The sequence below is a fragment of the Nannobrachium achirus genome (genome assembly GCF_963921795.1).
Source record: "Nannobrachium achirus genome assembly, chromosome: 15".
Classification (NCBI taxonomy): domain Eukaryota; kingdom Metazoa; phylum Chordata; class Actinopteri; order Myctophiformes; family Myctophidae; genus Nannobrachium; species Nannobrachium achirus.
This window is the reverse complement of record NC_137822.1, coordinates 30,335,450-30,453,154: the sequence shown is the minus strand read 5'-3', so window position 1 is coordinate 30,453,154 and position 117,705 is coordinate 30,335,450. Positions and strand designations below refer to the sequence as shown.

At 43.0% G+C, this 117,705-nt stretch overlaps 1 protein-coding gene across 1 annotated transcript; it reads left to right on the top strand.

Moving 5' to 3' along the window:
- Nucleotides 1-26,064: 26,064 nt before the first annotated feature.
- On the top strand, nt 26,065-104,702 carry lpar1 (lysophosphatidic acid receptor 1; the record flags this gene model as incomplete). Its single annotated transcript, XM_080743541.1, has 5 exons — nt 26,065-26,203; nt 38,877-38,941; nt 71,780-72,200; nt 73,684-74,029; nt 104,347-104,702. The coding sequence occupies exons 3-5, from the start codon at nt 71,808-71,810 to the stop codon at nt 104,700-104,702; spliced, it is 1,095 nt and encodes a 364-aa protein (XP_080599667.1). The 5' UTR covers nt 26,065-26,203; nt 38,877-38,941; nt 71,780-71,807.
- Between the last annotated feature and the right edge of the window lie 13,003 nt (nt 104,703-117,705).

The following is a 117,705-nucleotide window of genomic DNA, read 5'->3' as shown; positions in this document are numbered from 1 at the left end:
CGTTTAGTCCCCATAAGTATAGCTAGACAAACTCACACACACACACACACACACACACGCACGCACGCACGCACGCACGCACACGCACGCACACACACGCGCGCACACACACACGCGCACACGCACATGCACACAAATGAAAGGAACAACCCAAGGAACAACCTACAGTACATACTGTACTAACTGTACAGTGTTTTAAGGTGATGGGCCACCATTGAATATTTTGGTATTATTGTTTATGTCATGTTTGAATTGAATACATAGGACCCCAATGGAAACAAGACCGCAAGGAATTTGTTGGTGTTATTCCTTTTAGACAAAGTGTATTACTACTATACTTGTGCTGTTTGCATTTTTGTTTAATACAGTATTCAGAAAACCACAAGCCGATAGAACAGCGTCAATGAGTCATATAGATTGTACAATCTATCTATGCCAATGTACTACGAAGCTGTTTTGTGGAACTGTTGCTGGTCTAGTACTAGTAGTAACCAGTAACTGATCAGGGCGAGGCCGTTCTTTCGCTGCGCATCCCCTTTAGGAGTGTGTGCCTGGTTGGAGCACACATGCCCGGTTGGAGCACGTTCACATTCGGAGAACGAGCCTGCATGTTCGGAACGTATGCCCGTTCGGGAGCCAGGGCAGTAGCTTGTCCCCCCTCACCCACTACCAGACCCCAGCCCCACACCTCCTTGTTTACATTCACACGTCTCCTCTCTCCACCCCAAGCCCCCTAAGGGCAAGGAAAGTGATTGGGTTAGGTGGGGGTGTGATTGTGCTTGAAGTTTGTGTGTGTGTGTGTGTGTGTGTGTGTGTGTGTGTGTGTGTGTGTGTGTGTGTGTGTGTGTGTGTGTGTGTGTGTGTGTGTGTGTGTGTGTGTGCGTGCGTGCATGTTTGTTTGTCTTGCGGGTGACACACACCTTTGCATTGACTTAACATGTAATTGTGAGAGCGACTTCACGCACTGCACTCACTCCGCTGTGGCATCATTAGATAGATAGATACCTTTATTATCCCAAGGGGGAAATGTTGCCCGGAGGCAGCACAGCAGTTTAAGGATATTTACAACAGAGTATGAAAAGAAAAAAAATTAACAGTGTACAGTAAAGAGCAAGGTACACCAAAGAAAGGAATATATACATAAAATGCCAAAAACAGTCAATGCTCATAAGTGAAACAGCCATACTTAAAAAAAAAATAGCAAAACTTAAGCACAACTATCAATACAGTGCCAAACAAAAGTGTCATTAGTACTCATGCCGAATATGGAGACAATCGGTCAGACAATTCTCGAGATACGCAAAGGAAATATCCACTAATAGTCGCTGACATATTTATAGATATATGGATGGAACTCTAACATCCTAACTATTCTATATTCCCCCATTTAGTGTTTTGAGGGACTGTCCACACCAAGGGCCGTCTAAAGGCCTGTCCACACTTTTTAACACTCACAACAATCAGGAGATACAAGACAGATAACAGTAACTAACTATAAAGGAAAACATGAAACACTAGGACATCACTACAAAATAAAGGTAGACAAATGTCAAGTAAAACCTAACTACAACTAAGAAACGAGGAGCCACATTACTTTTAAATTAAAGGAAGACAACTGTAAAGTAAAAGACTAACTGTATGTAATTAAGAGTCAAGAAACACAAGATGAAAACACAACAGGGAGACAGAACATGACACTGAAAGTGACACACAGTGAGAGAGACAAGAAACAAGGAGAGTCATGGAGTGACACGCAGCAAATGGTCCGCTAGCCCAGGAGTGGAAGTGGGAACTATGGCTGTCAGGCATCAAAGCCTATGTGGTTCAAACCCTAACCACTACGGGCACCCTGCTATGACTAGAGCTATACTGTTCACCACTGCTGTCGTTATAGTTGTGGCGTGAACTCTACCACACTTGGGTTAAAGCTCATCCACACCAAGCACTACAACTAAACATAAACAACATATAAATATATGTTTTAAATATAGTTCTAACTCAAGTGGATGGAGTCCAACCACATCTATAACAGCATCAGTGTCTGTTGAACAATAAAGTGCAGTTATAATAGTTATATGGTGTTTGGTGTGGATGGTCCAGAACGCTTTGGCCCAAAATATCCCATAAGTGTTTAACTGGGTGGAGATCTGGGGCCTGTGAAGGCCATAGCATGCATCAGTATCATACTCATCAAACCCTTCAGTGACCCCTCGTGCCCTATAGATGGGGGCATTGCCATCCTGATCCTGGAAGAGACCACTACCATCAGGATAGAAATGTTTCATCATACTATAGTAAATAACTGTATTGATTTGTAGTGACCCGGGATAGGTGGACAAGAACCATGCCTGGAAAATGCCCCCCTCACGGTTGGGGTCAAGCAATGACTCAGGCCTAGTACTGTTCTCTTGCATGGTGTATGCCAGACATGCAACTCGTCTACTTGAGGGCAACAGTGTCACAAGCTCGCTTCTTACGACACTTGATTCTGTTGCTCCTCTTAAAAAGAAGGTAGTAAAGCAACAGAGGTTAGCCCCCTGGTATAACAATGAAACCAGAAGCCTTAAGCGAGCCTCACGCAAACTGGAAAAAATATGGCGCTCAGCCAAACGGGACGAATCCTGCATAGCATGGCAGAATAGCCCGAACTGCCTACTATTCATCCCTAATAGAGGAAAATAAAAACAATCCCAAGTTCCTTTTTGACACCATAGCCGGGCTGACAAAAGGCCGTGACTAGAAAACATTCTATACACTTCCATTGCTATGCAGATGACACTCAATTATATCTGTCAATGAAGCCAGATGAAACGGATCAACTGGCTAATCTGCAAGCATGTCTCAAAGACATAAAGAGTTGGATGACCAGTAACTACCTACTCCTCAACTCTGACAAAACAGAAGTTATCGTCTTGGGCCCTAAGCACCTAAGGGACAAACTAGCAGATAGGAACTTTGCTCTGGATGGCATTACCGTGGCCTCTAAGGTTGCTGTGAAGAATCTGGGGGTTATGTTTGATCAAGATATGTCTTTTCATTCTCACATCAAGCAAACCTCAAAGATTGCATTCTTCCATCTGCGTAACATTGCTAAAGTGAGGCGCATCCTGTCTCAAAGCGATGCAGAAAAACTAGTCCATGCATTTGTTACCTCTAGGCTGGACTACTGCAACTCAGTATTATCAGCCCAAGTAAGTCTCTGAACAGCCTACAGCTAGTCCAGAATGCTGCCGCTCGTGTATTGACAGGAGCCAGAAGAAGTGATCATATCACTCCTTCCCTGGCATCTCTACACTGGCTCCCGGTTAAATACAGAATTGAATTTAAAATTCTCCTCCTCACATACAAAGCATATCACGGTCTGGCACCGCAGTACCTCGAAGAGCTCATTGAGCCTCGCAGTACTACTAGACCGGTGCGTCCACAATATGCAAACATGCTTGTCGTTCCCAAAAAAATACCTAAGGCCAGAACAGGAGCCAGAGCTTTTAAGTATCAGGCACCTCAGTTGTGGAACCTCCTCCCAGTCTCTGTCCGTGTGGCATACACACTTTGTGTTTTTAAGACTAGATTAAAAACGTTTCTCTATGATAAAGCCTATAATTAGGTTTGTTCGTTCGTTCGTTCGTTCGTTCGTGCACTCGTTCGTTGCTTCGTTCGTTCGCTGCTTCGTTCGTTCACTCATGTCCGGGTGCATGTTGACACCATGGCCGGGCTGACAAAAGGCCGTGGCTCTGTGAGACAGCGTACAATCACTCCTAATCCCAACCTACAAAGTTACTGGGTTGGGCTGAATAATGGGTCAGAGGGGAGGGGGAACCCTCCTCCCTCTCTTCCCTTTTGGTTGTGTGGGTTTGTGTCACATTGGTGCAATTGTAACTAGCACTGTGCCTGCCATTATAAGGCCTGCCACTAATTCGAACTCCGGGGATCATCCCCGGAGTTTCTTTTCTGTCTCCCACTCCACAGTTTCAGTTCCTGGAAACTCGACAACCTAAAAACCTAAAACTCGACAACTCAGCTGCTGGGATTGCTACTAAAACTCGACTACTCAGCTGCAGACCAAGAGTGTGACTCCGGACCGGGCCTCCATGAAGCACGCCTGTGGACCTGCCTGGATCTCTCTGTGTCTATCTCTTGCTCTCTCTTTGTTCCTTACTGTCCCCCCGACTCGGTCGAGGCAGCACAGCTGTTCACCCCAGAGTCAGGATCTGCCTGACGTTTCCTCCTCCTTAAGAGGGGGTTTTTCGTTACCATTGTCGCAAATTGCTTGCTCAGGGTGGGGGCCTCGGGCCTGTGAGGTATCCGCTCGAGTTCTCTCGAGGGGGTACCTCACAGGTACAGGTTCTGCTCGGGTTCTCTCTCTCCTCCCCCCACCCCCCCTACCCTTACCTCCCCTTCCCCTCCCCTTCCCCTCCCCCTACACGCGCATGCGCATGCAGCGCCTGTGTGTGTGTGCGTTCGTTCGTTCGTTCGTTCTTGTACACACGCATGCAGGACCTGTGTATGTGTGTGCGTGTGCCCCTTGTTGTCTTTCCCTTGTCTCTCCCTTGTTTCTCCCTCTCTCCTCTCTCTCTCTCTCTCTCATGGCTCTTTAGCCTTTGTAAAGTGTCTTGAGATAACTTGTTATGATTTGACACTTTAATAAAATTGAATTGAAATTGGTGAAGGATGACGCGTCTAACCATAACACTTTTTTCCCCACATCTCTGTAGACCAGTGCCTGTAGCTTTTGCGCCATTGAACTCTCAAATGTGCATAATTATGTCTATAATGAGGGCTTTTTAGGCACTGCGACGAAACTATAACATCTCTCTCTCTCTATGTAGCTGTCGACAGACTGTTTCTTGCTGATCATGCCCTGAACTGACATTTTGAATTGAGGATCAAGAGTTGCTCTTCTGTTTTTTAGGGTTTTTTACACCAATGCACAAGAATCAGTCACTGAATTTCAACCACAATTTCTGGCCCTATTTTCTGTCGTCATTCCCATATGTCACTTTAGTCACTGTTTAGTCACTTTGCCTAGACTTGTGTTTCCTATTGAAATACAAGTCTGTTGTGCAGTTTGAGACTGTAGCACCCAAGCCATTCGTGCCTCAATAATGAATCCTCTTTCATAGTCACTTAGATTTCTTTTCTCTTGCTACAGAGCATGACAATAATGTTAATTGCTTAATTGTATCATGCAGTAAACTTAGAACCAGATGCTTCTCTGCTCACTTATTCAGCCTTTTCTGTTCGCCGTAGTTAGGCAACGGTTTCTGTTGTGTTTGACATCAGGCCACATAGAGAGCTCGCACAACATGCGTGCGAGTGAGAGGAGGGGGGTCAGGAATGGAGATGGAGAAGGAGGGGGAGATGGAGATGGAGATGAAGAAGGAAGCAAGCAAGCTGATAAAACAGAAAATGTCTTGAATTAAAACGTATATTTGTATAATTTTGAGCTGGACTGCTTCAGTCATTTGTTGCTAAAGTCTGAACCAAACCACTGTAATGACGAAGACGGAAGAGAAGGGATGAAGTGCTTTAACTAGTGCTTGAGGCAGAAGTGAACACCAACCAAGCCCCAACCAAACCAGCTGTGTTGGGATTTCTGTGGTACTATATGTCAGCTCGGTTATTGATGTAGCTGACAGCTGACTACAGGCTCTTCTGACAATTCACATACCCCAAATTCCACCCCTGCTGCTGGAAGTATAGTTATAAGTTGCAGGGCCAAATAGGTTAGGTTGTGAGAATTTATAATCCCATTTATATTTTGAATGGAAATAATTAAAATCAATTCAAGCATCATTAAGAAAGGATGGAAAAGTGATTGCTTTAAACTGACAAGATGACATGGAAACCTTTATATCTCGGCGGTGTTAACTTGAAAATTCATCTGTCTTTCTATCACCTCTCTAACACTCCCAAAACATTACAATGTCAACAGAAAATAATTATAACAAAGTTATGTTGTTTTGACCTGAGCAGTTGATGAAATATGCATTGAAAAGACGATTATTTTTAATGCTGTGTGGGAAACGCTGAGGGATCTAATTTATAAGCGACTACATTTTTTCATAGCAGGTTGGATGTAATGTGAATAAATCACATCGCAGTCTGGCGGGATTCTTGTAAGTGTTCAATGGAAGCCGTGTTCCCTCCTTGGACATTATATCATAAGTGATTCAGTTTCTTATTAAAGTTGCAGTTCACCCGTCCTATAAGTGTGGTATCAATCCTCCGAAAAAATGTATCCAATAAATGACATGACAAGTGTTTTTCTTCCCCAAAAAACATCTCTGAAGTCATTTTATGTGATCCTTTTCTGTGCTCTATCTATGCCCTTTGTGGCATTGCGCCCTTTATGAATTCGATTTCCTGTGTCAAAATCAGAAAGTCAGATTTTTGTGGTAAAAATTCATTAAAAAAACAAAGGTTTTCAAGCTTTGGTGGAGGGCCTGTTTAAATATAATAACATTTTGGACTACACACACAGAGATTTCATCAGTTATTTTATCAAACCGATGGTATCCCAAAAGTAACGTCACTGCCAAAGTGTACTTTATTGTCTTAAAGTATGTAATGGCCTAGTTCTCAAATGTCTCTCTGGTATGTTGACAATACAGAAAGGTATTACAAAGAATCCACTCGGATTCTATGTATTATATTACATTATGAGTCATACATTACAAGAGGCATGCAAACTATGTTATGCTATTCATCTCATTGCGACTGAAGTCAGTTTACCACAGCTTGTCTGCGTGTAGACGTCTGTGTACACATTTTTACGGTCTATGGGCAAACCCATAGACCGTAAAAATGTGTCATCATGATGTCATCATGCTCTGATGTCACTGCGATGTCAGGGGAACCACTCTACCAGAATGGGTTTGCCGCTCTGACATCACGCTCTGACTTCACTGTGATGTCACACTAACAGAATCCCTTTTATGCCCATATATGGAGTTATGGAGATCCCTGTGATGCCATGGAACAAATCCCTTTTATGCCCATATATGGAGATCCCTGATGTCCACATCCCTGATGTCCACATCACTGTGGCGCGACCTCGCTTGTCGCCCTGAGGCGTCTTACTAGTAAAATATCTCTCGGCCACTTTATGTAAGGATATTTCCAAAAAAAATATTTATATGGGACTTCACAATGGGTCATAGCAAATCCGTTGGATATACTGTAAGCTTATTCATAATACATGCTTCTGATTCTTCCCATAATAGACTCAGCTCCAGGTTCATGTGCACCAGGACTCAGAAAAGAACAATGACAGCATTTTGATGAGATCTTGCCTAATTTGCTCTCTGTATGCGGTTGTGGTTTTGGAAACGTAATTTTCTAGCGCTTTGTTTTCAAGTGCATCTGACTGAGGGCATTTGGCTCAGAGAAGCCAGACTGCGGTCTGCTGGTTTGGAATGATAGTGTTGTGTTTCAAGACAATGGTCAAGGATTGCTATTTCTAGCACTAGATCAAAGCTCATAGTACATTGCTCAATGATAGTTAGTTCAGTAAAAGCATCCCCTCTCTATTTTCTTTGTGTAGCCTTTTTTTCTCACAGGCCCCTTAATTTACAAACGCGCACACACAGTATACTAAAAGGCCAAAAGGATGAGTTTGCACTGATGATATGACAGCTGAACAAATATTGCAAGTTAAAGTGCCTCTGCATGCTAAATTGATTGATTGATTGATTGATTGATTGATTGATTGATTGATTGATTGATTCTATTGACAGAAATAGGATATATAAACACAATAACGCTCGAGAGCTTATTTCCATTTTAAACGCAAACTAAACACAAGTGGCTGCAGAACGCAGATGGTTTGATGCATGACTGAGGAGGAGACACAAGCGTTTGTTTGCGTGCAAAGGAATCAAAACACAGAGGGGAAAACAGGGACCATCATCAGTTCACAGAATGGCTGTGTACCAAGGGACAGCAGGACCTGCCATGTTTTCAGCCAACTCCCTCCCCAAACTGACAGGAAATCCCAGCAGGACTATCGTTTCGTTTTCCAGGACAGTTTGTCATTGACATTATCGTTAATTTATTTATTCAAGCGTTTTCTTTTTGTCATATTGAAGAATAAATTAATATAATGATAAACAAATTACTACCAGGCATTCATCGTGTTCCTTCCTGGTTATCTCATCTCAGTCATGGCTACATCAGCGTGCTCCTCTGAATTATGTTTCTGAAATCCAAATCCGATTTTGTTACATCTTCCACATGACATACTCAATATCACCATTGTCAGGCAAAAACCTTGTATCTCCATATTTTCCTTCCATAACTGTTTTTATTTTTTCATAAATGAATGCCCTACTTCTGAGTAGGGAATGCCCTACTTCTTAGAGCTTGTAGATCTGCATTTTTTGCAATTTTTTGCAATTCTTTGAAAGTGAAAGGTTTTTTTCTTTTTTTAATAAATATTGAACCTATGAAAAGTATTTAAAAGAAATGTTGACTAAAATAAAGGCCTGTCCATACTTTCTCAGAAACCAAACTTTGCGTCGGAGAGTTCCAACTTTCCGACGTGCAGCCTTCCGAACTCTAATTCGGGGTAATGCTTTTCAGAAGTTCCGAGTGATGACATTTTGTAGTTGAACAACCGGACCTTTCCGACGAAAAGTTCGGTTTCGGAGAGAGTATGGACAGGCCTTCATAACTAACTGGATCCATTTAAGGTTGGAACACAGGCAATTCTTTTCCTATTTCCTAAAAAAAGAAATATATAGTTTTGGACATACAAGTTTTCCACCCCAACAGCACTGATATGCAAAGTGATTCTGTTCTGCTTGTATCGGGTGTCCAAGAAAGGGTTTAGTTTAAGTTCATGCAAACTCAAGTACACAGCGCTGCAAATGTCAAGCTTTCCTTATCTCCATAACCCAGCGCCAAGTGGAACAAGTCTGTGTGCCGATGGGGGAGGAGAGACGTTATCACAGAGAGGTTGTGTTAGGTCAATATACCATTGTAGCGCTGCTGCTCCTTCAGATTAACCACATGAACCCTGGCGTCAGTGTTCTGACCATAATGTCACGTCACGATATGTGAACATTTGCAGAAAATGTGAAAATGAATTTGATGTAGAGTGTAAACAGGAGGTGAACAAGTTGACTCTGCATGGGGACAGAGGTCATCAATGTGTCCGTACATGGACAAATGTGTCCGTGACAAATTCTAGATTTAGTTTTACATTGTTTTACAACAATATAATGTTCTTATTTTGATCACAAGACCACATTACTGAATGTCAGTCTACAGGTTTTCCTCATACTAGTACTAGTGGTTCTCAAGTATTTTATTTGCAAGGACCCCCATAACTCTGAGAGTGCAACGGGTCCATTTGGTTCCATTTGTACAGACCTGTAATGTGATAGCTCTTTATGTGTTTCTGGTAATATTTGTAAGTCCATGGCAAAAATAGAATTTTTACAAAAATGCCACATGTCACAAGCCAGCATGGCGATGACCCCTGCCTGGTCAACTGAACTATATAGGTTTAAGGTTGTTCTTATTGAGTATGTGCACATACAGTATGTTACTATTTGGTGATAGGAATCATATTCTGGATTTGGCACTTTTTAAACATTATACCTATTTTACAGATGAGCATTTCCTAGATCCACATTTCTAATAGGTACTGTATGCTGAGATCAGGGTACTCCAAAGCGTAGGCTAGCGTACATTTACTGTTTTACTTTTTTGGGGGACTGCAATTACTCTGTCTGCACACCGTCTCTATGCAGGAAGGAAAGCTGCATGTCAGTCTGTCTCCTCTTGCCAGGTGCTCTCATGTCCATAATTAATAATCTGTTATTCAATGATTCGAGAGGCTAAGAATTTCATGCAACACACCCAAACCAGCAACCATCAAGCTATTTTGCATGCCACACTCAGAAACTAATCCTGTAAGCCAATATATCTCCCTCCGCCAGTTTAAATGTCTCCTTGCCTGGCGGGTTGGTGTTACTGGAAACAAATTTAAACTTCTCTTGATGAATTGACTTCACTCTTGTCATTCAGAGTGGCTGATTTAATTACAGTGAATGTTTACCAGGAAAACAGTTGCCTTTACTTAAATAGAAGCAGATGAGCATTGTAACTTCAAATTAAACCATGAGGAAAATGGTCAATTTATAGGCCACTCTGTCGTACGATGTGTCACACGCTGAAAATGGCTGATTTACAAGATCTCAATGCGTTGCAATTGGACACAATTGTTAACTTGTATATCGTCGTTGTCCGATGAAAACCTTGTATGTCCAAAACCGTTCGTTTTGCATTTATCATTTTAAAAATGATTTGAACTAGTGAAAACAGCCGATCTACAAGCACACAACGCCTCGCGGTGCGAGGCGTTGTGTGCTTGTAGATCTGCTGTTTTCACTACTTTTGTGCGACGGCCTTGTATGATGAAGCAGGGCTTTACTTTGCGAAAGAACGTACACATTTGAAACTTGGGAGATACGAGGTTTCTGCCCGACAACGACGATATAGGCAATTTTTGATCAGTGATACCATTGTACGAGAATATAAATCTGGCTTAATAGAACTGAAGAGAACAAAAAAATATTATCTGGTAATGACAACATGATTGATGTGATGTTAGATGAGTTTTTAAGGTTTGAAATGTATATTGAAGAAGAACTAATTGAGACGTAACTTTCTGTGCTGTCAAATGTTGAGTTTTTAAGGTTTGAAGTTTATATGGAAGAACTAAGTGAGACGTAACTTTCTGTGCCGTCAAATGTTTGTGTACTATGCTGTGTTGTGGTGGGCATTGAGGTTTTGTTGTATGGCGTTGTGCTCTGATGCGTTCAACTGTTCTGTTCTGTTAAGTAATGTGCTGTGTTGAGCTAGACTGTGTTGCACTGTGTGTCGCTGCCTCTCCATTCCTGCAGCTACGGTGGTTTGTTTACAACAAACACCTCACTGAGTGGTACCATATGGCTTTAAAACTCTGCGGGCAAAACACATTCAGACTTCTCTCTACGGGCTGCCTTCACTTAAACTGTACCATGTTTGATTCCCAATAAACAAAAGTGAATGCTTTTGGGAAATGTCACAAGTACATGGAAGACATCTGTTGCCAGATAACAGAGATTTTAGAATTTGCAGGCGTGCAAACTTGTCACCTTTCTGTGACCTTTGCCATTTTCAATCAGAATTACATCTATGTGATTTGTGCAGTGTAACTTCACCATGACTTTTTGCAGTACCTGTGGAACGGCATGCGATGGTTGCGGTTTCTCAAATGATGGTTCCGGATAATCATATAACAGATAACATTTCATATTTCCAGTGGTTTTAACAGTCTTTAGACTATAAGGTTATTTGAAGCAAACAAATCGATTAACAGTGTGGGCAACATCGTGAAGTATCGTGCCAGTTACACTATCATAGCGTAGCACTCAGGATTTTACAGTGTAGTGGTTAAGATACTCGGCTCACGTACCCCTGATGGCCTGGGGTTCATTCTCACCGCAGACTTCCTCCTCCGCCTCCCCTGGACTGTCTCCCTCTCAGCTTTCCAAATGTCTGCCTCGATAGAGAAAAAAAACAAAGGGGCGAGTACTGCTCTGTCATCTTTAAAAACAAAACAAATACAGCGAAGAAGTTCAACAAGGAGCTGTTCTTCCTGAGGCAAGAGGAAACATCTCACATCCCTAAAAATAAGACCAACTCAGCACATATAGGACGGATACACCCAGTTTATCCTGGAGTATGACTCCCCTGGTTGACACGGTTCCCTGACACAAGCACCAAGCTGGATCAGATACAGAAAAGAGCCTATCATAATACGCTAACATGGGTAATGATACTGTAAGAGCCATACCGATGCCAGTCATGCAGGGGTGAAAAGGTGACGGGTTTGTGTCAGCAGGAAAATAAAGACAGACCAGGGGCATAGTTCCGCCGATTTAAAACGAATCCAATACGGAACTAAAACCTCCTATGTTTGGCCGCGAGTTGCGCTGTTTTCCCCCCGCGAGGTACCAAAAAGAATTTGTCTACATTGGACCCCATTAGTTTTCCCGTTTGATTTTCTAACCTTAATAAACGTTGTCATAAATACTTTATGGTTCCTGTCGCTAGTGAAAAACTCCCTTTCAATCACCATGATATGCGTTTTGTGCAAATATGGTCCCATTTATGTTAAATTGTATGATAAATTTGCGGGGGGAGTGGCCAACTAAACCGATACTAGCCTGCTGTGTTCTTCTTCGTGTGCTTTATTTTGGGAGGCTCAACACCACATTCTCCCATGTATCCCTGCGGTTCCACGTGACCGTTGGCAACCAATAGCATTCCTTATGATTCCTGGTATTCGAACAAAGATGGCGACTCCCATACAAGGGACAAAAAAAACGAATTTTCGCAGCATAGAAACCAATGGCTTCGCTTCGTCCATATTTTTTTTACAGTCTATGAGACAGACGCAGACCGAATAGAGGGGTCCCACGTGTCTGTACTCACTGGGTAGTTTAGTTGACATTGTGTATACGATGCAATGTGTTGTGTGCATTATGTGTATGTGTATAATTATGTTTGTTGTATAATGCAATACAATGCATTGTTTATACAATGTCTAGCCTAGCGGGATGGAAATAGTAGCCAGCCGAGGACCAGGGAGGGGGGTGGGGGGCACCAGGATGGCTGAATGGACCAAGGGTCTTATATGGTTTAACACACATTTAATGGATATATTCTTTAGATTTGCAGCAAATCAGAACAAACTTTTAAACATATTCTGATCATTGAGCAGAATATGAAAGGCTTTTTCTTTTTACTTTATTACTTTAAATAGGACTACTAGGGCAAATACATTCGTTTATAGCATTAGCTTATAGAAATAAGCAAACAATATACTGCAACCCCCAATACAATATTTTTGCAGCTGAGTGAGTACCCCCTCCATGAGCTTCTGTTTCTGTCTTGGCTGTTTTCCGCGCTTTCCTTTTTGTCTTATTATTATTTTCTTATCATTATCATTATTATATTGTTGGCTAACTGTTGGGAATTGGATGTATTGAGAATAATATGGCATATAAAAAAGAAATCAGACATGTTTGGTAGTTTCCAGATTTAACTTATTTAATGAACACAGGATACATATTTTTCCTAACCAATAAAAGGAATTTCAACCAAAATACCCCTAGGGGTATTGGAACCATCAACCATCGCTTGCCGTTCCATAAGTACTGCAAAAAGTCTGTTGACTTGAAGTTACACTGCACAAATCACACAGATGATCTATTTCTGAATGGCAGATTTCACAGAAAAGTGACACGTTTGCATGCCTGCAAATTATTATCAACAGCAAACTCCAGGAACTGGGTAGAGTCTTGCTCTGAGACAAATCTTCTTTGTTCATTTTTTTAACACCTTCCTGCTTTTAACAGACAGTACAGTGGAGCAAGGGAAGCCAGGGCCTGCAGGGATTCGAGCCAGGACAATGTACAATTACTGTATGTGGTCAGCTCACATCACCACACGGACACATTCAAGACCTTTTATACTGGAGAAAATGACCATGGCGAACCTTTTCTCAGCCTTTCCACTATGAGACAATGCACTCACTTGGCAATTTCCTGCATAGACCATCCTATATGGGAGACACTATCTTGCAATTTGTTGTATATTTTGGAAGTTACATGTGTATTAAAATAAAAAATATCCTACAGTGGTCCATTTAACCACTTAAAATCCTTTGTACTCAGTTGACAAGTGTGAATTCAAGGGCCTTATTTGCTCCCTTCTAAATAAATATAATACATTCATAAACAGCGCTTTTATACAGTATAATGCCTATGTCCGAAGCACTTTACAATGTGCATTACATTCACCCATTCATACATACATTCGCACACCGACAGCAGGGAGCAGGTTGGAGTTTAGCTTCTTGTTCAAGGACACATTGACATAACTCAGAGGGAGCCAGATATCAAACCAGAAACCTTCTGATTCCCTATAGTCGGACTCGGGGGCCTTAGGGTTTCTTCGTGCTAATCAGTGTAAAAGCACCAAATTTGCTCTAATGATTTAGCTAGGGCGCCCGAGTCGGCGACCTTCGGGGTCGCCACAGCGGCCAAATCATGTTGGGCTCCCATATCGACTTTCTATACAGCAGGAATATACCCAGAAATAAATCTGCTTTAAGTAGGATGTGAGGGGTCAAACTAGGGGTTTGTCATGATTCTGAATCCATTGCAAGCATTTGTTTTGCACAAAAAACATTCCTTGGGCTAAAAATGGCCCCAGAAAACGCCCACAAAACTGTGAAAAGTGATGACTCATCACTAAACCGTCGTTTTTGGGCGTTTTCTTAGACTCCTCACATCCTACTTAAAGCAGATTTATTTTTCCTCCTGTAGTATAGTGTATAGAAAGTCAATGGGAGCCCAACTTGATTTGGCCGCTGTGGCGACCCCGAAGGTCGCCGACTCGGGCGCCCTAGCTAAATCATTAGAGCATGCCCTGGGCTACATCTGTGCAAAATCTGGCTTTTAGACTGATTAGCACGAAATTACCATTCTATCTCCCTAAGGCCTCCGACTACTAGCGGACTCTCTACCCCCTGAGCCTCTGCCGTACAAATCTCTATCAATCATGTGTGCCCATATCAAGACTAGGTCATCCTATGCCCTTGCATGACGTGGGGAAACACTTCCTCAAGGGATTTGGCAACATTTACTTTACAGACTTTGTAGACAGACAGTAACCTTGTACAGAGACATGGTGTGACCATATAAAATTTAAATAAAAAACAGGCTATGAATGGACAAAGACAACACTATCGTTGCTAACATATTCCCCTACCATTACCTTCAGTTTGGATTTGAACTATTTCAGTGTATTACTGGTCTGGTTGCACTTGTGCTGTGTTCAATTCCATTGTAGTATGGAGTCTGTTTCGCAAGGCAATATAGCCTCCTCTGACCATTTAAATATTTCTTTAGTGGAAGTAGGATCAGAACGCAGACTTATACTGACTTACTTTTATAGTAAGGGGGTGTTAAAAAAATCATGTTAGTGGTCAAACTAGGGTTTTTTCATGATTCTGAATCCATTGCAAACATTTATTTTGCACAAAAAACTCTTCTTGGGCTAAAAATGGGCCAACGGCCCAAACACAAAACAATAGTTTATTGTCAAACCTCCAGACAGGGTCCCCCTAAGGGATAACAGCGCCATCTGGTGGCGCAACAGAGTAAAACTCATAAGCTCCCGAACGTCAAATACAAAATGTCGGGAGGGCTGTCAATCACAAACGAGGGCACCGCCCCCCCGAGTGTATAAAAGCCCCCTGGGCCAGCATAGCTTCCTCTTTCCGCACCTCTGCTTACCGCAACTAGAGTACTGCGAACTCAGCCATTATTATTTTAAAGTTTAAGCTTAAAGCGACGGCTAGGAAGTCGGCCACAGGCCTCTTTAGAATATTCTCCCACTTTAACGTCTAATTTCTTCAGTTATTCTCCTTGTTTTCACTTGTTTCCTCTGTTTCTCCTTCACGCTTCTTCTCTCGACGGTCTTTTGTGCGTTAGCCTTGCTTAGCTTAGCTTAGCTTAAGCTAGCTCGCTAGCATGTCTGCGCCACGACCCAGAGGACCGAGCCCTAGCCACTTGCTGGCTATGGTGCCCAAGAAGTGTGGGAACCCTGCTTGCAGAGGACTCATCGCAAGGGAGGACACTCACCCTTTTTGCATCGTCTGCGAGGGGGTAGGACATGCCCTGGCTGCTCTGTCTCCGCCAGCTCCAGCCGTGGGGGTGAACTGCGTGGACTGCCTCCGCTACAACGAGGTAGCCCTCCGGGCCCGGTACGAGATCGCGTCCGCTGGCTTCGGCCTAGCCACCGCTCTCGTCGCTGGACCTTCCCCCTCTACCCCTCCTAGTGTGCCGGTCAGCGCTGTACGCCACAGCGCTGCTACTCGCCACGAGGTTGGGCCTCCGGCGGATGCGGCCCTTTCTAGCACCGGTAGCCCCGGCGCTAGCGGACCTGTTTCCACTCCCGCTCCACCGGAGGTCCCTTCCACTGTTGCTCATGTCTCTCCTGGCACTGGGGCCGTGCCCAAGAAGAGGACATGCAAGGCCGCCTTCGGAGTGGTTTCACCGCCAGTTCCCGCCACGAAGGCCGCCTTCCAGGAGTTCCACCCCGGTGCTTCTGGCCACTTCACCGTCGGTGATTTTCCTCTGTCATTCTCCGTCCCCCAGCAGCGCGCCATGCAGTCCTCCTGGCACGACAGCGATGGAGATGAGGCGGAGGACGACTACGACCCTGGGATGTCGGAGGAAGGGTCCGAGGGTGAGTATGAGGAGGAAGACCCTCAGCTCCCCTCCGGACAGGGCGGAGACGCAGCCAAGGAGGTCCCTCATGCCGAGGTTCCTTCCTCCGCTGTGCTCTCCCCGGCCCATACTGCTCCCATCCCCCCTACTACGCCAGTAGGGGGGAGCGGAGCAACAGCACCCGACCCAGACTCGATCCCGCTGGACGAGCTGTCGGTGTTGGAGCGCGCCGCCATCAGATGTGGCTTGGACCTGCGCTCGAAGCCCCAGCGCTTGGACCCCGGGACAGAGTCCCCATCCTAGGCCAGGACGTGGAGCCTTCCCCACCGCCACGCATGGCGAAGATCCCTGTGGTGCCTGGGTTTGCGGAGGCCCTGCATTCCACCTGGTCCACTCACAAGGACCCCCCGAAGCTCCCTTTCCTTGTTGACTGCCTCAACGCGGAGAGCATAGGGATCCCCCTGTGTCCCCCCATGGATAAGCTGCTCGCTCAGTCCTTTGCGGGGAACATCAAGCCAGAGCACGAGCGGACGGCACCGGGCGGTCGCTGTCCATTCAAGCTGGCTGTCGGGAACAAGGCGCCTGGATTCGCCATTGATTTCGACGACAAACAGTCTGCCTTGGTGAGGAACTGTTACAGATCCTCTGCGCTGGCCGCCAGAGGACTGAACGTTACACAGCTGTTGCTCACCTCTACCAGGCGCCTCCTCGGTGAGCTAGAGGGGGTCCCTGAAGACACAGCAACCGAGTTGGACAAGACCCTCCGCATGCTGGTGGACCTGAATGTCCATGCCATCGAATGGCTTGGACATGGCATGGACTATTCGATGCAGGCGGAGAGGCAAAGGTGGCTCAACAAAGTCAAGCTACCTGGTTCCTCGGGGGTGGAGACCGCGAAGGTCATGCAGGACCTACCCGGACACCCTACCACCTTGATGGGCGGTGGACTGGATCTCCTCCGCCAGGAGGTGGAGGCCAAGAGGATCACCCTGGAGCTCCTGGAGGCTACCACCGAGCCCAAACAGGAGCCTAAACCTGACAGGCAGGGACGAGGGAAGGCCCAAGGTCAGGCTGACAGAGGGCGCTCTTCCTCCAGCAGGGGAAAACCCCATCCCCCCAGGACCCCCTCCTCCTCTGCGGGGCCCACCCGCGGAGAGGTGAGGGCTCCTGCCCGCTCACAGCCTCGCCCCCCTCACAGGGGCGGGAAACCGAGCGGCTCCTACAGGGCCCGTGGGAAGCCGTCGCGGAAGTGACATTGGACCTTGGCGGGGCCCCCTTGAATTTTCAGGGGACCCCCCCTATCAAACGCAGGCGGGTGGACAATATAATTATTTCTCATGCCAAGAAAATAATATGTGTGCCTCCTCCTCTGTGTCCAGTGCCAATAAAAATAAAGAGTATGTTGATGAAACAATGCCTGTTTATTTCGACTCCTCCTGCATTAGCACAGACGACTCCATTTTGCATGAATACAGCCAGTATAGAGAAGTCCAGGTTGGATTTTCTATCAGCTCAGAAAGCATTGCTTTATCCAGTCAGGCAGACGGGGTACAAGCCAGGGGTTTCGCTTTGCAAAATGCTTCCTCTTACGTTAGATCCTATTCACAGCATTTCAACTCCTCTTCTATGCAATACTCCTCTGTCTCCACTGAGCGGCACTGCAGTGCCGAGTTTAGTACAGGACAGGGGTTTGGTGCTAACGATAGGGAAGAAGTCAGCTTTTCACAACAACCAGGGTCGGCCTCGTCTTCCCGTAAGGAAGAAAATAAAGGCCTTAGAAAAGGTATTAAACGTAAACACACTTCCCCAAGCCGGGGATTGTGTTTCTTATGTAATAAAACCTGTCCCCCGGGTTCCACGTTGTGTTCCCCCTGCATCTTTAACGAGCGGGGCCAGGAGGGCGTTACGTTTCTGGTCTCTACCGGATACGGAAACGAACCTACCAGATACGGGGGTCACGCGCCTTCCGGTGCGATGGCAACCGGATACGGAAATGAAAGTGCCGGACACGGAGACCCCTCGCTGCGCAGCGAGGTGGCCACCGGATACGGAAACTTCTCTTCTGGGAACGGAACCTCTTCCTCGCGACCCTTTAGTCACGCGGACTCTGTACAACCCCAAGGCTTCTCCTTTGCTCAACAACACGCTGGCTCGGTGTGCGGAGCATTGGAAACGTTGCAATCCGAATCAATGGGTGTTTCGGACGGTGACACGGGGGTACAGGCTACAGTTCGCGGAAGTACCCTTTCTCTCCAGCAAGGTTATTTACACTCGAGCCCGTGGCTTGAAGGCAGAGGCCTTGAGAGAGGAGATAAGCTCGCTATTGCGCAAGGGCGCTATAGTGGAGCTATCTCGGGATCAGAGCCGTCTAGGTTTCTGGAGCCGTTATTTTCTGGTCCCCAAAAAAGGGGGGGGGCTACGTCCGATTATGGATTCACGTGCTCTGAACAAGCACTTGAAAAAATTCAAATTCAGGATGTTGACGTCAGAGGCTCTGATGAGATCAATGAGGCAGGGGGATTTCCACTGTTCAGTGGATCTAAAGGACGCTTATCAGCACGTCCTTATTTATCCCCCCCACAGGAAGTTCCTGCGGTTTGCCTTCGAGGGGCGCCTGTACGAATACACGGTCCTCCCTTTCGGCCTTTCCCTGAGCCCGCGGGTTTTCGTGAAAGTGACCGAAGCGGCCATAGCTCCACTGAGGCGACAGGGGGTCAGACTCGCAAACTACATAGACGATTGGATGATTTCAGCCGCCTCCTGCTCAGAAGCGGCGCGTCATACCAATCTGGTGTTATCACACCTGAAGTCTCTGGGTTTCAACGTCAATTTTGGCAAAAGCATGTTGACACCCTGTCAGCAGATTTCCTTCATAGGGATATCTCTGGACTCGGTGGAGATGTCTGCCCGCCTCTCACCAGAGAGGGTGGACAGATTTCTGGTTTGTCTCCGCTCCTTTCAGCTGAACCAGGTGGTCAGATACAAGGAGTGTATGAAGTTAGCAGGGCTGATGGCCTCAGCGGTGCAACTTCTGCGCTTGGGCAGGTTTCATATGAGACCTTTCCAGCGGTGGACACTGGCACTCAGGATTTCCTCCCGGCAGGGCTACAGGAAAGTGGTTGTCAGCCAGGTCTGCTTGGACGCTCTGGTTCCTTGGAGGGATCAGGCGTTGTTGACAACTGGAGTCTCCATGGGCGAGGTGGTGTCACGCAAGGTGATTACCACGGACGCCAGCCGCTCGGGGTGGGGTGCCACCCACGAGGGGCGTTCAGCCAGGGGTCTGTGGACTCCGGCTATGTTGGAGTTTCACATCAATTATCTGGAATTGATGGCGATCTACTTGGCGCTCAAGTACTTCGAACCGTTTCTCCAGGGTTGCCATGTCCTAGTCAGGACGGACAACACGGCGGCCATGTATTATCTCAACAAACAGGGCGGCCTATCCTCGCGCACGCTGGATCAGCTGGCTCGGGAGATGGCTCTATGGTGCGTGCCGCGTCTCAGGTCCATCAGGGCCTCCCATGTTCCGGGACTTCAGAACGGCGGCGCCGATCTGTTGTCCAGGGGGGAGCCTCGCTACGAGGAGTGGTCACTCCATCCGGCAGTAGTGAGGCAGATCTTCTCCAGGTTCGGGCAGCCTCGGATCGATCTCTTTGCCTCCCAGGAGAACTCGAAGTGTCCCCTTTACTTCTCAGTAAGGGGGCCTTCTCCCTTGGGGACGGATGCGTTCGCTTACGAGTGGCCGGTGGGCCTTCTCTACGCGTTTCCGCCCCTGCAGCTGATCCTTCCCACGTTGGAGAGGATCAGGTGTGCCAACCTGGAGGTTCTTCTGGTGGCACCATCCTGGGGAGTGTGGAGGTCCTTGATCACCCCACTGCTCTATCGGTCCCCTTGGCAGCTCCCATTGCACAGGGATCTGCTACGCCAGGCAGGGGACGAGATCTTCCATCCAGACCCGCGGGTCCTAGACCTGTGGGTTTGGCCCGTGAGAGGGAGAATCTGCTGGCAGCAGGCTTCTCACCAGCGGTTGTAGCTACTATTCAGAGTGCTAGAACCTCCTCTACTAGGGCTTTGTATGATGGAAAATGGAATGCCTTCTTGGACTGGTGTGAGCTTCAGGATCCTCCTGTGGTGGCTCACTTGGCTCCAGCCCAGAGGGTGTTGGATTTCTTGCAGAACCGCCTGGACCTGGGTCTGGCGTTTTCTACCTTGAGGGGTTATTTAGCGGCCTTGGATGCCTGTCACCTGGGGGTGGCAGGCAAAGGCTTGTCTAAAATCCCTGAGGTGGTCAAGTTCATGCATGGTGTCGACCATTTGAGACCTGTGACTAGAGTGTTGTTCCCTTCTTGGGATCTACAGGTGGTTCTTGTGGGCCTATGCAAGGCACCGTTTGAACCTATTGAGAGTTCCTCCTTGAAGCATTTGAGTTTCAAGACGGCTCTTTTGCTGGCTTTGTCTACGGCAAAGCGAGTGAGCGACCTTCATGCGCTCTCAGTGAGTCATGATTGTATGAGGTTTCTCAATAATGACTCTAGGGTTCTTCTTAAACCTCATTTGGGTTTTGTTCCGAAGAACCGGGTGGTCCCGAAGGACCCTGTTGTTCTGACGGCTTTTCATCCTCCTCCGTTTGCTTCGGAGGAGGATAGGCGTCTTCATTGTCTATGTCCTGTTAGGGCCTTGAAGGCCTATTGTGACAGGACGGCGGACAGCAGGTCTACTTCTCAGCTTTTTGTTGTTCTGAATGCTCGGCAACGAAAAGCGGTGTCCACACCAACTTTGTCAAGTTGGATTGTGGACGCTATTAAGTTGGCTTACGCCCGTGCGGGGTCTGAAGTGCCGGTGGCATTTAAGGCCCATAGCACTAGGGGTGTGGTGACCTCTTGGGCTTTGTCCAAGGGGGTCTCCATTAATGAGATTTGTGCTGCGGCGAATTGGTCTTCGCCCTCCACATTTGCGACCTACTATCACTTGGACCTTGCGCTTTCTGCTTTGGCGCATTCGGTCCTGGGTGCTGCTGCCCCATCTACTGTGTAGTGGGACGGCTCTCTTCTCTCCCTTTCCTGGGACAGCGTGCCGCTGTTCCTGGGTGGCTTGGGGGGGACCCTGACTGTTTCCTTATCTTACTGTAGTATTATAAGGCAGACCTATGTCTGCTATTAGTGCATAAGGCAGATCTCGGTCTGTCAGGGTCTTTTTACTGTCTGGACACGCCCAGGCCCTGTGGGTCTGGGTCGGCCGGTTCCTGGGAGGGGTCACGTCGGTTGACGGTGACTCTTTCAGGTTGTGGTCTGGGTTCACGACAGTTCTGTCGGTGCATGGCTTCTCGGGGTGTTTATGAGTCCCTTAGGGGGACCCTGTCTGGAGGTTTGACAATAAACTATTAGGTTCCGAACGGAACCCTGTTTATTTAAAACCGGAGGACAGGGTCCCCCGATTTAAGCCCCTCGGTTCGCTTGTTGCGGGCAGAGGTGCGGCTTTAGAGGAAGCTATGCTGGCCCAGGGGGCTTTTATACACTCGGGGGGCGGTGCCCTCGTTTGTGATTGACAGCCCTCCCGACATTTTGTATTTGACGTTCGGGAGCTTATGAGTTTTACTCTGTTGCGCCACCAGATGGCGCTGTTATCCCTTAGGGGGACCCTGTCCTCCGGTTTTAAATAAACAGGGTTCCGTTCGGAACCTAATAGTTTGTGATGACCTGGAAAAGTGGCAAAATGCACAGCTGTTCATATAAGTATTGAACCGTTGCCATGAGTTATCCCAAGTTAACTCAAAACTATACATACCGGTAGTTTATTACACACCGGGAAAACTGCATAAAATGAACAGTGAGATGTCTTTTCTCTGCTGGAGGTGAAAAAAACAGAGAGGGACTTTGTTCTATCCATATGCTCTGGTCATGCAGTGTTGTGTCATCATTTTGGCACCAAGTTGTAAATGCAGTCTCATCTTGATTGGGGGTTTCTGATGCTTTTTTGGCACTGGTGGGATGGTTAGAACAGACACCAAAAGCAATACAAGCTGTTCTAGCAGAAAAGATCCCTCCTACTTATCAAACATATAATTTTGCGAATGTCTGTCTGTCTGTCTGAGTGAGTGTCTGTCTGTCTGTCTGTCTGAGTGAGTGTCTGTCTGTCTGTCACAGCGTTTCTCCTCAGTGGCTGGAGCAATTGATCTGAAATCGCATCACCATTAGCATATGAACACACCTGACATAACTGTGAAGCCCGTTTGTCACTTTCACAAATCATATGCTGTATATTAGCATTTTTATGGTGTATCTATATCTATTCTGCATCTAGCATGAGGCATATCTATTCTGCATCTAGCATGAGGCAACATGTTTAACCAGCTGTGTGTGTGTGTGTGTGTGTGTGTGTGTGTGTGTGTGTGTGTGTGTGTGTGTGTGTGTGTGTGTGTGTGTGTGTGTGTGTGTGTGTGTGTGTGTGTGTGTGTGTGTGTGTGTGTGTGCAGGCGGGTGGGCGGTTGTCTGGCCCTGTTACAGATGTTGTCCAAAAATCATGCAGATCGGTACACAGTATCTCTATAGCCATTAAACGAAACGGGTATTTCTTACATTGATGCTCCTACATATTATCATGCAAGCACCAGTTAAAGTTACTTTCCATCCCTCATATACTGTGTGCACAGTGCACACCCCATAACCCACACACTGCACATCATTTCGGAGCTCATATCTTTGAACGGGTAAGGGCTAGTTATATTAACTGTCCAGCTAAACCCCTCTAGATTTTGGAAAGTCTGGCAACCCCATGTGAACTATTTTAAGTCCATACCTATACCTGTGTAGGTTAGTAGTAAACACCATCACTTTACAGTAGTTGAACTGACGTGCAGTCCACATCCCTCCTTTCCCCCTCTTTTATGGTTACTTACTGTCATGGCATTTTTTGGGCTTTTCGTTTGTGCTACCGTAATTGTGGCGTTGTCCCCGACCTCAACCAACCACTCAGTATACTTTTGTCAAAATAAAATGCACCGGGAATTTAATGTTTAACAATTGAGAAGTCAGAATGTTTGCACTATGAATAAATACAGTTGTAGTTGTTTGGAGAATATCGACAGAATTGCAAGGCTATACAGTCCAGGGGTCAGGTTGCCTACTCTAAGACGAGGAAAGGTTGTGGCTGTGTCTATCAGCAGCACTGTTTACCTACAACACCACCCTGGACATTGACCATCTTAACTGTAATAGATAAATGCAATATGTTTTTTTTTGAGAAAAAAAATTTTTTTTGAAAAAAAAAAGTTTTGAAAAAAAAAAATGGTGATGCGATGACGTGGTGTATACAGATGTTACTGCGATTGAGGTGAAAGAGAAAAGTGGAAAGTTGTGAGCTAACTATTAGCTATTTGTGTGTGTGTGTGTGTGTGTGTGTGTGTGTGTGTGTGTGTGTGTGTGTGTGTGTGTGTGTGTGTGTGTGTGTGTGTGTGTGTGTGTGTTCTGGCTACGCCCCCCTCGGTTGAAATTGGATCCGCCGGTCCCATAGCTGGGAATACGAGCCAATGGACGGCAGTCACCGGTCACCATGGCAACGGGGGGCCAATGATAGAGTTAGGGCGGTATTCTGTGAGTTCTACCGACATACATCTGATCTACATCTGATCTAGCTATGAGTTGAGGTGGATGTGAAGTGGGCGTGAATGGGCTTGGAAGTGGGATGCGGCTCTTAGAGGAATGTATATATAAGATAAGGAGACATGGGCCATTTTGTGTCAAGAAGTGTTGTGGCTCTTTTTCCACCACTCCACATTTTGGCAAATGTGGTGCTAATCTATATAAGCGAGTCGTGCTGAAACGACAGAGACTGACACAATGTCCATATGGTCATTCTCAAATATGGGCTTAATATTGATGACATCAGAGATCTCCATATATGGGCAAAAATCTTCTAATATGGTGAAAAGTAATGTGTGTGTGTGTGTGTGTGTGTGTGTGTGTGTGTGTGTGTGTGTGTGTGTGTGTGTGTGTGTGTGTGTGTGTGTGTGTGTGTGTGTGTGTGTAACTTTAATAACTTTATTCGTTTTTTCAAAACTAATAAAGACCCTTTTCCACTGACATGACCACACCACTCCACATCGCCCACTTGTGCCATGTTTTCCATACAAGGACCTGGGTAGAGTGGTGTGAAAGTGGTACTAAACGTGGTACTAAAAAGTATCCAATCCAGAGTAGGTCTGAGCCAGGCCACTCACTGACTTTTCATTTAGACCACCAGGATAGTTGTAATACATGATAATAGATTATATTGTGTTATAACCACTATTATAATCTATTATTGTGTATTGTAGTAATCATAGTAATACATTAATAGTTTATAGTGTATTATAAATACAGTTATAATCCATTATAGTGTATTATATTTAGGATATTTGTAATACAAATTGATATTGTATTATAATCACAGCCAATGTGTTTCTTGTACTTTTGTGTAATGGAAAATTCAGATATTTCTATGTGGTGACTGGTGAGGTATGGTGTGGTGTGGTGTGGTGTGGTGTGGTGTAGTGTCATGTAGTGTGGTGCTAAGCTGCAGTCGAAAAGGGGCACAGATGTCCATCTATGCTGGTCAGGGGTTTGTGGGCCTATATCACAGCTTAGGCTATAGCACTCCTCTCCTGCTGCCATGGTGGCTGGTTTACTACAAACACCTACCTAAGTGTTCACAGATGGGCGTAAAGATGGCAGACATAGCTGCTCCGGGCGAATACTTTCCCATAACCTGAGAGAACTTCATATGAGAAGAAGAAGGGAGTCTTTTCCCCGCCATGGCAGACGGGAGGAAATATTTCCAGTGTATTCTGGAAGGTTAATTGGTTAAGAATACAATGTGTCTTTGAGACCCTCTATCTGTCTTGTTCTTTTTCTCCCTCTCTTTTCCTTTTCCCTCCCTCCCTCCCTCCACCCCTCTCCCTCTCTTCCTGTCTCTCTCCTCCTCTCTGCTCTTAACAAGTTGCTGAAAAATGTGTTTCCAATTACGCACCGCGCGAGGGGAAAAACGAACCACCTCTCTCCTCTCGTCTTGGTGCGCGCGCTGTGCGTGCCTGTCAGGGGCGTCATTTGGGGAATCAGGCGATGGCGATGGGCGATGGCCACCCCCTGTTCACATTTAAATCCCCTAATCGATGTCCCTAACTGTTAATATATATTTTTATTTTATTTTATTTTGCAGATTAATCTGATTTCTGATGTGACACACCCGTGTAATAATATAATGTTATTGTAGCCTATGCAACCATTAATTTATTAACCAATTTCAACTTTTTTGCATCCCTTTTTTGGGAACATTTTCAAACATTTTCACCTTTGCCCCCAAAATAACAATAGTGAAAATAATAAGTGCCTGTGTGTGGTCTGTCCGTACGTGTGTGTCTGTCCGTACGTGTGTGTGCGTGTGTGCTCGCGCGCGCGTGACGTCATGTGCTGTGCAGACAAAGGTCCTCTCCTGTGGAGTGTGTGGCAGTCGGTGGGAGTGAGCGGAGAGACACCGAGGGACCGGAGCGGAGCGCGGACACATCAGGGCTTATTCCATCTGGAGGAGACAGAGAGACACACACAGGGCGAAAGCGAGAGAGCGAGAGAGAGAGGTAGCCTCTATACACGCACGGAGAGCAGACGGAGCCACGGAGGAAACACTGTGCGTTGCTTGCTGTAACGGACGTTAAAATGAAAAGTTTACCAGTCAGTGACTTGGATTTGGAGATTGACAATAATAACCCGATGCGTCTCTGACACAACGCGCTGTTGCAGAATCTCTTAATTAAAGGACCTCTTGAGCAACACTTTTACGCACCGAGAACTTTTTTTGTTGGACATTCTGGAACCTGAAGGTCTGGGAGTTATAGCTAAACTGCCTCACCTAACGCTCTTACTGGAACCAAAGACACTGTGAGTATAGCAAAAATCTTATATTGCTTTTATGAATGAACAAGAATGTGCATATTGCAAAGCAACGGAATCGAGTGTTGCGCGTGTACGCTTGTAGTGTTTTTAAAGGCATAGGGCAGTCTAAATGTAGGCTACCTGCCACGTAGACGGGGCAAGAATGCATTCGGTACAGATAAAGGTTTTGATAGCATTAACAGATGCCCGAAATGGCTCAGTCGGTGAGCGCACCGTTATTTTGGTTGGGAAATAAGCGGTTGTGCGCCTCTATGGAGGACGCGGCTGGAAAGAAGGACTTGTTGCGCCCATGCAGAGATGGAGGAGGCTTTATCAAACTCTACGATTTGGAACAATATTTGTGGAAGGAAATGGCCAGGGGAAAAAAAACATGTAGCAATCTGGGTCTGGGAGTGAGAAAAAAGAACGAAGAGAGAGAGAGAGAGAAAAGAAGAAAACTTGACATCTGTCTTGATTTTCCACGCTGATCTGCATTCAGGGAATGTGTTCAGATTATTTGTGTTCTTGGATGGAACTCTCCGTGTCCCTTTCTGTCTGTCTACCACTCGTTTCCTTCAAAATCGATTGATTGATTGATTGATTGATTGATTGATTGAATACTTTATTAGAAGTTTAGGAAACATACAGGACGGTACAGTTCACTGGTACAAGGTCAACTAAAAGGATAAATAAAGGTGTTAAGCTTGTTTGCATTGGGGTCCCTTTAGTTTGTAGGCCTACTCAATTCATACATTAGCTGACAGACACATAAAACAATAGGTACTATGCCAGCTTATAGGCTTAGACGAATAATAGCCTAATGATGATCATGATAATAAAGCATGCTTATCTTGCAGTGGGACATGCCAGCGTAGTAGTAGTAGTGACCTAGAGTAGCCTACTAAAACATGAGGGCAAACTGAATATTGATAGTCGGCAAACATTTCTAGCAGCGCTGGCCTCCTCCCAAAGTATACGCCTTGGTGCTGGCTACCTCCGGCCAGGACTCAATACACCGCGGTGTGCCTTGGACCCGAGCCTCCAAGTCCAACAACAACTGACTTCACTCCTCACTGAACTCTCTTAAGGCGATGACGTTGGCAAAAGTGGAAACGCAGAACTCTGAGAAAGTGGCTCACACAATATGGACTTTAGAGAGCAATACCATGTGAGAAAATGTTTAGTCTGGTGATAGGCCTACACGAGGAGGAGCGTTTTAAGCATCTTATGATGATCTTACAGGAGGATGGGGAGAGACTGAGATGCAGTAGATAACATGGTTATAGACATCTGGGTGGATGAGAGACAGGGTGAGGTATTGTATTGCAGGGTGGCCCCTGTTATCTCACAACTTTTTTCCAACTTTTGCAGTCTGTTTCTGTTTTCTGTTTCAATCTAGCTTATTAACCACTAAAACCATCAGGGTCCCCTAGGGCTTTATTCCCTCCCTTTCCCTCTACACACCAAATCTCTTCGCCAGAATAGTTGATCTCCACTCACAACGTGTCACCGTACAATGCGACGAGAGCTTGTAGATCGGGCTATTCTTGTCAAAGTTTGAATTTGAGAGAATTCATAATTCAAAGCCGATAAAAATTATAGCAAAACCCCAGGGCAGCGTCACGTGCCCAATGTCAATCAAGCTGCCCACTGCTTTACCAACACACGCTTGCCCTCTAACTTAGGAATTCACAAAACCAGCCAGTGGATACCTAACATACCTTCATGGACCAAAAAAAAGCAGTACAAGCTTGGAAATACACTTTACAACATGGTTTCTTCATGACATTGCAGCTCTGATGTGAGCACTGACTGTATGTCTGATAATGAAATTGCCGTAAAGAGAGCAGGAAAGGAGATTGAGAATAGCTATTGTCTAATCTTCATCTCAGGGAAGACTCAGGTGACCACCCGGCTCCCGCATTGAGTGAAGCTCATGTACTTTTTTTCTTTTCTTTTGCCCTTTTATACGTCTGTAAAAAGTACCCTTTCCAGACAATAAATGCAGTTTTTACTATAGTGAAATAAATGCAAATGCCTCCTTTCCAAGCCATACCCAATAGCAGCATTCAAGAGAATTGCCTGAACTTGAACTTGAATGCCACATCTTATGTTGAAAGAATTGCCCTCTGTGTAGAAATCCGTGCCGTTAAGCCACATCTGCAGTATTGACTTGATTATGCTTAGTTCAGTGTGGTATCACACACAGAAAATACCTGTCTGCTATTTTCGATATTTCCACCAAAGGCCTCTTTAGAAATGTCAGCGCCTGCCTCTCTAACATTCTCTGCATGTTCCTGAGAGAGACATATACTCAATCCAGTATTAAAGCTTGCCCATTGGCTGGGAGGGTTCTGAGCCCAAACCCACAGTTATCATGTTGAATGTGAAGACACAGTTGGAGACAGCTCTAGTAGTAGTGAAACCAGACTGGCATTTTCCCACAACTGCACTCTGTTGAGGTGCCAACTTGTTCCTTGTGCACTCATAGCCAAATAGGGCTGGTAATTGGCATCACTTTCTGAAGAAAACCACAAGTGTGACCAGCAGGTATGTACTGTATGTGGGTATGCAAGTTAGCACTCAGGCATGCAGGTGCCAACTTGCGCCTTGTATCAGGACGCACTTGTTGGTTGGTGGTGACGTCACTGAGAACGCTGCTCCCTCATTGGCTAAAGGCCCAGCCAACAACATATGGCCACATATACAGTACATACATACATTGGGCAAACATATTTAACTCTAAACATAATCTAACTCTGATATAGCAGCATACGTTTTTGAGAAAGTTAGTGTCGAAATGTCCTTGCAAGACGCTGAACCCCTAACCGGATGCTACCGATGGAGCAGGTTGATACCTTGCGTGGTTTCCTCCACTGTCAGAGTGTGAATGAGTGAATGAAATGCATGTTGAAAGCTAGTTGAATTAAGGCGCTATTGGAGAAATTCACTCAAAAGCACCCTTTCTTGTTGGCACTGGAAGTGGAAACCAGATTGAGATCTGGATCTCTGAATAGGTGACACGTGTGAATAAAAGGCAATGCAAGGCCATTTCTTCTCTATCTCCAAAGGTAAAGCTTTTTGTCCAGAGTTACTAGTTAGTGCCTACACATTGATGGATCCTCTCATGCTGCGCCTCAGCATTGCTCGCATTAACAACTTAAACTTTATATACGTTGTTGTCCTCCAGAAGTCTATATGTTACAGTCATTTTGGGTAACTCAGTGAGACTGTGGTAAGAGCGCTCGTTTTGTAGTTCACCACACACCAATCACCACCAGATGGCGACAACAGCCAGTCAGCCATTCACTAGTGCAGGCGCTGACGTCACTCGTTTGCGACTCTCTTTCGTTTATTTACTAGCCCAGCTCGGCTGTGTTTAGCCATTAGCTTACTATGCCTTACTCTAACCCTAACCCTAACCCTAACCTCAGTAAAACTATGCCTAACCCTAACCTCCGTGGGGTGCGCGCTATCATTCCTGCCGACGCGACGTTGTTGTGGGTCAAAGCGACCGCGTTCCGCCCCGCGACGCACGACAAGCGCTCCGTTTCTCTATCTCACCGTTTCTCTATCTAACCGTGACATACTAAGTGTGTGTGTGTGTGTGTGTGTGTGTGTGTGTGTGTGTGTGTGTGTGTGTGTGTGTGTGGTGGAAAAAGTACTCACATTTTTTACTTAATTAAAAGTATCAATACTGCAATGTAGAAATACTCCATTACAACTAAAAGTCAGGAATTCAAAATGTACTTGAGTTAAAGTACAAAAGTATTGGTATCAAAATGTACCAAAATGTACATCTCAGTTGTCTCTGAGATGTAGTGGAGTAGAAGTAAAAGCATTGGAAATTAAAAATACTCAAGTAAAGTAGGCTACAAATACCTCAAAAGTTTACTTAGGTACAGTACTTAAGTAAACATACTTAGTTACTTTTACACAACTGTGTGTGTGTATGTGTGAGATCATATTACCAGCTACCCATGCACTGCCACAGACCTCGGGGGGCTCTGATTCTGTAGCAGTGTGAGAAATTAGGCCACTGAGTCAAGCTTTTATACTCATGAAACCCATGTTTTCTAGATTAAGGGTCTTCAAGGTTTTCAGGCCAAGGACCCCTTAGTTGAGAGAGAGATGAAGCAGGGACCCCCAGATTCCATATAGTTTCATCGTTTAACAGCATAATCATCAGTGTATTTTGGATTCATGTCAATTTTGTTATCAGATATTTAACCACTTGAACCATCAATACTTAATAAACTTGACCTTTCACTCCGTACTTAGTCTGTTCTTTTCTCCCCTACACTAAACCCCTTAGCCTAATATAGACGATCTACAAGCTCTGCGAGGCGTTGTGAGCTTGTAGATCTGCTATTTTTGGCTAAAGTTCTCAGAATATGGACGCTAGGGTTCAAGTGGTTAATATAAAAAAGGAGAAAAAAGGTTTCTATCACACGAATATTTGAAGGACCCCCTGTAGTAACTCTGAGGACTCCCTAGGGGTCCCGGACCCCCTGTTGAAGACCCCTGTTTTAGATAAACCTCCATCAGAACCCAAACGCTGAAAACGCATTTGGGAATCACAAGTCCTCCCCACCATCCAACAGCTAATGCAGCATCCAATTCTTTGAGTACTCGCTAACAATATAACCCTATGTTATGTTATACCACAATGCCTGTAGTAAATCTCTTCCTATACCCACCTTAAAAAAGTTGGGGGTTGCGGAGGGTTTGGCAACATGGCCAGTGGCATTGAACACACATTTCTCCACAATAACTTGGAAACATATTTCGATCTTCCCATGACCCATTTCTTTTGGTCCCTGCTCAGCCATTGCAAAACACTAAACCCGGCTGAGACAGACCAGAAAGACCGTGGGGGGCCTGGTGCATGGCTTGCCTGGAGCATTCGCTCTTCAACATTCTCAGTGAGGGAAAGTAAACGAAGAAATTAAATCTCTCCTTTTTAATACACCAGCTCGTTAAAGCACATATTACTACTCCAGTCAGAAGGAGAAGTCTGACATGGAATGACTGAGCAGAATATTAACAGTGGTTACGACAGATGTACCACTGGTACATCTGTCGTAACCACTGTTAATATTCTGCAGTCATTCCATGTCAGACTTCTCCTTCTGACTACCATGTTGGAAGAAGGACGGGGCGTTTTCAACATTTCCCCCTTGATGAAACAAGGACAATGCCTAGATCATGACTGGGCACAGAATGCCATGCAGTGGAAAAGTATCAATACTGCAATGTAGAAATACACAAACTTTAGAAGGCAATGGTATAGGCAATCAGGAGGGAATATGGGAAATGGGACAGATCCATGTTGATGACATGACTTTAGAGATACTGTGATTTTAGGGCAAAATCTGTAGGAGCAGTGTCCATAAATGTGTTTGGCCTGCAGGGGCACCACAAGCCATTTTGGTGGCGCTGTCGGCCTGATGGTGGCGCTAAATGGGACATGTTGATGACATGATGCTAGAGATAGTGTGTACCGCTTTGCATGGTTTTAGGCCAAAATGTTTGAAATTAAAAGGTAAAAGCACTATATTCTGATAGTAATCATTGCTATAGAGTGTTCGTTCAGTCACAGGAGTGTCCCTTACTCTCAGCTCTCAGAAAATATTTTTTTAGGTATAAGTCACAAATCTTTAGCCAATCAGGAGAGAGTACACCCATTTATCAGCTTCAGCTCCAATTATGTCCCTGGTAAACAATGGTAACCTCTCTCCAAACATTCTGTGAAACAGGCTTAGATAGGGCTGTCGCGATTACACATTTTGAATTTGATGATTGTCATACAAGTAAAATAATTGTGACAGGCAGCCTTAGGCTAGTCAACGGCGAGAGATGAACATTTTCTGATCCAGTTTGAATTGTGCTATTTTTGTCACTATCGATTTTTATCACTGTATCGATTTTTATTGAATCCGCAAGTCAAGAAAGTCGGTTAGTCATGAAACTGTTGAAGTATAAGACTGTGAAAATATGCAGTTCACAAGAATACACAGCCAGGTCACGTCAGACATCAGGAGCTTTTGAATCAGGGGCAGTGACGTGTCACTTTAATACAGCTCTATAGATGCAAACACATTTCTCTCTCCAACCTGAACAGTGCAAATTTTAAAGTCCTAAAAAAAAAAACCCCAGCAAAACACAAAGACCACATACTTCTCAAGGTGTGAAAATCAGTGAACAATATCAGTTTCCTTCAATATTTGTAAACTGTTGTCAGATTAACAAAAACAATTGCTAAAAACAAATTTAATACACTTTTTCAAATCAACTTTTAGACCAACACTAATATTACTGTTATGTGGGGCTGCAAAGGAGATAAATCCAGGTGCAGAGACAGACAAGGAGACAGGAATAGGGCATCTCATCAAAGCCTCAACATAGTATACTACCGCACTGCCAGATTATAGACTCTGCTGCCTGTCAGTTTGCTTCAATACAAATTTCGTTCCAGTATTGTTATTCAGCATTGAGTTTATTTTGTCTATTCTACTGTAGCCTACTTCTCATCGTGCCTGCCTGTTCTGTCTCTGGTTTCCTGCCCCTTGTGTGGTCAGTGTTGCTGCTGTGCAGTGGTGGAAAAAGTACTAAAAATGTTTTACTTAAAGTGCCGCTGACATGCCCCGCTACGGGGAACGGCGCGGAAAACGGTGGCAAGCACAAGGTGGAGTTTGGGATGGAGGTGGGTTGCTTGTTGCATGCTGAAAAGAGAATGACAAGGTTCAGAGGCAGTGGAGGTATTTAAAGGCGGAGTCCAATCGTCTGATTGGCTGACTGCAGATTGGCTGACTGGCTAGAGGTGCACACCCTTTGAGCTGAGAGTGTCAACTTAGATCTTTTTATTGAACTTACACCGAAGCTACATTTCAAATATGTTTATTTTGGGGGTCTCGGCCTGAATAGGTTGAGAACCACTGCCCTAAAAAACCCTGCCTCAGCCTCAGTTCCTTGTTCTCAACTACCAGATGTCCAGCTCATGTCTTGCCTATAGCCCGCAGCCCATCTTCCTCATGAGCTGCATGAATTATCATCCACCTCCTGTCCCCACATCCGTGTCTGCACCTGGGCTCACTGCGTTATTACACAGCATTTTCTTTTTAAACAATATGTTTGTTTTTAATTTTCTAACACAGAAAGGCCCTTTCGCCCAAACCCACCTATAGGGTATGGGCACTAATGACGCGGAGGAGAGAACACGCCCCAGCGCCCACAGCATCCCCAGCGGGAATCAAATCCAGGACCTTCTAGCTGTGAGGCGAAGGGAGAGTGTTTTCTGCTGGTGTTTCAGTCCGAGTGTATCAAAGGGTGCGTTCGGAAATGCGCACCGGGTGTGTGCTCAGTGTAGTGAGTGCCAAACCCAACCCTAATCCTAACCCTAACCTCAGTAAAACTATGCCTAAACCCAACCCTAATCCTAACCCTAACCTCAGTAAAACTATGCCTAAACCCAACACTAATCCTAACCCTAACCTCAGTAAAACTATGCCTAAAACTAACCCTAACCCTAACCAGACCCGGTGCGCATTTCCGAACGCACCCTTTGATACACTCGGACTGAAACACCAGCAGAAAACACTCTCCCGTGAGGCGACAGCGTTACTGACTGCGTGCAAAAACAATATTATAAGACATGACAAGACATACTCTAATTATGCATTAAAGGTAATTCCTCCGTGCATCTGATTAGGCAGGTCCGGTGCGTCACAGGGGCAGGGCACAGCAGCAAATGGGAGGAAGAATACACTGGAGCACCTTGGACAGTTTAATGCATTTTTCATCAGTCATAACAAACAGAGGCTAAGGTGGCATTTAAAACAGGTGAGTAACAGGGCAGTCCATTCAGTTTGTTAATGTCTGTGGTCGACCAGTAATGACAGTGGTAGACCACAGATATTGGCTAATTGAATGGACCACTCCTCTTACTCACCTATGGGTAGTCTTTTAATTGTCACGTTAGCCTCCGTTTGTCTTCCTTTGTGCCTGCATTAAATCGACCGAGCGGTTCCATTTGACAAACATCATACCTGTATTTCGTGGCACAATTCAAACAGGATTAAAAAATAAGGATCTCTCTTGCTCGCTGTTGAGTGTATAGTTCATATCCCCCCCCCAAAAAAATAAAAATAAAAATAAGGTCTGGTCTGGTTGGTGTGGTGTGGGTGTTGGTGTTGGTGTTGGTGTGGTCTGGTCTGGTCTGGTCTGGTTGGTGTGGTGTGGTGTGGTGTGGGTGTTGGTGTGGTCTGGTCTGGTCTGGTCTGGTCTGGTGTGGTGTGGTGTGGTGTGGTCTGGTGTGGTCTGGTGTGGTATGGTATGGTAGCCGTAGTCCACTGGAAGGGCAGTGGCTCAGGGGTAGAGTGGCCTGTAGATCGGCTGGATGGGAACCGTGAGGTTCCCAGTTCGATCCCGGGATCCCCCAGATTTAGTGTTGAAGTGTCCTTGAGCAAGGCTCTGAACCTCCTGATGTGCAGGTTTGTGCCTTGCATGGTTTCCTCCGCCATTGGTGTGTGAATGTAATGCACAATATTATGTAAAGCTCTTTGGATAAAAAAAACGCTATATAAATGCACCATTTACCATTAAAAAATCACACCCAATGTGAAGTGAGCGGTGCTCGTGCTTGCATAACGTCTTCAATTGATAATTGGTGATGTAATACAGGCTACACACACAGACATTGCTATGGCAAAACGCTGAGGAAAAAGACTAGGATATAGGTCTAGGATGTAATTGGTGATGTAATATGGCTACACACACACACATATTGCTATGGCAAAACGCTGAGGAAAATACATTGCTATGGCAAAACGCTGAGGAAAAGTGGCTACAGACACACGCACAGCCACTCTATGGAGTGGTTTACCACCGCTCAAAAAGGGGGAGAGACTTGGGCTCTCTATACCACTGGTTCTCAAAGTGAAGTGTGTTCAGGGACCCCCATTGGTTCTTGTCTGGGTTCAAGGGGTCCCCCAGCAAAAAGTGGATCAGTTGAAATACAGTTGACAAATCTTATCTTATGGGCACAAAATCCCTGGCACAAAATATGTTCAAATTGGGGCCTGCAGCCAAATACATAATATCAATTCAGTGGTCCTTGACATTAAACAATTTTAAGAACCAATGCACCGTACTATATAGAGCTGGATTACCTAATATAATTTCTATGGTTTGTTTGGGCATATTTAACTATCAGATGGGATGGATAAGCCACATAACACATTATTAGCGTCAGCCTGTTTAGACTAACATAGGGAAGTGTTTGAAAGTCAATTTAGTGTAATGGTCAGTGGCTAACGATGGATAGCCTCATACAGTATCTAAATGACCCTGACGTAATACATGCCCACCCATCCGGGAGTAATAGGAGGTCAAAACAGATGTTAAGACTAATTCGCAAATGTCTCAGGTCTGGCACTATCATGTTGGAAAATATGTTCTGCTTACTTCAAACAATTATGTAATTGCAGCTGCACACAATAATATTTATAGTACGTGGATATATTGGTCATTTGCTGAACCCGCTTCAGTGGTACGGGCTTTGTCTTTATTCCCCAGGCAAAGGTCAGTGTGATGGAGAAAGGTGGAGGAGGAAGGGAGGGGTGGGAGAGAGACAGAAAGCGAGGGAAGAATATTGTTGCTTTTGGGTGGACTGGAAACCTTGTACAGTATGTAAAAAAAAAAAGAAAAAGAAAACTTTTCAGGAAATGCAACAAAGAACCTGTGTTCCAAATCCAAGGTAGTTATTTTAGTCACAAGCACTTTTCATTTGTTAAATATTTATAAAACCCGTAGCCACACTAGGGGCATGGCATTATAGATGAACATTATCAAAAGTTTGAGAATATTTAAAACCTTCGGAAATAGCATGTACTGGCTATCTTCACATACCGTTTGTACGCATATCTTTACTATTACCAATTGTCTCTACTATTCATGGATTTAAAAAAATATTACAACACTAAACAAACAACACACACAAGATACAGTATGTGTGAATCGTTGTGGCACTTCCAGTATGTATGTATTTATGTATGTCACATGGTGCTACAGACCTATAATTATAATCATATCACATATCCTGCCCATGACTTATGCCATTACAGTATGTCATATATTCATTATGAAACCACTCTCTCTCTCTCTCTCTCTCTCCACTATACCATCTAATAAAGAAAAGAAAAACAGATGCTTTATCTTTGGGGTCGTTATTTTGATTGCGGCCCCATAGAATGACTTCAAGAGGCCTCTTCAGAATTGAGTGCTGCCCTGGGTAACCAGAACAGCAGGGCAAGCTGCTTATTGGTCCTTTCAGAAAGCTTTGATTGATGGATAGATGTGATTGGATCGTTCCTTCATCCATCCCTCCCCCAACTGTAAACAATTTTCAGGGGAATGTCTAGAAGAAACGCCTTACTAACTGATCATACTCCACTCCACATTGTCTCATGTTGAAATTGGAACAGAACACCCACTGTGTCAAAGACTAAGGGCTGATGCATGCTCCCCTTTTAGAGACAAATTTATTTCGTTTCGTCTGTCTAAACTACAATACGACGTCATTCAGAGGTTCGGGGGAGCGGGTACCATCATTAATTCGGCTGTTCGGTGCCGCCGAGATTCTGTGACTCCCCGAACTGAACCAAAATAAATTCGGCTCTAAAAGTGGAGTATGCGTCGGCCCTAACTGTCACTTTCGAGGATGACTGTTTTATGTTTCCTTACATTACCTTTGACATTGATGAAGAGAGGGTCTTCGGAACATCTGTGTTGTAACTATTTGGGGCATCAGCTCTCCTCCCCCTTGTCCACAGATCTGCATTCCAGCCACACAAAGCGTCCAGAGTTCAGATGACAAACTGCCTTCACGGAAGACAGTCCTACAACAAAAATCATGTTTCGTGACTGACTCCCTTTTGGGAGAAATCCAATACCATTTGTGGCGGTCCCAACACGGGAAATCAAATTCCATTATGTTTCGCTTGTGTTGTGAGCCTGTCGATTGGCTTTTTTTGCAATTTGTTATACAACGATGTATATAAAACCAGGGCTTAGTCAACTGGACAATTCCTTATGTTAAATGTTCACATGGATAATGTTACACCTTAGGCTAATATAACTCTGAGAGTAGTGCAGTATACAAGTTTAATTTGTATACTCTCAAGAGTTAAATTAGTCAAACATGCAGTGCATACATTAGTACAGTTTGTTGCACACACCTTACAATGTACAATTACAATTTAGGCATTTAGCAGACGCTTAATCCAGAGCGATTTACAATAAGCAAGGTGCTTATTAAACATACTATACATCAAACATCAATACATCAAATGCATAGAAATAGTAATCTAACTAAAAGAACGTAGGTAGACCAAGCACCTATTCAGTAAAAAACACTTGATATAAACCATGATCTAGTATTCTAGTCCAACACAATCACAGCCTTCAATGGCCTGTTGAGTTGTTGTACAACACACTGCTGTGACTGGAGGTCATGTTCTTGCTCAACAGCATGTGTACAGTTATTTTAGAGAGTTGAGATTACACCCGCTCTTTCCCAGGACCAGATTACAGGCAGTGAACATGTTTTCTTCTTTTTCTCAAGGCAAGGCCTTGCAATATGACTTAAAGGCAAGTGTGTCAATAAACGTCTGGTAACATATTTTAACAGATATCTATCAGCTATAGCTCATTGGTGACAGGTTTGAGTTTTTACATTCTGCAAACTTTATTAGGAAGCGCGGTTTGCGTTTCATTTCACAAGACACTATGGCGCTGGCAGTAACTATATATTGTCCAATTGGGAATTCTTTACTTAACGACTTAATTTGCAACAATAGCAATAATAACTTATCTGCACGTTGTGAGCTTGATTGCTCTGCGATTGGTTAGTTTGTTGTTAGGCCAACTGTAACTTTGTCACAAAGTGTATGACTCATTCACAGACATTCACTTTTATAGGGTTGACAGTTGGAATTAAAGTAGAAGAAATGTCAGAAATTTTGGAAATGTCTTTAGGCCTATATATTGCTGTCACTGTGTGTATCAGGATAGGACCTAAATGCAGAATCACGCAGGCAGGCCAATCAAGTACAAATAATGATTTGTTAAATTAACACAGACTCACAATTCAGTGAAGCAGGCAAAAAAACAGAGCATACACAGACAGGAAATACAGCAACAATACAAACTGGCAAGGGAGGAAACACTAAACACTGGGCGTATAAATAGACAAGTTCAATCAACACGCGATAGGCTGGAACTGAACAAGACACAGGTGAACAACATTTGCAATCTTCTAGTCTCACACTTAAAGGGCCATTTCACCTCTGGGACAACCCAATCTTATTTTATTGTTGTTTGGGAGACGATCAACACAATCCTGAGTTATTTTTTGTGTTCAATCTGTGTTTTGAGATATTTTAGTATTTCAGCATGTAGTGATGAGTTTTGCATCATATGATGTAAAACGCATCACTAGTACATGCTGAGACAAGAAGACAGGCAACAACTACAATGACAACAGGAAACACTGGGACAGTACTTTAAAATAAAAGGAACACAACGGTAAAGTAAAAGGGAGATGCCAGCCACTGTGAGACACCCTCTTGAGAAAACTAATTTTGGCCTACACCTAATTTGACCATTTTCTCTTTTCCAGCGGCGGTGCCAGGTTGTGGTGACACAGTTGACGGACTGGTTGCCAGGTTGTTGCTCTGCCTACTGGTGAGTTGAAGAAATATCATTTGCTGCTACTTTACCTGACCTCCCAATCAGCCAGTTTGCCATGTTGGCGACGCTGTTTGATGATTAATTTTGTGTTTGTATTAGTATTAAATAAGTCACAGGTCTGTTAAACATATAACCATATAACACAAAACAACATATCACAAAGACATATCATGAGCCATGAGGTCCCCACTACATACACAGAAAACCATCCTATCGACAGGGGCGGGGCCGTTTGTAGTGCAGCAATGGCTGAGGGGGAAAAACGTCATGGTTCTGTAGTCGCCAGAAAGAAACTTGCAGAGATTTTTATTTTTGTTTTTGTTTTACTGAGAATAAGGTTAGAAATAACTTTAGGATTACGCATATCTTTCTGAGGTAGATTAGGAATAGGGTTAGGTTTTGGCACCGTTTTACTGAGGTTAAGGTTAGGAATAAGGTTAGGTTTAACCGTTTAGGCATAGTTTACAGAGGTATAAGGATATTAACGATCTCAATGGAAAATAACAAATAAGCCTTGCCTTACCCGAGTTTCCTTTTAGTTGTCTGTACCTTTTCCTATTCAAAACGTCTAATAAATACCTCAATCAATCAGTCAAAAGGCATAAACCATCAGCCCAGGCAAGTTTCTTTCCCGGTGACTCTTCTGGTATTCTCTGTATCTTTGCCCCGATGGCATCAGGTCGAAGTAGCGATACAGAGCGTGATGAGTGGAATTTGTTATTGAAAGTGCTAAAGCGTGTGATGGCCTTATTATTTATATCAACAAGTGTGGATGTGGGAGGTCAGATGATCTTGGAAGAAATATGGGTAATACTGCAAAGTTTGTTTCTGTTAGGCATGGACATTATAGTGAAGAAACATGCTGAGCAATACAACAGAACAGGGGCCCTGAATTAAAAAGAAATAAATCATCATCATCATCATCATCATCATCGTCGTCGTCATACTCCTGGGTCGAACTTCAAAGTAATTTGCCTTACATGTGATTTATTTCCAAACAGCACTCTTGCTGTTTTCTGGCCTTTCTAAGCAAAAGTGTTGCCAAATCATGCAGGGCAGAGTGTGGAGTCAAGAAGTGCAATCATTTGACTTTTGTCCACAGTGCCTCATATCCGTCACTCAAAACGGTAACACCCGCGACTATAACAGTGTGACAGCTGTTTTCAAGTGGAGCAAATGAGACGAGTCAAGTGAGGATAGCCTCTCTCACTCACAGTGATTTAGGCGCGGCTCTGTGTGTGTGTGTGTGTGTGTGTGTGTGTGTGTGTGTGTGTGTGTGTGTGTGTGTGTGTGTGTGTGTGTGTGTGTGTGAGGGCAAGACAGAGACAAAAAGTGTTTTGTGGGGGCGAGGCTTGTTCAAATAAATGTTTAATTAATTATTGTACAACAGTATTTAGCTTAGCCCTTTGTGCAGTAATTTGTTTGTTTGCAACGTCGTAGTTTGGAGCCTCTGCCAGCTGGTGGTGGTTTACTCAGTCAGGCGAGTCTGTGACTTCAAAATGGCCCTCTTCCCCGTACTTTCCTGTATTTTAAGCTCCAGGTGACTTTGTTAAATGAATATAAAATTCCTGATGGCCAAGCCCAGTCCATGGGGGCTTTTCCATCGGCACCGCACCATTTCTCAGGAGACCTAGACTCACGCCATGGGCGGGGGATGGGTTGCACCGACCGAGGTTTCCCTCTCGCTGGTTGAAAGGTGCAGTGTGCCCTGTTTCTGGGACGCCTCTCTCCGTTGCATTCCACGTCACAGATGGGATCTTTTTCAGGGCCAGGTTTGGCCGGTGCTGGAGGGCAGTCAGGAGGGAAGGCCGCCGTACTCAGGGAGAATAACAAAACGCTCCCCCCAAAACACAGTCACCCCGGGTGCTAATCTGGCATCCTTGGAATGGTCTCTGGTATTCCTAGACCAGTGTTTCTCAAACTTTCAAATGTCAAGGTCTCCCCTTAACTCTGACAGTGTACAAATGACGGGTTCATTTGGTTCCATTTGTACACTGTCAGAGTTACATACTTGTGTGGGTCAATTTAGACCCCCCTAAAGGAACCCACAGTGTCCCTGGAATACACTTTGAGAACCACTGTCCTAGACGTAACCTACGTAAGTAAAACTATGCCTAAACCTAAACTTATTCTTAAGCTCAACCTCAGTAAATTGGTGCCAAAACCTAACCCTATTCCTATAACCTAACCTCAGTGAAACTATGCCTAGCCCTAAACCTATTTCTAACCTTATCCTCGATAGACGAAGAACCGCCCCAGCGTGCGGTCGGAGGGAAAAAAATGGGGGCGAGCGTGTTTTGGAGCGAGCCTTCCAGTTACCCTCAGGGATTTCTCCAGCTACGTACGGGTCCCTCGGTAGGTAATACAGTCACATGGACTGTGCTTTTGCCTCAGCTGGTGCCTAGCAGTTGACTTAGGACTTGTGCGGACCATGGGAACCCGACTGTTAAAACTGTGCATCACAATGGCCCTTGGGTGTTGACGACGTGATGTGATTTCTTCACAGTGCAATGCAAACTAGCTGGTGCATATGCTTTAAGGATGCTCTGACACTATGTTGTCCACAGTAAATACACAAAGAGGCAGTCACATGTATGGTGACAGACAGTGCAGTGGTCTTTCTCAAACGCTCTCAGCTCAGAGGAGGCATGGGGCATAATGTTTTGGCCAATAGTTGTTTTTAAACACACATTTGAACTGTGTCTACACAACAAAGACATACGGTATTTCTCTCAGGATTGGATTGCATGCCGTGTGTGTCACATACCAAAAATAGCTGTCATTGTGTCTGAGTGTCATTGTGTTAGCGTTACAATGTGGCGGGCTCGTAGCGGCACAATAAAGACCACAGCCAACAAGCTAATGTGCAGTCAGTGGTGAATGTGTCTGAGTCAAAGCTAGTCATCTGAACAGTGTCATTTTGTCTCAAGATGACTCCTTTGGATTTTTTCTTTTTGGTCAGAGAGAGAGAGAGAGAGGATGGGATGGATGGGAAGCACGAACAGACAGAGAATCAGACAGACAGACAGACAGACAGACAGACAGACAGACAGACAGACAGACAGACAGACAGACAGACAGACAGACAGGCAGAGATCACAGGGGTGTCATACAACCATGGCATTATCAGCTTATGCTTGTGCTATTCACAAGTCTCAATCCAATAATTAAATACATAAAACATGGAGGTGCTTTGTTGTATTGTTCAAGCATGACAGTATTAAGATGTATATGTCAGTTATTTGATTTTAATAAAGCCATACTTGGTTGTACAGTACATTGTGCCTTGCACTCGGAAATAGCAGATCTCAAGCTCGCAACCTGTACTAGTGTGACATGTTGTGAGCTTGTAGATGTATAATATACTAAGTATAGATCAGGCTGAACCCATGATGGTGTAATTAGGTGTGTGCCGTCATGTACATCTTTCTCATTGTTTATAATATAGCTGTACACAAAGACCTCTAGATTGAGGGTGGTAAAACTTGCATATTCGATTCTCGGAGTAAGTAGTTAACGGCCATTTCTCAGCGTTTCAGGCATGCACACTGATTAAATCTCCTTTTAGCAGCAAGATTCCCAAGTGTTGAGAGTCTAAAGCGTCACTGTGGACGTGGTGTTCCTAATGCGAGTGTTTTCCACTGACCGTGTGCAAGATTTCAATAATGACAGCCATATCTAACCAGCAAGCAAATCCCTCTTCCCCTTTATTTGGAGGACCACGCTGGATGGGACGCAGAGACCCAAAAAATCACTAAAAGCCACTGTTCGTGTGGTGGTTTGTGTCCTTTCTTTTATCGGGACAGTTTTAAGCCTGTCAGCGCCAGCTGCACTGATTCCGCTGCTGTGTGTCAAACGTGGCGAACCCAATCAACCGCTCTGTCGATAAGCATTAACGTTTATCGCCCTCAGACTAGAGGCCACACAGGGTCATACTTTTAATCACATTCATGATGTTTCGTGGCGTGGGGCTGCTCCAATGGTGTAACGGTTAGTGCGAACCATGACACCATCTCCGGTTCGATTCTGTGCTGCGATTCTTTTTATCTTGCTCTCTTGTCTCTCTATATTACTATCCACAATGCAAAGAAGAACTGCACAAAAACAAAGACAAATCGTTGTGTAATCCTCGCGAGACGCTCGCTAAAGTAAACGACTTTAGTCGCAGGATGCATGCAGACATGCGTGGCGCGCTCGCTGCCTCTCCATTCAGCATGTGGCATTAGTCATTAAGTTGATCAATGGCCCACAGTGTGTTGGGTCTTGCGTAATGAGTTTGGGAGAGGAGGCTTTGGAGTGGAACCCCAGAGAGAGAGAGTTGTGCAGACCACACTGATGTAATCCCCACAGTAGATCTGATCTGCGTGTTGTTGATGTAATGTGCGGAATCTGTCTCCAATTGAGTGATTTCATAAGAGACGGAACACACCCTGCAATAAACCGAGAGGAAGAAGAAAAGACGGGCATGCTAAGAGGCAGATTCATCTGTAATTAATGTCCCTGTGTATAATTACTATAACTAGTTTTCAGTGCCAGTGTTCTTTTTAGTATTCTGCACAGTATTTAAAACTATATGCCTGCCAGATTCTACCTGGACCTAATTTTCCAACCATAGCTCTCGTCTCAGACCAAAATCGAATCAAAAGCTTTGGTTTGGTGTCGATCTCTTCATTGGTAGCCTACAGTGTTTTCTGGTGGGGGAAGTAAAAATCATACTAAACGTATCAATAATTAGTATTAACCAATTTTTCTTTTTTTCAAAAGGTAAATGTATTAAAATGAGAGAGCTTGCAGAGTTGAGGAACAAAAATCTTCAACTTTGTTGTATGTTTAAACTTCCACCATAGCGGTCAAGGGGTGCACGCACATCCAAACATTTTCAACGGGTGATCGAACAAAATAGATAACTGTAAAAGAAGGAGGAGGTCCGCCTTGACATTTATTTAATACCAGAGTGGCCAAACAACACACAACGTTTCTGCCTACAGTATGTGGCCTTTCGTCAGGTATACTACATTTCCACTATAGAATTCACACTGAATATTTTAAATCACAGAAAACGAAACTCTGTTGGTGAAAGCTGTAGAAAACTATTTGCAAATGTGTAGATTGATATCTACACATTTGTTGTCGGGTGGAAACCATATGTCCAAAACGAAACGATCGTTTTGTATTTATCATTTTAAAAATGCTTTAAAATAGTGAAAATAGCCGATTTACAAGCAGACAACACCTCGCATCATGAGGCATTGTGTGTTTGTAGATCTGCTATTTTCACTAGTTTTGTGCGACAGTCTTGTTTGATGAAGCAGGGCTTTACTTACGGAAAAGACGTACACATTTGAAACTTGGAGATACATGTTTTTTTCTACTTCAGTCAAGCACGGTCAATAACAACCCCTCGATTCGGTCACTGCAACATCACAAAACTGTGCTCTCTCTCACATCACAAAGTGATGCATCTGCATGCCTTGACTTTTGCAACACTTCTTGCGATAAATGGGTGTAAAGGTTGTGCATGACTGGCAGCTCAGTCCTAGTGATGTGCCGTGTTGTTTTAACCAATGTCTAGATAGATACCTTTATTATCCCAAGGGGGAAATTAAGTCGCCCAGAGGCGGCACGGGGAAATCTCGCTCTTTCGAACGACCGTCATTTCGACAAAGGAGCGTCGGGAGGGTTAGCGACTCACCCCACGGAGGTTAGGTTTAGGGTAAGGGTTAGAGTTGGGTGTCAAACAGATGACACGTAGTAACAGCGAAACGCTCCACAGGCGGCCCTGCAGTTAAGGTTACACAAGAAAAAGGACTGTTGTGTATAGCCGAGCGACAAAAACAAACAAGAAGAAGAATCATCAATACAGAATTATCAACCATACAGAGCAAAAAATATATAAAGTGTCGAGAACAGTTAAAAAAGTCACAACACAACAAAAATAGTAGTACTTAAAGTTTCTTTAACCCATTTAGACCTAAGTCCGCCTGTAAAAAAGCCTTAAAAACCTACAGTATGGCCGATTGGGAAAATACCCCTAAAACCTGAGATTTTATGGAAAACTTCACAGAAGTGTCAACGTCTACTAAAACATTTATTTCTCAGCCAAAATTTCAAAACTGTTTGATAGCTTACACCTTTGGCTTTCATGGAAAATTACTTGTCATGGTCCAGACCTTTATCATTTTTTTTTTTTAAATCTGCAAACTCAAAAATTGTAATAAATCTTATAAAACGTCTAATAAAAAATACATTTCTCAGCCTATGTAGCACATAGAAACATAATTAGCAAATATTTGATACCTTACACCATAGGCCACCGCCTTACACCATAGGCCACCACTTTGACAAGAAACAACAATCCACCAGCCTTTATATTGAATATTATGTCAATTCTTGTTTTTTTTAGCTCCATATAACGGTAAATCTGGCGAGCGACATTTGTCATTATTATTATATGTGCGTGCGTGTGTGTGTGTGTGCGCCTGTGTATGTGAATGAATGAACCATATCATCATAATCATTTTATAAGTGTTATTACCTCCAGATAGCTGCGAATCTGTTGTTCTGGAGTTTGGGGTTGACTCTGTGCTGCAAAGAGTCGGGTCACTGAAACTAGCCGTGTCAAAGTGCGTCCGTGAAAAGTTATCCAGTCTTCATGAAATCCATGAAACACTTCTTCATCATCATCGTCGTTTTCAAACATATCATGTGACAATAACAATGCCAATTCCAGCGGGTCCGGTTTGCCTTCGCTCAACGCGTCTTCCATTTCGCCGCTATGAGAAGCTGTTCTTGTGCGCACTGGGATTCTCCGACAAATAAAGTTACATAAAGCCAAAAAAAAATCCCAGAATGCTTTGCGGTAGTCAGGGAAGCATACGTCATCGCCTCCTGATGCATTTCATTGGCCACGAGACCAGAAGAGGGTAAAAACTACAGGAAACGCATTTTGCGTTCCCGGTCTAAAAGGATAAACAGCATTTTGCGTTCCCGGCCTGAAAGGTAAAACGCATTTTGCGTTCCCGGTCTTGCATGGATTGCAATTTCATAGCACTTTTCTAAGCATATTGCAAACTAAAAGCACTCACAATGGTCCATTCATTCAAGCATTGGGAACCACTTATCAACGCAGTGCCAAAAAATATACACAAACATAAGTGTCTGTAGAGCCGTGAGTAGAGCTTCCTCCATACTATGCAGTGAGCCATCGTCTCACCACCTTTAAAGGTGCTGCAAGTGATTATTATTTCTACTATTAAACCAAAAGGTTTATTGTTAAAAAGTTAATATTCTCATATTAAGAGAGTGTTTGTTCAACAACCAGGGTCTCCCCATCTGAATGTAACTCAATGAATTGAGTACAAAGGTGGTCTCCCCATCTGAATGTAACTCAATGAATTGAGTACAAAGGACCCCAATGTAAACAAAACCATAGTGCTTTCTTTGGTTTAAATCCCATTAGTAGACCTGTTATCTGAACTGTACTGTCCTGTGCTTTTCCTATGCAAACTGCTAATACAGTATTCAATCAATTAAAAAAGTGTTTTATTGCATTGAGGAAAATGGACAATATTAAAACCTCTGTTTTTTTTTAGCTGTACTTTGAATCAGTGAACCATGTTAGTTGTCTCTTGTATGACACTTGTTGCATTCATGGGCAAATCATTCTTTGCATGTCAAGGACCCCAAAATTGACACTTATCAGCCTGTGAACCCCCATTATCTCAGGAACCCCCATAAGAGAAGATTTTCACGGCTCTAGCAGTGATTCTCAACCATTTTAATTTCAAGGAACCCCAGTTTGACATGCATATTAGGTTACAGACCCAGATTTAATGGCATTTCTATCTCTGGGACCCCAATTTATAAGGGTCCATTTGGTTCCTATCTATGATTTAGCTGGGGACCCTCTGGAACTCCCTCAAGGACCACTGGGTCCCCCGGACACTCATCATTTGTATGCACAGCAAGAGAGAAAGTCCGGAACACATCTCTATCTCTCCCTGTCTCTCTTTCCTTCTCTGTCTGTCTCTCTATCTCATACACAAGAGGCACAAACACAGTCCCATATACTGTAACTGCACCGTCACTTAAAGCACATGCACACGCACACGCACACACACGCACGCACACACACACACACACACACACACACACACACACACACACACACACACACACACACACACACACACACACACACACACACACACACACACACACACACACACACACACACGTATAACAATAATTGTGAGAAAATCTTTTTACAGTTGGAAGCTTGTTTCTCTTCTCTGCTGTCAGGCATGGAGGAACTAACTTTTGGACTGCTGTCAGTTCTATTTATTCGTGTGTGCACTTTTTCTCTTGTGTCTTTTTTTTGGCAAGTATGCATTTTGCATTTTTTTGTGTGACTGAGGGAATTAAAGGACCAGGTCACCTCTGGGACAACCAGATCTTATTTTATTGTTGTGTGGGACACGATCAACACAATCCTGAATTATATTTTGTGTTCAATCTGTGTTTTTAGATATGTTAGTATTTCAGCATGCTACAACTGGTCATATGATGTATTTTGCATCATATGACCAGTTGTAGCATGCTGAAATCGTCTGAAATACTAAAATATCTAAAAACACAGATTGAACACAAAAAATAACTCAGGATTGTGTTGATCGTGTCCCACACAACAATAAAATAAGACACCCATTACCTGAACAGACTCTAAGAGGTTTTAGGCTTCGTACTGTTAGTGACAGAACATGCATTCATGGGCTTACCTTTTTGTTCAGAGTTGCAGTTCTGTGGTGGTGCCTTGGATTACCTCTAAGCTTGCAGATTTACTTTACTGCCATTTAGCCTTACCCCGCCCCTAACAGTACAAAACATGTGGAACAGATCGTAAGGTAAAGGTTTTCCAGACAAAGATAATTAGAGCAACAATCATACAAAAGACAGGGTGTGCATGCGCCTCCTTCTTCCTCAGGAAAACACACCAGAAGAAATGTGGTTGTACGGTGTCTAATGCTGTGTTTCCCCTTTTGGGGTCGCAGACCTGTTTTTTGTTGTTGTTGCTTCTGTGATTTTCAAAAGATTGATTCCTAAAGCAGTGATCAACCTTTTTAATTTCAAGGACCACCAGTTTTATATGCAGTGGACCATGGACCCAAAATTGATATTATTTTTGTGCAGTGCTCCTGGAAGGAGCCAACATCTGGCTTTGTCTGATACGAAGCTTTCCGGACAAAGCACCCCGAAGCGTGGCCTACATCTGGCCTACATCTTGGCACAAAGCGCTCAAAGTTTGTCGTACGCCCAGGGCCACATTAGCCAAGCTTCGCGGGACGCTCAATGAAATTAACTCAAATTAAGAACCGCTTACTTCACACTAGGTGTGATTTTTTTTTTTCAATCTCTGGAACCCCCATATCTCCAATGTAAAATTATCTCGTTCATTTAACTCTGAGAGTGTACAAATGGAGTTTAAGAACTGTAAGGTCAATGTCCTATGTTTTGGTGAAGTACACCTGTTTTTAGCATTGTTTATAATATGCAGCTCTACCACTAAGCTTTGGTGTGAACAAAATGTTTTGTATGACTTTAATTCTGAGGAGAACTTTAGCCAAAAATAGCAAATAGCTACGGCAAATAGGTTCGGTGTAGAGGTAAAATCGAACCTCTGTTCGAAGTGGAGCTGTGTGTGTGTGTGTGTGTGTGTGTGTGTGTGTGTGTGTGTGTGTGTGTGTGTGTGTGTGTGTGTATTGCAGTTGATGCTCAGGGCAGGCTAGACTCAACAGCACCTCTCTGGTCACCCAGGGTTACTACATACAGGCTACATACAGACCCACAGACCCACCCACATACCCACATACCCACCCACATACCTACACACACGGCCACGTATAGGGAGCTTGTGTTCCACACAGCTCCAAAAAAGCACAGAGTGAAAGGTCAACTATAGTAAGTAACGACAATTTAAGTGGTCAAAAGTTGGACAAAAAAAAACACATTAAACACGAATCTAACAGACTGAAGACAGTGCTGTCAAACATGTTTATGAATCTATCTATGAAATCAATGACAATCTGTATCACACAATTATACAATATGTGGAGGGGGTCCCTGCTTCATGTCTCTAAGGCTAAGGGATCCTTGGCCTGAAAACATCAAAGACCCCTGATCTAAATAAACAAATTGAGACCAGAGCCTGATTTCCTGACCGCTGGTTGGCCTTATCATACCTGTCAGGAAGCTAAAGCCTTGCATATTCATTTTCACTTTGGACAAGTAAAGAAATGTACTTGATTCTCTGACCTTACTGTCTCTACTTGTCCCGGTCAGGCAGACTTGCATTACAGTGCTGTCGAGCCCTGCTATTCTGTCTTTATTTTGGCCAACAGAACAAGAGGGATGAAGTAAACATTTGCAATGTGAGCTGAGAGGCTGCGTGTCCTCAGATGAAAGAGCTTAACCACTTCAGCCATGTATACTGTACTTTGTCGTACAACAAAATGGCGTAAATAGAAGGTTTACCAGCTCACAACCTTTCACAATGTGACACATTGTGAACATGTAGAGCAACTATGCTAGCTATTATTATTATCGTCATTGTCGGGCAGTAGTAGGCCTAAAGCCCTGCTTCATCATACAAGACTGTCGCACAAAAGTAGTGAAAACAGCTGATCTACAAGCACACACGTATGCTTGTAGATCTGCTATTTTCACTAGTTTAGTTCATTTTTAAAGTGACAAATACAAAACAAACATTCTTGTACCTACAAGGTTTCCACCCGACCACGACGTTATACGTTATACCTGCTTTAATATATTTCATTTTCCCAAAATAGGAATACCAGGGTTAATGAGCTCATGTGGTTCCAACAGTATCGGCCACCAAAGAGTCATGAATCAGCCCATTACTGTTATGTCGAGCCCTAGCTTTTCTGTCTTTATTTTGGCCAACGGAACCAAGCAAATGAACGGAATAAATCTTTACAATGCGAGCGGCGAGGATTCATGTCCTCGGATGAAAAGACCCATAAGTGGTTCCAACGGTGTTGTCCACTGAAGAGCTATGAATCAGCCCATTACCTTGTACACTCACATCTGACTCAACGCAGACCTCTCTCAATCCCCCCCTTGTAGTAACTGAGCCCTCCCACCGCACTGCAAGGGTGTGTGCGTGTGTGTGTGTGTGTGTGTGTGTGCGTGTGTGTGTGTGTGCGTGTGCGTGTGCGTGTGCGTGTGTGAGAATGTATGCCGTGAAAGAGACGCTGTTGGTGTTTAATGAAAATGTTTGCCTGTGTACGTGGTCCTGTGTACATCTATATTTGTATGTGAGCTGTCTGTGTACTGTATGTGACCGCTTGTGTGTGTGTGTGTGTGCGTGTGTGTGCGTGCGTGTGCATCCGTGCATCCGTGCGTGTGTGTGTGTGTGTGTGTGCGTGCGTGCGTGCGTGCGTGTTTGCGTGCGTGTGTGTGTGTGCGAGCGCTTTCTGGGTCGAAGAAGTGCTGTTTCATAGCTTTCTCTGCTTTCTGGGGCGGAGCGACATGAACAATAAGTCCATTGTGCACAGAGCTGGCAGAGGGGGTGAGGAGGGGAGGGAAGCAGGAGATGGGAGGAGAGGAGAGGAGAGGAGAGGAGAGGAGAGGAGAGGAGAGGAGAGGAGAGGAGAGGAGAGGAGAGAAATGCAGAAATAGCATTAGGGAAACACAAACACACATGCACACAACCACGCTCTCACACGCTCATAGGAGAGATAGATGGGTGGGTGGGGGGATCTATTAGCATTGCACTCGTCATAAACTGGGCTGCTACCTGTTAAATGTCCTACCTATAGGCTATACTACTGGTACAGTATATGCTATGGCTGCACTTATGATAGTAGCAAAAAAGTGCACAGCACACCAGTCCTTGTGAGGTGCCGGCCAACGGGACAAGTACTAACGAAAAAAGAGTAGAGCCGCACACTCGTAGCTGCCGATGCACATTTATTAAAGACACAGAATAAGAAATTATTCTGTGTCTTTAATAAATGTGCATCGGCAGCTACGAGTGTGCGGCTCTACTCTTTTTTCGTTTGCACTTATGATAATCACATTTCTGTTGTATGTTGTACATATTCTACATACAGTATATCCTCTGTAGGCCTACTGTAAGTAAGTACCCACAAGGTCACAGCATCTTCAGCAACATGTTTCAATTTAGGCATTTAGCATTGAGTACTGAGCACTGCCGACCCCCATCTCAACATGTTTTGTTCCAGAGACCCCCAGAAGCAAAGATTTGCAAAGTTAAACATGTTCGCTTTACAAAATATACAGTATATCCCCAGAAAGTCTCTCCAATCTCCAAGTTTCACATTTGTATGTTTTTTCATGAATTAAAGCCCAAGACGGTTGCACAAGACTAGTGAAAATAGCAGATTGACAAGCACACAACACCTCGCAATGCCCAATTATGTGCTTGCAGATCGTCTATTTTCACTATTTTAGATCATTTCTTTTAATGATAAATACACGGTTTTGGACATACAGGTACAAGGTTTCCACCCGACAACGACGATATATTCAAAGATTTGCCCAAAAATAGCAGATCTACAAGCTCATAGCGAGCGTCATGATAACCATTATAGCGTCATAGCCTATTGACAAGCATCAAAGTGTCTGGAGCGGGGAGTTTCATTAGATTCAGATGTTACCTCAGTCCTATCGCTTATAACTCACTCACATCAAAGCACAGCCAAAGCCAATGCACTTCTTCTTCTTTATTGAAGAATAGAATGCTTTTATACCTCCGACAAACGCTGATAATTTCACAGATGTACACCAGCATTTGGCAGAGATGGCTGCCCACATCTGTCCAAGTTAGGGTGACGTTATCAATGTTTTTTTTTTTTTAATTCTCAGCAGCTGTTACATTTACTGTATGGTACTGTATGTATGACAGAAAAAAAGCAGTACAGTATATGGATGGATAATAGCAGAGATTCTAAAATTCTAATCTGTGATGTCCCAAAGGCTTTACTTGACATTCATTTACAGTCAAGTGTGTGTGTGTGTGTGTGTGTGCGCGTGCGTGCGTACGTACGTACGTGCGTGCGTACGTGCGTGCGTGTGTTTGTGTGTGTGTGTGTGTGTGTGTGTGTGTGTGTGTGTGTGTGTGTGTGTGTGTGTGTGTGTGTGTGTGTGTGTGTGTGTGTGTGTGTGTGTGTGTGTGTGTGTGTGTGCGTGCGTGCGTGTGCGTGTCTACAAACGAGTAGAAGAGAATCCTTTTAACAGTAGAATAATGTAGAAGACTATTCTTCCTTTGAGGAAATGACTGTGGGAGCTGTCATATTAATACAAATGTATATATTTCCGTTTAATTCCCTGTGGAACTACACATCATTAGGTCTACTGTAAAATATTTCCTCAAGGGACAGATGTCTCATTGTGTCTGGAAGCTTGAGCAATGAATGTTCACAGTTTTCTTTTTTCACCTTCACATTTATAAAGTTATAACATTATGAGAATATACGTCACTAACATTGATCATGAAACATGAACCATGAATAAGCAAAGGATGGAATTGGCCCCCCAAAAATATGATGGACCTTTATGGGCTTCATTTGGTTCTATTTCTAAACTCTCAGTGTAAAATGAACACTGAGGATTTTACTGTGAAGGGTTTGTATGATGATTGCCGAAAGATTGGAAGCAGCTCTGGACTCAGTTACTCTTTGAAATGGATTAAATAGGCTGTGCTAACACGTTACTTAACTTGCACAATGAATCTAGTCATTTTGTCCTTCAATAATGTTAGGCGAACAGTGAGCTAATTCACTTTAAGCTAATTGTTTGCATTAAATGGTCGATTGATTCATTGCACTTTAATAGTGAATGAAAGATGTGTTTGTGCACTTTATGACTGTGTGTACACTGACCACGATTAGTGTATGTAAAGTGTACTATCCTGTTCATATCTACGTGCCTGTCTGTTGTGATTAATCATTGGCACACTCACTGCATGTGTAAGCAAGCTATCGACCACCTATATGTATCGTCACTGTCAGGCAGAAACCTTGTATCTCCAAATTATGTATCGTCACTGTCAGGCAGAAACCTTGTATCTCCAAATTTCAAATTAGCATTTTGTTTTATTTCTTTTGTAAATGAAAGCCCTGTTTCATCATACAAAATTGTCGCACAAAAGTATAGTGAAAATAGCTGACCTACAAGCACACAACGCCTCGCACCGTGAGGCGTTGTGTGCTTGTGGATCGGCTATTTTCACTAGTTTAAATCATTTTGAAAATTATTATTACCAAACGAACGGTTTTGGACATACAAGGTTTCCACCTGACAACAACGATATGTGTGTACACGTGTAAGCAAGTGTGTGTGTGTGTGTGTGTGTGTGTGTGTGTGCGCGTGCGTGTGTGTGTGTGTGTGTGTGTGTGTGTGTGTGTGTGTGTGTGTGTGTGTGTGTGTGTGTGTGTGTGTGTGTGTGTGTGTGTGTGTGTGTGTGTGTGTGCATATTGATCTTTAAGATTAAGCCTATGGGGGAATATACTATATATATTGTATGAACGCAGCCAGAGTGCTGATTCTTGAGAAATGACCTCACTGGAGTGGTTTTCTGCGGTTGTCCTGTGGTCTTGTGTGTCTATGACACACACACACACACACACACACACACACACGCACACGCACGCACACACACTTACTGTATATAGAATATATACTTTATCACACACATGCTAACAAGCATGAGGGGAGTGTGTCGACACACTTACAGTACAGTATATACTGTAGGTACAGCAACGTTTTTGTTCTCAGGCTACAGCGCCGGGGGTCCAACAGGCTGCTGTGAAGACAGCTCTCTCTCTCTCTCTCACACACGCACGCACGCACGCACGCACACACACAATGACAGGATCTTTCTCTGCGGGGTCTAACCATTGAAGGGTCAGTTGAAAGCTCTGGGAATAAGTTCCTGTACATTATAGTAGTGAGTACTTCCCTTAGGCATCTAACTGCTCCCCATAGACACACAACCACCATATCTCTGAAATGACAAACAGACTCTGTTTCTTTCTTTCTTTCATTCTTTCTTTCTTTCTTACAATTGCAGTAGTTGCAGAGTTCTGTAGCACTGGTCACTTGACCATTATGCTGATTCAAAAGCTCAAATAGCTCAAAGCTGACCTTATTCACACTGGCAGATACATTCATTTTCAATGGAAGCCAGCGACGTGAAGGGTTACAACGCGACGCCCAGCGTTTGTATCTGCTACAAAATCAACAAAGCTGCACTAAAGTTGAGCTGGCTTCGACTGCGGCTACAAAGCTACAAAAAGTGTTCAACCATTTCCACCCACCTTCGCTCTCCACACAATTCCTGCTCGTAATAAAGGGGGAAAACAAATTAATTATTTCCTTCCTGTAGTTCCATGTTCTTTTTAACTCCAGGCTTTATTTTCCTTCCTACGTATACATTTTCATCAACCAGCGTATTCAACACGTCAAGATATCTGCATCTGTCCCACGTGTCAGATGCACTTCTTCGCTTTGTAGTTTTCAATCTTTTGTAGATGCCAGTGTGAACACATCATTACACATCACACGCGCGCACACACACACACACACACACACACACACGCACGCGCACACACACACACACACACACACACACACACACACACACACACACACACACACACACACACACACACACACACACACACACACACACACACACACACCTCAAGTCACAAACTGCCTTTTCTTTTTCTTTCTTTCTTTCTTTTTTTTTTACAATTGTCCTTTGGTGTTGTGTTCAAAGTAAACGCATTACAGTTACTGTATTTCCGTCTGGCAACCAAAGCCTTATATACTTGAATGCACATCGTGTCACCGGTAAATCAACAAGCTCACAACATGTTGCAGCGCGGGCACATTGTGAGCTTGTAGAACTGCTATTTCGGGTGAGCAACACTGGCGTGCAGCTAAGTGTAATGCAACAGTGACTGCTCCCATGAGACATTCACTGTAGCAAATGGCCTTCTCCTACCAGCAACAATCGTTAGAGTGCCCACCACCAATTATGGATCGTACTGAAGCCAGAGATAATGTTTTACAACGTGATCTGTGAAAGGAAATCTCTTACTTGGGAAATGGTCTTTTTCAACAGTGTCTTTGCAGAGGACTCGTTTATCCTTCATTATCTTCAAATCTAGTCAGTTCCTTGAAGATCAATACACCCAAGAAGTGGTCATCTGATCTGATCGGTTGTTTTAGATGTTGTGTTATACCATTATTTTTTATTCACTTTCCTCAAACATAGTGGGTCTCACCGTGCCTCCATTTCTGACGTAATACAATCGATTTCAGTATTTCCCCTGCGGGATATTAAGATGACAAAGCAGCTTTTCCCACCAGACACGTACAGTGCTGTAAACATTGGATGATAAGCTGAATTGGTGGGGTTTTAATGACAGCCAAGTCAAATCAGATTTGACTTTTTAAAGTCACATTAGTCATATTAGAAGTTCGGAGTGAGAATGCATGTTGTCCGCAGTCACATGATGTGGGACTAGCGGGAAGGTTGAAATGAGACCCGGCACTCGGTGCCGCGCTGTGAGCTTGTATATCTGCTATTTTTCACTGGTTAAAGCATTCAATAATTCTAGGCCTAAATGGGTTAAACGTCTGCTTATTTCCATTGCAGTCGTCTTCAACAAAAAACACCAATGATCACCCATGCATGACGGTTTAGCGTTTTTCTTTTTTGATCGAATTTCTACAGGGTCCTGACACACTGTTTTGGGAACCACTGTTGTAGAAAACAGAAGACAGATACAGTATTGTAAATAATGTACATTCAATTGCAAGCATTACTAATAGGAAAAGGCTGTGGCCCCCACCAACAACTGTAATGGATCTATCAGCACGCAGAATATCACAAATGCACGCGCACGCACGCATGCACGCACGCACACGAACGCACGCGCACGCGCACGCACACGCACACACACACACACACACACACACACACACACACACACACACACACACACACACACACACACACACACACACACACCATACACACACACACACACACACACACACACACACACACACACACACACACACACACACACACACACACACACACACACACACACACACACGCACACACACACGCACAGCACACACACACAATGATTGTTTCATTGTTCGCTGACTCCCTGCAGGCATACAGCCTGTTTAAAGTGGTTTGTTTTGCTGATAATCTGATGGTGGTAAGCCTGCGATGACAGGAGAAAGGAGTGACAATACTTTTCTGAATCCAGAGTTGTCAAGTCTGGACACCAAATGCAAGTCCAAGTCAACTTTCTACACTCAAATGATTTGACTTTCATCGAATGCCATCTGTCAGAGGCACTGTATATTTATTCATCAATGATCTTGACGCACTGCGTGTGTGCCTGTGTGTTGATTCTGTGGCTGGCAGGTGCATAATATGATGCATCTGGGTTGAGGGAGAATCAAAACATCTTTGCAACTGTGATCTCCACAGTGTCTTGGCAAACTTTCAGTGATTTTTTGTGGTCGTGACTCATTATCGACAAGTCTGAGTCATTGACTGACTGCTGGCTGATACTACAAATACACGGTCAAATCCTCTGGGGGCACCTGAAAATATGCGTTGTTTGTGTCATGACTCATACTTTTTCTTGTAGTTCTTTTTTTCCTTTTGTTTTCTCGAAAAAGAAACGATTTTTCACCACGAATAAACATCAACCTGTTTGAATGATACATGAATATGAACATGAATATGAATATCGTCACTGTCGGGCAGAAACCTTGTATCTCCAAGTTTCACATTTGTAATCTTTTTCGCAAAGTAAAGCCCTGCTTCATCACACAAGGCCGAAAACAGCCGATCTACACGCACACAACGCCTCGCGGTGCGAGGCGTTGTGTGCTTGTAGATCGGCTGTTTTCACTAGTTTAAATCATTTTAAAAAATGATAAATACAAAACAAACGGTTTTGGACATACAAGGTTTCCACCCGACAACGACGATATGGTTTGCTGTGAACTATTTGCAGACACATTTTTTGGATGCCTTGCTCCCGGCCCCCAGAGGATTTCACAGTGCGGCAGATATTACACATAGCCTTCTATGTTTGACATCAATATTTAGGTGCCCTTTGGCAAAGGCACTGTTTGTGCTGAGATGCGTCTGAGGAAATGCTTGGCCAGTGGAAGGATATGTGCAAAAACAAATGTCTACTTACCTTATATAAACTATCACAAGTGACCTTATGATGCCTAACTTATAGCCTACTCTGTGTGTGGCACACTGAAACAGCAGATCTACACATTACCAACGTGTTGCATCCACAAACGTGTAGATTTGATCTTAGATCTAGATCTAGACTCTTGTAGATCTAGATCTTGTAGATCTAGACTCTTGTAGATCTTCGTGTTTTGCAGCGGGCCACACTTTCATACAACGAATGATAAATCAGGCTTAATGGAGAATCATTGATAAATGTGGCTTATGTTTAGTCTGGTCTGGTCAGGTGATTCATGTTGTCAGTTGTTTTTTTCACCCTCACACCTGTTCAAAAACAAAGATTTGGAATAGACCCAATGACACAAACCTTATATCAATATTTATAACAAAGACAGTGCACTATTAATGATAATATCTCCCTATGTTTATGTTTAATACGTTTCCAAACAATCTCTGGAAACCGCCGGAGCAGATAAGGAGGCCGGAGGCTAGCAGAATAACCTGGTTGTGGAGGTTGACAGAGTATCAATCATAATACAGCTAATACAGCTTTCAGAATGGTAGCGCTGCTACTAAGAGGCAAATCAAATAATCCTCAATCTGCCATTCAAAGCAAACATGGCCGGTACGGAGGAAAAGATTCCTATCGAGGCAATGCAGGAAGTCGTAGAGCCAGGCAGAACAATTATGACTTGGGGGAATTTCATGACAATTGGCACAAACGTACTCTTGGACTCATAGGAGGTCAAAGGACAAGGTCACTTTGAGCTCACAAAACACCTTAATGAAATTCTTTCAAATTCTACAGTCGAATATTCACTTTTTTATTATTATTATTTCTTAATGGGTTATACAGCTTGGCTAGATAGGAAGTCATAAGAATGAGTTGTCAATGCACCTGGTGGATGAATTGGTTAATGCTCTATACTGATGTCATGCGTCATGTTTCGTCTCCCGTAACTAATTACCAGTGGGAAAAACAGCGGCCGGCCGGCAATGACTCGATGTCATGATGGAGGAAGAGCCAGCTAATGCTACTGTCACTACCAGACCAAGAATTGCTTGTTTTTATTGGATGAAAAAATATATTTATGTTTATGTAGAATATTCAACTATTCGAACACACAACATACATACACATCAAAATATATAAATGTGCATACAGTGTGTAATGTCTCTGGTTCACATTGGCACATTTCCTGGGGCAATCTGACCAGATCATGCATGTCATGCAAGTCTACTTCTTCTTTTTTAGTTTTTTACTCTCAAAAAGGCATCTGCAATGTAGTGCATTTAAAACTACATTGCAGTGCACATCATGGTGTGATCACTGCTTGCCTCCTGTAAATTGTTTTATTTTAATTTTAGTTTCTTTTATTTTTATTTTGTTGCTGAGTGAGGTCAGCAGCCAAAGTGACATGAGTGAGATCAAAAAACCTGAGTGAAATGTGCCAATGTCAACCAGAGACATCGGTACACAAATGCACACCAACACGACTGCAGATTTCATAACCTTTATAATGGGCCTATAGTGACGTTTACAAAGGGTGGTGCAGAGTTTTTCTTGACTGATGACGAGGTGCAGAACCTTCAACTATTTTGGCAGACAACAGTGTGTATGTTTCATGGCTGTCAACACTCCCCTCACACGGGAGGCTCTCTTATTTTGAAGGCAAAATTATTTTTTCCTCCCTTTTTCGCTAAGGTTTAGATAGCTTTCAATATTTCATCATGACAAATGGCTCCAAATGGCAGATCTCCTGCATATCCAGAGCCAAACATTGGCAGAGATGTTTCTCCTCTGTGTCCCTCTCTGTCGGTTATCTAGAGCAGGGGTTTTCAAAGTGGGTGACGGGGCACCCTGGGGTGCCGCGACGGCAGTCCAGGGGTGCCGCAAGATCATTTGATAATATTTGGAATTTATTTGGACACAAAATATTTAGTATCATTTTAAACTTGAAGTACAAAGTTATTTTCAGTCAGTTCTAACCAAAATAGCTTTTATCTCAACGTTTTCCTCGCAACATAATCACTAAAATATCATTACTGTCAGGCAGAAACCTCTGTCGCACAAAACTAGTGAAAACAGCCGATCTACAAGCACACAACGCCTCGCATTGCGAGGCGTTGTGTGCTTGTAGATTTGCTGTTTTCACTAGTTTAGTCAATTTTATAGATGATAAATATAAAACGAACGGTTTTGAATATACAAGGGTTCCACCCGACAACAACGATATGCAATAAATATAAGGTGCTGGGAGTGAAAATTATAATGTAGGGGTGCCTCGGATTAAAAAATATATTCACGGGGTGCCCTGAGACAAAAAAGTTTGGGAACCCCTGATCTAGAGCAGTGGTTCTCAATCTGTGGGTCGGGACCCCCAGGGGGGTCCCCATATTATTTTGGGGGTTCCCTAGATTACTGTCAAGTGATAACTTAAGGACTTTTAAGACCTTTTTAATACTTAAAAAAAAGAAAAGGACCATTACTGCATCAAAAGTAGTCAGCAAACTATACAATAAGACAGGGGTCTTCAACATTTTCAGGCCAAGGACCTCTGAGTTGAGAGAGAGATGAAGCAGGGACCCCCACAACCTTTTCATAGATTCCATATAGTTTCATTGTTTGACAGCACCATCAATAGTGTATTTTGGATTCATGTCAATTTGTGTTTTCAGATACCGTCAATAGGCCTAATAAACCTGACCTTTCACTCTGTAGCTACTTTGTGTGCTTTCCGCCCCCTCTACACCAAACCTCTTTGCCGAAAATAGCCGATCTACAAGCTCACAACGCCTCACGCTGCGAGGTGTTGTGAGCTTGTAGATCTGCTATTTTTGGCTAAAGTTCTCAGAATATGGACACTAAAGTTCAAGTGAAAAAAAGGTTTCTATCACATAAAGATTTGGAGGACCCCCTGTAGTAACTCTGAGGACCTCAGAAATTGTCAATAGCCGATCTACAAGCTCACAACGCCTCGCAATGCGAGGCATTGTGAGCTTATAGATCAGCTATTTTCACAATATTTATCTGTGGAACCGCGTCAAACAAAATGTAACGCCTCAACTCCTACAATTCCTACAACGTGCTTGTCAGGGTGGGGGGTCCCCAATTCAAAATGTAATTGTAAAGGTTGCGAATCCCCAATCTAGAGGGGAAAGCGAATAATATGCAGTTGTAACTGCTATAAGAGTCCTTCTGGAACTGGAAAGACCATGTAGGAGATTAAACAAACAGAGGTTGTACAGTCTGTAGTGAAGGGAAGGGGGAGATCAAATTCCAGGTTTTTAAGTTTGGGATTTGTACCAAAATGTCTGGGTAAGTCTGGCCTGTGGCTGGGTATGGGGAGAAGGGAGGGGGGGTTATAGTGGGATGACCCACAGTTTGTATTTACAGACTAAGGAAGTCTTTTCAGAAGAAATGCTCATTTCTTTTCTCCCTTTTTCTTGTTTTCGTGGTGAACCGATTCTTACTGATTTATCGTCACAGCAAACTGCAGAGGATATGGAACGGTGGAAAGGTCATGATAGCAGCGTGCAATCAGAAGACTGAGCCTTGACCTACACACACATAATTCACCTTTAATACTCATTATTTCATTCCCATATCCTCCCTTTATCATTAATGCTGTCATTGAGCGCTTCCTGCCACCCCCTAGCCCCCCCACCTCCCTCCACACACGCACACATTCAATGATAAAAGAAACAAACAGACAAACTGAAGCACACTGCTCAGGCTGAGTGGTCCTGTTTCCGGTCTAGGAGTGTGACAGAGAGCTGGCCTGCATATTAAGCACACACACGCTACTGTGCACAGTACAGATAAGCACACTGTGAAATCACCATTGTTGTTCACCTAACTCTGAGTTACAAATGGGCCCAAACACCAGTTCATTTGGGGCCATTTGTAAACTTAAATTTAAATGAACAGTGATGATTTTACGGCGTATCGCAGTCATACATAGCACAAGATCGGAGTGTGTGTGTGCGTGTGTTTGTGTGTGTGTGCGTGCGTGCATGTGTGATGCTGCTGCTGTCTGGTTTCCTCTGTTGTGTTTTCTGAAAGCATGAACACTCGTAAAAGCAGACCAGATGGAAAAAACATGTTTCAGCCTCATATCACAGCAGGCATTATTCACACACACACACACACACACGCGCGCGCGCGCGCACGCACGCACGCACGCACGCACGCACGCACGCACGCACGCACGCACGCACGCACGCACGCACGCACGCACGCACGCACACACGCAGGCACGCACACACGCACACACACACACACACACACACACACACACACACACACGCACGTGTATGCTCAGGAGGTAGAGCGGCCGTTTGGGAAGCGTACGTTTCCCTGTTAGATCCCCGGATCCTCTTAACTCTGTGTCTGCAGCCTATTTTAGACCAAAGAAATTACGACGAGAAAAAAACAGTTTTAAGCCAGATGTGTGATGAGTTTGTAGACCGTCTATTTTTCACAATGTATGATGGAGCACATGTTTAACTCATGTAAAGCTACGTGACGACTTTGTCGACTTATTGCCAATGGTCCAGGCCGATAATGACAACTTCGACAACCTATTCTTATTTACACTGTTCGCTAGCTTATGGGTCACCAATTATTTCCGTGGTAACCAGAAGGACACCCAACATGGCGATTCTTTTTTTTTTTTTTTTTTAAATTAAATAGCCATAATGAATGTGTAAGGGAGAGGGGCTGGGCGCAGGGTCAACGCGGAAGCGGCTGTCTTTGGAGTGGAACGTCGCGAGTGGACATGGATTATTTTCCAACTCCAAAACACCCGTGCACATATTTTGAGAAAATTGGAGTGACGCAGATTATTCTATGATTTTTCAAAGGTTAGTGAAAAACTCTCAGAAAGCGTGGCAGCTATGTAAGTCGAAAAACAACGTTGGCATTGGCAGTCAAGAGTTAAGCATTAGAACGACGAAAAATGGCAGCAGTCTGACTCTGAATTACTCTGAAGTGTAATTCATGTGTCCTTGAACAAGACACTGAACCTCTAAGCGCTCCTGGTGTGCAGGTTGGTGCCTCCACTGTGAATGTGTTTGTGTAAATGAATGAATGAATGTAACACACATTGTGAAGCTCTCCGGATTAAAGGCGCTATAGGAATGCACGCAGACCTTTTACAACAGGCACACAAACACACATTACCATCTGTGCGATGTTGTAATTAGTGACCTGAAAACAACACACACTGGGTGAAAAGAGAGATTATCTGACATATACTGGTAGAGTATATGACAGTTTATTTACAGATATACTGGGCATATACCGACATTATTGGGTATATACCTTTTTAGGGATATTCTGGCATATTCCTCTGTATTCAGTGATAATCAGTGATATACTGCCCCCAGCTAGACAAAGGCACACCAGGGGGTCTGGTTCATTCCTTTGACCTACAAATTGACTATTTGTTTAAAGAAAGGGGAGGAGGGCAAACAGCCCCCCTCCCAAAAAGACAAATTTTAGTTTGCCTTGTATAAAGGGCTTAATTTGCCTTAACTCACATTTTCAAGTAATTACAATGTTGTAAAAAGTAGAAACTTGCAATCTCATGTACTATAATGACATTCAATGATGACTAATTAGAAACAGTTGTATGATACAATACGTCTTTATTTTTGAACATCATAAGAGATACAGTATAGTATTGTACAGTATTGTATAGTACAGGAATGGCATGCAAATTGACTGGAACCTCATTTGGTCTAAGTCAGGGGTCTTCAACGTTCTTCGCGCCTATAAATGCCTTCGAAGCGTCCCTGTTGCGTTATTTAACCACTTGAACCGTCAATACTTAATAAATTTGACCTTATACTCTGTACTTAGTTTGTTCTTTTTCTCCTCTACAACACACCTCTTTGCTGAAAATAGCCGATCTACAAGCTCACAATGTGTTGCATCATGACGCATTGTGAGCTTGTAGATCGGCTATTTATTTCAAAGTCTACTGTACATAAAACAGAAGCTGTTTCTGATCTGGGTTCAGACAACACCATGACCAACACCAAGTACAGTAGCTCAGACCAGGCAGTTCCTTTATTCTGTCTTAACCAATCACGTTCCTTATCAGTGTGAAAATGTGACCAATCAGGTTTCTTGCTTCAACCTTTTGAATTCAAACTGTCTTGCAGTCTGGCTCTCGGGCAGACAGTAGTAGCCTAACTGCTTGCTGAAGAAGACAGAGAGGAGAAGTGTTACCTAAATTAATGGATAATTTTCAAACTGTTTGGTAAGTTGCAACAAATATAATTCTATGTAAGTAGTCTATTATATGTTAGAGACAGGTAATAGTAGAGACATGTAACCATTTCTCAAAGCATAGCAGCTAACTAAAAAAGGGGTTTGTTTTGTTTAAGGGGGACAAACATTGTTGATTAGATTAGATTAAATTAGGTTGTATTGCTTGTTGTTCTCAACATCATATTGTCTGTATTTATCTAGTGACCATTTCTTTCAAACCGTGGACTGGCCTTTTTAACAACTTTTATGGGTTTTAACCACTTAAACATTGCATTGCATGTGGGTCAATTTTTTATTGTGTCTCTGCAAGAAGAAAGTTAAGAACTTATTGGTGAATGAGGCCCATTGAGAGTAAGTTAAAAGGAACTGTTTGTTATTGTGTTCCTGTAATAATTCTAATTTAACAAATTGTTTAACTCACTTAAGCTCTTTTAGACAGTTAGCAGATAGTGACCGTCCCCTTTGTCACTGTAAATGTAAATGGCCACTGCTAGGTGGGGGTGGGGTGACTTTACTGGGCCAGTCAACTAACATTGTTCTCATTAACAGTGTCTGTCTGTTCTCCATATGACCTGTATGTGTCCACCAAATGCGAGGAGGCCTTTATGCTTAACTAACTTTGTGAATCATTCTCTTTGTTAAAGGAATCTGTAAGACGTTTGCACAACTCGGAAAACAACAAACACAAACTATCCCCACAAGAAAGGTAACAATTTGTTCTATGTTGTTCTTTGCTGTATCACATATTGTAGTAAAAAGACACATTAGCTAGGTACATAGGATATTTGAATTGGGTGATAACACCTTTGAACTTTAAATAGATTGTGTTTGTAGATAAACAACGAAATAAATCCTAATTGCATTTTCCTTGTATTTTAAGCTGCCTGAAGGACCCATTTTGAGTCTTTGAAAAGGAGCCATCGACTGGACCAGCCAGAAAATGCTCTCCGCAAAAAGAAATTGACTATGTCAATGAATCACCGACAGAGAAAGACCAGGGTAAGTTTGGAACTGTTTGTTTTTTGCTGTTGTTATTATGTTTTACATGTTGTATCAATGTAATAATGGTAATTAAATACATACAATTAATTGCTATTCTATGTTTTACAGTTGCTGACCACCAGGATTGCATATCTGGAGACAGATGAAGAAAGAGCTGTGTGGTCGCATGCATGCTGGGAGCTGATGTCAGACGAGGAGGATGCTGAAGTTGACTGGCGCGCGGTGTGGATCGTCTCACCTCCTCCGGAAAGAGATGCTCAACTCTCCGCTCTCTGCAACGTGCTCCAGGAGAGGAAAAAGAGTGACCCGCGATGGCTTCATCAACACCACCGCATGCACCGAGACGCACTGGGAGAGCACCGCCCATTCATGGCTCTCTTAAACAGTACCATGACTTAAATGGTTATGTTGTCCAGTTTGGACGGAGAGGAAATGGGGAGCGATATCAGCCAGCGATACACTGCACAGAACTGCTCATTTTTGTAATTATTGTCCCCTTTGTGGGAGCAGAACTGTTGTCAGTTCCCTTTTTTTTTTTTTTTACAATTTGTTGTTTCTTCTACAAATGTTTTCTGAATGCTGCATACTGTGAAGTTGAATATTAATCTGTTGCACATAGAACACACTGTGAAGATGTTTACAAAAGTTAAGTACAGTAGCCTACAGTACAGTAGCAACTACTGGAAAAAATATGCTGTTGGCGTATAGAATATGTCAAACTGTTTGCACATATACATCTGAGGATGCTCTTTTCTTTTCCTGTTGCTCTTTTGCCTTTTGCACTCCTTTATTTTTTACGTCTTACTACTATTTACTATTTACACCTTTTTAGATTATTATTATTTTTAGATGTGGTTTGCTGTTATTATTTTGTTTTTTGATATACATGCGTTTTCATGTCAAGGATCCCCACAATTGTAATTGAAAACTGACACCATGTATGCACCATTTAAATATTTTGTAACGTTATGCTTTTCTGTTGTGTTTCTCTCAATAAAAACAATTTACCTGACTGATGCCTATTCGTTCATAAATTAATTCTATGTGACACAGTGCAACACATTTTGAGCTTGTAGATCTGCTATTTTGCTATTTATTTTTAATTGGAATACTGAATAATGATTAACTAGAATATCACTTTGAGCTTGTAGATCTGCTATTTTGCTATTTTTTTTTAAAAATTGGAATACTGAATAATGATTAACTAGAATATAAATATACAATAATATACAATATATATAATATATAATGGACCCAATGTGGAAGGGGGGTCCACGAATACCCCCCCCCCCCCCCATTAACCCCCCCCAATGTGGAAGGGGGGTCCACGAATACCCCCCCCAATAAACCCCCCCCCCAGTGTGGAGAGGTCACAGATCACAGCCAATCACAGCTGGCTCAGTGCACATGCTCAGTGAAAATGCAGGTACAGGGAGGGGGAAAAAATCCCTCCCACCAGTGAGAAATCCTGGGACTAGAGAGGTGTGATTTCTGACAGCAGCCACAGCAGGGGTTCACGCATACTTAAGTAGTGGTACAAAACGGCTATATACCGAACTGAATACTCCTGAATATCTGGCTGATTACCTCTGATTATGCCGGTTTATTTACTGAATATACTGTCATAGAATGTAGTATACTGGCCCGATAATCTATCTTTTCACCCAGTGACAGTGTGCGTTGTGTTGCTCAAAGTCCTTCTTAAGTGACCTTTTGTCCTAATAAGCCCCCATTCCGGTCTTAATGAATGCATATGGAACATGCTGGGCTCCAGCTCCATCCCAGATGGCTATCACTGGACTCAGCCTAAATCCAAAGGCGAATGTTTTGGAGGATTGAGGGCTGCTTATTTGTTTTAGTGTCAAGTATGGGCTTTACAAGCACTGAGCGCATGAGGCAAACACAAATAATTTGTTTTACTCCATGCACTCTCCGACCCATAGCCTAGTATAGCTAATAGTTTTGAGCATGTATAAGCAGCTTTTGTTCTCTTTTGTAATGACCACCACTGTTGTAAACACACGCACAGGCACAGACAGTTTGAGGCTCCGTCTTTATTATTCCAACTTACAAACATGGAACTTCATATATTTACGTGTATCTCGTAGTGTGACGCTCAGAACCACAACAACAGCGTCACTTCCCCCGGAAGTCCTGGAAGTCTGAGTGCGTAGCGTTGTTCCGATGTGCCGTCGACATAACATTGTGTTCGTCCGACTCTTCCCATCGACTAACACTATCTCTAACCCTAACCGCACTCCGGACTAATGGGACATTGTAATGCTCCGCGGAAGTCCCACCCCACTGTATGTTAATATGTACTGCATACACGCATAAGCAAAGGCCTCAATGTAGTGAACAGAATATACATAATAATATTCCTTGTTGAGGTTTTTTTCCATGCCTACAATCCTTTCATCAGATTAGATCAACACATTTTTCAAGTGCTAAACATCACACCTTGGAGTGTACCACGATATGTGGCAACATTCTTTATTGAGAGATTACATCATTCCCAAAACACACAGAAAATGTTTGAGGCATTCCTTTTAGCTGAAAATATTCATACGTTTCTTCGCTAATGTGATTTCAGTCCATGTAAACTGACATAATGTGTGGTCTGCGGTTTTCTGAGCTGTGCTCCTATTCTGACAGTTTTGATCAATGAAGGCCTGGGATTTTAATTTGCTCTATTCTGAATAACTCTATGGCAGCGTGTCCTCCTCTATATAAACAGCGATACATTCAATGCTGTATTGCAGTGGTTTTCAACCAATGGTCCTTGAGGGGGTTCCAGGTGGTTCCCAGATAAATAATGGACCCTACTGGTCCATTTGGTTTCATTTTATGCTCTCAATAGGTATTTTGTCCTTCCTATGCTCTCAAGAGTTGACTTATTGTTAAACATAGTTTTACTTACTCTACAAGAAGTCTACACAATTAGAGAATGTAGAAAAAATATTTGGGTCAATCTCTCCTATGGTACCACATCAACACAGCATGGAATTGTGGTAAAAATCTTATTCTGAGAGGTTAAATCTCTTCAAATTATGGTCCATGGTTCAAATGCTGAATAAATAATGGACCATGATATATATGAAAGCGGTTGAAAACCACTGCTGTATTGTATTGTTCTTTCCTTTTGGTCATAGAGATTTAGTTTACATTTCAGAGATTCCCAACTACCATCGTTAAATCAATTAAAATCAACTAAAATCAAATATTCAAAATAATAGGTGCAGGCTTCAGAGACTGGTGAGGCAGTTATTTTACTATTCATCTTGCCTTCAGTCTGTGGAGTACTTTAACGTCTGCTTTGTTTATTGTGTTTGAATTGAACTTTGACCCCCTTAACCCCCCCCCCTTATCCAAACAACTGCACCCCACTGGGCTTGAAAGAGGTGCTCTTCTTGTGCCTTTAAAGTGAAACCTACCAATTGACCTATTCTACACAGACCCCTGAAGAATGTATGCTGTAGGCTAATGTCGAAATTAATATCATTGCCACCAGAAGCTAAAACTCCATACTTTCCTGCAGACTGAAGCAATGAAGCATAGACTGTAGGCTGGATGAAGACTTATTTGAGCAGTCAAGTAAACATGTGTAAAGCATTCAGGCCATTCATCAATTGACTATAAAAATAAAGATGTTTTCATTTATTGAAATATGTGCGCATGTGCCGGCACGTTAGCTTTGGATCGCCTTGCGTTCCCCCTCCACTACATCCCTGCGTTTAGAATGTTGGCTCGCTGAAAGAAAACTACAAGCGAAATGGCTGCCAAGAGGGGTCAACACACGGCGTGTCTGTCCCATTGGTTTGGCACGGGTCATGGTTTCATCAGTGTTGAACCTGACGCGTCACGTGCGTCAGACTTTGCGCGCTTAGGCCATGTAGGCGTTGTTCTCACATACTGTAATGGAAGTAAACAGGGAAGCTGATGCTTCTGGCACATCTGAAGCTATTTAGACCTGGTCTGAGCCAAACTAGTTGGTCTCCGAGCTAGATGTGACTACACACCTGTTGTGCATGGAGATGCACACAGGATAAATCAGCCATCCCCACTCACGTCACATTCTTTACTTACTGTAAGTAAGGAAAGGACCTACACAGTAATCGTCACTTTATTGATCTGACAATTCCAGCTGGCAGATTTGACACACATAGAGGCAAACTGGAGCCAGACATTTGATGGAATGCGTTGAAGTCAATGAGTGCCATGTGGACACGCCAAGAGCATGAATAAACAATATCTTTGAATGACTGCGACCTTTGTAAAATAATCGGTTCAGAGAAATGAAATAAAATATATCACGCATTGTTTTCTGATCTTTTGTTTTTGATGTGCACACTATGTGTTTTTATTGAGGTATCTAAAGAGCACAGAGGAAGTTTCTGACAAGTATGGTCTGTCATCGCGAGACTGGCATTAGTGACAGCTAGGGGTGTAACGCTACATTTTAATAGCGATTCGATACATATCACGATACATGGTTGACGATACGATACATGAACGACATTGGTTCATTCATGGTGATACGATACGATTCGATTCAATGATTTAAAATCGATATAGTACCTATTTAGCAAAGAAATTAAATCTGTGTGAAAGGTGTGGATAGTGCAGGTTTTTAAGGGAAACATGTATTATTATGGATATAAATAAGTGATTACCTGATAACAGTGATTATCTGCCAAATACATGGTCATTGTAAGTTGACAAACATGCACCTTGACATGAACACAGAGATTACACACATTTATCGATAGACCAGTGTAGCTATATGGAAAGGAAAAGTAATTAGACCCCTCCTTTTATTTTTTTCTTCTTAAAAATGCTAAATACAATGCACACGTAGATAGTATCGATACAATCGATTCTTTGCACTGCCGATTCGATACGATACAAAATAAAACGATACGATTCGATTTTAGCTGTTTTCATTTCGATCTACTTCGATTTTTTAAGTTAAAAACGATATTTCGATACAGTTACTATATCGTTACACCCCTAGTGACAGCCTGTCAACCATGTTTTCAAGATGACAGCCCATAGGCCTACTGGCCTGTTCAGATACCTCAATAACAAAACATCAGAAAGCAGCGTGATATGTCGAAACAATAATCTGACAAATGTGGCAATATTTAAGAAATATTGTTTATTCATACGCTTTGCCAACTGGCTCTCATTGACTTCAGTTCCATCAAACCTCCAGTTCGATGTGGGTATATGGCCCATCCTATAGAACGTGTCCCTTCTTTCTTTACAAGTATATTCTTTACTTGTATCTTATTTCCCTGGGGATAACTATGAAACAGTTACATCTATGGCATGGCAAGCAATATGTACATACTGTAGGTCAGGGTTCCCCAATATGCAGCCCGCGGGCCATTTGCGGCCCGCGGGGGGGCTACTGTCTGGCCCACACCAACCCCAGTAATAATGGTGGTATAAGAGCAGCAACAACACTAGTATATCGTCGTTGTCAGGTGGAAATCTCGTATCTCCAAATTTGTACGTTCTTTCGCAAATCATACAAGGCCGTCGCACAAAAGTAGTGAAAACAGCAGATCTACAAGCACACAACGCCTCGCACCGCGAGGCGTTGTGTGCTTGTAGATCGGCTGTTTTCACTAGTTTAAATCATTTTTAAAATGATAAATTCAAAACGAACGGTTTTGGACATACAAGATTTTCACCCGACAACGACGAAAACTGTCGCTGGAGTAGCGGGAACACCGCCGTCGCCTCCTGCAATGTTGTGGCCCTCGGCTTGGTACATAATTCGACATACGGTAATTCGGCCCTTGGGGAAAACTAATTGGGGAACCCTGCTGTAGGTACTTGGAAATAAAGAACTTTGAGCTCTCTCCTCTGTGCCAGTGAAACAGATCCATTTCTCTTGCTACATTTCTGACCAGGGAACGGAGGAACAGTTGCGGCCACATGGCTTCTGTTTACTAGGTGTGGTCTGCTTCATTTGGAAAGCAGACCAAATGGAAACAACACTTTGATTTACTTAGGCCTATTGGGGCCCAAGAGGTGGGGAGAATATGGCCTAAAAAGCAAGAGCTCTGACAGGGACGTGCTGGGCCCCTGATTCAGCCCAGGAAAAAGAGTTGGAGAGGCCCTCATTGCGCGCTATAGAGAGAGATCTCTCTCTATAGCGCTGCTGCTACTCAAAGATTTGTGACAAAGTGACAAGCCAGTGGGCCAATTACATGAGTTCTATTTCGTCGTTGTCGGGTGGAAACCTTGTATGTCCAAAACCGTTTGTTTTGTATTTATCATTTTAAAAATGATTTAAACTATAGTGAAAACAGCCGATCTACAAGCACACAACGCCTCGCGGTGCGAGGCGTTGTCTGCTTGTAGATCGGCTGTTTTCACTACTTTTGTGTGACTGCCTTGTATGATGAAGCAGGGCTTTGCTTTGTGAAAAGAATTACAAATTTGAAACTTGGAGATACAAGGTTTCTGCCTGACATTTTTTTTCCTAATGGCCGGCCTGGACCGGCCGGGAATGAACCAGCCGTTCGGGAGTTGTCCCACTTTTCCCAATGGCCAGCACGTCCCTGAGCTCTGATGTAGGGCTGGTTGGCTTCATTAGTCATTGTGGAGTTTAAACAGTGCACGGCTGTGCAGTGAAAGCCTACCAAAGCACTGCCTCTGGTGTGTTGCCCTGCCCTCTCAAAGGTTCATTGTGACATCACTGAAGCCTATATTTAAGTTCAAACTCAAGACTCTCCTGTCCCAAATGGCAGAATCCTTTTTTAAGGCAATGAATACAACACAATACAAAGACTCACAAGGGAGAACAAAATAAATGGGAACAAAGCAGATGGAAACAAAAGAACACACACACACACACACACACACACACACACACACACACACACACACACACACACACACACACACACACACACACACACACACACACACACAGTCACGCACGCGCACGCACACGCGCGCACACACACACACACACACACACACACACACACACACACACACACACACACACACACACACACACACACACACACACACACACACACACACACACAGAGAGAGAGAGAGAAAGAGAGAGAGAGAGAGAGAGAGAGAGACTACAACAGAAATCATGGCCAGACATTGATAAAGCAAATTAGCTCAAGAAAGATAGCTATTTATACAATTATTTGCTATTTAACTCTGCTATTGCATCCATCAGCACCGGTTTGTTTAATGAGTTTTTCCTCATCCTTGTCCCTTTCAGAAAACCTTCACTTGAAACACATCCAACCATGGATAATGAACAGTGCTACTACAATGAGACCATCGCCTTCTTCTACAACCGCAGCGGCAAGGACCTGGCCACCGACTGGAACACGGTCAGCAAGCTGGTGATGGGCCTGGGCATCACCGTGTGCATCTTCATCATGCTGGCCAACCTGCTGGTGATGATCGCCATCTACGTCAACCGCCGCTTCCACTTCCCCATCTACTACCTGATGGCCAACCTGGCCGCCGCCGACTTCTTTGCGGGCCTGGCGTACTTCTACCTGATGTTCAACACGGGGCCCAACACACGCCGGCTCACTGTGTCCACCTGGCTGCTCCGCCAGGGCTTGATCGACACCAGCCTGACGGCGTCCGTGGCCAACCTGCTGGCCATCGCCATTGAGCGCCACATCACGGTGTGTGTGGTGGTACAACGTTTCATGTATTAGTACACTGTTTCCCAAAAGTGGGTCCGGGACCCATTTGTGGGTCGCGGACACATTTTTATAGGTCCCTTAATTTATGGTTTCCTACATTTTGTTTTCAATTATTATTTATTTCAAAATATTTTCCCAAATCATTCCCAAAAAAAGCATTTTTCATGAATTATAAAACAAATTCAAAGATTTTTTCTAACTAAGCAATGTCATTAAAGAAGAAATCCCATACGGTAAATTAGAAAACAAATGTAGTAGTAGTAGTAGTAGTAGTGAAAATAGCCGATCTACAGGCTCACAACACGGCACGAAGCGGCATGTTGTGAGCTTCTAGGTCTGCTATTTTCACTAGTTTGGGTCCCAAGCAAAACCTCTCCTTTCTCTTTTGGGTCTCGAGCTAAACACTTTGGGAACCACTGTATTACTGTAGTAGATGCAACCGGTCTCTCTCTGCTGTGATGATATCTATGAATAAAGTATTGAAGTTTGATTCCAGGACATCTTCATGATCTGTTTAACTCATTTAGAGCAATGGTTCTCAACCTGTGGGTCACGACCCCCAGGGGGGGTCCCCAAATTATTTTGGGAGGACCCCAGATGATTAGCTTAATGTGCAACATTGTTTTCTCACTCCACGGTAAACAAACACACATAACGTTTAAGTGTATAGAGTATTATGCACATTTCTAAAGTGACAATTTAAGGACTTTTTAATACCTCTAAAATGACAAATTAAACATTGGCCAAATTGTCAAATATTAGAGGCAGACATTTCGCAATAGAACTGTGTTAAACAAAATGTAATGCCTCAAGTCTTCCAAGTGCTTGTCAGGGTAAAATATGATTCATTTTGGCGGTCGCAGCCTGAAAAGGTTGAGAAGCAATGACTTAGAGCATACATGGGCAACTGGCGGCCCGGGGGCCACATGCGGCCCTCACCTTCACTTAATGCGGCCCGCTGGTTAATTCCCGGAATACTGATATATTATTGATTTCAGCTGATTTCAGCTCCAAACATGACCTGCTTTAATTCTGTCAGTCTATATTAGTAGCTTAATGAGTAGTAGTATTCAAATGTATTTTGTTTTTATGTCCAATGTAGGTATTTGTATTTAGGTTCATAGAGTCAACATGAATATATAACTAAATGTGTTTGAAATTAAATCAAAATGTTAACATTTCAGGATTCCAATTAAAAAATAACACCAAATTATTCAGGATTCCAATTCAAAAGAAGCAAAAATAGCCGATCTACAAGCTCAAAACGCATCGCAACGCGATGCGTTTTGAGCTTGTATATCTGCTATTTTTGCTTCTTTTGTATGAGATACTAGAATGACAAAGTAGGAAGTAGCAATATGCAATGTGGCCCTCTGGAGTGAAGGTGGAAATATAGTGGCCCTCACCATCATCAAAGTTGCCCACCCCTGACTTAGAGTAACATCCAAAACTTCCACTGCAGGTGTTCCGCATGCAGCTGCACACGCGCATGAGCAACCGCCGCGTGGTGGTGGTGATCGTCATCATCTGGACCATGTCCATCGTGATGGGCGCCATCCCCAGCGTGGGCTGGAACTGCATCTGCAGCCTGGACTCCTGCTCCAACATGGCGCCGCTCTACAGCAACTCCTACCTGGTATTCTGGGCCGTCTTCAACCTGGTCACCTTCGTGGTCATGGTGACGCTGTACGCCCACATCTTCGTGTACGTGCGCCAGAGGACCATGAGGATGTCGCGGCACAGCTCGGGCCCGCGGCGCAACCGGGACACCATGATGTCGCTGCTGAAGACCGTGGTGATCGTGCTGGGTAAGAAAATAGGAACTCGAAACGATCTATCTATCTGTTTGTCTGCCAGTAAGACGCCCGAAGAGCGAGGTCCACGAGCTCCATATATCGTTGTTGTCGGGTGGAAACCTCGTATCTCCAAGTTTCACATTTAGATAGATAGATAGATACCTTTATTATAACTTTATTATCCCAAGGGGGAAATTCAGTATTTGTACGTTCTTTCGCAAAGTAAAGCCCTGCTTCATCATACAAGGCCGTCGCACAAAAGTAGATCTACAAGCACACAACGCCTTGCGGTGCGAGGCGTTTTGTGCTTGTAGATCGGCTGTTTTCACTAGTTTAAATCCTTTTTAAAATGAAAAATGCAAAACGAACGGTTTTGGACATACAAGGTTTTCACCCGACAACGACGATATGGAGATATAGGTGATGATCCAGTCATCTCCATGTATGGCTATCCAGGGTATGATGAGGTCAGTGAGTGACGTGACTGACACACGACACGCTTGACTGATGCACAGGAGATGCAGGTTTTCATGTGACCTACGGTCACCTCTGTCTGTGTGTCTCTCTCTCTCTTTCTTTCTCTCTCTCCTGGTGAAGAAAAGGAACTACTGTATAGTTGCGACCATAGGTCGCAGTTTAGTTGCGACCGTAAGGTCGCAGTTTAGTATCAAAACCTCCACCGGCCGTCGGTCGGTCGGTCAGTCGGTCGGTCGGTCGGTCGGTCGGTCACACGTCACACGTCACACGTCACACCTTTGCCCTGCTCATATCTCCGCATCAGTATGACATCAAACCACATGTGTACACAAACCTTTGTGTACGTTGCTGTGGCAACAGTCTGTTGTTGCTGGTCTGTTAGTGTACGTTAGCAACCACCTTAGCAACCATGGTTTTACCCTAGCAACCAACTGTTTACCCTAGCAACCAACTGTTTACCATAGCAACCATGTTTTTTTACCCTAGTCTCAATATATTGAATCCACTTTCACGATGTAAAGTCCAGTTCAACATTTCAAACACCAAAAATGGTAAAATACCAAACAATACAGGTTCTCAGGGTTCTTGAAGATCAAGAGTCTTGGTCAAATACTTCTGTTGGTTTCTGCACTGATCATTTATACAATTCAGCTGTGTTTGCTCGTGTCATCATGATGAGGTCATAAATCAGCCATGCCCAAATATAGATTTTACGGGTTTACATGCTTACTCAGTTATTCGTTATGTGAAAGTCCTATGACGTCTATGATATCTGACATCATCATACATACATTCCCTTTTATGCCCATAAATGGAGATCCCCTCTGTAGAACCAGCCACTGACATCACTGTAATGTCAGGGGAACCAAATCCCTTTTATGCCCATATATGGAGATCCCTGTGATGCCAGGGGAACCAAATCCCTTTTATGCCCATATATGGAGATATGGAGATCCCCGTGTTGCCAGGGTAACCAAATCCATTTTATGCCCATATATGGAGATCCCTGTGATGCCAGGGGAACCAAATCCCTTTTACGCCCATATATGGAGATCCCTTATGTCATCAATATTAAGCCCATATCTGTGAATATCTATGGGTACCAGATGTCTCCATATATGGTTAAATGGTCCGATATACATCACTGGCCAGAAGACCAAGAAATGGTGCAACCTCGCCCTTTGCTTTTCTCCCTTAGGCATCTTACTGGTAGGTAGTTTAATGAGGAATGCAGTATGGTGGTAGGTAGGTAGTTATGGCCTTTGATGTAAGATTTTCACTTTCTAGGATAACTATATTTGCTATTCCCAGATGATGCCCTTTTAGGGTACCCCTCATGCCCATATATGGAGATCCCCAGGCTTTACTAATTAACATAAGTTTTATGCCCATATATGGAGATCATTGTCCCAATGTCATCAGATATATGGGCATAAATAGACACAGGCAAACTAGATGGGCTGTATGGATATCCAGATGTGTGATGTAAGTGTTTTATTCCAAATGTGGCACCCCACAGACATATTTCCAGAAACAAAATCCCTTTCATGCCCATATATGGAGATTTCTGATGTCATCAATCCCAGGCCCTGTAAAAAACATGGTTGCTATGGTAAACAGTTGGTTGCTAGGGTAAACAGTTGGTTGCTAGGGTAAGAAAACATGGTTGTTATGGTAAACAATTGGTTGCTAGGGTAAACAGTTGGTTGCTAGGGTAAAAAAAACATGGTTGCTGTGGTAAACAGTTGGTTGCTAGGGTAAACAGTTGGTTGCTAAGGTAAAAAACATGGTTGCTATGGTAAACAGTTGGTTAGTAGGGTAAACCTTCAATGATTTTGACATCTTGTTACTAATCTGTCGGTAGATAATGCCGGTCTTATATAAGGGTCATTTGTGTACGGTGTGATGTCATACTGATGTCAGCAGTGTGACAGGAGATAAGCGACCAACGGTCGCTTATCTCCCGATTAGGGAGTCTTACTGGTATCAAAACCTCCACCGGCCGTCCGTCGGTCGGTCGGTCGGTCACACGTCACACGTCACACCTTTGCCCTGCTCATATCTCCGCATCAGTATGACATCACACCACATGTGTACACAAACCTTTGTGTACGTTGCTGTGGCAACAGTCTGTTGTTGCTGGTATGTTAGTGTACGTTAGCAACCACCTTAGCAACCAACTGTTTACCCTAGCAACCAACTGTTTACCATAGCAACCATGTTTTTTTACCTTAGCAACCAACTGTTTACCATAGCAACCATGTTTTTTACCCTACATCCCTCCATATATGGAGATAACCGACGAATCTCACTAAGTCTGACCTCACAAGCCCCATATTTGGACACGAACAACATATAACTCCATATATAGAGACATAGCTGCTGACATCAGTATGACATCACACTGCTGACATCAGTATGACATCACACCGTACACAAATGACCCTTATATAAGACCGGCATTATCTACCGACAGATTGTGGAGATAAGCGACCAACGGTCGCTTATCTCCCGATTAGGGAGTCTTACTGGTGTATATGCACTCTCAGTTAGTATTGCCCTCCCTTACCGTTAGGATTGCTGCTACAATGGCTGCTTCACCATTCATTTGTTTGAATAGGGGAAAATGAGTTGGATGTTTTGGTGATCTGACCTCATGCACGACCGCGGGAGAATCACAAAGTGTTGTTTCATTCTGTTTCCTATTTCCTGCAGTATAACGTCGTTGTCAGGTGGAAACCTTGTATGTTCAAAACCGTTTGTTTTGTAATTCTCATTTTAAAAATGATTTAAACTAGTGAAAACAGCCGATCTACAAGCACACAACACCTCGCACCGCGAGGCGTTGTGTGCTTGTAGATCTGCTGTTTTCACTACTTTTGTGAGATATGTATGATGAAGCAGTGCTTTACTTTGCGAAAAAACATAAAAATATGAAACTTGGAGATACAAGGTTTCTGCCCGACAGTGACGATAACGATAAGGTGCATTTGATGTACAGTATGCATGTTACAGTATCCATCCTCATACTGTAACATGATTATCCAGGATATCCTACAGAATTTGGTAGCCATTTACATATAATAAAAAAAAGGTCACCAAATTCTTAGATGTTTGAAAGACATGAGTTGAATAGACATTATTATGAATTAGAGAGTTGTAATTGTAACACGACCAGGATGAGGTGGTGCTGTATGGATCCCAATGTAGATGTTTGTGCGTGCTTGCGTGTGAGAGAGTGAGTCAGGGAATGTTTGTGCAAGCGAGCTGCGTGTTTGTGTGACGTTCTGCGTGCGTGTGAGTGTGCGTGTGTGTGTGTGCGTGCATGCGTGCGAGCGCCACAGAACAATGTGTCTGTTGATAAGTCCATCAGAGAGGCTGTATCATTCAGCACTGGGCTCACTAGAGCCCAGGGTCTGCCTAGCACCACTGCCTCTCACACATCATCTGGAGCCTTGCACAGTGAAATCCTCTTAGTTTAACCTAAGCAGCGTTAAACTATTCTCAGTTCATTGAACACTATTTATTGCGTAGAGCCGGAAGTGTACCCATAGTGTTTCAGTACGTACGTCTTATAATGAATTATATTATATCGTCGTTGTCGGGTGAAAACCTTGTATGTCCAAAACCGTTCGTTTTGCATTTATCATTTAAAAAAAATTGTTTAAACTAGTGAAAACAGCCGATCTACAAGCACATAGGGTGTGTGCTTGTAGATCTGCTGTTTTCACTACTTTTATGCAACGGCCTTGTACGATGAAGCAGGGCTTTACTTTGCGAAAGAACCTACACATTTGAAACTTGGAGATACGAGGTTTCCACCCGACAACGACAATATTGTTTACACCAGTATAAGAAGGTAAGGTAAAGTAGGATGAGCTTCAAGATCATTGCAGGTTCCTAAGGGTTTTCATACGTCCATGCAGTTATCTAATATTCACAAGGTTATTTACTGTATACACATGACTACAATATATTTGAAGCCAGTTCGTTGCTGTTTGCCCTGAGGAAAAGCCTGCTGACTGAAATCTTGGCCTTTTCTAATAAAGACCCAACCTTTTTTTCCCCTTCTTTTTAGAAGGTGAAGTGAGCTAAACTGAAACATTGAGACCTTGCAGACCACATGTAAACACAGAGCTTCCTCTTGAACTTTTACTTGAAGCGCATACTGTGCACAACAGAGGGCTTTTTCTTTCCATTGACTACGCTCATTCCCTAAGCTTTAACCCTCACCCACATGCCAGACATTGACCCTTACCTTTACCTCTAAACAAAGCCGGAACTAATTCTAACCATAACCCCTATCTGAATAGTGGTCCATTCTGATTAAAAACACCTTCACCAACTAGTCACAACCCTATGCGAATGAGGGACACAACAACACACTCTGTGAGCCCATAAACCGTTGGCAATCCGTTTGACATGAAAACGTTTGCCATGTTAATCAAACATTTGCCATTTACAATACATGTTCTTTCCACGTGTTAATATCTAGGGTGCATGACATAATTGATATACAATACAACAACATGACGATACATACATAATACTTTTTAGAGCCTAGAAATTGGGGAATTTCAATACTTTGATGCACAATGCTTCCTGGCTTTGTGGCGACAGAGATCTCAAGCCGTGTGTCAAAGCAGAAAAGCTGCATTCAGCAGAGGGCATACCTCTGCCAACACTGCAATTGTCAAGATGTGACATTTCTGTAAATGTTTTGATTGATTAGTAGTAGATAGTCAATATAATAGAAATGTAGTACAGTAGGCCTACAAGTACAGTTCCCTGCCTAAAAGGAACATCCCAAATAAGTCCTTTTACAGTCTTTTTTTACGTAGGAAGTCCTTGGTATTCAATTCATGTACAAATTTCATCGTCTTCTTATTGGCAAACCTTTCTCTCTGTTTTTGGATTATCTTTTGGCATCTGTTTATTTATTTACCAGTACCACAGAAGTCAGGAACGATTTATGTTGAGAATACACAGACACAGAAATGCGGTGTGTCTGCGGACAGGTACAGACTTTCATGGTTTTTCTGCTTTTTTGGGGGGGGGCTGGGTTCTGGAAAACCAAATTCCAACTCTGCACTGCACACCCCCTTGTCATCGACGACACGCGTGCCAAGGGTGAAGTCAGGTTGGACGGTGTTATGTGTGTGTGTGTGTGTGTGTGTGTGTGTGTGTGTGTGTGTGTGTGTGTGTGTGTGTGTGTGTGTGTGTGTGTGTGTGTGTGTGTGTGTGTGTGTGTCCCGAATTATGCCTGGGCTGGGACACACTCACGCATGCACCGAAGCATGCACGCACAAACACACACACCCAAACACACAGAATTAGATAAATAGATATTAGAGTGTACACTAGAGTAACTGAGGTCAGAGAGAGGTGACACATGATGGGAGTTGGATTTTAACTTGAGTCCTCGTGACTCACGCGGGGCGTAATGATCAGAACCTCATGGCAAAAACATTTCCACAAAAGGTACTTGGCCGGGAAAGTCACTCTTAACTGTTGGATGTGCCAATAAATTGCACTTAAGGGAGCTACAGTTTGAGGGGACTTCTTTTTATCTTTTATGATTGTCTTCCTTTGGTCCCAGCACTTTCCTTAAATGGTTTGTGGCTGACTGTGCACGACTATTATGTCCTGTTTGAGATTATTCAATACAAACATGTTTCCCACTTCAGGAAGTCTCCAGGTCTCATAAGAGATGTGAAGTGCTAACAAGTGTTTCTGTTGCTCTGTGGGCTGTGCGCATACAGTGACTCTACAGTATATTCATTATATAACTATTCACATGTGTGGCTCTGTTCAGTGCCTGCATGTACACGCGTGTGTGTGTGCGTGTGTGTGTGTGTGTGTGTGTGTGTGTGTGTGTGTGTGTGTGCGCGCGCGCGTGTGTCTGTGTCCTCCGTGTGTCCGTGTGTTGTGTGTGTGTGTGTGTGTGTGTGTGTGTGTGTGTGTGTGTGTGTGTGTGTGTGTGTGTGTGTGTGTGTGTGTGTCCGTGTGTGTGTGTGTGTGTGTGTGTGTGTGTGTGTGTGTGTGTGTGTGTGTGTGTGTGTGTGTGTGGTTGTGTGTGTGTCCGTGTGTGTGTGTGTGTCCGTGTGTGTGTGTGTGTGTGTGTGTGTGTGTGTGTGTGTGTGTGTGTGTGTGTGTGTGTGTGTGTGTGTGTGTGTGTGTGTGTGTGTGAATACAGTGCATAAAGTGCATACAGTATTTGAGTTATAAAGATAATATCTATATATCTATATCTATATCTATATATATCTATATCTATATCTATATCTATATCTATATCTATATCTATATCTATATAAAACAGTTCACTATACTTTACAGCAGTGGTTCTCAAACTTTTAAATTCCAAGGTCTTCCTGGGTTCATTTGGTTCCATGTGTACACTGTCAGAGTTACAGACTTGTGTGGGTCAATTTAGAAACCTTAAAGGAACCTAGGGAGTCCATGGAAACCACTTTGAGAACCACTGCTTCACAGTTCACTACTTTTGTGCAACACTTTTGTATGATGAAGTAGGACTTTAATTTACCAAAAAAACATATAAATTTGAAAATTCAATAGCTCCATTTGGAAGGAATGTATCTGATTAGCAACGATCGGGTGTTTTCAGGGGGAAGTTGTTCAATACTCAACATGACACCTCTGCGATCACAGATTATGCATGCGAGTCCAGTTACCAAGAAGTCATTAAATCATTGTTATTTAACAGATGGACTGTTTTTGTTCCAGATTAGTCATGAAAAATGTGAACCTTGCCAGTTTTCATTTTCTGTCAAGCGTTTCAGTACAACGTGTCGGTCTGACCCAATTTGCCTTCGCTATACAATGTCGCAACTGCATGTGTACAATGTGATGTCAATGCTGAAATGATATATTGTGCATCCGCTGTCCAGGCACGTGCACACATAGACATCAAAGGGGGCTTGAGCCCCTGCCCGTTTATCCGTAAAAAGTGCCCTCTCCAGACCATGAATGCAGTTTTTACTATGGTGAAAGAAATGCAATTGCCCTCTCTTTCCATGCCATACCCGAAGGCAGCATTCAAGAGAATTGCCTTGTCCAAACTCTCCTGAACTTGAACGCAGAATCTTGTGTTGAAAGAATTGCCCTCTCTGTGTAGAAATCCATGGCCGTTACGCTACATCTCCAGTATTCACTAGATTATGCCTAGTTCAATGTGATCAGGCATCAAAAATAGCAGACCTCCAAGAGCTTAGAGGTTGGTTATTTTCAATATTTTCACCCAAAGGCCCTTTTAGATATTTCAGCCCCTGCCTCTCTAACATTCTCTGCACGTCCCTGCCGCTGTCAGATAGGAAAGGGGTTCTAAACTGCTGGTCCATGGACCACTGGTTGTCCGTGAAGGTATTGCATGTGGTCCCTGATCATACAGTATATTCAGTAATGCTCTGGATGAGTTGGAAGAATTCCCAGAGTTTACAGTAAAATGTACAAACTACGCATCTCTGTGACAGTAGTATTTTCATGCTGGCATACCTAACAGGGCAAGGTTCCAGCCAGAAAATGACATGAGACATGAGACTCCACTATGGCCAAGAAGAGACAGACATGGACCAACCGTAATCATGCCATGAGAAACAGTTCTCTCGATGACATGGTGACCTAAGATGACACGTCAATTTTGTTGACTGCAATTATTGGGAAGTACAAGGTCAAGAACCTCTACACAAAAGGGAGGAGATGGATGGGAAGTGTACCGGATTGCCTTTGTTATCATTGTTAGGACTTTGTAATAGGGTGTGTCTGTTCACTAGAAGGCTGGATAAAGTAAGATAAATTCTCAAAAAAACACTCAATCACTCAAAAACGCTTTGCTCACTAGCATAATATTTCAGTAATTATTTACGAACATGTGTCCATGGACAATTGTTTGAGAAACAACACTGTGAGCTTGTGTATCTGCTATTTTTTCAATAGTTAAAGCAGAAATAATGGTTAAAGTGTTTAAAATCTGACACGGATGCGTTCCAGGTCTTAATGGCATTATGGTAATGTTTGATAAACACAATGGCAAATGGCAAACGGTGTGTGTGCGTGCGTGCCCACACAAGCACGTGTGTGCTGTGCATCTGCAGTGTGGGAAAAGAACATTTAGTGTCAGCAGATGTGTTTGTCTCAGAGTAGATATTCAGAGGGATTCCGTGTGATTTGTCCTGTGTCCTCTCTGTTATCTCAGACTCAGCCATTTGCTGGCTGTGGTCTCAGGACAGCTCCACACTAACTGGAAACACAACAGAGGGAAATACACAACTCCTTTGCACTGGTGAAAAGTACATTTATTTAAGTACTGTTTTGAGGTACTGTATTTGTACTTTACTTGAGTATTTCCAGTTTCCAACACTTTTACTTCTACTTCACTACATCTCAGCGGCAAATATTAGTTGCTAGTTACTTTGCAGTTTTTGATTAAAATATACAGATCATTAACCCCTTCAGTCTTCTATTAGGCCTGCATTGAAAATAGCAATGCATTGTGAGCTTGTAGATCTGCTATTTTCAAAAGATCTTTATACATTTGAAAACTTGAAATGGGACATTTTGCATAATGAGTACTTTTACTTTTGGTAAAAATGTGAGTACTTTTTCCACCACTGGTCTGATGCCAGCTCCACACACGTTCACTGGAAACAGAACAGAGTAAAATACACAACTCGTTTGTCAAAGACTGGATTGCAACATCCCCTTTAGTCTGTTTATGACATTTGAGCCAAATACCTTTATTTATTTATTTTGTTCAAGAGAGGCCATCATATCACATGCAATGCATAAGAATGAACTATTAGTATAGGTTTGTAGTGGAAGTTGTAGTAATAATAGTAGAATCTACAATCTACAAGCTCACAGTTCATTATAGGTTTGCTATTTTTGTCGAATGTTCACACTAATTTCACTGAATGTTCAACTATTACACTATGGGTCAAGTGGTTAAAGAATACAAATAAATCCCAAGTAGCTAATGTTGTGGGGGGAAAGTAAGTAACTTTTGTATTTCTTCATGTACTGTATACTGTAAGGATGCCTGCATGGGAATTATATTTCATGAAAAAAGACAGCTTAGGAACTCACACGAATCACACGTTGTCCAAATTCAAACAGCATGTCGAGCACAGCGCTACAAGTAGCCTATATTATGTACACGTGTGTCCGCTAAATATGGCGGCTTTTAGCTGCGACCGCACAGCTGGTATAAGCCACTGTCGGTCTGTCTGTTGGTCAGTTGGTCAGTATGGCTGTCCAAAATGTTCAAGTGCAAGCCAAGAGGTGGTTTCAGCTCATCACAAATGATGTGTTTGGTTTAAGCTCCTTGCCAGTGGGGCTCACGGAGGCATTGCGTTGGGAAAGAAGTGGAAGGAAGTATATCGGAAGACACTACTTTGTTACTGGCAATGCAGCCATTCATGTGATCGATTTTGATGCCAATTGCGGATGATGGAGCACTCAACTGTATACCTTGTGCTGAATACTGTATGTGCAAATCTTTTGACACGGTCGACTTGCATGCCTGTGCACACTGCAGCAGTTGAAGCCAATTTGTACAAACTTGCCGAATAAATGTAATTTCTCACAGATGTTATACACTGGCCTTTATGGGTATGGTTAAATGCAGTGTATTTCCCTGACCCATGGTCGAGTGACTTTGCCTCTTGTTACTTCTCACTATGGAAGTCTGCTTCTTTCAGTAACACATCAGACGCTATAACTTTGTACTACTGCAATCAAATCCAAACAGGCAACATTCTCCAAGCATTTCCTTGTAAAAAGTATCTGTAAAAAAAGGAAAGTATTTTTTCAAACCATGCCCCTGTTCCACCCTGGTGTATGATGTCACTTAGAAACAGCAGTGAAATCCGTAGTATGAAATGGCCCCCAAAAAACACCATCACACCCTTTCTCGAAAGCCTCTCTCTATCAGCTACTGCTAGTAAGTGCCTGGCTAGGCCCCAAATTAAGTGACATCACAATCAAGTTTCCATTTTCCCCCGAAATGAAGCCAAAACGAGAAAGTGAGGAGAAAGCATAGTCTCATAATGAAATAGAAACATTAAGAGCTGTGTTTCCATCCCAGTCATGGGGACACAGATACTCCTAATTCTCATTGTAGCTTTCTTTACTTCATCTGATTGAGACTCTGCAAATTAGATACATGACTCTCAGCAGTAAAAAAACATAAGTTATTGGACCTGTTGACTATATTCTATATGGTAAAATGAAGACAATGCGTGTGAGCTACGCAGACAAATTAAACATTGTTTGCTACTGGCAACATGTGCAGTTATTACAGAGGAACAGATCTTCTATTCTTCGTTTGGATCAACATCAGTTGCCAAGACATTTTCCTTTGGGAGAATTATTGCTCAGAAACTGAGGCTACAATGCAACTTGTATTCATCTAGTCATGCCTTCACATTTTGAATGTTTAAAAGATTATGAACACCAAAAGAAAGGAACTATATTTTTACAAATCCTTGATTATATTCTTTTGAGAATTTAAAATGTATACACAAACTATATAGTATATCCTATATTTGAAAATGTACTCAATATAAGGGACGCCAGGATTAATGTGGTTAAGCCGTGAGAGCTGAAAACAAGGGTGCAGTTTATGTTCACTAAATGAGTGCTTTACTGTACTACAAGCCAGACAAGCCATTAAGCAGGATTTTAATATGCCGGGAAGAAAAGAAAACTCGTTCCTTTCAAGTGCTACGTTTTAAAGCTGAGGTTATCTTTAAGAGGGATCTTAACATTGCAGAGCAGTTTAGACTACATTGACTCACTAGTTTGGTAACATTCTATGTGGTAAATTCCGGTCCATTCAGGTCAATTTCTTACACCCTCTCAGAGTACCATTAACAGAGGATTTTACAGTATAATACAGTATAAAAACTATGTGAACATGTGCAAAATGTCAAAAGAAAGCAATTTAAATATGATGTGTTTACACACAGTACATTATGCGCCTGAAGTTGTAAATAAACACTACATACTATTAAATATACTGTAGTGACATCAGTACGGTCCACATGTACACATGCATATAGAGATGCATGCACACTCACTCACACATGCACGCACGCACGCACGCACGCACGCACGCACGCACGCACGCACGCACGCACGCACACACACACACACACACACACACACACACACACACACACCCTATGCAATACCGGCAATAATACCTGCATTATTCTATGCTCATGAATGCATTCTATTTACATATGGTTGCTTAATTCTTGTATTGCACTACTGTTGATTATCGCCTACAATTTCACATTTAACCTCGTTTTTATCGTCTGCTTATGTCTCTAAGTAGCACCCCAGCCTAAAAGAAAATCCCAACGAGTGTCATGTGCTTGTGTTCCTCTGAATCCCCGAAATAGAGGGCTCTATTTTGATTGTCTTAAGTACCAGCTCCTTATGCCTTAACCTAAAGGCCTGTCCATAAAAAGTTTGGTGGTCGGAGACCGGTCCTTTGAGTTAAGGCACAAGAGCTGGTACTTAAGACAATCAAAATACAGAGTCTTGGTGCTCAGAGGTAACGTTAGCGCTGAGTAACTTTCGGGGTAAAAGATTACGAGACGTCCAGGCTTCTCTGCTTGACAGTAAAGTCATGTCCAGAGTTCCAGCCAACGTCTCCCTCCCTCCGCCTGGCTCTCTACAGCCTCTCCATCTGCCGTCCAGATGACGCAGATAAACTGCTCCCCCGGCGTTTCCACCCCGCTGGTTCCCAACCCCGGGTCCGGGCTCCCCCAGGGGGGTCGCTAAAAAGATCACAGAGGTGGGGGCGTGAGGACAACATTTTAAACCCGTTAAGATCGGGAATGCATCTTTGCTACGTTAGATTTCCACCACTTTGACCGTTAGTTTATGCTTTATCTATTGAAAAAAAGAAGATCTACAAGCTCACAGCGCAGCACCGAGTGCCGCTCTGCGAGCTTGTAGATCTGCTATTTTTAAAACAAACTTCTGTGAAATACATATATTTCTAGGGGTTCTTGACATTAAACTCTTTGAGCACCACTGATCATAGAAAGATAAGTTTTTCAGAAACATGTTGCACAAAATCATAACTTGCATTTTTTGGCGGTCTTTATATTGTAACAAGCTCTGTGATTTTCACTATTAATCGTATGGGGCTTACAACATGTTTGAAAATATGTTTGAAAACAAGAGTGTGTGCGTGTGTGCAAATGTGGGGGGTCTCAACATGTGTCAGATGTAAGAAGGGGGGGCGGAACCTCTGGTCCAGATGATGATAAGTGCTTCCCTGGAATCCTCTACTCCAGTGGTTTTCAACCCTTTTCACGTCAAGGTCCATTATTTATTCAGCATTTGAACCACAGACCACCATCTATACCTACATTTTAAAACTGCAGCCAGCGGTTTTTGTCAGTTTGTGTGTGTGTGATCACTCAGACACGACCAAATGCAGCACTCCAATTGGCTAGGACTGATCACGTGGCACACAGAGTTCTAAACCGGAAGTGCGTCCGGCGATCAAATAGGTCCGACCGGAAACGATTTTTTTTTTTTTTTTTTTTACTTTTTTTTTTTTTTTTTTAACTAGATGGGAGCGGCCCGAAGGGCCGTGACCCTCTAGTTTGATGACATTTAGCCTCTCACTCCCAGACCCAAAACTTAGAATATTTTGTTGTCATTGTATAAGATTTTGTCCACAATTTGTTTGATTGATTGAAGACTTGTTTGCATAGGAAAAGGTACAGTTAGTTTCATGACGGTACAGTTCACTGGTACAAGGTCAACTAAAAGGAGATCCTAGAAAAGCACTTGGCTTATTTACACAGGAAACCATTGAAGTATCTCATATAACATTGAATGACAGAACACAGTACTATGCAGTAGATATAGTCAGGAAAAAAAAAGGAAAATAAAAATAAAACAAAAAAACAGTGCAAAAAATATATACAGTAGGTAAAAAACAAAGAAGGGTCAGGGTCCATGCTGTAGTCTATAGATGTGGTACCAGGAGCGATAACAGGTCAATCAAAATAATTCTTCTACATTCTCCAATTGTGTAGACTTTAACCCATTTAGAACGGGTACACATTATGGTGTATCATTATTTTATGCTTTAACTATTGAAAAATAGCAGATATACAAGCTCACAGCGTGGCACTCGCGAGCTTGTAGATCTGCTATTTTTGAAAAATCGTGAAAATTTGAATTTTTACCTGATTTGACCTGTGTCTTTTGAATCCTTGTAAGCTTTTTTGAAAAACCTACGTTTCTATGTCAGCAATCAGGCCAGCCATCGTCAAAGAAAAGGTCCTTTTCACTTAACTGGAGCTCAGTTAGTCTGTTCTTGAGAGACTACTATGTCAGTGGTTCTCAAACCTTTTCATGTGAAGGACCCCCAAATGATATTTATTTGGCCATGGACCCGCATCTCAAAATAAGTAGTTCCAGGGACCACCCAGGAGCAAAATTTGAGTTACAAACATTCGCTTTGAAAATATATACCGGTATATTAAAATATTTGCACAAATTTTCACGACTTTTTCAAAAATAGCAGATCTACAAGCTCGCAGCTGTGAGCTTGTATAGCTGCTATTTTTCACTGGTTAAAGCATTCAATAATTCTAGGCCTAAATGGGTTTGTAATGGAGGTGTTCAACACAAATGTCCACTTGGTTTCATTTTACGCTCTCAAGAGTTACAGATCTATAAGGGTTCATTTGGCTACCAACTCTCCATCATTTAGCTGGGGACCACCTGGTCCCGGTGGTCCCTGGACCACTGGTTGAGAACCACCGCTCTACAGCTGTAAAACCCGCTATCTGGGTGGTTCCCCCTGGGAGGAACAGGATGAGATAGAAAACAAAGGAACATTTATCCCAGTTAGCTACACGCAATTAGCACACATACACTACGCTCATACAAATAAATAAATACACGCACACAGGCCGCACATAAGCCCCCAGGCATAATAAACCTCAGTGATACAGGCAGGGGGATTCATTCTGTTCACAGGGAAGTATATTTTCGCATTGGCAGAATGATGGGAAAACAAATCAAGAGAGAATTCTCCACAGTTGTGGTCTGACTGGTTTCCCTTTATCATTGCTGCCCAAGAAGGAGTGATAAAACAATGATGCGCGTACATAGCATACAAAACATAAACACATATGTGCATAGAAACAGTTGCAGTATACAAACAGTATACATACAGTACATACTACACAGTATGCAAACACAAACACAGATGTAACATCCATACAGTATGCACCCAAAATAACTGGAGATGGGATTTTCATGAACCTTGGATTGCATGGTCAGTAGCAAGCCTGGAATTTTGTCATTTCAGGGGCGTGGCCACTTGGCCTTTGGTGTTGTCCATTTTTTGAGGGCACAAAGATAAAAATAGAAATAGATAAATGATGGAAAATTATGGTATTTACAATCTGATCCATGCTCAGCCCTGCACCAATCAAAGTCACTGGGTTGTTTTAAAGATGGGGACTCTGGGGAGTTACTATAATATTTCAAAATCTCAACAAAAGACACTGGTGTCTACATGACAAGAAAGAGACACCGGTGTCTACTGTCTACATATTGACAGGAGAAGGTACAGTCAGGTGGGGCATTAAGGCCACTGTGGCATCAGGTCATGCCATTGGTTTGATACAAGGCCAAACTGAGGGGCAACGGCGGCCATGGGGGCATGGCCTCCATGAAATCCCTGCTCTGGTCAGTAGACTAACCAGAATAGATCATTTTACTTTTGTGTTCTAAAAGGTCAACGTTCAAGGTCATATCTCAGTTTTGCCTCTTTTTATGACACACCGTGCCATCAAATGATGCCATGAAACGCAAATTATGTCTGTGAAGAAAAAAAAAAGAAAGGGTGAAAGCAGAGTTTCATGAAACTTGGTGTGAATTATCAGCAGGCGGCCTCGTAGAGGCAACTAACTTTTACCATAGTTTACACTATCTGCCCACATTGGAAATGGTTGCTGTTTCTCAGTTAGTGCACTCACGGTCACAGTTCAGATCGGTCAGCTACAGTCAGTGGGTGCATTGGTGATTCAATGTTTGGGGGGGTCGCTTATCTAGAGACGTCCCGCGCACGTCGCTTAACACCTACTATACAGGTCTATTGATATGCATATACAGGTAGGCTTGTTTCTTTGTTAAAACACCCTGTTGTGACACTAAGCGTTGGCGAGGCGTGAATTTGGGGGTTTTGGGATCAATGCATGTCCTGCTCTCTGTCCTTTTACCACGCCCCTCTCTCAGAGAAAATGAAGGCTTAGTATGTGATGAATTTACAGTATACACAGTATGTCAAACAGCTAATTCTGTTGGTGTGTTTCCTGTCCGTACCGGCAGCAGAACCAATCAGGTTGTAAGTGTGGAGCCAAACCCACCAATCCACACTCAGCACTGAAACATGCCTGGCACAAAACTCCCAATCTCACAGGAGTTAAAGTTCTTCCTCTGTGACATCAGCGTGGGCTTCTGCTGCATAGCGCGCGCGCGCGTGTGTGTGTGTGTGTGTGTGTGTGTGTGTGTGTGTGTGTGTGTGTGTGTGTGTGTGTGTGTGTGTGTGTGTGTGTGTGTGTGTGTGTGTGTGTGTGTGTGGCTGCGTGCGTGCGTGCGTGCGTGCGTGTGTGCGTGCGTGCGTGCGCGTGTGTGTGTGTGTATGTGCGCGTGTGTCTGTACACATGCACATTTATAAAGCTCTTGGTCCAAGAAGTTATTGGTCACAGTATGGCATTCCTAATCACTGACAATGGCTGTGAGTAAGGCGAGAGCACCTGTCTTCTAGAACGATCCATTTCAACCAGTTCAGCTTCCACATACTGTACATTTTTCTGCAACCCTAGATATGATGTCATTAGTTTAGGTTACGCACTTACAGCTAACTTACACCTTTTCGATTAATTGAGTATTTAACTGACTGATGGATTGATGGATTGATTGAATTGAAATGTAACAGCACTGTGGTACAGTAAGACGTTTAGGCTAACACAAAGAAATCCAGGGAACTTGTTTCCATTGTGGTCCTGTGTAATCAATTCATCAAATATTACACCTTAATACATGTCATCTACAAATTGTAGATTCATTTAACCACTCTATTTGGACGTTTTCTTTCAATATTACTATTTTTCATCCATCAGAGAATGCTCTGATGAAGGCTCTTTGCTGAAACATGTAAGCTTTGATTTGTTTTGTACTTTCCAAATAAACAGGTGGAAATGTTAGTATTAGAGAAGTAAAATAAAGTTTCAGTTTACAGCATTACAGATTGACCTACAATGGTCAAAACAGTCTCAATTCCTTTATCACACGAAATTAAGAGCCACTAATAGGAAATGAAAATGGAAACCTTGGATGCCAAAAGCGTTCATGGTGACTAGCATGGGTGTGGTGGCCTCTCAGGGCAGGGTTTGATTTCATGCGTTGACGTATTGTTTCACACAGCAGAATAGCAGTGTGCACTGTCTATGTGTGGATACTAACAACCTTTTTTGACAGACTGCATATTTATTACTATTAAATACAGGGGCCTACTAGTTTATGCTAGTACGCTTTCATTGTAATTCCTGTGAAGCAAAACACTGCATGAAAGGAACAAGCTATAAATCAGTGTTTTAGTTAGAAGTATTGCTGCTGTTGTCTGTCATAACAATGATATAACATGGAATTTGGCTGTACTCACTAAATGTTCTTTTCTAACTTTCTTATTGCTACAGGCTACTGTCTCATGTTAGTAGACCTCTTTAAAGTAATAGAGGGCTTTCATAAGCTGCTCAGTGATTAGCATTTACAGCATACGCATAATGTTACGATTGGCTGCAAATCTCAAGAATACAGCATTAGAGTTTACAGATAAAGTGTGTAATAAACCATTAGTTTTCAACCAGTGGTCCGGGGACCACCAGTACGTTTGTGTTGTCACAGTGTAGCCAGCAGTCTTCTATCCAGAGAGGAAATGCACTTGGACCCCTCTGGTGGGTCTGTACTTTATCCGCTCACACTTTCCTTTTTACCCTTTTCACCCCTTTTCACCACTTTGCATGCCTGATTGATCCATTGCCATTTATTTCAGTTCAACACGATGTGACGCATTGTGAGTTTGAGGTTGGTGTTGTGAACGTCTAGATCGCCTATTGTTTGGCAAGTACCTTGGTTTGCCAAAGTAGGCTGTATCAGGTGCGTGTCGAGGCTGAGACCCGTCTTTAGAAGATCAGATTTGAATTGCATTTCAAACCACTTATAGATGTGGTTCAAATCTAATGCAAATACTTTCCATGTGCGTGTATGTGTTTTCTTTTCTTCCTTTTCTTTCTTTTTCAGTTTTCCTGTTCAGTCTTGATAAAACCAATATTCTTCCAATCTGGATAGGCCCCCCAATATTTGGATTGCCAGACTGAACATATCCTTCTCCGACTCATGACCTGCATTTTATTTAGTTTTATTTCATTGAAATACCGTATATAACCCTGCTCAGTGCTCACCTGCTACTTCAGTCTACATTAGGTCAGTCAGTCCCACTCCTCACCTGCTACTCCTCTGAGTAGCATTCCCTCCCCAACTCTCTGCGTTAGCAGGTTGGGTTCGGAAAGTGTAATCAAGCCATATACGATAGTTGCACTGTAATGATGGTGTTGCTTGCCCCAATTATCTTGCAACACAACCAACAACCCCCACCACCACACACATACATGCACACACACACGTGCGTGCGCGCGCACACACACAAACACACACATCGCACGCACCAACAACACGCACACACCAAAAACAACACCCGCCTCACCTACAGTATACACACACCATTTTCAGGCTTGTCGTACAGCAGGCCCTCTCGCTATCGATAAGTGTAAACATTCGGGCATTGAACTCGTCAAACTTTAATCTAATCATCCCGAGCAGAGAGGACGACAGCTAGGGCTGATTGACGTGGGAACGTGGCAACAGAGGAAGGAGGAGAAGCCGCGGCGCTCGGGGTGGAAAACCCAGCGGAAAGCCACAGATCTGATTCTGAGGCATGTGGTGGTGGCTTCCTCTGTACGCCGCCTCGCCTCAGTGGCACAACGGGTAAGAACCACAGAGAATGGGGGTGATGATGACACAGAGACACAGAGAGACAGGGGCGTCACAAGGGGTAGGAAAGTGGGACTGAGTTACTAGGGCCCAAGGTGGTGGAGGGGCCTTAATTATTTTATACTTTAGCTATTGAAAAATAGCATATATACAAGCTCACAGCGTGGCACCGAGTGCCGCGCTGCGAGCTTGTAGATCTGCTATTTTTGTAAAGTCGTGAAAATGTGTGCAAATCTTTGAATATATGTATTTTTTAAGCGAACATTTGTGACTCAAATTTTGCTTCTGGGGGGTCCCTGGAACTCAATATTTTGAGATGGGGTTCCGTGGCCAAATACATGTACCATTTTGGGGGTCCTTCACATGAAAAGGTTTGAGCTCCACTGACATAGAAACATATTTTTTTCAAAAAACCTCAGAAGGATTTGAAATATTCAAAGATTTTCATGATTTTTCAGTAGTTAAAGCACAGGGGCCCCGCAGTGAATCCTTGTACCCAGGGCCCAGAATTTGGTGCGACGCCCCTGCAGAGGGACAAAGAAAGACACGCGAGAAAGATACAAAGCGCTCTGTCATTCAATGTTATATGAGTTTTAAAAAAGGATCTCAACAGAGGGTATGCGCGTGACATCATCATCATACCCGGAGGATATGCGGGAAGGCCTACTGAGTGGCAAAAAACGACTTCTGGCCTTGACAGCCCATACATCCAAACAGAAAAGTCCAATCTGATTGCATTAAACAACGTTAAACTCACTTTGCCTCTCACTTTGCCACTCGATTTGCCATTCACCTTATGCATGCGCATACATACCCTCTATTGAAACAGGCCTTTCTCGGGAGCACATCCTTTTAGTTGACCTTGTACCAGTGAACCTTTTCCTATGCAAACTTCTAATATATTCTTCTATCAATCAATCACAACAAAAGAGAGGGACGAGGCTGAACGAGTCTGTTAGTAGGCAGAGAAAGAAAGACAGAGAGACAGGGATAATAGAGGGACAATTTACAATTTAGGCATTAAGACTTACAATAAGCAAGGTAATACATCAACACATCAACATCAATACATCAAATGCAAAGAAATAGTAATCTAAGAAAAACGTAGGTAGACCAAGCACCTATTCAGTAAAAACGTTATATTAAAAAAAAATTGCTATCTATCCAAGTATGGTCATTGAGGGTAGGCAAGTGCTACATTAAGTGCTATGGGCTAATAGTGGAGTCTGAAAGGTGAGTCTTCAGTCTACGGCGGAAGCTAGGGAGTGAGTCTGCAGTTCTAAGTGCAACAGTAGTTTATTCCACAGTTTGGGGGCCAGGAGGGCGAGATATAGACAGAGAGAGAGAGAGAGAGAGAGAGAGAGAGAGAGAGAGAGTATCAAGACTATTCATTTACTTGTGGGTGTCATTTTGAGGGGCCCTGGAGAGAGCATTAGTGGAGACCCAGGCTATGAGACACGTGAGAAATGATAACTCTGGATAAAGTAACGGGGACTTCAGCCCGATTCATACTTTCTCGTATGACCGTGAAGCTCGCTGGAATAAGCGAGCTTACTGTAAATGCAGCAAGCTGGAGGAACACAGAGATCTATAAGGCCCCATTAACACTGACAGCCAAATCCAGCCTGAATCAGATCTGTGTCACATCCAGATTGGAATCTGATTTGTTCCACGTGAACATGTGACCATTTAAACCAATCAGATGTGGACACAAACTGGATGTGACACAGATCTGATTCAGGCTGGATTTGGCTGCCACTGTAAATGGGGCATAAGAGGGTCTGTTTGTGTGTGCGTGTGCTTGTGTGTACATGTATGTGTGTCAGACTGTGAGTCGAGAGCTAATCTTGCAAACCGCAGGAGGAGCGTAGCGTTATTAAATGCTTAAAAAAAAAATCTTAGGTCCCAAACGTACTTCTACTAAACTTTTCAAATACTTTTATGCTTTTTGAAATATTTCACTTTAATTTCTAATAATGGAAGCCATTGGGTCTTGCATCGGGCTGAAACCTTCGACTTATCATCGGCAACTCATTTGTAGATCAGTTGTTTTCAATCAGTGGTCCTTGAGGGGGTTCCAGGTGGTCCCTAGTTAAATGATTGACAGTTGGTAACCAAATGGACCCTTATACAGTAGATATTTAACTCTTGAGAGTATAAAATGAAACCAAATGGACCTGTTTACGCTCGTACCTGCATTACCTAATTTACAGGTACAATAAGTCTACACAATTAGAGAATGTAGAGGAATTTTAGTCAATGTTATCTCTCCTATGGTACCATATCAATACAGCATGGAATTGTGGACAAAATCTTATCCAACGATAACAAAATATTCTAGGTTTTGGGTCTGAAAGGCTAAATGTCATCAAATGGTGGTCCGTGGCTCAAATGCTGGATGAATAATGGACCTTGATATGGAAAAGGTAGAAAACCACTGCTGTAGATAACTGACATCGCAGGCTGGCTACATGAAGTCAGAGTTTCACATCAGAGCCATGCGGTCCCCATGTGGATCCCGAGATCCACATGATTCAATTTTGTGACACTTGCTCCCCGAGAAGAAACACGACACGAAAAGCCTTCATCAGACCGAAGCGTTTTCCGACCAACACAAAGAAAAATCACATTAGGAAAGAGTTCCCCCCATTTCCTAATCCAGAGGATGGGGTGGGAGAGAGAGAGAGAGAGAGAGCGGAAATGATTGCGGAGCCTGTTGGAAAGTGGTCCGAAAAGAGCTCCTAAATCATTGTAATCATCTGCTAGAGACAGAGCTGTTGTCGTACAGAGAGCTGGGGGCTTTGATGATCTGAATTAGATTCTGTGTCTGGTTGAAAGTGATTATGATGTTGCTTTAGTGAGTGCTGAGTAATGACGGACAGCCTACTGAACACTTTAGCCTGCGCTGCACTTAGATGCGAGTGCAGTGTCACACATCGAGGATAGGCGATCTGCAAGCTCGCGGCGTTTGGCGCTGTGAAGTGTCGTGTATAGGTCAGCTATCTTCGGCATCACTGGCAGGGGACAAAGCACTGTGTAACTCAGGCTTTTCTCAAACACTGTTCTCAATCTCGTCATGTTTGTGCATTTGTCTTTTGTGTCTGGAGTGTTTGTGTGTGATGCGTGTGTTGTGTATGATTACAAGTGGGTGTGTTTGAAAGTGAGTGAGCTCTCTTACCATGCTAAATTGTGTGCATGCTTGTGTGTGTTGGAGTGACTGCATGTGGACACATATTTGTTCTTCGTTGTGTACAGTAATTTGTATGTACACGTCTTTATTTGTTTATCTAACCTGTTTTTATTATACATTTCTTTCTCTTTTCTGCTCTCACGCTACCTCTATCCTCTCTTGGAATACTACAAAATGATGAAGCGCTCTCACAAAAATATTATAAAATATGAATAATAATGTTAATAATAATTCCACCCACTTGCGCCTGTAAACCTGTGATGTGACAATAAAGAGGATGCTGATGCTTCATCGCTTTTTGTTAAATACATTCTTCCCTCGCACACCGTCTGTGCGTGCATATGGCATGCAAGCGCTCTATGCATTCTTAAATGTGTGCATGTCTGTGAGTGAGAACGTGCATGCATGTGTGCGTGTGTGTGTGTGTGTGTGTGTGTGTGCTTGTGTGCGTGCATGTGTGTCCATGCAGGGTTCTTTGCTGTGGTCTGGTCTCCATTATTTCCACATTGCTGTTCCCATCGCTCCCATGGTCACTTTATTCTAATGGATCCTTTGTGTATGTATCTCTCTCTCTCTCTCTCTCTCTCTCTCTCTCTCTCTCTCTCTCTCTCTCTCTCTCTCTCTCTCTCTCTATCTATCTGCTACTTCCCAAATCCTGTTTTTAATTTGCAGTCATTCCATTGGTGCAGTGTTTCTCAAACTTTATTTAATGTATTTTTGCATGTATTTGTTTTTGCATTTGTATTTGTGTAAATTTGCGTCAAGGGGAGACACTAAATGAATATTTGGGGTCTCGAGCTGAGTTTTGTTAACACAGCTTTAGTGCATCTTTGGGTATTTATGCCTTCCTTTATTAAAAGCAGAGTCAGACACACTACTTTCTTTGTTGAGGCTGTTTTATTTTTTATTCTTTTTTAATTAAAAAAGAATAAACAAATGTAGCCCCCTCACGCATTAGAAAGACAATATCAGTCAACAGACCCAGGGATCGTGTGTTTTCAATGAGTCTAACATGGTTAAAATTTAAGTTGTTGAGTGTGAAGTTCAATGCAATGGGCTTATATAGGAGGGGGCGTGTCTGATAAAATGAATAACACATATCGAAATAAACTTAAAAACTGACTGAGGCGCACGCAAAAGCTAAAATGACCCCAGAAGTGTTTTAAAGTAGAAAATATACCTTTCATGCAGCTTGATTTATACTAGAAAATAACCGATCTACAAGCTCACCATGTGACGCAATGCAACATTGGTTATTGTAAACTTTTTGTATATTCAGTTAAATTCTAACTTATCGATAACATAGTTGTATATATTGCAATAATAATGGACCCGTCTCAAAGCACGCTTCGAAAACCTACACTAGAATTATGCTAGTATAGATCCGTTTTGTGTGGCCCACATTTTCATTCAATGCACACAGGCACATTTTGAGATGAAGGGTGTAACACAAACACCATATACACTCCTGGATTCACAGAGGAAATGAAATACTCATTTCTAAAGCCTAGCCCTAGAGTGAAGCCTCTGAGCTCAGCTTTCAAACAGACGCTGTTTCTTCAAAGGTGCCCGAGCCACTAGCAGCAGCTTGTGGGAGTTGTCCGCGCTCTCTCTATCTCTCTCTCTCTTCTCCCATGCTTTCTTTTTTTCTCTCTCTCTTTCTCTGCACAGACAGGGGTCATCACCATGTTGGCTTGAGGTGGACATTTTTGACGTAGATGACAGATTTCCGTCGCGGACATGCAAAATTAACATACAATAATATTGCCATAAACACATAAAGAGATGCCTTGAATGACCATAACAGGTCTGTAACTCTGGGAGTTTACAAATGGAACCAAACAGACACGTACTCTCAGAGTTCATATCATTGTTCATCATAATGTGCCACAGTGTTGTAGTAAATCAGTGTCATACATATTCTGAAGAAATACTGCAGACTTGACATTGGGTAATTGGGTATTATGATAAAAAAAAAAGAACATTATAATGTTGTGTACAACATAAAATAAAATAAAATGGCCAAGGCCATATTTGCTTCATACACATTTGTCATATAGGCTACTACTTATTGATGACCCCTGCTCTGCAGTCGGTAGTGCTGTCGCCTCACAGCTAGAAGGTCCTGGGTTCGATTCCCGCCGGGGGACGCTGTGGGTGCTAGGGGTGTGTTCTCTCCTCCGTGTCATCAGTGCCCATACCCTAGGTGGGTTTGGCGAAAGGGCCTTTCTGTGTGGAGTTTGCATGTTCTTCCCATGTCCCCCAGGTTAGGGACCCTCACAAAAAACATGCAGTAATCCTGGTCTCTATACTGTCTCCCCCTGGCCAGCCAAGGGCACCTGATGGAGGGGAAAGGAACTGGTTTGAATAATGTGTTCCTTGCAAGCAGGGCTGTCGTACAGATTTTTGGGAGGGAAGTCAAGATCAAAGACCTGGGCCACCCCTCCACATGGGAGGGGGTTTTTCGCCCGCGCATAGCACGGCCCGAAAAATACGGGTTTTTCACAGGAAATTATTAATTTTTAAAGTAAAAAAAATGTTATAATATAAAGCATGATGTCTTAATCTTACCTTGGGAGAAAGTTATTTCACAGTCACTCAAATCTTTCCTACACAAAATAGACTGCTCCCGAGTCACGTTCAACGGGGCCCCCCCACCACAGGGTCCCCCCTTTCCGGGAGGGGGGACAACAGTACCCTTTTTTGCTTCCAAGCGCTACATCCAGCTTGGGAAACTCCCCCCTGTGTCAGGTGATAAGAGGCCTGCTCACTCCTCATGCATCGAAGGACGTTTGAGCTCAGTTCAGGGCCCCAGGTTGACAGAGGGAGTGTAGTGCCCAGGATTACAGTTTAGGCAATTGGCACTGGGTGAGAAAATGGGTTACAAAATCGTTAGCCTCGGAAACCCAGGCTTTTCAAAATCGTGGGAGTGAAGTCCTACCTTATGCTCTCAGACATAATTTGACACTCCAGATTGTATTTTGTTTTTGTCCTCCTCACTCTACCCCCCCCCCCCCCCCCCCCCCCCCCCCTCACTCACTCACTCGCACACGCACGCACGCACGCACGCACGCACACACGCATCAATGCACAACATAGCAGGTCAATGCATACAGCTCATAATACTGACTCACACCCTGACCCTTTGTCCCCAACTTGGTCACGTGGGTTAATAGACGATAACAGTAGAAGAAGTATATACAATATATAATATACCATGTGTGCTGGAATGATTTTTAAGTGTGGGGGCCAGCAGAGAGGTGGGGGGGGGGGGGGGGGGTTACATCAAGACAAAGTCCCAGATATCAATGAAATGAAGCATCTGTACACAATTTACTGTTTTTGAGCAATTAAGTTGCAAATTAAGTCACTTGGCTGAGGTTAAAAGACCCCAAACAACTTGTACTGTCTGCAAAGATAATTACGCTTGAACATTCTCTCTCGTGCCTCGCGCGTGTGAGCCTTCCCTCTTTCTGTCCCTTTCTCTCTCCACACGTGCACACACACGTGCGTTTGCACACACACACACACACACGCACGCACGCACGCACGCACGCACTCATTGTTTAACAGGACACACTATTATCTTACCATGCTTCTTCAATAACTTCTCTGTCTTGTAGCTTATGTTAAGGCTACTCAAGACATGTTTCAGTTTCCCAAGTGGTGGGTTGGGGGCCAATTTGTGGGTCGCGGACACATTTTTATGGGTCCTTTTGTTTTTGGTTTACACCATTTTGTTTCTAAATATTATTATTTAAAAATGATTTCATAAGAAAAGCATGGGAATTTCATGAATTAACAACAAATTCAATGAGTTTCCATGAAAAGAAAAGAAAAAAATCGAACCTCTGTTCGAAGTGGAGCTGTGAATTTCATGAATTAACAACAAATTCAATGAGTTTCCATGAAAAGAAAAGAAAAAAATCGAACCTCTGTTCGAAGTGGAGCTGTGTGTGTGTGTGTGTGTGTGTGTGTGTGTGTGTGTGTGTGTGTGTGTGTGTGTGTGTGTGTGTGTGTGTGTGTGTGTGTGTGTGTGTATTGCAGTTGATGCTCAGGGCAGGCTAGACTCAACAGCACCTCTCTGGTCACCCAGGATCATGTGTACCGATTTTTGTGACATTTGAAGAAAATATGTAGGAAAAGGAGCAAAAAGTGTGTTTTGGAGAAAATTCAAGATGGCGGAAAATCTATCCTGGCGCAAATGGGCGTGGCCTATATGGGGAGATGCGTCTTGACCCAAGGAATCCAGGGAAAAAAGAATTTTAATTTTCCGATCTACGGTTCAAGAGTTACGGGGCAAAACGCAAAGTGGGCCGTTATAGCAACACCATGAGGCCGAGTGATGTAATTATTTTTCAATTCATTCTTAAAATCATTATGAATCTCCTCTCCGAGGTTTGAAACTGTAGCTCCTATGCTTTGCGAGAGAAAAATACTTGAATGTGATGTCTTGCATTGTCCCATTATAAGTCAATGGGGACAATTCAGCGTTGTTTTTTGCCGATTATGTCGCCATTGTAAGGCGGATCGGAATGAAAGTTACTAGCACACCATTCCCGGCCGAGCCGCACGTTTTGATGTATATATTGCGGGGGTGGCGTAAATGGTGCGGGACTAGTAGCGTGCCGAAGTTTAGGCTACATACAGACACGGACGGAGACCCACACACACGGCCACGTATAGGGAGCTTGTGTTCCACACAGCTCCAAAAATCTAAGAAATTCCATAAATTAGAAAACAAATTTTTAAGTACAAGCTCGAACGACGTGTTGTGAGCTTGTAGATCTGCTGTTTTCACTAGTTTGGGTCATGGGCAAATGTCAAATTCCTTTTTTGGGTCACAAGCTAAAAATCGAACCTCTGTTCGAAGTGGAGCTGTGTGTGTGTGTGTGTGTGTGTGTGTGTGTGTGTGTGTGTGTGTGTGTGTGTGTGTGTGTGTGTGTGTGTGTGTGTGTGCAACAGCGCCCCTCCCTTAACATGTGTGGTCAGAAAAGGTTACTGCAGGCTACAGACAGACACGCAGACACGGAGACAGACAGACAGACAGACAGACCCACACACACGGCCACGTATAGGGAGCTTGTGTTCCACACAGCTCCAAAAAGTGTGGGAACCACTGATGTAGACAATGCTTCATATCATTGACTACTAGTAGAGTAGGCTATGTTATGTTAGCAAATCATAGTTCTAACTACAGGATAGGACATAAATGACTCACACATGCAAACTGATATGGTTGACTATTTGATAAACATATTGATTGGACAGAAGAAAATGTGAAAATAGCAGATCTTAGCTCACTAGAAGCTTGTGAGCTTATAGAAGCTATTTTCACTATATTTGATGAACTACTAGGACTTACTGTACATAGTTATGCACTGATTACATACATACAACATACATACTATATGAAGTCCAGGCTATCGTCATGGATAATCAGAATTTTGCATTGGACATTTGTTATCTAAAGTCGTAATGAATTCCCCCCTGGGGACTGTGTAATCCACTGTTTCCCAAACAGTTGGGACTGGGGACCCATTTGTGGGTCATAGACCAATTTCTATAGGTCACGACTCCAGTAAAATCCCATTTCTTTTCCTACTTTTTCAAAAAGTAGCTAAGATATCGTCACTGTCGAGCAGAAACCTCGTATCTCCAAGTTTACGTTCTTTCGCAAAGTAAAGCCCTGCTTCATCATACAAGGCCATCGCACAAAAGTAGTGAAAACAGCAGATCTACAAGCACACAATGCCTTGCACCGCGAGGCGTTGTGTGCTTGTAGATCGGCTGTTTTCACTAGTTTACATTTTTAAAATGATAAATACAAAACGAACAGTTTTGGACATACAAGGTTTCCACCCGACAATGACGATATGCTAAATACATATGTTTGCGCTATAGTTTAGTCGTCTAATCTCTCTTTTGGGTCTCGGCCTGAAAAGTTTTGGAACCACCCGTGTAAACTATCTACAGTAGGTTGTAACACATGCAATACAGGTAACACTGCCACCTGGTAGGTTAAAGCTGGGGGAAGAAATAGATCACGTCAGTAAGGAAAATCACCTACATCAAGCAAAACCGTTATGAGAAGAATACGGCACATTTCTTTGATTTACTGTTGGCAGAAAATCCGGAAAATCTGCAAACTGCCTGGGTGTTGCTTTCCCTTTCCCATAACATTTCCGACAACCGACAGGATTCTTTTCCTTTTGGATGTCAATGTATAATTGACTTCCTGTGTTGTTGTTGTTGTTTTCTGTGTATGTCAGGGTTGGGGAGGGTATTCCGTCTGGCCCTGATCACTGGGTTAAGTCACAGGTACAGAACAGAAACAAACCTAAATGTAATGGGTTTTTATTTTTCCACAGTTTTTCTAAGGTTACTGGCAACACTACTTAGGAAACGTAAAAAGGCACTACATGTGTAGTGTTGTGTGTACAGTATGTGTCTGTGGCCTGACTGTAGTGAGTGTTGTCCTGTTCAGAGTAAACGCCTTTGACTGAGAGACAAATACTTCAGATAGTTTCGCTGCTGCTAACGGTTTAGAGACATTTATCTAACTCCAGAGAATCCGCCTGCATAGCTGCGAAGTGAGGTCAAGCCTTCACTGCAGCTGCTGCCTCTACCAAACACTAAGAGAAAACAGGCCTTCCTGTCAATATCATCTCTCTCTCTCTCTCTCTCTCTCTCTCTCTCTCTCTCTCTCTCTCTCTCTCTCTCTCTCTCTCTCTCTCTCTGTGTAAACTCTCTAGTTTCATATTCCCCTTTTCTTTCTTTTCCTTCAGTTCTTCTTCTTCTTTTATTTTTTACTTTTCTCCCATTCTCGGCCATTTTGAAAAAATATCACAATACAGTACGGTAAATGAAAATATTTGTTTTACATGAACCTAATGGCTTCCATTTACCACCCACACCACGAAGCAGCCCTGTCTGTTTAGTTTTTATTCTCGCTGTTTGTCTGTGTGCACTATGCACAGCTCATCTCGGCATCAAACTCGTTGTGCATACTGCCATGGACGAGGCTCCACCCCAAATGTTTCAAATCACCAACCTCATATAATAGCTATATATAATAGACTGCGTTACGTTTTGGCCTATAACTCTTGAACTGTAGGTTGTAGGCTACAATCAAAATCTGGATTTTTACATAACTCCCCATATAGACCATGCCCATTTCCACCAAATTTGATTTTCTTCCTCGCATCCTGACGGCTACAAGCCACGTCTTGCACAGCCCTGGCTAGACAACCCAGCCTGGAGGAGATGCTCGCTCTCTCTCATGGGAGAAAAAAATATATGTTGACTAGATAATATTTTTTTCTTTAATGAATACAAGACACTTGAACTTGGTATTTATATGAGTAATGAGCAACTGGCCCTTGTACAAAGTTGTGACAAATGATCTAATTATAGAACGGGTGCTGACCAATTACATTCCCCTCAGCCAAAAAGTGTCTAGGATGTTGAACATGCGGTTTTGGAGAGGGAGATGTTGCTTGTACAGTGCATTTGAGGTCAAGGCCACAGTGTTGATCGTGGGGAATTTGGATTTTGGAGGAAGGGCGGGGACAGAGATAAATAGAGGCTCCTCACGCCTTATAAACCCTTTATCTGGCACGGTATAGTCTGACACCCTCAAACAAAGATCTCATGGCCACCTAAGGTGTAAAGTCTACATGTGGGCAAGCGCCTGGCATCCTGTGTGGTCTGGAATGCCCTCCTAGAAGCTTAGGCTGGCAAAATGAAAATATTGTAAAACTTTGTTGAGGTGCCAACTCATGGACATTTTATGGCATTGTGCGCCAGCAGACCGTTCCTTGTTAATATATCAGGTCGCACTTGTTGATGGTGACGTCACCAAGAATGCTGGTCCCTCATTGGCTGTTGATGGTGATGTCACCAGGAATGCTTGTCCCTGATTGGCTGCGGGCATATAACACAGGCAGAGGACGCGACAGAAACACAGAAGGCAGTACTTGCACACTCTGCTGGCGCAAGTAAATAATGAATAATAATAAATACAAGAGTGAAAATAATAATATATGATTAAACATAATTATCTTTATTCCGAACACACAAAAGGAAATGTCAGAAATTGCAATGTGTCAGAGCTCATGGATATTCTCTCCCATGGGGCGATGAGGCACACATTATTCAGATTGAAGACCAAGGAGACTGTGACCTTTGTACACACTGTGTGTGTTACACACTCCATAAGTACCAAAGGGTCCATTTGGTTACTTTTTATGCTCTCAAGAGTAAAATTATTGTTTAACATCTTCATTATTTGCCATAATTTACAAGAAGTCTACGCAATTAGAGAATGTAGAAGAAGTGTTGTTATGATCAACATTAGCCTGTTATCTCTCCTATGGCACCACATCAATGGAATTGTGGACAGAATAGTTGGGTCTGAAAGGCTAAATCTCATTAAATGGTGGACCTTGATGTGAAAAGGCTTGAAAACCACTGCTTTAAACCACAACCTCTTAGGGCTTATTATTGCTTTAATTCTCTCTTTCTCCCTCTCTCCCTTCAGGTGCTTTCATCGTCTGCTGGACTCCCGGCCTGGTGCTCCTGCTGCTCGACGTCTTCTGCGCCAACTGCAACGTCCTGACCTTCGAGAAGTTCTTCCTGCTCCTCGCCGAGTTCAACTCGGCCATGAACCCCATCATCTACTCCTACCGCGACAAGGAGATGAGCGCCACCTTCAGGCAGATCCTGTGCTGCCAGCGGCAGGAGAACGTCAACGGGACGGCGGCGGAGGGCTCCGACCGCTCGGCGTCGTCCATCAACCACACGGTGCTGGGCAGCGGCGGTGGAGGCGTGCACCACCACCACCTCCAGCAGCAGCAGCAGCACCACCATCGAAACAACGAACACTCTGTGGTGTAAATGACGAGGAACAGCCAGGGGTGGAGGAGGCAGGCGAACATAGAGATTAAGCCATTTTACTCTACAGGGGTTTAGTCTCTATGCAGATGTTTGGCCGCGAGGCGTCAAAGTCTGGTGAGCGGGGAGGAGGTGGAGGACTTGAGGAGGACTGTGTGAACCTGGAAGTGAAGAATTTGTGGAAAAAATGGGGGGAGATGGGAGATGTAGTGGATAGTTTGATGTGGACTACAGACAAGTGGCTGTACGTGAGGATGACGTGGATACGGAATGGCGGAGACGAGTGGTGTTGACAACGAGTACGTTTAGGATCACAACGGCGAAGAGGGGGAAGGTTGGCGACTATGAAGAAAAGTGAAAGACAAATATACTTTATGTCTGTCCTTGAGACAGATAAGTGGAGGAGTCTCATCATTGAGGACGCTTCATCGGCTGTTAGTATTTTTTGTTGTTTTGTTGTTGTTGTTTGCTTTTGATTATTATTTTTTATATAAATGGTGTTGCTATTGGCAACACCCGATAGTACTATTTAAGAAGTGATCTGTGAAGTGAAAGTAATGCCAGTATAACCAACCCACCATCATTAACAATACATCCTACTGCAGAGGCTTTCTAACCTTTCACTCTGGGAAACTACAGGGTCAAAAACATTATATTCCTGAATTGATTCCACCAGTTTTTGTGTCAGCTAATCTTATAGAATTTATCCCATGTTTAGCACACAAGACTACAGTATTTTTTTTCCTTCATTCCTTTCATTGCAAAGGCTTATAAATGCATCAGCACGTCACATACCATGTGCTCTTGAATACCACATACTACATACTGTATATACAAATACTGTACATTATGTATGGTGACCCAGAGACAGACGTCACCATAATAGCCTCATGGAGGATCTAGGCTCCATTTGGAATGTCTAGGATCCATTTGGAATGTTGGTATTAAACCTAGAGGTATGATACCAAGTACCACCATTTTCAAGACCCAATATGACAGTTTTAGAACCCATTCTACAAACCCAGCTTGTGAAATCACTATTGCTATTTTGCCACACGAGGACTTGCAAGAAGTACAGTGGTGCTATACTGTGCAACGCATGGTATCCTGGCCCATAGTTTGACAAACAGGCCTTGCTAGCATTTTTGCACTAGGGTAATCTTTTTTTAAGATTTTTCTTTTTACAATTATTAATATTTTGTTTTAATCAAACTTCGTTATGGACTCAGTTGTTTCCGTTGCCCACCACAAATATTATCATGCTAAACTCCTTCAGAAGAAACCTCTATTGCCATTCCTCCGTCCTAGACAGTAAAATTGTCAGTGTTAATTCAACTCTGAGGGTGTAAACAAGTGGACCCATTTGTGACCATCTTCACACTCTGGTAGTAAAAGTAACACTGGAGTTTTTTTTACTGCATTCCGAGTCTCCGACACATGAAGGGTCCAAGATCTGCAAGAAATCATGCATTGTTTACCTCCCTCTGGAAGAGTTGTTCCAGAGATGTTACCCAGAAAGGGGAGGAGGGAGGATGTTTGCCTCTGTGGGGGAAGATTGTGTTCCACAGCGCTATGCAGACAAGAGGTGAAGGCCTGTTTTCTTTTTTCTTTTTTACATAACATTTCGAGTGAGTGTTAACAGACTTATGGTACTGAAGTTGAAGGGCCCTAAATCTGCCATGCCGTCCTTACATTGATTATAGTGGAAACTAGTTCCGTTAGTAGCCTATTTTCTTTTCGTCCCTGTGAATTATAAGGCTAATTCAACGTTTCAGTGAGTGAACAATGATATATGTGACTTTAATTGGAGTGCTGTCCATACATTATTTCTTGCCTGTAAAAAGGGCTAGACCCAGAAATGCTACAAACCCACTTGGGTCAACTCAACTTGAATTCCTCTAGGCTGAGTGTCAGCTACTCCAAATAGGATTTTCCATTCATCGGAGGTATGGGAAACACTGGCAAAAAATAAAAAATAAAAACACTGGCATGAAGGCTTGATGGCATGGCTGCCTTAAGTGTCAATCCCACCGGGCACAAAAAATATAGTTTTTTCAACTGAAGTGGATGGTAGCATCCTGTTGTCAGCAGGAACGGCATAAGTAGGCCATACATGGGCTACTTGTGCGCCAGCAGAGCGAGCCATGAGGTGAGACCAGGAATCCTGGTCCCATTGGCTGTTAATTATCGTTATAGTTATTTTTATTGTGCCTGGTGGGAATGACGCTTAAGGCATGTGTTAGCGGCATTCTGCTGTGGCTCACAAGCTCCTTTTTGCTGAAAGTCGATATAAACATTTACTGTAGGCTACAGGACGATTCTGAACCCATTGTCAACCACATGGACTGTGTCTCAAACAGAAAGGCTCTGATTTACGTCATCAAGCAGCCCTCTTCACGGAGAACGTTAGCCACATTTAGCTATCTCAATTTGAACAATTTGAGTTTTGGTCTTTTTCATGTGATTTCTCCTTAGATAATATTAAATTGATTCAGCATAAATAAAACGTTTAGTTTAATTTAAAACGAACTAGCAGTTATTTCGAGATTGACGTTATTGTTTGCACATAATTATGGGCATCCTATCCCGAGAAGGATACTGTATACTACACAACGCTGATGCTGCCTTTCAACAACCAAATGAAGGCATTTTAGCATGCAGCGTTTTATCTTAACTTGTGAATGAGACAGACCTTTATGCCTTCCTGCTTTCAAATGCTGCCTGCGGACTCTAGCAGGAGTTCGACTCAATTCTTTTTTCTTTTCTTTTTTTTTCATACAGGAATTGTGTGAAATTGAAATGAATACTCTAGGTACCAAGCTGTACTGAAGAAGATAGATTCAGGTTATGTTTTGTGTTTTGTTTATAGCAAACCGACTTCCCTCCTTGCATATATGGCCTACACTTGATGTGAAAGTGGTGATAAATGTAATTTAAACATCCACCCACAAAAATCTCTTGCGTGTCTCTTGTACATCATAATAGTACACATGTAGTTGATTTTCTTCATTCACAATTTTAGCTTTTTTACGGCCTTTGGATTTTCAACACCAACCTAATGTGAGTGTGTTGTCAAGGCACATTCTCTGTAATCGAACGGCAGTTTGAATTCGCTTTCTACATACTCAAGATCTACTACATGATATGAAATAATTGTATTTTCCCCTATATGAACTAACCTAACTATATGAAGATTATGCAACATAGAGCTGTGAGCTGTTGCAGTCTTTAGTGGCTGTTGTGTTAACTCATTTGCAAAATAGCTGGTGATTCTGCAGCAGCTGTTCATTAAAATATTGGGCATTTCATCACAGCAATGCTATGAAGTAAACTGTGTTATTGTTGCCAATGATTTGTTAGGGTGGTGCTCAACTGGGCTCTTCTTGGAGCCAATGTAGTACAAGCAGTTGGCAGTTAGTTATGGGATGAATTTTATTTTTTCCAAATCATTTCTGGTTATAGATCTCTATTTGATTCGAGAAAAAGTGCAAGAGAAAAACCCTGCATGGGCATTACACTACTATCAAGGAAATGCCTAGTTGAGAAAGAGGAATCACCCAAGGAAGGGTCGCTTAACAGGCACTCAGTGTGCACTGCTAAAGAAATAGTTGCTAGGAAATCATCCATGGCAGTATTGTGGACAAAGTTGACAGAACTACCCATCGTCTTTGCATGAAATGAAAATAATAAATATTCAATGTACAACATGACCAAACTCTTTCTATATACGGCTCTGAACCCATCCCTCCATATTTTACATTCATTCACTGTAGCCTTCTCTAAAACAGTGTTAATTCAGGTTGCATATAAAACCATGTACTAAACTAACTGTCATTGTATTGTCTTTTGTCTGCATGTAAGTTTGTCATTCTTTGTATATCATTGTAAGTATATGTGTACAGTCCGTATGTATATAAAATATTATTCAAAGTTAATCACCAAAGGGAATATGTTTTGTGTTTGTAAAATTCATCTGTGTAATACTCCGAATGTACTGTAGGATTCTTGTTTTGTTTCCATTGTCATTTTTGTGTCATGCATTATGATGATAATGTTATGACACATCCTTAATTATTTGATTTATTTTAGACGGTAGGGCTATTAACAGAGATTTAGCTTGTTTGTGAAACTATATGACCATGTGAGCAGTGCCTTCCAGTGTTACTTCATTGTGGTCCTTCATTTCATTTAAGTTGCTTTAAACCGTTAAATCTTTCCCCAGTTGATTTGGTTTCCAGGTTAATTCGACTGTAAAGTGATACTTTACTCAGAATGGGTTCCTGACAAACATAGCCACATGCTTTACTGGAGGAAAGACTGGACTATTTGCTTATAGCCAATTTATGAAATAAATCCAAACATCGTCAACTAAGTTTTGCTTTTCCACCTTAATTACTTAAACCCAACAGTATGTATAGTTGACCATGGACCCCCAGGGCTCTATACTAGGTCCGCTGGTATTTCCCTCCACACCAATCTCTTCACCAAACTTAGACGGTCTACAAGCTCACTATGCCTTGGAAACTTGTATTAATTTTTTTGCCTTTTTGCAACTTTCACTGTCACCAATATCTGAAGTTGTAAGAATGTATACCTTTTTCAAATGGTAGCTACAGTAACATAAGATACAATGTTATATATTCCATGTTCTCTCGGAAGGTCTGTGAGCATTTATGCAACTACAGTATTTTCAAATGTCTGTCTATTTATGAATATTGAAAGCCAAGACTTTGCTAAACCAAAACCAACTGTATCCCCCAAAACATCCCAAAACAAAATATAAAATTTCTACAAATAACCTGCAGATGGTATTGGACTGAAAACAGTTTATCCTTCCTACTGTGTCTCATATGTGCTGTCAGAATGTTGCCACAATTACTAATAAACAGAATCAGAGACTCAATGTTGTGGTAATCTTAGACTCCCAATGTAACTTAATGGTCATGACCTTGACACATTGTTGAAAATGCACTCCGTTTATACCACCAATGTGGTTAACACAAAGCACTAGAAAGAAAAAAAGAAAGTACTACTTTCATATCACCAGTGTGGTATAAAAGTATTGCATCTTGAACCCACAATCCCCAAAAAAGCTTCAAATGTCCTACTATTAACATGGACTAAAAATATGATGAACATATGGACAACTGAATGATTTTAATGTCATTTTTTGGATAATTGTCTAGAGGTTATAATATCATGACATTTGCATATTGAAATATTTCACCTTCAAGCCTCTGAATTTAATATGTGAAATCTGTTTAACCTACTTTTGGCAAGTCACGCCATTACTCAGATTTAATATAATGTGTAGAACCGAAGATCGTATATGTGTCCTGCCAGATGAATAGTGTGAATCTCTCAACAACAATAAAACATGATAAACTTGTGATATCACCTTGCTGATCTGCTCTCTTGTTTAATCTATATTCTCTTCATTTCAATGCAAATTTTCCATGCTTAGACTTAATAAGTGAATAGGATATTACAGTAATTTGGGGATTTTCAAAGCATTTTGGGATAAAGATTTCACAATACCCACAATTCCACACTGATTTCTCTGCCACGCATGGTTTATGATAAATAACAGGTGTACTTTTTTTCTCCTTTCTTTCATACATCTGATGAAAGAGGTCCGCACAGAGAAGCAGAGCAATTATGTGCATGCAACCAATTAATGTGGATGCTGCATAAATGTTCATGCATGACTCAAAGGATGGGAAGGGCTTGACTTTGGCAACCAGCTCGGGTTTGGGTTTCTTTGGAACTCTTGTGTTTCAGCGAACTCCTTCAGTTCAAGCACACTATATCTCCATGTTTATTAGCAGCTTGGGGCGTAAGGACCAAGTCCAGCAAGGCGAGGTGCTTCGATACACATGAATGGTGTTGGCTACAGGTCCTGGCTGTGAGCATGTCCATGTGGCTCAATCCCTAATCCTTGCCTTACTTAGATTTAGGGGTTCTGGTCCTGAAGCTGAGTCTATTGCCGATTACAGTCAATCAGGGGTCATCAACATGTCCGTACACGAACAAATGTGTCTGTGGCAAAGAACTTGTTCTTCTAATGTTCTTATTTTGATCATAACACCCAATTACTGAATGTCAATGTCAGATGTTCTTCAGAATATGTCTGACACTAATTTACTATGACACTATGGCACATTAGGAGTCCAACTAGTAGTGGTTCTCAAATGTTTTATTTGCAAAGACCCCCTTAACTCTGAGAGTGTACAAATGGAACCAAATGGACCCGTAACGGTCCATTTGGTTCCATTTGTACACAGAGTTACAGACCTGTTACAGTATGTTCATTCAGGGCTAGCTCTTTATGTATTTCAGGTAATATTAGTGTCCACTCATTTTGTATGTCTGTAACACAAATTAAATTTTGACCAAAATGTCCACCGCAAGCCAACATGGCGATAACCCCTGTTTTATCCATGCTATCTTCCACAAAGAATAAAAGTACTTCCAGGGCTGTTCTCTATCTCTCCAGGCACTGAGGAGTGGACGGGAGGCTCTCTCCATTCCGACATGTCGCCACTCCGAAATTGACTTCTTATTGTCGGAGTGGCGACACTCCCATGGGGGTTCGGTTTAGGGTTAGGGTTAGAGATAGGGTTAGTGTCGGAATGGAGACATGTCGGAAAGGAGACATGTCGGAGTGGAGAGATGCACTCGGAGTGGACAGGGGTAGACGTGGTATGGAGTTGAGAGGGAGCGCTTGTTGCCACCCAGCATTGTGGTGTCATTGGCCACGGCGGACTAAGCCATTGGATCGGTCAAGAGACAGCTGTCTCATGGTTATGCTACATTGTTCCCCCTCCCATCCTTAATTTTATAGTTCCTTATTGACTTACTATACTTTTACTTTTATAGTTCCCAGGCTCTCGCAGGCTTACTGGTCACACAATCATTTGGCACATAATTGCATTGTTAAGTTATGATATTATCGAACATAAATTATACCAAGCGGCTCAGATCAGTCTACATTTCCCAAAAGGAAATGAATGTATGTAATTAAGCCTGACCAGAAGTGACCACCGGTGATAAAACTGAACGACCAGAGGGGGAATATAAAGCAGAGGCATTTACTCCCGAACCCCCCCAGCAAATTGAGCACTTATTATGTGATGTGTTCAGTGTGACTCAGTGTTTGTGAGGGATGGATCGTGTTGGCAGGGGCTGTGGGCGTGCCTGATAACTGCTGCATACTTTACTATCTGCTCTGACTGTAACTGAACTGAAGAGCATTTGTCTGGAGCTGAAATAGGGGGACATTATTCAGGAGTTGATGTGGCTTTTGAACACTGCATGGCTTCTAAAGGCCCCTTCATACTCCACTTTTAGGTGAGTAGCTACTAGCTACTCACCTTGGTGTAGTTTTCTAAACTCCTGGCCTTTGACCATTGACCACATACTGTACTTCTAATCAGTAAATCGTGGAAGCCAAGTGGACATTTTACGCCAAACGTCGTTCGCATGGTACAGGCGGATGGACAGGTGAATGGACGGATGGAAACATAAACATATTATGTCTCAGGGCAGTGGGCACAGCCGACAGAGACATACATATTAGGTGATTGCTTAAAAATATTAAGTTCTACTGTCTGTGTTATTGAAATTCCTAGTAAGAAATGGGGCCCGAACATGCTGAAGTCCATTGTGTGTACAGCAGGTCAGTAATTTCTAACATGAGCCTTCTTTTTCAGAATGTTGATTGGCTGAATAATTACAACATTTCGTTTTCTGGGAATATACAGAATAGTACAGTAGAGGTGTAGAATTTTGTAGTACTAGCCTATAAAACAGAAAATAAAGTCAAGCACTGTACTATGCCAGTGAGTATGATGAATTGAGCTGTGTGTGAATGGTGGTGCAAAACAGACTTTTCTTTTAAAGTAATGTAAAAATGTACTGTGAAAATACAGACTCAGGAAGTAGCCAGGCCCACTATATCGTGTGTGACATGAATTAAGTAGTAGTTCGGGTGACTGCAGCAAAATGTTTTTATAGGAAAGAATGTGTGTGTGTGTGTGTGTGTGTGTGTGTGTGTGTGTGTGTGTGTGTGTGTGTGTAGGTGTGTGTGTGTGTGTGTGTGTGTGTGTGTGTAGAATGTGTGTGTGTGTGTGTGTGTGTGTGTGTGTGTGTGTGTGTGTGTGTGTGTGTGTGTGTGTGTGTGTGTGTGTGAGTGAGTGAGTGAGTGAGTGAGAGAGAGAGAGAGAGAGGAGAGAGAGAGAGAGAGAGAGAGAGAGAGAGAGAGAGAGAGAGAGAGAGAGAGGAGAGAGAGGAGAGAGAGAGAGTGAGTGAGTGAGTGAGTGAGTGAGTGAGTGAGTGAGTGAGTGAGTGAGTGAGTGAGTGAGTGAGAGAGAGAGAGAGAGAGAGAGAGAGAGAGAGAGAGAGAGAGAGAGAGAGAGAGAGAGAGAGTATCTGCATTCTGCTGTGTTTATTGTTCCATAGCTCTGGCAGGCCAGACCCCAGTTGACTGATATATGTCTAGCTACTTCCTGTTGCTCCTTGAACTGACCAATCGTAGCCAGCCTTGCCGTGGTCTCACAGGAAGTCGCTGTGCGCCGTTGCTGAATGAGGGGGATGTCACAACGTATAGACAACGTCAACATGCACAGACCCTTCCCTTGGTTCCCAGGGTGGAGTGCTGATGGGCATGTCCCCTCACTCAAAATGATGCTGACGGACAAATATGTCCACTCACTCAGGTCATATATGTACTCTTGGTTGAGGCAAATAACTCAAACATGAGATGGGTTGCTACTAGTACTGAAACAAAAGTTTACATTTTTATTTGTTTATGCCTGTTTTTGTTTTTTTATCTTTATGTACACTTCACTTCAATCTGCTCAGTTTGAGATTGTTGTCACGGGAAAAAAGACAGTTTATCTCTCCTACTGCCAGATTATTTATTTATTTATTGGGTCTGGTGCCATCAAAAAGCGGCTTACCTTTGCGACGTTATAGTAGATAGACAGACAGACATTTATTTATTTATTTTTATTTTTTTGGGTTGTGCAATAGTGCACTTTGGTCTGCCAGGCAGCAGAGGGCGGCGTCATGCGAGAATGAATGTGAATTTGCCTGTTATGTGTTGAAGAAGAAGAAGACCAGTCACTGGCCACAGAGCCTTACAGCCAGAGGAAATCAACAAGGAAGTGAATTGTTCTCCGTTGATACAACGCATAATGGATTTTTTACACCATCACCGCGGAAAATGTGTTTACAGTAGACGGCCGCGCGACCCCTCATCAGCTTACAGTCATCAGACGAACGAACCGAACGAGCGCCGTATTGGCGGAGAGGTCTTGCGAAATCGGGCGAACGTGAACGTTCAAAGCGTTGGGAGAGTTAATCATTATACTGTAGCAGCATTACCAAACTGTTTGTGGATCAGGGCCCTCTTAACATTGATTGCCAATCACGAATATACTCGGGATATATTAGCGCATCCCATAGTGCCAATCACGAGAATATTCGGGATTAAAAAAAAGAAAAAAAAAAAAAATTGAAAAAAAAATTTTTGAATTTTTTTTTTTGGACCCCATCAAATCTAGTGAACATGATTTCAATCGCGATTTTGCATGTTCCACCCCCATACAACCCCATCTAACATACAGGGCAGCCATGTTTGTTTACATAACATGTAAAACATAATGGCTATTATCTCAAGAATGCCTGAACGGATTTCCAATCGGATTTTTTTGTTTGAAAGCTGTGAACAAACTGCACAAATCCACTCCAATGCAATCCAGGATTGCATTGGATTTTTTAGAGCTCATTCTTCTCTGTTTTCTTCCCATGCATGTGGTGTGCAAGGTTTAATCATGGCTAAGTTGACGAAAATAAGGCTTTTAAAATGCTTGGTAGCCAATAGCTAACTTCAAGCTAACTTCATCCTCTTCCTGTACATGCACAAAGGAAAGTGTTCAGGCAAGTCATGGCTGCAGGGCTTCTGCATATACCAGCATATCTCTATGGGATTTTCTATGGCACACTGGGCACCCTCTAGTGGTGAAAGGGTGGCATTAAATTTAAAAGCAATCAAAAGCTTAAGGTGAATGGAACTAATGTAAAATGGTAGCATTTTAGCGCTTTTATCCAAAGCGCTTTACATATATTGTGCATTACATTCACCCACATTCATACACCATAACCATACAAGGCGCCAACCTGCACATCAGGAGCAATTAGGGGCAATCAGGGGCAATTAAGTCTTGCTCAAGGACACCCGGGATCGAACTGGGAACCTTGCGGTTCCCATCCGGCCATTCTCCTGGCCACTCTACCCCTGAGCCACTGCCGCCCCAAGTAGTTGCCCATACATGTTTTAATAACATACTTTTTTAACTTTAACTTTATTGAATATATGAATGATATTGTAAAATGTTATTTGCCTATTATTTGGGGGCCCACTTGCAATACTCATCGCGGCCCACCAATGGGCCCTGGCCCACAGGTTGGGACTCGCTGCCCATACAGTGCATACAGTGTTGAACACTAGGCTGCATGGTCTTCGTCTGGACCTTTCACATGTCAGAGAACATGACCTCATTTCCATAACAGCCTTACAGTATGACAACTCTATGGCAGCAAACTAAACATGAGGAGCCATGGACAACACGACACTTCCTATGGCACTTCCAGCAATTTAAATGCTGCTGGCCCATGTGTCTCAGTTGTGCAATGACGATAGATACAGTAACAGGAGACTTTTAAAACAGCTTACGTCAAATGTGTGTGTGTGTGTGTGTGTGTGTGTGTGTGTGTGTGTGTGTGTGTGTGCGTGCGTGTGTGCGTGTGTGCGTGTGTGTGTGTGTGTGTGTGTGTGTGTGCGTGTGCGTGTGCGTGTGCGTGTGAAACAGATACATATACCGTCCAAATGACTTTCACAACTTTACCAGTTTCATATTCTACTATTCTACGTACTAGTAGTAGCCAGTCATTTCCAAGATGATACATTTGTGCATTTTAAATCTGTCAACTTGTGCTTTACATAAAGTCAAACACAAATTGGTTTTAAAACAGATACAACATAACATCAATGTTTGAAAAATAAAAAAGTACATTTTGAATACCGGACTTTTACATGTAACAGAACTTTTACTTAGACTAAGTGAAACATTTGAGTAGGCCTACTTCTTCCACCACTGTGTATTTCATGATAGGTCAGAAGAAGATTATGTATTGCTCTCAGTGCTGGTGGTATGTCCAAAGTATATCCATCATCATTATTTGTATAACTTGTTTCCTCAATGTCTTTTTTATTTGTATTATTTCACACTGTAAAAAAGAAAAGAAAGACTAACACCCTATCAATAAAGACATAATGAAAACAAAACAATAAATAAAAAGCAACACAAGAATGCCCAAAGGTGGAATATATCAACTTTGTTTAAACTTTACAAAAACATCAACAGCGAGGTTTAAAGTGATTTTGTGCTGTTTTGGAATTGGAGAGGGAGCAGGTACTGTAAGTGGTAATTGTCAACAAACACAAGGTAAAAGATATAAAGGATACAGTCTTTACCACAACAGAAGTCCCTTTCTTTGACACTAAATATAACAAAGTGACTGTCACTGAGCAAACTGCCTGTGAAACGCTGTCGGCGTAAGTATTCTGGGCTTTGGAAGTGTACACAGACTGTAGGACTCACATGCTGGCTAAATCTAGAAATGTGATAGTACGGGAGTTAAGGGTCAGGATTATGTTCAGAGCTCAGAGTTTTTCTCCATTGAAGCATGCACTAATTATAATTAGTGCATTATAATTTTATAACCCATTACTTTTGAGAGGTAGAGGTCAAGGTCAGAGTATCCTAAACCAAACTCAAAAGAGTTTTTTGGCCATTTCCGGCAAGCTAGAACTATAATGAACTACATTTTATTCTAACCAAACTGTATGGTAGAGTATGTTAATACAATTTAGTAGGTACATCTGGTTTTAGGTGGTCTCCCTTACTCTTCCACTGTGAAATTAAGACCCTGGTGTCGGGTAGGACACCTACTGGTTGACAGGCGGTACTGCCTGAAGCCAAGGCCTCTTGAATGAGCTTGAATCCTGCGCGGGACGTAACATTTATGCATTGCCGCTTTAAGCTAATTAATGCTGGGCAAATGACTACGGCGCAGACACAGGCTAGATTAGACTTCATAGGAGTTCAAAGGAGCAGACTGGTGAGTGGGACGTTTCCAATCACCAGGCTGTTCAGCGAGTTAATGGCTGCTTTGATCCGTCAAGATGACACGTGCATCCAGTATAATTATGTGACGATGGAGGCCACAGTGAGTCACAGGCCGACTCCAGATTGTTTGGATTGAACCAGAAAGAGGATATACCAAACACTGTGAACTACCTTCACGTAGTGTTCACACAAAGTTGTAAAACTGTCCCACATGGACTTAGGGTATTTTCTGAGGAGTTTTCATACTCCTGGCTGCAAAGATATCAGGGACAATAAAGTCCAATCTTAAAACTTGTTAGGTATGTATGGGGGGGGGGGGGGGGGGGGGGGGGGAAGGTAGGAAAAAAAGAAAGAAGATGAAACCTACAGGTTGTGTACAGTTCGTCCAAAGCCGTTCGGTGGGTGAGCTGGTTGAGTTAGGTCAGCCACCCCTACAACTGCTAACCCCAGAGCCCTCTATTGGAGAGTCGCGCCAACTCTGTTCACTTCATAGGGTCAGTTCTTCTACATACACATCTATTGGCGAATAGTGACAAAGCGCGAACCGGAAGTTTACAGAATGCATTGGAGTCTATGAGGGAAAAGTGACATTTCAAGTTACATGAACCACGTTACCGGTGCTGTTTTTGACCCCGCATTGGCAGAACTCAAGGCTCTGGCTAACCCTAACCAGCAGTACCAGGGGTCCCGGTATGATAGTAATTCAGCTGCACTAAGGTCACTAGAGTTGAGAACAGTTGCTTATACCAGTGTTTCTCAACCTTTTTTTTGCATGGGCACACTTTTCATGTCCCAAGAATCCATGGGCGCAC